A 144,179-nucleotide genomic window follows, 5' to 3' on the forward strand; every position below is an offset into this window, starting at 1 on the left:
AGGACCCTGCTGCAAGGTGTCAGGGGCCATCCCCCCGCCCCCCGCCTCCCTGAGACCTGTAGGGGAGGACCCTTCCTTCCTCTCCCTGCTTCTCGAAGCCTGCTGGGCGTCCTTAGGGGTGCCTCTGCCCCTCATCACACAGCTTCCCCCGTGTGTCTCTCTCTTCTCTTTTTTCCTTTTTAAAGATTTTATTTACTTCTTTGAGAGAGAGCAAGCAAGCCCAAGATGGGGGGGGGTGGTGGAGCGCAGAGGCAGAGAGAGGGAAAGGGAGACATAGGCTCCCTGCTGAGCAGGAAGGCTGATGTGGGGCTCGGTCCCAGGACCCTGAGATCAGGACCTGAGCTGAAGGCAGGCTTAACCGCACTTCACCGACGGAGCCACCTGGGCGCCCCTCTCTTCTCCTCTTCTGGTAAGAACGCTAGATGTACCGGATCAGGGCCGCCCTCCGCAGTATGACATCAGCCTCACTAATTATATCTGCAACAACCCTAGTTCCAAATAAGCTCACATTCTGAGGTTACTGGGGGCTTTGATTTATCTTTTTTTGGAAGACTCCATTAAGCCATAACATCTTCCCAGTTCCCTCCTGCTCTTTTCTCCTTCCTAATCAAACCCAGATTTTCCCCAATGCATATTAACTGATATACGTAGGAGTAAAAATATCCGAGCCGAGACTGGGAAGACCTAGATAGCCTGCATGGCCTGGCTCGCCCCAACAAGCCATTCCTTGTGCACGATAGGATACCCTTGGGGTAACTTACAAACAACGCCCTGATAGAATCTCTAGCAACGGGGAATTGGGCAAAATGACAAGCTTTTCGAAGATGGGGACATTAGAAGGCCATGCACAGTCATGGCAAATTATCTGCTTTTCTGGCTGTTATCCCCATCAGATCGGGAAGGCTGGCTATTTATTTATTTTTTTGAAGCTATCTTATCTCTTACTATAACGCCTAATATATAATAGGCACTCAGTTTCATAAATATGTTTTAAATATTATAAGAATGTTAATTTTGCTCTTCATTTTCCTCTCTATTGTGAGCTGCCGCCTGCCTGTACCATAGAATGAGTAAGGCAGGCTCACAGTATGGCAGTGGGTAACTGGTTTTCTCAGCGTGGCACCAAGGAAGGGGATGCACAGTTTAAGAGGGATCAAGCTGGAATCATGCTCAGGGTTTGGCCACGAGTTGATTAAATAAGAAAATGACAAGTGCTGAGGCAGAAAATGCTGGTATTGGCAGAGTCTGTGTTCCCCTTGGACACCAAATAGTAACGGGCCCCCAGGGATGTAGACATGGCTGAACAGGGCGTAAGCGGCCTTTGCGGGGTCAGCGAATGGGGTGATTTCAGCTCCACTCAGGCAAGACAAGGTGGAGGAGACCCACAGGGGGTTGAGTTCAGGTACAGTCGGGAATTCAGGGACAGTTTCCTTCCCATCCCAGACTGGCCTGCGAAGTCGGATGAGAACCCAGGAGTCCCGTGCACACGTTTATACACCGCACAACAGGCAGGCCAGAAAAACTGTCAAAGATTTAGAAATGGGCAAAAATTACAATTAGTATTTTTCCAGGGAAATCCTGGGGTGTTGTCCCCCAGGCTGGCCAGGAGTACCGGGTCCTATGAGGGTGTGTGCACCTTTGAGAGTCTTCAACTGGATCGTTTTACAACTCTGTAGAGGCATTAGTAAGCTCTCCACGCAAATGTCTCCTGTCTCTGGTGATGCCGGTAAGTCTCATTCATGGTGATGCAAAATACATTGTCCTGGAGAGGATGTAAATCTCTGAAGTCTAAATCTTATTGGATCTGGTTTTAACATCTTAATGGGTCTGTCATTAATTAACGAGTTAAATCTTTCACAGGCAAGCATGTTCTAATCTGTAGAAGAGTCACGATTCTGCCTTTCGAAAGATGATGCTTTAACAGGCGAAGTGGAGTGAAGTGAGGCGTGGACACCTGAGGGCTCAGACACAGGTGACTCTGGGGCAGAGCCAGCCAGAGCTGGGGAGGGATGGGAAAGCAGCCTCTGGGCCCGTGAGTGCGGAGAAGGCAAAAGAGGGGAACTCAGTCATTGGACCTTTCCCATTCTCTTCTCTAACCTCCTAAGCTCTTAACTCCCTCGCCTTGCTGACAGGAGGCCATATAAATCTCCCCTGCAGAGAGCCCCAGGGCCTGATTTGGCCCCACCCCTGCAAGGTCCAAAAATTCCTTCTTCAGTTCCCAGCAAGGCCTTCTCCCCAGCTTAGAGGATGAGACTGAGTGAAACACCTTAAGGGCATTGTTTCTCTTCCTTTTGAAAAAAAAAATTCTTTAAAAATATTAACTTTCAGATCTATGCTAAATTTATAAAATTGTGCTGGAATATGCCACATGATAATTGTCATCTTAATTTGCAGTTTGGTGGCATTGAATGCATTCATACTATTGTATAACCATTGCCACTCTGTACCTGAAACTTTTTCATCATCCCAAACATGAACTCTGTGTCCATTGAACAGAATCTCCCACCTACTTTATTTTCTGTCTCTATGAACTCTTTTTAAAAGATTGCATTTATTTATTTGAGAGAGAGGGAGCGAGAGTGAGTACGAGAAGGGAAGAGTAGAGGGAGAGGGAGAAAGCAGCAGCCTTCACACTGAGTAGGGAGCCTGATGTGGGGCTTAATCAGGGCTGGGAGCATGAGCTGAGCCAAAGGCAGATACTTAACCGACTGAGGCACCCAGGTGCTCCCATCTCTGTGAAATAGGAGGTCCTTTGGGTGCCTTCTATTAGTGGAATCGTAGAATATGCATACTTCTGTGCTGGGCTTATTTCGCTGAGCATGATGTTTTCAAGGTCCATCCGTGTAGTAGCACGTGTCAGAATTCCATTCCTTCTAAAGGCTGAATAGTCTCCCATTGTCTCTGCATTCACGCTGGTTCATCCTTTCATCTGTTGATGGGCATTTGGATTGTTCCTGTCCTTTGACCACTGTGAATAATGCTATGAATTTTTTTTCTCCTCTTTTTGACCGAGCCTGATTAGAATAAGCACAATGAGATCTCTGGTTGTGGCAGGGTGTGCAGTTTGGAAAACGGACGTTCTCTTTTGCCCTGCCTGCATCTTCCCAGAGAGGAGGATCAGCAATCTGGCCGTTGCTGCTGAAAGACGGCCACCCGCTAGCACGCTTTTCTGCAGAATATGCCAAGGACCTTTTGTTACGTCCTGTCTGTCTCTATCCTAATAGCTGGCATCTGAGTTTGCTGCTGATGCTGCCACAACAAAGCACCACAGGCTGGGGGCTTCAGCAACATCAAGTTCTTTCTTGGTTCTGGAGGCTGGAAGTTCAAGATCAAAGCGTCGACAGGTTTGGTTTCTCCCCACTCCTTTTTCTCCTTCCTGTGTGTTCACAACATGTTCCCCCATGTGTATTTGTGTCCTAATCTCTTCCTATAAGGACACCAGTCATACTGGTGCACCCAGATGATGACCTCACCGTAACTTAATTACTTCTTTAAAAGCCCTATGTCCAATTACAGTCCCATTCTGAGGTACCGGGGGTCAGGACTTCGACATAGAAATTTTAGGAAGACACAACTCAGCCCCTAAGAGCTGGTAACAAGATGGGCAGCATATTACTCTCACAGACCCTGAAAGCTATTAGCCGGCTGGTTTGATGAAACTCAACTTATGAAACAGGTGCTCATTTATATGAAAAGAGCCTAGAATCTGTTTAGTGGACACAAACCATTTAAGACAAGACTAAAACTGCAGAAATCCCTGGGAGGAAACTGCCTGAGCTTATTAAATACACACTAGCAGGATCTTCTGGCTGTTTCCTGAGAAGAATGTCATTTTCCCAGTGGGTAGTGGGGTTCGTGGGGTGCTGTCAGTGATGGGAGCGGGGGGGGGGGTTGGTTGTGGGCACTGTGGGTGACTTTGGCTAAATTGCTTAACGCCAGGAACCAAGAACATCATATTACATGGAGCTGGTGAGACATGGAAAATTTCTGGACGCTTCCCAGGCCCAGCGAACCAGAATCTGCATCTTAAGATCCTTACTGGGGGGCACCTGGGTGGCTCACTGGGTTAAAGCCTCTGCCTTCGGCTCAGGTCATGATTCCATGGTTCTTGGATCAAGCCCCACATTGGGCTCTCTGCTCAGGGGGGAGCCTGCTTCCCCCTGTCTCTCTGCCTGCTTCTCTGCCTACTTGTGATCTGTCAAATTAAAAAAAAAAAAAAAAAGATCCTTACTTGGTTCACATGCATGTGGGAGTCTGAAAAGCACTGATTTAAGGCTCATTGGGTCTCGTAGTCATGGAGGTGACCAAGAGCCTGTCAGTATGAAACTTAAAATTTCCTTCTTCTGGGCACCTGGGAGGCTTAGTTGTTAAGCATCTGCCTTCGGCTCAGGTCATGATCCCCGGGGGCTTGGGATCAAGCCCCACATCGGGCTCCCTGCTCAGCAGGAAGCCTGCATCTCCCTCTCCCACTCCCCCTGCTTGTGCTCCCTCTCTGTGTCTCTCTCTCCCTGTCAAATAAATTAAATTAAAAACAAAAAACTTCTCCTCACGTTTCTCTAAGAAAGCAAGTTGGAAGGAAACAATGTTCCTTCCACTTCTTAGCCACCATAAACACACTCAGGAAAGGCTCCCTTCTAGAATAAAGTCCCACCCCATTCAGAACAGAAAACAAGGATTCAGCTGCACATGCCCCCCTCCGCCCCTACTTGCTAATCCTTGGCTAAGAGATCTAGGGGATGAGCAAAGACCAATGGGATTAATGGATTAATTTCAGGAATTCCAAGCCTCCACACTGCAATCTGCCATACATCCATGATATAAAAATGGGGGGGGGGGGCGGAACTCAACAGTTAAAAAAAAAGTCTGGGGCACCTGGCTGGTTCAGTTGGAAGAGCGCGTGACTCTTGATCTTGTGGTCCTGAGTTTAAGCCCTATGTTGCGTGTAGAGATTACTAAAAAAAAAAACTTTCTTTCTCTTTCTCTGTCTCTTTTTCTTTTTTAACTGGGCTTCACACCCAGTGTGTGAGTGTACCCCCCCAAAAATAAACTTTAAGATAAAAACAAGATCCCCCCAAATCCAATTAGAAAACGGACAACAGACATTTTGCCAAAGAGGATATACAGAAAGCAAACAGGCACATGAAAATATGTCCAATGTCCTATCATAAGGGAAATGCAACTGTGTAATTTCACTCTGGGGCATTTATCACAGAGAAATGAAAACTTACATTACACAAAAACCTGTATGAGAATGTTCATATTTTTTTCTTTATTCACAATAGCGCTAAACTGAAAACCACCCGGATGTGCTCCAGTGAGGGCAACAAAACCCAGGACAACCATACCACAGATACCACTTAGCAATAAGACCGACTGAACTACAGATGCGCAGAACCAAGATGAATCTCCAGAGACTTATCCTGGGTGAAGAAAGTTGTCTCAAAGGTCACCTACTGCTTCAGTCCATTTATACAACATTCTTGAATGACAAAATTATAAAAATGGAGGCCAGATGGTGGAAGGGGAGTCACACTCACCAGGTGGCTTGGTCTGGCTCAGGCTGTCCTTGCACCCAGGCCCTGAGCAACTTCTAAAACCTCCCTTTGACTAAGGAACTCATCAAATTCTATTTGAAGACAGGAGAGAGTTCATGCAACAGTTCATTTTCCTAAGGACTCTTCTGCGCCTACAAACCGAGAGTTCTGGAATTTCCCTCTGTGACATCTCTTGGCATCCCACCATTGGATCTTATTTCTTCAGTGCGTACGGGATCTTCATGGGTTACTGCAACTTCGTCTCCAGCCCTGCCCAGCACAGACATGGAAACAAAGAGTACAAACCAAGGCAACATCCTGAACTCCAATTCAGCCAAGAGGCTACTTTCCTTATTCAGAGAGTAACTGGCATGGTAGTGGGGACTCAGGTTCATTGTCCTCCCTTAACCACCCCACATTCTAACTCAATCACAGTTATTATCCAATTGCTACATCCTCTCCTATATTTGACTCACATTTTTGCTCACTAGAAAACCAGTAAATCTGGGCTCTTCAACCAGTCAATGAACATTGCTTGGTCAACCTCCAACTCTAACTACTGTCCTTAGGTTGACTGGTGGGGACTCAGGCTTGCCTCATACCATCCAAGCAATGACTACAACCCTCAAACTGAACCACACCAGTTTCTTCTTGCTATCCTCTAGCAATTCTTCTTCTTTCCATAGTGGTCATGTTGTGATTTTATGAATATAAGGAGTAAACTAGAACAAATAATCCTAAAATTTGTATGGAACCACAAAAGACCCCAAATAACCAAAGCAATCTTGAAAAAGAAGAAAACTGGAGGTATCACAATCCCAGATTTCAAGATATATTACAAAGCTGTAGTAATCAAAATGGCATGGTGCTGGCACAAAAACAGACACATAGATCAATGGAACAGAAAAGAGAGCCCAGAAATAAAGTCATACCTACATGGTCAATAAATTTACAATGAAGGAGGCAAGAATATGCAGTGAGGTAAAGACAGTCTCTTTGAAAAATTGGTTCTGAGAGAACTGGATGGCTATATGCAAAAGAATGAAACTGGACCACTTTCTTACACCACACACAAATATAAATTCAAAATAGAATAAAGACCTAAATGTGAGACCTGAAACTGTAAAAATCCTAGAAAAGAGCACACACAGTAATTTCTCTGACATCAGCTATAGCAACATTTTCCCAGATACATGTTCTAAGGCAAGGAAAACAAAAGCAAAAATGAACCATTGGGACTATATCAAAAGGAAAAGCTTCTTCTGCACAGCAAAGGAAACAATCAACAAAACAAAAATACAACCTACTTGAATGGGAGAAGATATTTACAAATGACATACCTGATATGGGACCATACCTGATATGGTCCAATATATATAAAGAACTTATACAACTCAACACCAAAAAACCTCAAATAATCCAATTAAAAATGGGCAGAAGACATGAATAGACATTTCTCCAAAAAAGATACACAGATGAAAAGATGCTCAACATCACTCATCACCAGGGAAAGGCAGTCAAAACCCCAATGAGGTATCACCTCACACCTATCAGAATGGCTAAAATGAAAAATACACGGGCGGTTACCTGGGTGGTTCAGTCAGTTAAGCAACTGCCTCTGGCTCAGGTTATGATTTCAGGATCCTAAGATGGTCCTGCATTGGCTCCCTCATCAGCATGAGAGTTTGGTCTGTCCCCCTGCTCATGTTCTTTCTCTCTCTCAAATAAATAAATAAATCTAAACACACACACACACACAAGAAATAACAAGTGTTGGCAAGTATGTGGAGGAAAAAAGGAGCCCTTGTGTAGTGTTGGTGGGAATGAAACTGGTGCAGCCATTGTGGAAAATAGAATGGAGGTTCCTCAAAAGATTAAAAATAGAACTACCATATGACCCAGTAATTCCAATATTGGGTATTTACCCAAAGAATATGAAAACACTAATTTGGAATGATATATTCACCCCCAGGTTTATTGTAGCATTATTTACAATAGCCAAAATATGGAAGCAATCCAAGTTTCCATCAACTGATGAATAAATAAGATGTGCTATACATAAGCAATGGAATATTATTCAGCCAAGAAAGAATGAAATCTTGCCATTTGCAAAAACACGCATGGATCTAGAGGGTACAATGTTAAGGGAGATAAGTCAAAGACAAATACCATATGGTTTCACTGAGATGTGGAATTTAAGAAATGAACCAAGAAAAAAGATAAACCAAAAACTAGACTTTTTTTTTTTTTAAGATTTTATTTTTAAGTAATCTCTATATCCAACATGGGGCTCAAACTCACAACCCTGAGATTAGGAGTCACATGTCCTTCCACCTGAGCCAGCCAGGTGCCCCCCAAAACCAGACTCTTAATTCTAGAGAACAAACTGGTGGTTACCAGGGGGGCAGTGGGGGAGGGGAGGGGAGAAACAGGTGAAGGGGATTAAGAGTGCACTTACCACCATGAGCACTGAGTAATGTATGGAATCGTTCAATCACTATGTCATGCACCTGAAACTAAAATAACATGGCATGTCAACTATACTGGAATTAAAACTTTAAAAAATTTGTTAAAGAGTAATATATTACTCTTTATAATGTGAGTACAGAACACTTTCACATTATAGGATATCTGGCAAAATCAAGATAAATATTACAAATGCCACACCACTGCTCATGGGACAAGACATTGAGAAAATCAGAGGTGATTGTTGCTTAATATAAAATGACCTAACTCTTTTCTAGCCCTTTGCCACTTCCTGACAGAATTTCACATATATTTAAAATTTAAATATTTACTCGTACTTAACTACCGCAACCTAGAGATTCAATACTTAAATGTAAATGTTAAGTCAGGAAGGATAAAAGTAGACTTTATAGATTTTTCACAGCTTTGAAAATAGGCTTCATCTTCCGGTGGAAGAGAGCAACTCACAGGCACTGGGGGAGGCTTTCACCGACACCGCCTTTGGGGTTAGTATGGGGAGGAGTGCGCCACCCTCCTGGGACTGTTCTGGGAGCCAGGGTGTGGTAAGACGTGTTGAGGGAATTGCTGGAAGGCGGAGGCCGAGTTGGGAGGTGGAACCCACGTCCTGAAGTTAGCCACGGCCACAGCATGAGGCATGGGTGGGGTTGGGAGGTGCCCCCTCAGTGGAGAACGTCAGAGAGAGAAGGACCTGCACTCCACACCTGTTTGTGCTGACTTCTGGATTTCCTTTTTGAGAAAACAAAATTCATTCCACTGTTATTCATGTGGTTAAAGATGCAATCATTCTGACAGAGATTTAAAAAAAAAAAAACAAAAATCACACATGAGGTAGAAATAAATCATTTCTATGATGGGGCACCTGGGTGGCTCAGTGGCTTAAGCCTCTGCCTTTGGCTCAGGTCCTGATCTCAGGGTCCTGGGACTGAGCCCCACATCGGGCTCTCTGCTCAGCGGGGAGCCTGCTTCTCCGCACCCTCCGCCTGCCTCTCTGCCTACTTGTGATCTCTGTCAAATAAATAAATAAAATCTAAAAAAAAAATCACTTCTGTGACTTCTCCTGAAACTGCACTTTGATGAGGGGAAGGCGGGGGAGCGGGAGAGAAAGCAGAGGGCGCCCACTAGGCTCCTGAGGCAAATGGGGAGGCACAAACGTTAAGACAGTCACGTGCTGGCATCAGGTTGTTTTAAGTTTTTTTCAAAGATCGGTAATAAGGGGCCACATTTCTGGGTAGCAATGCACGGAATTCAATGGTGCACCTGTTAGCCAGTGTTTGGCAATGCTTTTGTTGGTTTTTGCCATCATGTGCTGACGGTGGGTAGCTGAGTTATGGAACAATGGAAGTTCTTTTCTTCAAATTTGTTCCACCAAACAGTTCTTAAGAGGTAGCTTAGATCACTTTACATGTTTACTATCAGGGAGGTGCCATTTAATAACAGCGATGCTTTGTACTACATGCTGAACCCACTGTACAACAAAACACAATCTTCGCAGCTGCTTTCTTAAAATCCTCACAACCAACTTTGAAACCAAATACGATTAAAATTGTCATTTAAGTAAGGATCCAAATAAGAGGTTTCAGTTTGGTGAATTAAAAATGAAGTCTCGATTTCTTTTTTTTTTAAGATTTTATTTATTCATTTGACAGACAGAGATCACAAGTAGGCAGAGAGGCAGGCAGAGAGAGAGGGGAAAGCAGGCTCCCCACTGAGCAGAAAGCCCGACTCGGGGCTTGATCCCAGGGTCCTGGGATCATGACCTGAGCCGAAGGCAGAGGCTTAAACCACTGAGCCACCCAGGTGCCCCTGAAGTCTCGATTTCTGAAAAGATAGGTACACAGGAAAGCGTTAACAGTGATTGTCTTGGGGCACCTGGGTAGCTCAGTGGGTTAAAGCCTTTGCCTTCGGCTCAGGTCATGATCCCAGGGTCCTGGGATCGAGTCCTGCATCAGGCTCTCTGCTCAGCGGGGAGCCTGCTTCCCCCACTCTCTCTCTGCCTGTCTCTCTGCCTACTTGTGATCTCTCTCTGTCAAATAAATAAAATCTTAAACAAAAAACAAAAACAAAGAAACAGTGATTGTCTTCTGGGTGGAGAACTCAGTGACTAGAGGATGAAGACAGATTTTCTCTATATGCGTTAGTACAGTTTGAATTGTGTACCATGTACATGGATGGCCTATTTCTAAGGAAAAACGGAATTAAAATACTGAAGATTAAAATAAATGTTCAGAATCTATAAAGAGTTTTTTCTTAAACCTCCAAGGGAAAGGGAAACAAGTTCTACTAAGAAAAGCCCTCTCTCCTCCAGCCTCTGCACCTCAATAGCTTTGTGCAATTCCCTTGAGGAGCCTAGTAAGTATAAGCATGTGTGGGAGTTAAAAATGCATTTAATCACCTCCCCCCAAAGTTTGACGGAAGTGTGGCAAGGAGGGCCATCTGTTTTGTTTGAAAGAGAAATGACCCAGCATTCTGATTTCTTTTTTTTTTTTTCTTTTTTTTTTTTTAAAGATTTTATTTATTTATTTGACAGAGAGAGATGACAAGCAGGCAGAGAGGCAGGCAGAGAGAGAGGAGGAAGCAGGCTCCCCGCTGAGCAGAGAGCCCGATGCGGGGCTGGATCCCAGGACCCTGAGATCATGACCTGAGCCAAAGGCAGCGGCTTAACCCACTGAGCCACCCAGGCGCCCCCAGCATTCTGATTTCAATTAGCCTCTTTGTAGCTTTATGTTTGAGCTGGTTCCATGGGTAACAGTTCAAACTTAAGTGTAGACAGGAGCTGGCCACGTTCTGCCGGTGCTGATTTGTTTTAACAACTGTCAGTGATCATGAAACAAGTGTACAAGACAATGTTGCTGCATACACGTTAAAATGCATAATTTTATGGAATCAAAACAGCACAGTCTAGAATCTGAGAGCTAAACAAAATAGTGAAATGGTGTCTTTATGTCATTCTATCAATTTAAAAATTTAAAATCAGTATCACTTACTTAAATTCTTAGTTTCACTCTAACAAATACACACCTACTATGTGCCAAGTATTGTTGCGCACTGGGCAGGAACCAAAGAGGGTATAAGTGGTGGTTCCTGCCCTTCAGAAAGAAGTCTGTGATGATCTTTTGGGAGGATAAGCCTGCAAAGTTAAACAATCCGAGTAATATTTATGACAATAGGAGAGCTGTCAAACATCACTATGTAGCTTAGCACATTACTAGGTGTTCAGGGGATGAGAAGGATTACTTGGGCCAAAACCTTTATACTGGAGGGGTCTGGTTGTAGCAGTAGAGCAGGATTCTAAAGCCTGTGTCCCTTAATCATTTTCACTCAAATCTCTCACATGCGTTCGCACACACACACACGCATACGCACACACACACACACACACACACACACACACGGCAGGAGATTTACAGAAGTGGGTGCAGAGCTTCTAGAATGGCTAGAGATGTGTCACTGTATTGGTGAAGGTCCAAACACCCTGGTGGCTTTAGGGAGGTCAGCCTGAGTCTCGGTCCTAGTTCTCACAGCTTCCCAGGCTGTGTTTGTCAAAGACACCTGGTTCCTGGGCCCCCACCCTGCACAGGTAGGGTGCCTAATCCTCTGATACAAGTCATGCAGCAGGTCTCGAGGAAGTCGTATGAATGGGGGAAGGGGGGGTCAGTGTGGGTGGCAGCTAGTTTGTGCATTCCAGTCATGACTGATCCACCGTGTCCCTGCAGGGAAAGCAAATGCCACCGTGTTCGGGTGCGCCCAGTTCTTACCATCTGGTTTCCTGATGTCCTGACGAAGATTCTTGCACCATTCAGCTTCCTGTTTCTTATCCCGACCCCTTCTCCTCAGGGGGCTGGCGAAGCTCTTCAAAGTCACATAATCCAGAGCAGAGGAGTAAGAGTCTGGAGGGTGTCCTCTGACTCCTAGTGGTGCCGGCCACCGAGGACTGTGTGGTAGGGCTGTGGTTAGGCAGCAGTGTCAAGGGATGGTTTCTTCTGGGTCCTCAGCTCCTTCCAAGGTAGTGTGGCCAAAGCAGGACACGCGCAGCAACTCTCCTGTGATCAACCCTCGCCTTACACCTTAGTGGGTGACTGTACCGGAAACAGTCCCAGTCGACACGCACCAACACCCTGTGTCTGCCTGCAGCCTTAGCCAGAAAACAGAACCGGTTCACTCTGACTCACTGGCCTATTAGTTTCTTTGATAATAATGTTAACAAAAACATTTAGCTTGTATTGAGGAAAAAAAGCAGATTTGAGTTCTACATAGACATCATTGATCATAAAGTACCAGTAAAAACCAGCTTTTAAAAGGAAACAGTAATCTTTCATTCTATCATTTTTTACTTAAATTGGCCATATTTTTAATTCTTTTCAGAGAAATTAATGACCTATGACCTATTGTAGTACTATTTATATAGCACAGTCAAGAGCACTTATGTGGCTTAGACTGCTTTTTTGCTAAAAATATCCAAAGGAAATAATAAATAGGACTTTCAGGAGCCAGTGCTTTCTTCTTTATAAAATCAAATAGTTCATTATTTTTTTTTAAAGATTTTATTTATTTATTTGACAGAGAAAGATCACAAGTAGATGGGAGAGGCAGGCAGAGAGAGAGGGAAGCAGGCTCCCTGCTGAGCAGAGAGCCTGATGTGGGACCCGATCCCAGGACCCTGAGATCATGACCTGAGCCGAAGGCAGCAGCTTAACCCACTGAGCCACCCCGGCGCCCCACAAATAGTTCATTATTAATAAAAATGTCAACTATATCGGGGACCAAAGAATAAAAGAAAACGAAAGATAATCAAATGCGAGAACGAAGACAGCTCAAATGGGCAGAACAAAGAAATCCAGTAGAATTTCAAAAACTAGAGAAATGTGCAGTAATAATGATTTTGTGTTTAGACTTCAAATTACAGTAAGGGAGAGAGCAAATCAGTAGAACGAAACAGATTGGACTCTGTCAAAGTAAAAATTTCTGAGAAGGCATTATGTCCTACATAGGGATTTCATTGCAGAGAGAGATGTTATGGCCACTGTCCAGGCTGTAGGAGAAAAATACAGATATGGAAAAATATTTTAATGACATAAATTTACATATTAATGAAATTCTAGAATGTCCTGCTATCAATAGGCAAAAAGTGAGGACTGCATTCTGTTAAGAGGTCGTTTATCCTGTTCATTAAAAACCAAAAGCAGGCTTTTATAAAGCTTTCTAAAGTTAATCATTAAAAAAATCCTTAAGGCCTGTAATGCTTTGTAATTCTAAACGTGTTTTGTGAGTCCTGGCATTACATAATCTTAGCTAGTATATGTGAAAGTATAAGGGACTGATAGCACAGATTTAACATACTGATTAAATTTCAAGTCAAACATGAAATAGAACAAAAGCACCAGATGCCCTTTTAGGACCATACAGCCTCTTCCCGGCTGTGCCGAGCTTTGCACCTTGTATGGGGCGGTGAAGACGAAAGGTCTAGCCACAGCTACTTCCCCCAAGTGCTCCGTTACCTAAACGGCAGCCTTTCAAGGCTCTCCTTTGAAGCACTAATCATGTGCCATAAAACCCAGACTGCAAATGTTAGACAGCGTTACTAAGACGACTTTAAATACTGGCACTGCGTAAGATGATCAGATCAGCCAAGAGTTGGGACCTGGAGAAAAAGGCATAACCAGGCAAATTCTGAAGTGACCAGAAAAGGAAAAACGACTCAGAAATCTTGTGACTGCCCTCTGTGCTCATGGCATAGCGGCAACCAAGGCGAGCGAGCTGGAAGCATGGCCGCTGCCGCCTCAGGCAGTCAGTCAAAGCCGTGGAGAAGAGGCTGCATCCTCCACACCGGCTTCTCATCACTGGTCTTGCCTTCCTCTTTGCTGTCTCCTTTCTCATCTTTACTCCCTCCTAAATCTTTCCCTTTGATTTTTTAAAAAAGATTTTATTTATTTGAGAGACAGAGATCACAAGAAGGCAGAGAGGCAGGTAGAGAGAGAGAGGAAGGGTAGCAGGCTTCCCACTGAGCAGAGAGCCCGATGCGGGGCTCGATCCCAGAACCATGGAATCATGACCTGAGCCGAAGGCAGAGGCTTTAACTCACTGCCCACTGCGCCACTCAGGCGCCCCTCCTTTGATAGCTTTATTTTCCCAATTGCCTGACCATTATTTAAATGTAAATGTGCTTACTGCGAAGTATAAAGAAAACTGGAAGTTCTATTAAAAAAAAAAAAAAAAATTCGGGGCGCCTGGGTGGCTCAGTGGGTTAAGCCGCTGCCTTCGGCTCAGGTCATGATCTCAGAGTCCTGGGATGGAGTCCCGCATTGGGCTCTCTGCTCAGCAGGGAGCCTGCTTCCCTTTCTCTCTCTCTGCCTGCCTCTCCATCTACTTGTGATCTCTCTCTGTCAAATAAATAAATAAAATCTTTAAAAAAAAAAAAAATCGAGGGGCGCCTCGAATGGGTGGCTCAGTCAGTTGAGCGAATGCCTTTGGTTCAGGTCATGATCCCAGAGTTCTGGAATTGAGTCCTGCATCGGGCTCCCTGCTTGGTGGGGAGTCTGCTTCTCCCACTGACCTCTCTCCTCTCATGGTCTCTCTCTCAAATAAATAAAATCTTAGAAAAAAATTCTATCAAAACAGGAAGCTGACTGCTTTAGTCACTAAGCTAACTGTTTACAGAAGGAAACATAAAATTTAAACTTACCTCTAATCAACAAAACTAGTCTACCTCTGAATCCAACTTTTTATAAAACCTTTTGTTTAGTCAAGCAACTTACCTCAACTGTACTTTAATAGTATTATATATAAAAAATTAAATATACTTCAACAGATGTAGAAAATACATTTGAAAGGAACTTCTCTGTCTTAATCTCTGTGTGAGAAGTTAAAAATAACTAGAGCTCCTTCACACTTCAAAACAAACAGGTTAGTTTTTTAAAAAAGGAAATCAACAGAATAATTGGGTAAGAGCCCAGCAAACTCACTATTCTATTTGTTCTCTCCTAAGCAGCAAGCACTGAGCCCCTAAAATACAAGATGAACATTCTTATAGGTATAAACAGACTAACGTTTCTGAAATCATCCCAAACTTCTCTTCACATATAAATGGACTTCAATTAGATGAATATGAAAGAGAAATAGCTATCTTTTCTTTAAAAGATCTTTTTTTTATTTTTTTATTTAACTAGAGGGTATTATGCTAAGTGAAATGTCAGAGAAAGACAATTATCACATGATCTCACTAGTACGTGGAATCTGAGAAACAAAACAGAGGATCATAGGGGTAGAGAGGAAAATATGAAACAAGATGAAACGAGAGAGGGAGACAAATCATGGGAGACTCTTAATCTCAGGAAACAAACTGAGGGCTGTTGGACTGGAGCAGGGTGGGAGGGAGGGGGTGGCGGGGTGATGGGCACTGGGGAGGGTGTGTGCTATGGGGAGCGCTGTGAATTGTGTAAGACTGATGATTCACAGACCTGAACCCCTGAAACAAATAATACATGTTAATAAAAATTAATTTTAAAAATTGAGGCAATTCCCCATGACCAATTTGCTAATGAACTATGGTTTCAAATTAAAAAAAAAAAGATTCACTTATTAGAGAGAGAGAAAGCACGAGTGGGAGAGAGGGGCAGATGGAGAAGTGGGCTCCCCGCTGAGCAGGGAGCCTGACATGGGGCTTGATCCCAGGACCCCGGGATCATGACCCGAGCCAAACGCAGCCGCTTAACCGAGCCACTCAGGCACCCCAGAAAGCTATTTCTTACCTTTTAAGAAATAAAACTGTGAAATCCAAGCGAAGACAATGTAATCATAAAGAGGGAGATTTGCTAGTCATTGTTAATGTATAAACAAATACTGACTTAAAAAAATTAAAAATGGGGTGCCCGGATGACTCAGTCCATTGGGCATCCGACTCTGGATTTCAGCTCAGGACATGATCTCAGGGTTGTGAGACTGAGTCTTGTGCCAGGATCCCCACTGAGCCTGAAGCCTGCTTAAAATTCACTCTCTCTCTCCCTCTCCTTCTGCCTCTCTCCCACTCCCTGCTCATGCTCTCTCTTTAAAATATTAATAAAGTAAACAAAATGATTGAGATTTTTATTAAAAAATAAATGAAAAATACTGTTTTGAAATACAGGTAAAAATATAAATTCCTTAATGAAATGTAGCGAGGCCCATATTAACTGCTAGACTTACATCATTTATCTGGCCAGATACGCAAAACTAAAATTTCTATTACTGCCTAAGAGTGAAAAGTCTGATTTGTCACAAAGCCCAAGAGACTGGAATTTCCTTTAGATCAAGCAAGAAAGTGTTGCATGAACAGAAATCAGTAAGATTTGATAAAACAGTATAAACCATTTTAAAATAACACTGGTAAATAGATTGCTGTTTATAGGCTCTCCTTGAATATACAATAGGTAATGATGCAATGAAGACGTTTTTACAATATTTATTAAGATAACAAATTTATAAATCGAAAGACTCAGAGGCACATAGTTTAAAAGGCCAATACCATGGGAATAATGAAGTCAACACAGAAAAGAAGATATGAACAGTTACAACCAATACAAGATTTTTTTAAAAGCCACATCCCCCCAATAAACACATCATATGAATCATCCTTCAAAATTACCATGATAAAAAGTTATTTCCTTCAAAGAAAAATAATTCTTTCCACCTACCGAGCCTAGAAAATCCTATTTACAATGAGCTGTCCTGCATTTCATCAGTACTGTTTCATATGGCCTCCTCTATTCTGCCATTAGAAGTATTGAAAATTTTATAGCTATTGTATTTACAAATGCACATAATATTTAAATTTGCTCTTCATTGAGAACAACTGAATATATACTTAATCAAATCACGATACAAATGTTTTAGTGTTGAAAACACATTTTGTGGAGACAGGTGTATGGGAAGAAGTGTATTTAGAATTATGTTGTTTCTGAAGGATTACTAGGCCAATAAGTCTGATAAAACTCAAGGTAGTCACAAAAACAGGTCTTTGTTGATGAAGAATTTAATTTATTTCTGTTTTAACTGGACACACTGGCTTCTTCAGTCAACTTTCACCACACTGTATATTTTGGTAACAAACCAAAAGCATGCAAAGAAGCCAATTGTTCCTATAAAAGAAAAAAACAAAAATCAACACTTTTCCAGAGGAAAATTCATAATTTATACAAAAACACAGACTTAAAATGATTGATTCCTTACAAAAAGCCACAAAACTATAAACTATTACTTACCAGGCATAGATCCACAAGCTTTTTTGAAAAACATACAAGTAGTTCATATCAAATTTTTTACAGAATAGGACTTTTTATTTTTTATTTTTTTTTTTATTTTTTTATTTTTTAAAGATTTTATTTATTTATTTGACAGACAGAGATCACAAGTAGGCAGAGAGGCAGGCAGAGAGAGGAGGAAGCAGGCTCCCTGCTGAGCAGAGAGCCCGATGCGGGGCTCGATCCCAGGACACCGAGATCATGACCTGAGCTGAAGGCAGCGGCTTAACCACTGAGCCACCCAGGCGCTCCCAGAATAGGACTTTTTAAACTTTAAGATTACCTAAGCTTTCTATAATATATTCTTCTTATTACATGCAAGAAACCTGAAATTAAAAGATGAATAGGAAACCAATTTTCCTTTCCTATTTAAGAATATTTCATCACAAAATGGAAAACTGCTATTAAAATTAATTCAAGGTATGATATGAACAGTTTAAAGGGATTAACAGATTTACAGAATAATTAAATGGGAATATTCTCTAAACATAGTTACTGGGAATTGTCAGTTTCCAAAGAACTACAATAAAACTAAACTCAGAAAGTTTTTACGAAGTGTTAAAAGTGATAAATTAGAATAATAACAAAGATGCATCCCACTGTATAGGAGAGGTGGCGTGGCCTCAGAGAAAAGAGCAGCTCTGTCAGCCCATTTCTTATTAAAATAGAGATAATTTGGGAGTGACTGGGTAGCTCAATTAAGTGTCTCCCTCGGCTCAGGTCATGATCTCGGCGTCCTGGGATTGAGCCCTGCATCGGCATTTCCTGCTCAGTGTGGAGCCTGCTTCTCCCTCTCTTTTTGCCCCTCCCCCTGCTTGTGCTCACTCTCTCTCAAATAAATAAAATATAATAAAACAGATAATTCAATCTGCCCTAGATAGAGTAAATGAGATGATTCATAAAAAAAAATAAAATAAAATACATGTTTTGGTTTTCAAGTATCTTCCTCAGTCTAGATTCCAAAATATTTGAATTCTAGACAGATGACAAAAATGACACTCAGTTAAGTAAATGTCTAATGGTTACGTGGCTGGCCGGTCAGCAGGATCAGAATGCAAACTCACTTTCTCTGACTTCAAGTATAGTGCCATTTTAAACCTCACCATACTTAGATTTGCTAAACATATATTCAGAGACTCTGTTTTGCAAAAGAGTATTTACTTAATTGTGAACTGCTTACCGTATTTTCAAAAGCTAGAATTTTTTCCCCAGAATTACCCTGAGAATAATAAGTCTAAGTGCTGAAGAACACAGAAGGGGATATACATATCCTTGTGTAAGCTTTACATTTAAAGTTCCAATGTGTTCACCGTTGTTTTAAATGTAATACAAAGAAAAAGTATAAGAGGACATTTTCTAAGCCAAGAGACTATATATGGGACATTAGTAAGGGATATTAAAAAATTATTGTACTCATTCATATAACTCATGTCCCTACAATGTGCCCGTCACTATGTCTGTTTTAGAAGACATAAAAATACATCTTTTGGATATTCAAAAGATCATTATTAAGGTTTGAGAAGAGGCTGGGGCTAATTTTAGAAAAGCAATGGTGAAAACATAAATGTATTTAAACAACCTTATGCTTAGCAAGAACTTCTTCCCTTAGGTTCGGTTCCTTCAGCTTTGGTGTTACTGACAGACACCTCGCAGCAGGGCCTACCAAGCAACACTTAGCTGCACGGAGGGCTAAATACAGGAGTGCTGAGTAGCAGAAGTCTTCATTGATTTTATAAAAGGAAAATATAAATAAAATGCCTACCAACTTATTGACTAAAACTAATCATCTTAGGTCTTACCTGTAAAAAGAAAGAAGATCAAAACCATTATCATGGTATAGCCAAAGTACAGAATTGTACTTGCTGTTCCTGTGATCTGCAGTTTTGAGAAGAAGTAGTGCACTGCATATATTAAGAAATACACTGCAGTAAAGCCACTGGTAAGGAACGAACGCCACTGCCAGTGATAATCCTAGGTGGAGGAGAAAAAAAGAATAAGAATTAGTTTCCAATTAATAGACAATATGGAGCTGAGCAGAGTTACAAAGCAAACACAGCTAAGGGAAACAGCCCCCAAATCTAATTTCTGCTAACATTTCCAATCTTTTTCCCCTACTGAATTTTGCCCATTTCACTCCTCACTAAAGATGCTAAGAACCATCCCCTACTTTTGGAGGTGCTACTCGCTAAAAACGTGCTGAAAACTCTTTTTTTTTTTTTTTTTTTTTTTAAAGATTTTATTTATTGGACAGAGAGAGAGAGCAAGCAAGCACAAGTAAGGGGAGGCAGGCAGTGGGAAAGGGAGAAGCAAGCTCCCTGCCAAACAGAGAGCCTGATGAGGGGCTCAATCCCAGCACTCTGGGATAATGACCCGAGCTGAAGACAGAAGATTTTTTCTTTTTTGAAAGATTTTATTTATTTATTTGACAGAGAGAGACAAAGTGGGAGAGGGAACAAAAGCAGGGGAATGGGAGAGGGAGATGCAGGCTTCCCACCGAGCGGGATGCAGGGCTCAATCCCAGCACCCTGGGATCACGACCTGAGCCAAAGGCAGACGCTTAACCTACTGAGCCACTGAGGGGCCCCTGAGAAATCTTAAACGTACTTAAATGTACTTAAAGTACTTAACTGTACTTAAAATGTACTCTTCCCAAAAAAAAGCAATGTATAAGAGCTTACTTACATAGCTCAAAATGAATATTACTTATCTTACAATCTGGTCAGCTCTATATTAGGAAAATTATCCTATCAAGGCCTGGTTGAAATCTACTTTCAGTTACTACTAACAAAATTTAAACAAGGTCGATTTTTAAAACAGGTCTTCTTACTTTGACATAAAGTAGCTGGTAGCTTAGCAGGAGATCTTAAAAAAAAAAAAAATTCACTTTTTCCTTACCCCTTGAAATATGTGAAAAATAAATATACTTAAAAAGTATACCAGCACAAATGAGAAAATCTTAAGGAATCCACACACAGAAACTATTATAGCAAATAAATTCAGCAAAGTTAAAGGGTCCGAGACTGAAATGAAAATCAGCTGTGTTTTTATATACTAACAATGGGCACTATGAAAAGGAAACTTAGAAAATAATTTCATGGGGTGCCTGGGTGCCTCGGTTGGTTAGGCAGCTGCCTTTGGCTAGGGTTGTGATCCCAGGATCCTGGGATCAAGCCCCGCATCAGGCCCTTGCTCAGTGGGAAGCCTGCTTCTCCCTCTCTCTCTGTCTGCCTCTCTGCCTACTTGTGATCTCTTTTTCTCTCTGTCAAGTAAATAAATAAAATCTTTAAAAATAATAATAGTAACAATAATAATTTCATTTACAACAGCATCCAAAAAGATACATCTAGTAAGAAATTCAACCAAGGATGTGAAAGACTTATATACTGAAAACTATAAAATAGGTTAAAAAAATAAATAAACAAAGACAACTGAAATCAATGAAAGACATCCCATGTTCATGGACTGGCCGAGTCAATACTGTTAAGACGGCAATGCCCCCTAAAAATCTCAGAGTCAATGCCACTCTTATCGGAATTCCAATGACCTTTTTTGCAAAAAAGGAAAAGCTGATCCCAAATTCATATGAAATTTCAAAGGGTCCTAAATAGTCAAAATAATCTTCACAAAGGAACAAAGTTGGACGATTTACCCTTTCCAATTCCAGAATTTACTACAAAACTATGGTAATCAAAACAGTGTGGTACTAGCATAAGGACAGCAATATATACCACTGGAATAGAATTGTGAATCCAGATACAAATCCCCATATCTATGGGCAATGGGTTTTCCACAGGGTTACAAGACCACTCAATGAAGAAAGAATAGTCTCTTTAACAAATGGTACTGGAGGAGCGCCTGGGTGGCTTAGTCGTTAAGCATCTGCCTTTGGGTCATGATCCTATGGTCCTGGGATTGAGCCCCGCATTGGGCTCCCCATTCCCCCTGCTTGTGTTCCTGCTCTCGCTATCTCTCTCTCTGTCAAATAAATAAATAAAATCTTCAAAAAAGCAAAACAAAACAAAAAAAAAAGCAAGTGGTACTGGAAAAACTATATATACACATGCAAAGACATGAGGAATTCCTAATTACCATAATCAAAAAAATTAACTCAAAGTGGATCGATGACCCAAATATATAAGCTAAAACTAGACACTCAGGAAAAAACAAAGAGGTAAATTTTCATTGCCTTGGATTTAGCAATTAGTTCTTAGATATGACAACAAAAGAAAAGAAAAGATAAATCAGACTTTATCAAAATTAAAAACTTTTGGGTTAAGGCCATTATCCAGTAAAAAGACAACCTAAAGAATGAGGGAGAAATATCTGCAAAAATATTCTTTCATTTATCTGACAAAGGTCTAGTATTTGTATTCGGAATATATACAGAACTCTTCTTGTTCAACAAAAAGATAAACTACCCAGTTTATAAATGGGCAAAGGATCTGAACAGACATTTCTCTGAACAAGATACACAGATGGTCAACAAGCACAAAAAAAGGATGCTCAACATCATTAGTCACTGGGAAATGAAAATCACAATCATAGTAAGATACCACTTCACACCTACTAGGATGGCTAGAGCTTTTTTTTTTAAATAAAAAAGGGGGGGGCAGCAACTGTAGGACGGGATGTGGAGAATGAGAACCCTTGTGCATTGCTGGTAGGAACGCAAAACAGTACAGCCACTGTGAAAAACAGTTTGGTGGTTCTGCAAAAAGTTAAACGAAGAATTATCTATCATATGACTCAGCGATTCCGCTCCTATATACATACCCAAAAGAACTGAAAACTGGTACTCAAAACAAATATTTGTAAATGAATGGTCACAGCAGCACTATTCACAATAGCTGAAAGGTGGAAATAAACGTAATTTACATCAACAGGTCAATGGAAATAAGGAAATTGGGATACATCCATATAATGGGGTATTATTTGGCTATAAAAAGGAACAAAGTACTGAATCTTGAAAAGATTCTCCTAAAGCGAAAGAAACCAGACGTGAAAGGCCACATATTGTAGGATTCCATTCATATGAAATGCCCAGAATAGATAAATCTGTAGACAGAAAGCAGATTGGTGACTGCCAGGTCTTACATGGGGAGGAGGGTAGGAAATAACTGCTTAACAGGTATGAGGTTTTACTTAAGGGTGACGAAAATATTTTGGAACTAGAAAGAGGTGGTAGTTACACAACACTGTAAATGAATGTAGTAACTAGCACCCTGAATTGTTCACTTTTTAAAATGGTTAATTTTAAGTTAAGTGAATTTAACCTTAACTTTAAAAGAAAAGCATCTCAAGTTTAACAAAGTTAGATTTAATCTGCTGTATAGAAAACAATGATAAAAGAATAATTTAATACAACCCAGACCTTTAAAAATTAATTCTACATAAGAATGCCACCACATTGCCCTGGATATAATTCATTATAATGTAATGTTATAGTTATAGTTATAACTATAACTAAATGTTTTAGTGAATTTTCCCACAAAGATGTTTACTAAATTTCCAGTTTAGAAATATCTATGCTTCATAAAGAGTATTAATTTTTAATTTAGATATTAAAAACTCAAAAATGAAAATTCAGCATAATGTGGTATTCTCAGAAAATTAACATTTGTAACCTGTAGCTCTAAATAAATATACTGAACTGAGATACTAAATCTTAATCCATTCCTAAAGAGGGCTACATCTGATTCAGAAATACAGGTTAATTTCTACCTTAATAAACACATATTTACAGAAATTATTTCAATTAATAGTTCAAAGTCACTTTATGCCAAAATTATAAATACTGTCTACAAATTAATGTAAAGTGGACATTGCCGACACATACCTCTGCACATAGGTGGAAATAGCAAAGCAGTATAGTTGCTTCTGAACATGTAATCACCAAAATGATAAACACCAGAAACAGGAAGCCAAACATGTAATACATCTGGTGTGACCTATAACAAACACATCAAGATTAAACTATAAACATTTTCTCTTTGATACAATAAATGACACAATCTCATGTTCCCTGAACTGGGAAATGTTTGCCTTTTATCCCAACTAGTCCAAGACAACAGATTTCCAGAGGTGTAGACAGTGACGGAGTAGGGGTGGGGCAGGGAGAGGAAAGGAAGCGGCCGTGTCATGAGATCACGCCTTCTCACGCCGGCAGAACCTGAAACTCTTACTCAAATACGCGTAGTCTAATTGTCTACCAGTGAGTCAGAGAAATTCAATAAAAAAATTACTGGACAGGCAGAGCCAAAGTAAAAAAGGGTTCCACTTGGTATATACTGTTTCTTACTGTGTATGACAGAAACAGCTGAACTGTGAAAATGCTGTGATGATGGGGAAGGAAATGTGTTCTAATCGCTAAAAAGCTCAAATTCAGTTCTGACTTTCTGCTACTGCAAACCCTGGCACCTGCGATCAAATGATGAGGCAATACCACAGTGCACACCCCCTAATAACAGACTGGCTCCAAATGAGCACTACGAGTTCCTCCATGTAAATAAGAAACCATAGAATGAAAGAATCGGGGGTGAGTAAGACCTCCGAAGGTCATCTACCTCCACCCTTCTCCCAAGGCTTGCTCGACTCCCCTTCATCATGGGCTCAGAGTAGCCTCCCTCTGAAGCAGTACCGATTACTACCAAAGAACACAGGTTTGGAAAGACAGATCAATTTTCCATTACATGGTAGCTGTGTGACACCGACAGATCACTTAACATCCAAAGCTTCACCTCTCTTTCTCTAAAATGGGGATAACACCTACCTCACAGAGATCCAAGAATTCATAAGCACTCAATTAATAATAGGTGTTAACACTATTATTCCTTTTCTCACATGGAAAAGGTAACCTTTCGGCTCATAAGATTTTTGATTACTAGAGAACAGTTCACATTTATAAGATACAAAGAGTCATCCAGAGAAACAAAAGGAGAAAGCTAATACTACATATAATGGTAATGGGAATAAGAAGACTTCTTCCCGGCTTACCAGATACTGTTCAGGATAAAGAACAGTTGTATGAAGATGCAGCCGAAGGGCAGAATCCCTCCCATGATGATGCCCGGCAGTGGCTTGGTGTAGAAGGACTGCTCCGGAATCTGACGTGGGATCTGATTGGTTCGAACTGGGTGTTCAATGGCCTTTAGTAAAATGAAGAAAGCATTCACAGTTATGTGTCTGTTTTAAAAATTCTTCTCTATGTTAGTATTTGCCTGCTTTTTTTCTCAGCTTCCAATCTGACACTATCACCAATACAAGTCTACTTAAGATCATCAAACTGAAATGTGTATTGAGAAGCAATGACCCAAACACGATCAGTACGATATTCAGTCTGTCCGCTGAAGCAAGCCACCACTGTTCCAGTAGCTATCCGCAAATGGTTTTATTTTTTTTTTTTTTTTTTTTTTTAAAGATTTTATTTATTTATTTGACAGAGGGAGATCACAAGTAGGCAGAGAGGCAGGCAGAGAGAGAGAGGAGGAAGCAGGCTCCCCGCTGAGCAGAGAGCCCGATGCGGGACTCGATCCCAGGACCCTGAGATCATGACCTGAGCCGAAGGCAGCGGCTTAACCCACTGAGCCACCCAGGCGCCCCCGCAAATGGTTTTAGATGAAACAAATACACAGAAGGAGATAATAGAGTAAAAATAATACTTAAAACAAAGGTAGAGTTAGGTTTTCCTTTTTAATTACATACTTGGAAGGAATCAGCTAGTTCTCAAACTATTGTCCAGGTATACCTATTTGGCAGTGTCATCTTTATCAAAATAGCTGAATTCTACTAAGACTTCAGAACATAAAGGCAAAAATGAACGGCTACATGAAGCTTTATGACCATAAGCTATTGAAAATACTCTCCCTTTCCTAACACCTGACACGGCAGTATAAAAATAAGTGAAACCTAAAGTACCTAAAACATAGCTGGGGGGAAAAAACGAGTACATAGGTAGAAATGAATTTTCTTGCAAAAACTGCAAAAACACACTTCCATAGTTTTTGTGATGATACAGGAAAAACTTAAAACTTGGTATTCTCACTGAGCTCACACTTCTGTGGACCAAATTATCTTCTAGATATTCATGTGTACAGGTAGGGAATCAGCATGTCCTCCTTCAGTGTTTGTATTTTTAACAGGCATATTTGCAGAATTTCAAGTACTTATTTATCCATGTAATCAAAAAAATTTTAAATCATGGTAGGTTACTATTTATGCTATAGAGATTTAAAGTAATAAATTAAATAAAATGCCAAAGAATTGAAAAATCTTAGAGAAGGCTGGCACGGTAGGTACAGTGTAGACAATGAAGCCCTGACAGTTTCTTCCAGGCTGTTCTGGGCCCCCTTTACAAAGTGCACGAGAGTAATACATTATGATCCTTTTAACCTTGTGGACCAGATGAGAGTAAGGACAGTGAAGTGAGAAGGACAGTGACGACTAAATTCTCATTTTCCTGTTAGCCTGAGGGCAGAAGAGGGCAGTAGAGGCAGAGAAAGACTACGGGGAAGGGTGGGGTGGAGCTCTGATGAGAATCTTCCATAAAATCAAGTACTAGCAGGAAAGCCATATAAAATTTATTGCAAAGCTACATGTTTAAAAAATGGCTACCGTCTCTTTCCAGTCACTTTCCCACAGCTTTCCTCCTAACCCATATTCTTGGTTTACTTCATTTTAAGTAATATAGAAACACCTAATGCTAAAGAAAAAATGCCATACTTTTAGGTTAGAAAAAAAAGTAATACAATTATTTTTAATGTTAAAAAGTTAAAGTTTTCATCAGTTTTAATTAGCATTTCATTTCCTATTGATCTACAATTTACATTTACTTAGAAAAATTTGAAATCTAAGTTTACATATGTGACTTCTCCACCACAGCCCCAAAATACTATTTTAAGAATGACTGCAGTCAGGGGAAAGGGGTAGGGAGAGAGGTTGGTTGGGTTATGGATGTTGGGGAAGGTATGTGCAATGGTGAGTGCTGTGAAGTATGTAAACCTGGTGATTCACAGACCTGTACCCCTGGGGCTAGTAATACATTATATGTTAATAAAAAAATAATAATTTTAAAAAAAGAATGCAATCAAACTAAGAGGTCATCTATTTTCTATAAAATCCAGATCACACAGGATAAGTACATATCTTTTAGATGCCTTTTTTTAAAGACACTTTTCTATCTTTTAAGGTGGGATATGATAATTTCCATAGCTGAAATTTGTTTGAATAAATTAACACCTATAAACTTACATTCTTCTTAAAACCGAAGTATGCACCGATAAACGTTAGAGGCACAGATATGCAGAACCAAAGAGCCAAAATGGCAACCAGCGTTCCAAAAGGAATAGCTGCTGAAGATCCTTCTCCCCAAAGAATCAGATTCATTATAAAGAAGTCAGCAAACACAATCCTAAAAGACACAATAGGCTTTTGGGTAAAACCTGAGTCAGAAGCAAATGATACAGTCCCAATCATATGTAATTAATATTATAATTTCTGGGTTATACACAAAGAAAATGAAATTGCTCAGTAATGGGGTATATGAATTTAAAACTTCACTAGAAATTGCCAAATTGCTTTACAGATTTTCCCGCCTGACTTAAACTCCCATTGGCAGTTTATGAAAGTTACCTCTTTACATATTTCAGCATGCTTTGGATTGTCAATTTATTGTTTTCATTTGCATTTCCTGTTGACAACAGCCACTCGTGCTAATTGGCTTTATAGATATTATTTCTGTGACTTGCCAGTTACATCTATTGCTCATTTTTCATTTGGGTTGTACATCTTTTCCAAAGTTATAGATGTGAGTTATTATATATTCAAGCTACTAGTAATTCCTTGTTAAATATTTATTCTCCCAGTTTATAGCTTTTCTATGAACCCAAACCAGTGAACACATGTACTCAATTTTCGTTCAGTCTTTCTTCTGTGAGTACCTTTTATTTTTATTTATTTTTTAAAAAAGATTTTATTTATTTATTTGACAGACAGAGATCACAAGTAGGCAGAGAGGCAGGCAGAGAGAGAATGAGAGAGAGGCAGAAGCAGGCTCCACGCCAAACAGAAAGCCCGATGCGGGGCTCGATCCCAGGACCCCGGGATCAAACCTGAGCCGAAGGCAGGGGCTTTAACCCACTGAGCCACCCATGCGCACCTGTGAGTACCTTTAAAAAAACATGTCTGTAACATATCGTAATTGTGACTACACTCCCCACACAGAGTTTTTAATGTGATTAGTCATCAACTTTTCCCTTTATCTTTGTGTACTTTAAGACAATCCTTCCTAACCTAGGATCATGATGATAACCTCTATATTTTCTTCTAATCATAATTTAGATTGTACCTGAACTGATCTTGTGTGTGACTAGTAACAGAGTTTCTCCCTTCATAGAGACAATTTTATCGGCATCATCTAATATTTCCTCTGGTTTGTGATGCCACAACCAGCATGCTTCCATGAATATCTGGTCTATTTCCATGTTTTCTGTGCTAGCAGCCACAGCACATTGCCAACCCCCTCCTCCACTCGGTCTTCTCAGCAAGTAACATAGTGAATTTGTATCTCCTACTAGTTAATTAGTTTTGTAAGCCTGTCACCTGGATGGTCATGTTTTGACAAGTTTTTTCAGATACTGTGAAGGTTTTCTGTGACTAATACTCCTTTGAGTACAGTCCTCTTCCCAAACAACTACAACTACCAATAAAACAGTTAATTTGCGGGGAGGGTATGTGCTTTGGTGAGTGCTGTGAAGTGTGTAAACCTGGCAATTCACAGACCTGTACCCCTGGGGATAAAAATATATGTTTATAAAAAATAAAAAAATAAAAATAAAAAAAAAACAGTTAATTTGCTATTGGTAGTGTTCAGTATCTTGGAATATCAGCGACATCTAGCCATACTGCCAAACCCAGCCATACCGTCAACCACTTATTAATTCTCTGCTTTTTGGCTGAAATTTGTGACCCTCCAAAGGGTCACAGTTATTGCTTGTTTTTTTACGTGATTGTTGGTTTTTTTAAATGCTTCCTACATATAAATTACATCACAAATAAACTGAGATTTTTATTAATATAAGGAAGCATTTCTTTCCCCATTAACTTCTTTTCAAATATGAAAACAATGTTTACTAACTTCAAATGCCATTTTGTTGTATCTACTGTAATAATTATATGCAGGTGTTTACATAAAATTACATAAAAAGTGGTACTTTTTAAAATTAAATATTTACTTTTGAGAGAGAGCGAGCGAGCGAGGGAGAGGGAGAACAGAAGCAGCAGGGGAATGGCAGAGGGAGAAGCAGACTCCCCACCGAGCAGGGAAAATGATGTAGGACTTAATCCCAGGATGCTGAGATCATGACCTGAGCCGACTGAGCCACCCAGGCAGCCCATTAAATGGTACGTCTTTTCCTAGGCGAACACCAATTCTCCCTGCCCCCTTGGGTTCTTAGTGCACTCCTGTGTGCTTTTCCTCTCTCTCCCTCTCGCACTACCTCACCATCCTTCTGATGAACACCTACTTCTAAGGGTGGGATGAAGAAGATAAATCAAGGAAGGGCTGATGAGATTTAAATGAATTGGCTTTAACTTGTATAAAGCCAAAAATGATGGGTGTTTCAAAAAGAAAGTATATTAGATAATGCAGAGACACAGAGTGAAGAGAAGAAAATGATTTCTAGATTTAAAAATGGGAATGTTGTTAGTAACCCTTAAGAAAAGTTTTCATTAAGGTGATGAGGAAGACAGACAGATGACATGGCTTTACGAGAAAAAAGGAATGCAGAATATTTTTTCAAGGCAGTTTGGTGGGAACATAAAAGAAATAAGATAGTAGAGGGAAAGATGCTTATGAGAAAAAGCTCTTTTTAGGATCTGGGAGGCCTTAGTATATTTGTAGGAGAGGAGATGAAACACACAAACAGAACACAGGGAAGGGGAGAAATAGAAGATGCCAGAGATTAAGAGGAATGTCTGAAAGGCAAGATTCTGAAGGAAATCACAGCTGACTTGTGCTGGAAAGAGACACTTCTTTAGTTGACAGGATGCAGTTTGAGAAAAGCATCGAAAAATCTGAATACAACATGAATGGCTGAGAAGCGCCATTCTTCACTGGAGGTAATTACCAAAAGAATCTTTATCCCAAACACGTAAAGCAATGCAACTTTCATTTCTGGCCTGCAAACGGAAGTACAGGTTTCTAAATTTAACCTTTGGCTTTCTTTGTTGCTGCTGATTGCTCAGAGGCTGGTTCCTGCCCACCAGAAGTCGAGAGAAGGGAAGATGGTAGGTTCTATTTCTAGGACCAGACAGCAATCAGATTCTCTATATCAAAAGCTATCCTCCAAAGGGTCACAGTTATTGCTTGTTTTTCTACGTGATTGTTGGTTTTTTTAAATGCTTCCTACATATTACTCTACTTAATGGAATACATTCTAAATAAAGTGGTAATAGCTTCCAACATTTTTTTATCCTTGAATTATAGTTGACATGCTATATTAATTTCAGGTGTACAACAGTGATTTGACAATGTCTATCCATTGCTCAGTGCTCACCACGATAAATAAAGTCACGATCTGTTATCATATAATGTTAGCACAACATTACTATGTTCCTTATGCTGTACTTTTCACCTCTGTTGCTTATTTATTTTACAACTGGATGTTTGTACCTCTTAATCCTCTTCCTCTATTTTGCCCATCCCCCTTCCCTCTCCGTTCCAGCAATCATCAATGTGTCCTCTGTATTTATGAGTCTACTTCTGTTTTGCTTGTTTATTTTCAGGTTCCACATATAAGTGAAATCTTATGGTATCTGACTTTCTCTGACTTATTTCACTTGGCATACTACCCTCTAGGCCCATCCATGTTGTCACTGATGGCGAGATCCCATTTTTTTTTAATAGCTGAGTAATATTCCATTGTGTGTACATGTGTGTATATATATTCATACATACACCACATCTTCTTTACCCCATTCATCTATCGATGAACACTTAGGTGGCTTAAAGGTGGCAATACTTTTGATAGAAATCTGAAAATGTTCACTTGCCTAAATTATGTTTAGGTGAAAACCTCTTTTTGTGACTTACATGGGCTATGAAACAGACTTTTAAGAAAAGGAATGTAACAGGGGCGCCTGGGTGTCTCAGTGGGTTAGGCCTCTGCCTTTGGCTCAGGTCATGATCTCAGTGTCCTGGGATCGAGTCCCGTGTTGGATTCTCTGCTCAGCAGGGAGCCTACTTCCCTCTCTCTCTTTGCCTGCCTCTCTGCCTACTTGTGATCTCTCTCTGTCAAATAAATAAATAAATAAATAAAATCTTCAAAAAAAGAGAAAGAAAAAAGAAATGTAACAATTTCTCATATCCAAAGATACTTTTTCCAGGGATGCCTGGGTGGCTCAGTCAGTTAAGCGTCTGTCTTTGGCTCAGATCATGATCCCAGGGTCCTGGGACCAAGTTCCACATCAGCCTCCTTCCTCAGCAGGGAACCTGCTTCTCCCCCTGCTTGTGCACGCTCTCTCTGACCAATAAATAAAATCTTTAAAGAGAGAAAGAGAGATACTTTTTCCAGATATGGCAATGTACTAGTCCATGTGCAAATGTTTATCAAATATTCAATTTTTATCCCTTTCTAAAAAATTAAATTCATTTTCTAGGGTACGTGGTTTAGAGACAGAGAAGATTTAAGACTTAAGAGATCAAAAATTTGGGAACTAAATTTTATGACTATGTAAGAAAGTAAGCATTGAAAAGTTACTATTACTTACCCAGGACAAAGAAATGATGTCAATAAAACATTTGTTTTCCACTTCTCACCTCCAAAGGCTGTAGAAGAAAACACACAGACTTATCTTCAAAGCAAACCAAACGGCCATATATGTCTAGCATTAAACAAATATTCAGACAGCACTGGGCACCCACTCGTAGAAAATCCCACTAGCAGATGACACACTAGCCCCTCCTCAGGTGATCTGATCAGAGATGCGTGTCACAGCACTGCCCTGGCATCATAAATCTAACATTCAGAGGAAGGTTGTCAAGACCAGTTCTCTTTTAATTTTTTTTTTTTTTTTTTATTTCAAAATAAGACAAACCTTTAAGCTCTAGGCCAGTTTCAATCCATGGGACTGAAAGAGAAAGGACACACTGGGGATTCTCATTGACCTTGCAGCCAGTTTCAGAACTGGTTATGAAACTAGGAACCCTCTCTTAACAAAGAAACAAACAAACAAACAAAAGAAATGCATTAAAACTAGGAACCCTCAGGCCTAAAGAGCAGCGCATTTAAATTTCTCCAGCAGGTCTACATCTTTAGGAATCCTCTTGCACTGCACCTCCTGGTAGGCAGGCGTGGGAGATCAGTGGGTCAGATCAGGTGACTAAGAAGAGTGGAAGGGTTTTGGCCACTTCATAGAATTTGCTTATGCATTTTTTAATCTTTGTTCCTAATTTCTTTTCCCCATTTAAAATTTTTTTTAAAAAGTATATAGAGTAAAAAAAAAAAAGAAAGTACTCCTCCTTCTTCCAGTCTAAAAGTTCAAGATGAAAATAAATAAATAAATAAATAAATAAATGTTGGAGATGAAACTGGCTGAGATATGACAACAGCTTTGATTTTTTTTTTTTTTTTTAAGATTTTATTTATTTATTTGTCAGAGCGTGAGCGAGCACGAGCACAGGCAGACAGAGTGGAAGGCAGAGTCAGAGGGAGAAGCAGGCTCCCTGCGGAGCAAGGAGCCCGATGTGGGACTCGATCCCAGGACGCTGGGATCATGACCTGAGCCGAAGGCAGCTGCTTAACCAACTGAGCCACCCAGGCGTCCCCAGCTTTGATTTTTTTAAGAAAAGTTTTAATAGTTTATAAGCAAGTGTAAGTACCACTTGCCCTACAATGAAATGACAAATTATATGTATATGATTTGAATTCACAGCATTACCGATAAACTACTGTGAAAGTATTAATTCTGGGTTTAACACAATTCCAATAAAAAGTCAAATAATATTTATTGAAACATAAGAAATGATGCTATAAAATGAAGTATTTTGCGACTGGGGCCACATGACAGCACCTCTCGGCAGGTTCTGCCTGACTCATGTGCAGCTGGGAGATCTGAAAGACGGGAGGAGTTAAAGAGTGCGGCGTCTGGGCCGAGCAGGAGAATAAGCTACAACTCCCAGCACAGGGAAGAGCATGGGGTGAGGTCCTCAGTCAGATGTGAAGGTACACAGTCTGATGGAGGAACTGAAAAAAAGCCAGCAGAGTTGAGAGAGAGAGTGCTGCACAGGAGGCAGGGGTCCAATTGTATCTCATATGCGTTAAAACACACACTGACACCTCCAATTCTCTGTCCTTTAGTGACAGATGAAAAGAAAGAAGAAAAAAAAAACCACTGACAAATCCACCAAGAGTAAAACACAGACACACATACGTATAGGACTTCATGTTTTCAGGAGAGCATTATATCTGGCAAGTCTAACTAATACTTCTATTTGGGGTTGGGTTTAGCCAACATCACTTTAAGGATGTTTATGTAACCCAACTGTGTTCTATCTCAAACCTTATTCACATCAACCTTAGCTCTGTCTCATCTTCCATCTTTTTTTTTTGGTGAGTACTTTCTCCCCCTCCAGTTTATTATTGAAGTATAGTTAACCTAGTGTTTCATTCGTTTCAGGTGTAGAACATACTGATTCCACAATTCTACACATTACTCAGTGTTCACCATTATATAGTCACTGTCCCCCTACAACAGTATTACCAGCTACATTTCAGATGCTGTACTTTCCACCTCCATGACTTATTTTACAACTGAAAGTCTGTACATCTTAATTCATCTATTTTGCCCAAATCCCACCCACCTCCTAACAATAACCAGTTTGTTCTCTGTATTTAAGAGTCTACTTTTCTCCTCTGCTTTTTAGATTCCACATATAAATGAAATCATATAAAATATTTGTCATTTACTCTGCAAAGGGACAATACTATTTATTTTGGTGTAGTTCCAATTGTTTATTTTCGCTTTTGTGTGCCTTGCCTGAGGAAACATATACATAAATATGCCACTAAGGCTGATGTAAAAGATTACACACGTTTTCTCTCTCCTAGGGGTTTACAGTTTCAGATCTCACATTCAGGCCTTTAATCCATTTAAAATTTATATTTGCATATGACTTAAGACAGTGGCCCTGTTTTCCCAGCACCATTTTAAAGACACTATCTTTTCCCCACTGAATACGCTTGCCTCCTTTGTCATAGATAAATTAACCATATAAATGTAAGTTTCTGGGCTTTCTATTCCATTCTACTGATCTAGGTCTACTTTTGTGACAGTATCACATTGTTTTAATTACTACAGTTTTGTAGCATTATCTGAAATCCTGGATTGTGATACTTCTAGTTTTGCTTGTTCTCCAGATTGCTTTGGCTATTCAGGGTCTTTTTTGACTCCATATACTTTAGGTTTCTTTGTTCTAGTTCTGTGAAAAATACTATCAGTATTTTGATAAGGACTGCACTGAATCAGTAGACTGCTTTGGGTCGGATGGACATTTTAATGATATTAATTCTTCTAATCCATGAGTATGGTATATATCTTTCCATTTGTTTGTGTCTTCAATTTCTTTCATTAATGTCTTACAGTTTTCAGAGCATGAGTTTTTTACCTCCTCTCTGTCACTTTAAATTACAGATTACCTAGGAGATCATCTCAACAGACTCAGGATTCCATGGCAAATGCGGGCATTTACTGACCCTGGCAAAATTGCTTTCCAAGTCATCTAGTTATATCCCATCCTTACCCTGTGGTCCTGATGCTTTTTCCATTGAACTTTATTTTACGTTTAGAAAGCAAGAATACAAGAGGTTGCAACTAATTATAAAAGCAAATTAAATTATGTCAGGGTTCTATAGCATGACCTCTCTTAAGAAAGGTATTACTATATACATTACTTATTTTAGCTAATAAACCAGTGATACTCGTAAGTATATTATCTTCCTTTATTAGTCTATATACATTTCTATGTATGTAGCAAATCTAAGTTGTTCAAACGTCTTTATGTCAAAACTTAAACATAAAAGAACAGAAGAGATGATGGATAAGCAGCGCCTAAATTTGCTTACCTCATTGTATAAACATTTTTTAACAAATAAAATCTAGGGATGGTCATCCATACCACAAGCTTCTTTTACATGAAGATATATACCTATAATACATATTATTTTAAGAAAATCACCTACTGGACACCTAGACTCAGGTGTAGTGACGGCGCAGGTAAGATTCCTGACCCGACAGTCAGGGTGGCTCTTACTTACACTTATAAAATCTGGCAGCGACATAGCCTGCAGGAGTGCCCAGAAGCACCCACAGGACCACAGCACAAGTCATCAGTGCTCCTCTGTTGGCAGGTGACAAAAATCCCAGGCAAGCAAAAACTGAAAAATAAGTGATTTTAAGTTATGCATTTTATTACTGTTTCCTTTCTGAAGTGATAGGAGACCCCTTTCATTTTTAAACAAGAAACCAAATACAATTTCATGAATACACTGTCTTACCATATGGCCACACTAAAGTGTAGCAATATTTTAAGGTACTTCATTAACGGAGTAATAAAGAAAGCAAACTCTACTTTGGATATTTCTTGTTAAGGTCCGTAAGACCCCAACTTTCCTATTATCAGGGAAGGCTGACTGGATACTCATGAGTGCTTTCAGCTCTTCCGAGTCAAGTATAGCTTGCTTTTTTTTTTTAAGATTTATTTTTTTAGAGAGAGAGAGAAGGGGTGGGGGGAGAGAGCATGAGTTAGGGAGGGCCAGAAGGAGATGAGGGGAGAGAAGCTGGGGGTGGGGGAGAGTCTCAAGCAGACCCCGTGCTGAGCAGAGTTGATCTGGGCTCGATTCCATTACCCTGAGATCATGACCTGAGTTGAAACCAGGAGTTGGATGCCTAACCCAACTGAGTTACCCAAGTGCCCTGTCAAATATAGCTTTTAAAAATTGATATGAATAAAGATAGTCTCACCATGAAATAGTCCCAATTTGTTCCCTTTAAAATAATACTGGGAGTGTCAGTGCCTGGGTAGCTCAGTTGGTTAAGTGTCTGCCTTTGGCTCAGATCCTGGAGTCCCAGGATCAACCCCCGAATATGGCTCCCTACTCAGCAAGGAGTATGCTTCTCCCTCTCCCTCTGCTTGAGCTCGCTCTCTCGCTCACTCTCTCAAATAAATAAAATCTAAAATAATAATAATACTGGGTCCTCTGGGGTGAAAAATACCTTGTAACATTCAGACACAAAAGACCGAATCTAATCAATGAATAAAACAAGAGAACAAAGATTTCATAGTACCATTAGCTTTCTGAACACAAGTTAATAAAGGACTTGGTCAATGATCTGGGGGAAATTCTGGTTTCTACCTTTCTTTAGTTGGTTGGTTTTATTTGTTCTTCCTTATATAACCCACCTGACTAATAAGAATAAAAATGCTATCTTATTATTTGTAGTGATTCCTGGCTTTAAGCTGGGATTCAGAAGTCATGACTTTGCTCAGAAAGAAATCTAAGTGGCATTCTAATCCCAGGACCAAGGAAGTTCCCAGTGTTTCCGAGGTGTACACAATCAAGCACATACCCACGCACACCTGATCGGCACCAACTGAGGGGCGAGAAAGAACCTCAGAAGTAGGAAACCAACCAGGGTAACTTTAGAAGACCTATCAGAATTTCAACCAAAGTGTATCCCTTTATTCTCCCCAGAACTGAGAAGTGGACTGTACTGAAGGAGAAAGTTCATATTTGAGCATTTAGAGAAAATGTTCCCTAGGCTCTCTGAAACCTTCCTTCCTCATGAATTCACTTTCTAGCAGACCCCAACAAGAACCAGATGATGACAGAAGGCAGCTCCCAACAAAATCTTCAAGCAGAATTTCATCCTGAAGCATCCACTCTGCTCCAGCTCTACCCGGGTCTCTGGGGATCTAATGCCTTCATGCCATCCTCCTGCTGTGTCCAAACCTCTGTCATGATGCCTTCTCCCAGCCTACCTGGTTCCGCATAATACTTAAGAATTCTAGGCCTACTCACCACAGCTGCATCTTCCTACCTAAGCAGATAAAGATACATGTTCCAGTTAATTGTCAGATTAGTCTTTAAAGTAAGCCTAGAAGTGTAACTCAGTGGTTCTCAAACTTATTCAGGTGCCCAACATTTGGAAGTGAGAAGCCTCTTTATAAAGCATTTATATAGTTCCATCATAAAAATGTGGAAAATTTTACTAATGTAAAATGACTTTAGTATTACATATTTAATATGCAATCAAACATAAGAACAAATGTTCATTAAAAAATTATTAAAGGGTCAGGGATTTCTGAATTCTTCCAGCAATAATTCATTCATTACTGTTCATCAGAAGGCACCAACTAAGGAAACATAAGGAAAATCAAAGCAAATTTCAGAAAACCCTATTCATAAACCTTTTTTTTCTCTTACAATTAGGAAAACTGCAGAAATAGTGTATTCCCATACAGCAGCCTCAGAACCACCCCTGTGGCTGATCTATAACTCTAAGGGCGGAGGAGGGGCTATTAAAAAAAAGTTGTCTTAACTGACAAAAATTTAATTAACAGCATTTCTTTTTTTTTTTTTTTTAAAGATTTTATTTATTTATTTGACAGAGAGAAATCACAAGTAGATGGAGAGGCAGGCAGAGAGAGAGAGAGAGAGAGAGGGAAGCAGGCTCCCTGCTGAGCAGAGAGCCCGATGCGGGACTCGATCTCAGGACCCTGAGATCATGACCTGAGCCGAAGGCAGTGGCTTAACCCACTGAGCCACCCAGGCGCCCAACAGCATTTCTGAAGATTTTCAGGGGGCACAGAGAGGAGAGGTGTGTGTGTGGCGCGCACATGTGTGTGTGTGGGAAGATCTCCCCTGACCCCTGTGTGTGTGTGTGTAGGAAGATCTCTCCTGATCCTTGCTAGTGAAAGAAAGGTCTTGCTTCCTAAATCCTTCCATGATGAGGAAGGTCTACAAAAAGCTTCCTGTCCCATTCCCTCTTCTCCTTTTTTTCTCAGTGGAAGCCAAAAACACCTTGGAATTCTAATCATACTGCTCCTGGTGGGGTGGCAGAGTCAACCTGCATGACCTTGGTTCCAAGCCACCCAGACTCAGACCCAGATGGCCTTCAGGTACCTCATCATCTTTGGCTCCAAATCCATGATAAAGGCTTGGTCTCTATGTAGCCGTAAGGGTGATATGAAGTCCGTTTACTGGCACAGCCAACCCTGCCTCCAAGTAACGTACAGCCAAAGCACTCTTAAAAGTGCTTTAAAAGCCAAAAGGACTCTTAGAAACAATCTGGCCTAGTTATACTTAGGAAAACTGGTTTCTGTGTTTTTTGTTTTTTTAAGATTTTACCTATTTATTTTAGAGAGAGAATGCTTGAGTGCGCAAGCAGGGGGAGGGACAGAGGGAGACCATGACCTGAGCTGAAATCAAGAGTTGGATGCTTAACCAAATGAGTCACCCAGGTGTCCCAGAAAACTGGTTCTCAAATATTATTTAGAAAAAGTATTTTCTACTTTTTAATTCTCACTGAATACTTACATAGAGTCACAAAAGTCATAATTAAAATCTGTGTTCCCGATCCAAGAAAGACTGAGAGCAGCATCCCTTTCCTTGGAGGACGGAATATATCACCATGAACTAGTTTCCAGCCAAATTCTTCCTGGGCATCCTCCTAAAAAGGGAATGAAGTTGTTTAATTGACATGTGGTATCACCAGGACAGCTAGACAGTTTGTTCATTGGTGAATATGGTGATACAGAATTTTTTTTTAAACTTAACAAATGTTAGTATTTATTCCAAATCCAAAGTTTTATGAAGTTTGCCTCCTAGAGGTATAGTATAGTTTTTCTGAATTGCTTTTAAAAAAACGTTGTATGTTAAGGTCTATAAGAATATATCGAGAAACCTCAAAAAGATAAACAAAACCATGTGATACTTAGTTCTAGTCAAGTTTTATGATCCAACTCGACTTAATTTTTACTCATACCCTACCCTTCTTAGTCTACATTTACTAATCTCCAAAATGAGTGAACGGTATTAGGTTTCACAGCTACTTTGCTGGGTAGAGTAGACTTAGCTATGAGCATATGAGTAAGTCTGCCACCAGCCCTAACTGCTCCCCGGATCGCTAGACACACATACACAATTCCACCTGGTTGTGTAATAAGCATCCTGAACTGAATTATCCACAACTGAATGGATTCCATCTCCCTACCTATACTCCTTCTGCAGCAACAGCCCCTACCCCTGGTCACCTAGTGGTAAAAGCTCCATCTTGCCAGCCCTTTGGTTCCCCAAACCTTGGAATCCTGCTTCATTCCTTCCTTTTTTTCACACCTTGAATATAGTCCTTAAACAAATCTTCAGCTCTGCCTCCAAAATATTTCAGCAAAACCCAACACTAGCCCTCGGTTCAGGTCATCACCTCTTAGCTGGCTACCGCAATATACGCCACACTGACCTCTGAGTTCCTGCCCTTGCTTCTATTCTGCTACTTCTCAATACGGCATCCAGCAGGGTCCCTTAACCAACTGGGTGTTTTGGACCAAAACACTGGGTCATTTGTTCTCTTTCCCTCTTCCACCTTCTCCACAGTCAACCAGGCCATCAGTATTTCATCCCACCTTCTAAACTACCCACTGTATCTGTCTGTCCAGCTCCTTTTTTCTTTCCTGCCACCATCCTATCTCTGGGAATCCCATAACCACCTCTGGACTGGTTTCTGTACCTTCAATCTTGCCCCGCTCTGAATGATTTTCACATAACATTCAAAGTGATTTTCTACATCACAAACGTGGCTATGCGGTGCTGTTTCAAATTCTTTAGGAGTTTCCCTGTGACCTTCAAATGCTGCTTACAAGTCCTTCAAACTCTGGGCCCTGTTACTTTTTCAGCCTCATTTCTCAACATTTCCTCAGGATGCATCTCTACCCCAAGTTCCCAAACTTCTATCTTTGTGAGCAGCAGACAATGCTATTGATAATGTATTTTTTAGTAAATATAAATCAACTGAAATTTGAAACATGGAAACTTTTATACAGGTACTTATCCTGTTCTTACAATGGTAATATAAGACAACAGTAAAAATCAAAATACTTCCATATACACCAGAGAATTATACTCTACTTGGTCATTTTTGAGGAATGTACAAAATTGAAATTTTATTAAAAGTACATGGGTTCTCCTCTTACACTGTTGGTGGGAATGCAAGTTGGTACAGCCACTTTGGAGAACGGTGTGGAGATTCCTCAAGAAATTAAAAATAGAGCTTCCCTATGACCCTGCAATTGCATTACTGGGTATTTACCCCAAAGATACAGATGTAATGAAAAGAAGGGCCAACTGTACCCCAATGTTTATAGCAGCAATGGCCACGGTCACCAAACTGTGGAAAGAACCAAGATGCCCTTCAATGGACGAATGGATAAGGAAGATGTGGTCCATATACACTACGGAGTATTATGCCTCCATCAGAAAAGATGAATACTCAACTTTTGTAGTAACATGGACGGGACTGGAAGAGATTATGCTGAGTGAAATAAGTCAAGCAGGGAGAGTCAATTATCATATGGTTTCACTTATTTGTGGAGCATAACAAATAGCATGGAGAGGAGAATGGAGTTGAGGGAAATTGGAAGGGGAGGTGAACCATGAGAGACTATGGACTCTGAAAAACAATCTGAGGATTTTGAAGGGGTGGGGGGGTGGGAGGTTGGGGGAACGAGGTGGTGCGTATTAGAAAGGGCACGGATTGCATGGAGCACTGGGTGTGGTGCAAAAATAATGAATACTATTATGCTGAAAAGGAATTAAAAAAAAAAAAAGTACATGGGTTCTGAGGGGCTTGGGTGGCTCAGCTGGTTAAGTGACTGCCTTCAGCTCAGGTCATGATCCCAGGGTCCTGGGATCAAACCCTGCATCGGGCTCCCTGCTCAGAGGGAAGCATGCTTCTCCCTCTCCCACTCCTCTGCTTGTGTTCCCTCTCTTGCTATATCTCTCTGTCAAATAAATAAATAAAATCTTAAAAAAAAAAAAAAGTACATGGGCTCTAAATGGATAAAATAAAATTATATTAGGGCCTGGCTTCAAAATAAGTGAAAGAGAGGAGCTGGTGGGATTCTAAAAAAGACTAAACATGAGCTGAGAACTGTTTGATCACAGTGATAGGTATACTAATCTCTGTGCTTCTGTGAATGTTTACATAAAAAGTATGAGGGGGAAAAAGTACATTCACCTCTTCTTTTAGGTGGCATAGTATTACAGACGAGAGACATTTCTGATTACTTTTTTTTATTTTTTTTTTTTTACTGAAAAAGCAGTAAAAATTTCAGAGTTAAGTGAAAACTAAGTTTCCCATAAAGGGCCAAGTCCCCCTTCTTTGGAGAAAACAAATGTGACTAGTTTCTTATTATCCTTGCAGAGATACTCTACTTATACATAAGGAAATGCATGAATACCTTCTCTCATTTTGCATGAATGGTAGCATATTATATGCATTATTTCACACCTTGCTGTTTTAGTCTAATAGTATCATGGAACTGCTTCCACTTTTGTAGATATAGAATTACCTCATTCTTTTTAATGATTACACAGTATTCTACTGCAAGGACATTCTATAATTGATAAAATCAGTCCCCTATTAATGAGTATTTGTGTTTCTTTAAAATCTTTATAGTTATTATAAGGAATAATATCGTTTTAAAATAAAAAATAGCAATAGTAATAAAAACCTTTGCATCCAAGTTAGTTTCTAAGAACTGAATTGTTGGGTCAAACTATTTATATTGTAAATGAATACTGCCAAAGTGGCTTTCGTAAGTTACACCAATTTACATTCTCATAAACTATGTATCAAAGTGCTCATGTCCTCAATCCCCAACACATGATCAAACACTTTAATTTCTGCCAGGGTGCCAGAGGAGCAAACGACCTTGCACTGCAGTTTTATTTTGCATTTCTCTTATTATGAATGATGCTACAACTTTTCCTATGTTTAAGAACCATCTGTGTGGTGTTTTTTTTTTTTTGTTGAAGATTTTATTTATTTGTCAGAGAGAGTGAGAGAGAGAGCACAGGTGCACACAAGAGGCAGAGCTGCAGGAAGAGGGAAAAGCAGGCCCCCTGCCAAGCAAGCAGCCTGATGCAGGACTTGATCCTGGATCCCAAGACCCTGAGATCGTGACCTGAGAAAAAGGCAGATGCTTAACTGTCTGAGCCACCCAGGTGTCCCTTGTATTTACTTTTAATGGACTCTCTTTTCATGTGCCATGCCTCGCTTCTTACGGGGCTGCTGATTGTTTTCATAACGATTTTAGACTTCTTTATTTATGAGGAATTAACTTTTTGTCTGTGACATGTGTTAAGTATTTTCCTATTTGACTTTTTAATGGTATTTCTTCCTATTCAAATTTTTAAAACATGTAATCCTAGAGCAATCATTTCTTTTATAACTTCTGGCTCTCTGTGGTACTTAAAAAATTCTAGCCTTCTCCAAGATTTAAAAATAACTTCTCATGTGTTCCAGTATTTTATAGTTTTACATTTTCATTTAACATAAGGAATAAGGTTGGAATCTACTTTATTTTTTAACCAGATGGCCACCCACTTCATCCAATACTATACATCAAATTTGTTTTTTCTCTGCTGACACACTTTCGCTATCTCCAAATTTAGACTATTATTATAAACAGAAAATGTTTACTTGGAATCTTTTTGTTCACCCATCTTGCTAAATATCTCTTTAGGATTGGTTTTTATTTATTTATTTTCTGCTGAAGTACTTCTATAAAAATTTCTTCGGGTCTGATCGATCAATGGATTGACTGATTCGCTGCTCACGTTTACTTCTACGGCTATTCCTTCAGTAATGGTCTGTGGTGCACTACTTCTGTGCACCTGAAAAAGGTCTTTCACCCTTATTCTTGAAAGATACCTTCTCTGGGTACATGATTCCATGTAAACAGTTAGTACCTCTGACTGATTAAAGATGTTTTATCTCTGAGCTTCCATTTCCAATTTAATTGCTTTTCTTTTAATTGTTTCCCCCTGCCTCTGGCTGATTCTAAGATCTTTTTTCCTCTGGTGTTCTATGGTTTTGTCACGGTTGATTTAGATGTGGATTTCTTTTTATTTCTTCTGCTTGGGACATACTGTGTTTCCTTTGTCTAAATATTCCTCTTATTTTTTCAGACACTTTATACTCATTTATACTCTGTAGTTAAGAGTTGGTAGTATCTGAAATCTTCGGGGTGGGGGGTTCTAAACTTGTTGTTTAATGTAGATTTTTGTGCATTTCTAATAGATCACTTTTTAAGATTGATTTATTTATTATAGAGAAGGGGGGTGGTTTGAGGGAAGAGGAAGAAACAGACTTGGGAAAGCAGACTCCCCGCCAAGCACAGAGCCCAACATGAGGCTCAACCTCATGACCCTGAGATCATGACCCGAACCAAAATCAAGAGTCAGATGCTCAACCGACTGGGCCACCCAGGCGCCAATTGGGGGAATTCTACAAACCTAAATTTGGGAGACTTTACCTCAAAGGATTTTCTACCTGTTTCTGACAAGAATCAGAAGGCACTTACTAACCTAGAATCATTTTTCTCCCCTTCAAGAATCCATGCTTAATACAGGAGGAGACAGGTTAATTCCCTTGTACTGACCCAAGGTTTAGTCTCCCAGTTGGTTAGACACTTTATGTAAGGACTGACTCAAAGGAAAACTCCATCCTCTTGTGCCTGCATTGCTTCCTGCTCTGGTCTCAGCTCACTTTTGCAGGGGGTAGGTTAGAGTTGGAAGATAATCCTTGGATACCTTTATACCTATCATGAGCCCGGCAATGCATCAAGGAGGCTAGTACATCAAAGAATGACTCATCCACCCATTCATTCAACAAACATTTACTGAGCACCAACTATAAAGGCACAGCACTGTTTAAAACACCAGAGATACTACAGTGAGTAAAACAGAAAAATCCCTCTTGAATATGTATTCATACTGGGAAGCCAGATAATTAATGAAATAAGTAAGTAAAATATAGAGTACATTAGACGATGGTAAGTGCTCCAGAGAAAACTTAGAAGGTATAAATGTGTATGGGGCCATGGAGGTGTAATTTTAATCTGATGGTCAGGAGGGTCTCACTGGGAAGATCCTATTTCAGTAATGACTGAGTAGGTCAGGGAGCCATGTAAATACATGAGGGAGTAAGTAACATGTGAGGTGGAGAAAAGCAAGTGTAAAGGCCGGAGGTGTGAGAACATGCCTGACACATCTGAGGAACAGCAAGGAGGCCAGTATGGCTGGAGCAGAGCTCCAAGGGGGCACTACAGGGCCTACAGATCATTGTAAAAATGCTGGCTTTCGGGCACCTGGGTTGCTCAGTCGTTGAGTGTCTGCCTTCCGCCTAGGTCATGATCCCAGGGTCCTGGCATCGAGTCCCACATCAGGCTCCCAGCTCAGCGAGAGCCTGCTTCTCCCTCTGCCTCTCTCTCTCTCTTTCTGTCTCTCATGAAAAAATAAATAAAATCTTAAAAAAAAGACTCTGGTTTTCACTCTGAATGAAATGGGAAGCCACTAGAGGCTGTGGTCAGGAGTCAATGACCTAAATTATGCCTGAACAGACTTGCTCGGACCACTACAGTCAGGGAAGGAAAAAGAATGGGAGCAAGAGAGGAAGCAAGGGTGCCACGGCCTCTCAGCTCCCACAGCACCTTGGTACAAATAAAGGAGAAAATACCACTACCTCATCGATCACTTGAAATTGCCAATTATGAAGAGTATTTTGAAATTATTTTAATAAAATATTTAATAAAATAATCAGTAAAAATAATGGAAAAGAGACTGCAGCATAAAATGCTTAAAAGCTTATAAACATAAATATATTCTTTTTCCAATTAGGATAGAAAAATTATGGGGAAAAGGCTAAGAAGTTGGGGAAAAGAAAGCAATGAAATCTGAGTGTTTTGTATCCATTACAAGTCACTAGGAATTCTTGTGGAATTTTATTAAAGAGCTGCTACACAATAAAAAAATATGAAAGGTATATAACATTATGTAAGAAGTGTTTTGAGAATAAATGAGATTGGGTCATTAAATTACTTTGAATATATCAAAAGGTTGAAATCATAAAATTCAGTGAAAATTAATTTAAAAAACGTTAAACACACACAAAAATTGCTTAGGAGTTATTCCACTCAACTTTGCTGTTTCACAAGCTGGGTGCAGGCTGGGAATGGAAAATCTAAGAGTTGACAGCACGTACGTGAGAACAGGGACAGACCTGGAGCTGTGTGCCTACACCCACTCTGCCCCAGTCCACCAACACAGACGGGGCCGTCAGCAGTGCAGCTCTGAGTGCTGGAGCGTGACACTGCTAGAGAACACCAATTCTTAAGGATCATTTTCTTATTTGAAAAGGTGAATTCAAGGTAACTTTTTAGAAGAAAGATTCTGTCTAAAGCCATTATTTCAACTTTTTCCAAAGAACAAAATAAAGACTATCCTTAGCAGACCAAAGAACAGGTCAAATGTTTCACTCACTGTAGAATCCATCTGATTATATCTGGCAATATCTTTATGCAGTGTCCGTAGCATAATCATAGCCACCATTCCAGACAAGAAGAGGACAATGACCAGGGAATTCATGATGCTGCAGAAATAAACATTTCAGGATTAATCTGTAGCTTTATTTCCTTTTAAAAATATTTATTCAGTAACATTAAAACAGTATTGATCACAATCTAAATTTGATCTAAAATCCAACAGATTCAATGAGCTTTGTTCTGTGTCCTTCTAGTGGATACAGAACTTTATATACTTATCATAATAATCTTACCATAATCCGTTGAGGACTAGAATTTGTCTGTAGTCCACATGATTAAGTACTATGCCCAAATAAATACACTGTAAGCTACAGGGACCAACAAAGGTCGGTGTCTTCAAGAAATTTATGACACAGACATTTACTCTGTTAAGTTACTGAATGTCAAAAGGTAGTCAACAAAGCAGAAAAAGGAGAGTGATGGCACATGAACAACTCTCCAGATAAAAATTTTGAGTCATGCTTTGTTGATGATGATGATGATGATAATAATAATAATAATAAAAATAGTCATAACATGAGCAGTGGCTTCTTCCATTTCAGGTAAGGTGCTCAAATGTTCTGTTTCACTCATTCTCCTTCTATCCACAGGGACAGTCTCTCATGAGGCAGGTATTTCCAGATAAAGAAACAGACTCTGAATAAATGGGTGCCCTGGCCTAATTCGCAGAGACCTGGCCAGGACTGAACACAAGTCTATCCAATTCAAAAGTCCAGACTTCCGGAGAACTAGAGAGAATTAGAGAATGAAGGATATGTTCAAAGGGACAAAACATAGAGTAAGCCAGAGCATGAAGTGGATTAACTCTGTGTTCTTACCTAAACCACTGAATGTGGGTATGAGGCATAGATTCCAGAATATAGTCCCATCTAGATGCCCATCTGATGTTTTTATCTTCCTAAGGAGATAAAACAAAACTCTTTAAATAAGCATTTGCTGACAAAGTATATTAATAATCCAAACACTTCCACTCATAGCTTGACCTTCCATTCAGTTAACAAATATAATTTCTCATTATCATAATTTGGATTAGTCATGAGTTTCAGAGTTTAGCTCTAACTCAAGTCTTTGGAAAATCAAAATGAGATTCAGCAATAACAAATAATAAAAGTTCCTAAAAGTACCTAGTTACCTGTATTTTTTTTAAAGTCTTGCTTTAAATTTTAACTAACAAAAGTTTATTTTAGATATTAAAACTCAGAGCTGTACTTTTTAATTTTCTTTCAGAAGACTGAGTGGTAGAACTCCTGTTTTATTCTCTTTGATGCCATCTATTGATACTTATGAGACACCAGAGTCGCACTGAGCATCTGGCAGGTGTCACCTGCAATGAGCTCTTACTACCTAGAAAGAAATTTTATAGTGTTCATTGCACTAGGTTTGCAAAATGACTATATGGGGAGAGTAAACATCACAACTATACTTTACCACCAAAACAGTTTATTAGAAATAGAGGTGGAGGGGCACCTGGCTGGTGCAGCTGGCTAAACATCTGACTCCTGCTTGTGATCTCAGGGTGGTGAGACTGAGCCCTGAGTCGGGCTCTGCACTCAGTGTGGAGTCACCTTAAGACTCTCCCTCTATCTACCTCCCTCCACACACACATGCGCTCTCTCCCCCTCAAATAATCTTTTTTTTTTTTTTTTAAGATTATTTATTTATTTGACAGAGAGAGAGATCACAAGTAGGCAGAGAGGCAGGCAGAGAGAGAGGAGTAAGCAGGCTCCCTGCCGAGCAGAGAGCCTGATGTGGGACTCGATCCCAGGACCCTGGGATCATGACCCGAGCCGAAGGCAGAGGCTTTAACCCACTAAGCCACTCAGGTGCCCCTCCCCCTCAAATAATCTTAAAAAAAAAAAAAAAAAAAAAAATGTAGAGGTAAAACATTGCCTCAGATTCTCATAAAGTGAACTTTTACTTTCCTCCTAAGAAACTTCTCAATTAATGAAAACACTCCCTTTAATTCCCTAAGAACCTATATAAATCATCCACTAACAGGAAATTCTCCATTGAAGTTTATACTAATCCGGACTTTAAAATAGTGTTGCTTTTCCAAATGCTTGCTACACAAGTCTTTGACATTTTCATACCATTCTCTATGCCTATTTTCTACCTTTAATCTTTTATGTATCTCTTCTGACTTAACATTTAATCAGGTTCAATTCTCCAATTTACTCTACTTCTCATTTAAATGGAGACTTAGTTTTGAGTGCGATTATGTTGCCTGGTGCACTGACAAACTATTCCAAATCAGCTCATTAAAAGCTTGTCTATGTGGCAAGGTTAATCATTAATATTTTTAATTAGTTTAAGTAGTATGAATTTAAAATCAATTTCTTGAGTTATACTAGAGATACAAACAAACTCACCTGGAAGCTAACAGAGTAAGTATAGGCAATTTTGATCTCTCCAGAAGCCTTGTTACTTATATCCATGGGGGGTCCAGAGCAGTCTGGTTTATCTATATGGGTATGCTTGAAGCTGCGGGAAGAAACATTTTGGCAAGATGTTGATAAAGTACAGTTTTAAAAAATGAAGTTAAAGACTACAGATTCTGTACATATTTTACCATGCTACTATAGTCAAAGGCAAAACTACTCATGTCACATTTAATGGTATATTTATTTATATGCGTAAGGAACTTAGTTACAAGTATGTGTAAGAAATTTTTCAAAATTTGAAACAAACTTTTAAAAGCACTATACCTGAAGAGCATTAAATATCTTTAAAAAGGGGGCACCTGGGTGGCTCAGTTGGTTAAGCACCCAACTCTTGATTTCGGCTCAAATTATGATGTTAGGGTCCTGGGATCAAATCCCGCATATGGCCCCCTACTCAGTGTGGACTCTGTTTCCCTCTCCCTCTGTCCCTTCCCCATTTCACACAAGTGGGCTCTCTCTGAAATAAATCTTCATAAATAAATAAATATCTTAAAAAACAAACAAACAAAAATAAACACTGAGGGAGTTTAAATTAACTGTCCTCTTATAATGGAATGCATTTTTTTCTGAGAGACCACATGTTAGATGGGGGAAGGGCAGCGAGAGACGGAGAGAATTTTTTTTTTTTTGAGAAAAAAAATTTTTTTTTAAGATTTTATTTATTTTATTTTGAGAGAGAGAGAGAGTGTGTGTGCTGTGAGAGCAGGAGGAGGGGGAGAGGGAGAGAGGGAATCTTAAGCTGAAGACTCAGCGCTGAGCATGGAGCCCCACGCAGAGCTGGATCCCATGACCCTGAGACCATGACTTGAGCTGAAATCAGGAGTACCAGGCTCAACCAGCTGAAGCACGCAGGCACCGAGGCATGAATTTCTTTCCCAGCAGTGGCATGGGAAAAGTGTTAGTTCAGTGGCAGGGTTGGGGTGCCGAGGGGAGAACATTTTAAAAAAAATGAAATAATCAAAAAAAGATCTCACAAATAACTGACAGGTCCTTTCATACTAAAAATACTGACAACCTGAAGAGACCCAATTTCAATGACTTGTCACACAAAGGCATCTAACAGTGCGTGGAGATTTTAGAAACGATAGCATTCATCATCTCATTCGAGGAGGCGCCTGGCTGGCTCAGTCAGTAGATTGTGGGACTCTTGATCTCAGGGTTGTAAGTTCGAGCCCCACACTGAGTGCAGAGATTACTTAAAAAAAATAGAATCACCTCATTTGGGCCTCCGATGAGAGGTCAAGTTGCAAATATTAGAGGCAATGCTTTTCTACTATAAAATAAACACTATCCCAACCACTTACATTCTCTACTCCCAAGTTGACACAGAAAAGCTGTCAAAACTTCCTGACTAAAAAACAAAAGCAAAAGGCACTTAGGTTTGGCCACTTACCATAACAGGAAAAAAAGTATCTGTATGATTTCTCTGGACAACCCACAACTCAATAACAAATCACACTAAAGAGAATTTTAGTAAAATCAATCCTGAAATGCCAGATTATATGTCAGAATACTGATAAAAGAAAAATGTTAACTGGGCCCCAATATTTATTCTTTGGAAATAATTTCACTGACGTTTACTTACTTTTTAATTTCTTTTTATTTAATTTAATTTTTTAAGTAAGCTGTATTCCCAAAATGGGGGTTGAACGCATGACCCTGAGATCAAGAGTTCCATGCTCCAAGGTGCCAGCCATATGCCCTCCTTGAAGTAACTTCTGAACCCAGTGTGGGGCTCAAACTCCCAACCTCAAGATCAAGAGCCACATGCTCTTCCGACTGAACAGGATAGGCACGCCTACAGTTTTTAAGTTTTTGACCTATTTGCATAGTTACCTTTTTGGTTCAAGTTTGGCAGCCACTAATCTTGCTCCCATGGACCCAGTTTCAACAACATGATAGTATATTTTGATGTCAACGTGGTTGAAGATGTAAAATGTATCTCTTTCATGGAATTCTGACTGTGGAACAGAACTTAAAGGTAGAAAACTGGCTATACAGGAGTCAAAACAAAACTTTAAAATGAGGCACAACAAGTAGGAAATTTTGAGCTTAAAGTTTTAATCCTTCCCCATAAAAACGTTTAAGATTTAAGCTTAAACTCTATAAATCAAAAATAACTGGCAGAGTACAAATTATGTTTCTTTAATACTTTAATTCTTACATAAATGTAGGTACCTGTTAAAAAGAACACATCTAATATTTTCTATTTCTCCACTTATAATAAAAGAAAATAAATTTTAAAATATTACATGTTATGAGCATGCTAAATCTTATACATTTCAACACTCTTCCTCCTTGCAAGTTTTATAACTTCAGACTAAACCAATAAATGATTCAAGTGTTTCTGGTCAATTTTCCCAAAAGCATTAGCCAATGTAACCAGTTTCATGATCAAGCTTATGCTAACTTCTGCCATCAAGTCATATTAAGAGATTAAATCTGACTGACCTGATTACACATTTAATATATACTCCCAATAATTTTAATACTTTCTGTATTAACATCCTCACTTTCCTACTATTTTTAAATATAAAAGAAGGGTCATAAAGGCATTTACCTTTTAAAAAGTTATAATACCAGACTTTTGCAATATAATGTTTTATGGACTTAAATTTATCATATAAATTTCATGAACTTATAATGAAGTCTTTCTGGTACTCCACTAATCTACTTATTAAAAAATATATGTAAGATTTATGAGTGTGACTTTGAATAGCATCAGGACATACAAAGTCCCAGCCCTTAGCATATAACAGACACTCTCAGTGAATACCGAACTAAATCTCAATTAGTTTGGTTCTAGAATTAAATTTATACACTGTTAATGGGGTCGAGCTTTAAGATCTAAGTAGCTGTGCTTCAGAACATCTGAACTGTATTCATCCAATGAATATAACAAATTTTGTCCAGGTAAAGACTGAATCCTTAAAAAAAAAATTTTTTTTTTAAATAGCATAGAGTTTTTCATGAACTTACATTAATAACACAGGCATCTTTTGCATGGCCTTTATCTGTAATATAACAGCCAATGGGAAATCCAGGATTGCAGAACCTCTGACCATCTTCAACATCATAACACCATGTTACAGGCATATTATCCACAATCCTATGCACAAAGTAAGTTAGAAATCATCAAACATGACTAAGAAATAGTGCCCGAAATTGTTACCAGCTCATAAAATTTAAATGTCTCTAAATGCCTTAAGATGTCAAAATTACAATAAGAGTTTTGATAAGATGTAGTGTATTTCATAACTACAGCATTATGTCAATATTTGATACACTACAGTGAAGAAAAAAACTTTATAGCTTCTCTGAAACTATAAATGTATGTAGAAAAGGGAATTTGATAAATTAGTCTACTGCAGTTGCTCATTTAACAATATCATTACCTAGATACAGAGTATCTTTACCTTTAACTTTAGCAAATTTACCTTTAGCAAAATACTCAAAGCTCTAAGTTGGGTGCAAAGCAATGTATCGCGTTCCTTGGGACCAATTTGATGGAACAGTATAGAAGCAAATGTCCTTTCATTACTTGGTAATTCAATAAAAAGGAGAAGAATATAACTGTAAGATGGGAAAATATTCACCTTAAAGGCCAGGTAAAAAAGTGAAAATTATAGTATTATCTATTAAAGCTGTGTAAGTCCAAATTATGTATAAAAGAAATGCTGCTATAAAACCAGAGAAACAAAATTTAAAAGTTCTATAGTGAAAAAGAACTTTAAAAAAAGGGAGAAAAATAAAGAATAAGTAAAGAATAAGGTTCCGTAGCATTGTCTAGCTATATTAAAGTCCAAGCATGTGGTCCCCTATGCCAAGAGCACACTACACGATACAAATTTTAAAAAAATCACTAAAAATATACTAGCTATATTACCGTCATAAGATGACACTCCAGGGCATGTTTTATTTGTTAATTAATGTATGCCTTAGGAAGTAAAATTATGATTCTATATGCACCCAAGGTGTACATTAATGACCTAATAAAACATGTCTCTTAACATTTAAACGCTATTTAATAGTACCCAATATACCAAATTTTAGAATCACCTACACTATTAAGTTGCTTATTATTATAACCAGCAGGCTAGTAGCTCCCATGAAAAAGGCTATAAAACATTAGGAGCATAAAAGCAATGCTATGTAAAATAAATCAGATTTTTTTGGAGGCTTAAACAATCACTCTAATTGCTTTAATTTTTTAAATAGAGAATGAAGTTCAATCAATGAATAGATGCTAGCAATATATTAATTATATTATCTTTAAGTTATCATAGTAGAGAAAGTACTCCATAAAAATTATAGGGTTAGTTACAAAATGAGAAATTAAAGAGTAATTTAGACTTTTTAAAAACAAGCATTCTAAGCTTATCATTTATATAATGCCTTGACACAATAACCTTCTCCTTGTAATAGGAAGATTTAAAAAAAAACTTGGAAATAAATGTAAGAAAATTTAAAGAACATAATTTTCTATTACTGCATTGCTAATAAGTCAGGGAGTAATTAAAAATTGTATTCTTTAAATTCTGACAGTAAGTTAGCAGTAGTAGTTATTTTAATTTGTAACACCCAAAATACTAAAAATCTTATTTTCTATCTGATACAGTGGGGGGAAAAGGACTCAAAGGATAAAGGTTAAATGACCGCCCCCCCCCCTTTTTTAAACCATCAAGGACTCCTTTCCATTTTTCTCTACTTCTATGGACCGCATCTGAAACACTTCTATTAATGAAACCTCATCTATTAACAACTCATTTCCCCAATAAACTCCCAGAGTTTCTGATTAGAATGGAATAATCCATGTCACCACAATGCATTCAGGAAATTGTAGCCAAAAGCAAGGAAACGTGGCATTTAAATTACTCTCTGTAGTTTTAACAAGAGTACATTTACACTGTTAGGATTTTGGATTTTTGAAAACAGCATATCATTCCCCTCCCCTGCTAGCTTGCTAGGATCCAGGACTGGAACTCACTAAAGTATCTTCAAAGACCCCTTTCTGAATATGAACCTAAAAAATTTAAATACTGTGATAACTAGCTTTATAATGATTCTTTTATAAATAAAATGTCACGAACATCTACAAACTTAGGCAAGATGTATAATTACAAACCATGCAGAGTATAGTTGAAGAGAATTCAAGATTCTGGTGCTAAGATCAAAACATTAGTCAGTCTTGAAAATCAAGAAACAGCTTAGGTTATTGACAGAGTAAGCTAAGAAGATCCTCAAATTGTGTTCTAATATCCCAAATAAGAATTGAAGTATTCATTAATTTAGATAAGAAATTAACTTCTTAATTAACTGTTCTCTATAATGGGTTGGTGTATCAGCTAATACTCGGTCATTCTAATCATTTCAAAGGTAATATGATTTAAACTGTCATGGCGAAAACCCTACCAAGTTTTAGGTTTTTTAGGTAGAATGTAGTTTAAGTTTGCAACTGACATAGCCATCACAAATTATTGAGTCAATTTCACTATCAAATGCTTTCTAACTTCAGAAACTATTTTAAATGATTTATTCCTATTATTATATGCATTCTGGCATCAAAACAGTACCTATGTTAACTGTATCATCAATCAGTTAAAAATATTTCTAAGTATTTTACTGTGAGGAAGCTACTGAAGAAGAGGTGCTTCTGTTACCTTCAGGAGCGAGTCTCTCCGCAGTATCCCAAGAACATAGGGTAGAATAGCTAAAAATTAGTAAAATATCAATTGCTTAGATTACCGTAATATTTGGTACTTCTTTTGGGATAGACCTGGTACACACAGCACTTCTCTTTTTCATAAGTAGTTAACAAAAGCATACTTATGCTTTAAGCAAAGGACCTGGATCAATCATCTAGAAAAGTGCTGTTATTTTATACTTGTAGGCCATGGAAAAGATCACAGGAAAACAAACTTAAACTATATTTGATGTTTGATAAATAGCATCTACTTCAAGTAGAACACTTACATTTTGAGTAACCTGTTTTTTATTTTATACCCATGGTGTTACATTAACTAGGTCTTTACCAGTTTGTGTTGTAATCAAAAAGCATTTAAACCTATTTTATTTTTGCTTCTAAAGTAGTACTGACTCAAAAAAATAAAAGTAGTATTGAGTCATTATACAGAATTCAAATGTAGACTATTTAGAAAAGGGTCTAAAGACCCAGCTTGTCAAGCATAATCATTATTATTCTTCCAGACATTATTATTCTTCCAGAACAAAGACAAATCCCTTTATTATATGTGGGGCCCTAATTTACATATGTTTTGCTTCTTCTAAAAAGTATAAGGTGCTGGAGGTAGTGATCAGAAAGACTGTCTTCATGTACTTCCTCTGGTTAGGAACCACTGATCTCAGACTGACATGTCCAGATCCTATGGTTCAAAACTATGCTTGGAGCCTGTCATTCTGTCCCTTCTCCTTTTCATGTACACTGAACAAAAAAGTCCCAAGGAGAGGCAACCTTGGGTCACTTTCCCCTCCATGAACTAGTCTGTGATTGGGGGATTCACCCTGATTGGCCAGATGGATAGAATCTGGTTCAGTCTTCTAAACCATATAGGAACAAGGTTTTCATAGCAGGGCACCATTAGAATAAGGAAGGAAACTGGCCTGATTATGCTTGTGTCAGCTTCTTCCTCATATGACCCTCAGTGCCAATAGGAACTTGAAATCTTTCATTTCTTTGGTTTCTAGTAAGCCAAGAGCTTTTTCTTCTAAGCTATTGTGTGAATACTATGTAACTGCTGAATGAGTGTAACATACAGACTGCGGAGACTCACTCCTGAAGGTAACAGAAGCACCTCTTCTTCAGTAGCTTCCTCACAGTAAAATACTTAGAAATATTTTTAACTGATTGATGATACAGTTAACATAGGTACTGTTTTGATGCCAGAATGCATATAATAACAGGAATAAATCATTTAAAATAGTTTCTGAAGTTAGAAAGCATTTGATAGTGAAATTGACTCAATAATTTGTGATGGCTATGTCAGTTGCAAACTTAAACTACATTCTACCTAAAAAACCTAAAACTTGGTAGGGTTTTCGCCATGACAGTTTAAATCATATTACCTTTGAAATGATTAGAATGACCGAGTATTAGCTGATACACCAACCCATTATAGAGAACAGTTAATTAAGAAGTTAATTTCTTATTTAAATTAATGAATACTTCAAATTCTTATTTGGGATGTTAGAACACAATTTGAGGATCTTCTTAGCTTACTCTGTCAATAACCTAAGCTGTTTCTTGATTTTCAAGACTGACTAATGCTTTGATCTTAGCACCAGATTCTTGAATTTCCTTCAACTCTTCTTTGCATATCTTGTAATTATACGTCTTGCCTAAGTTTCTAGATGTTTATGACATTTTATTTATAAAAGAATCATTATAAACCTAGTTATCATAGTATTTCAGGTGATACAGTAAGCCATCAACCTTAGTAATCCTTGGCAAGTAAGTCATACTTCATGTTATTACTAGTGACAAAAAAGGGAAATCAATTGATTTGCTATATTTTATAGAGTTAATGAAGTAATTTATACATTCAATGAAACAGAGGTGCCATCTAGGAAAGGAAAATAACACAAGTCCAAAATTCCACGTCTTACCAGTGATGCTGATAATTCAGTAACATGCTTTTTTTCAAGAATTCTAACTTTTGTTTGTCTTCAGCTTTCTCTGTATGGTATGTTTTTGTACAGACAAGCTTGCAGGTCTCCTCCTTATTAAATGTAAACTGTATTAAAATAAAGTGAAAAGCAAATTAAAAAATATCTAGGTCCTTCACACCTATGCCATGAGTAGGAATACTACTCTCACTAAATTACTTCAGTGCATTAATAATGATAATAAATACTTTTAAATTTCTCATTGTTCAATCACATTTAAATTTTAATCATACTGCTTCTCTAAAAATTTCAATTTTTCTTTTGATAAATAATTTTTATTTTTATTTTTGATAATTTCAATCCACCCACCTTTTATTTTATTTATTTACTTATTTTTAAGATTTTATTTATTTGACAGAGATCACAAGTAGGCAGAGAGGCAGTCAGAGAGAGGGGAAGGGAAATAGACCCCCTGCTGAGCAGAGAGCCCGATGAGGGGCTCGATCCCAGGACCCTGAGATCATGACCTGAGCCGAGGACAGAGGCTTTAACCCACTGAGCCACCCAGGTGCCCCCACCCACCTTTTAAATGTAACTGAATCCTAGAAGGGAAAAAAAACTACACATAGAACAAAACAGAACAGTTTTTCTAGTAATAAGGAGACATGTTTTCAGTCCATACAGTCATTTGATGGATATTTGTTAAGCGCCCTATGTGCCAGGTAAGAGAGACTCAGCAGTGAGTAATAGACTGTAATGATACAAGAAAAAGTCAGGCCTGGATGCCTAAAAATCAGGGTAAACATGATTCTTTTTACTCACACTTGAAAAGGCTGTCAATTTTCAGGATCTTATTTAACAATAAAATTGAAGCAAAATGTAAGGCTTAAAAAATTGATAATTTAAAAGTTAAAAAATAAAGGATTCCTCCAATTTTGGAGTCTAGGACTTATTTCATGTGTGTAAAAATAATGGTTTTCATAACACAAGTTTATTTCATCAGGATCCATTTATGGCTTCGTTTAAAAAATATATTTCCTAGTTTTCTAAAGGCTGTAATTTACTTTATAAACTACTACAGTCCATAATTGTATGGATTCAATATGCTCAACTTTATTACAGGTGGTTAAAAAAAACTTGTGTATGTTTCACTCTAAAGTAGTCCATTGTTTTGTACATTATTAAAACACCTTAACCAGTTTCTGTGCATCAGCTGACAAGCAAATGCTTCAAGTATAGCCCACTGCTGCCACCTGTCAGCCAAGAGTTCAGTTTTGGCTGCATTGCTACTTCTGTAAATGTAGCAATATTTGTTCAATTAATTTAATATTCTTTTTTTTTTCAAAGATTTTATTTATTTATTTGACAGACAGATCACAAGTCGGCCGAGAGGCAGGCAGAGAGAGAGGGGGAAGCAGGCTCCCCGCTGAGCAGAGAGCCTGATGTGGGGCTCATTCCCGGGACCCTGAGATCATGACCTGAGCCAAAGGCATAGGCCTAACCCACTGAGCCACCCAGGAGCCCTAATTTAATTTTCTTAACCTTATATGCATCTCGTAGGTACCTTGGAAAATGAAAGAAAAAGTACACCTACTAAGGAATCAGAAGGATAGGTGTCCAAATTTAAATTAAGCAGAGATAGACATTACTAGTTACAAGAAAAGTGGCAAATCAATCCAATGCTTCTGGGTTTAGGCGAGTAAACAGTGTGTTCAACTGCAAAGGAAACAGCAAAACTAGTGAGGATGTTTAATCATAATAATAAATATTTATTAAGTCATGTAATCCTTCCAACTTTGAGAGAGTCTCCATTGCTGAATCCTCATCTTGTGACCTAGTAACACCAAGTGCCCCAAGACTCAATCCTTGGAATCCTTCTCTCTATTATCTATACCCACTCTCCACTTGGGGATCTCCTCAATTCCTGGCTTAAATACCATTTCTACACTGATGATGATTCTCAAATGTATGTACCTAGCCTGAACCCCTCCTCCAAATTCCAGACACATATATTCAAGTGTTTACTTTACATGCTTAATTAGATGCCTAATTTCCCATTCCCCTCAAACCTGCTCTTCCCAGAGACTGTCCCGTTCTGGAAAACAAAGTCCACACCCCACACCCTACCCCTCAGCAAATTCTGCTGCACTGACACCAACTTCAAAACGTAACCAGTTTTGGAGATTCTGACCACTTCACAACACCCACCTGTCTACCCCATGTTTTGAGCTACTATCAGGTCATACATATCTCAATGATTTCGAGAGCCTCCTAACCAGTCTCCCCTCTTCTTTCCTTGCTCTCCCTCCCATGGTCCATCCTCAACAAAGTAGCCCTAATTAGAGAGCCTATCAAAATCTAAGCCTACTCAACACGCTTCAGTGCTAGCCATCTTGTTCAGATATACAGGCCGAAGTCTTTACGGTGGCCTATGAGATACTGTGTGATGTGGTCCCACTGCTTCTTTGCCCTCATTCCCTGCTATTCTCAATTTTGTTCACTGGCTCAAGTTACACCAACTTTTTTCTGTACCTTGAGCACACCAGGCAAGCAGACACCTTAGGACCACTGCATTTGCGGCTTTTTCTGGAGAACATTTTCCCAGATATTCATGTGGCTCACCACCTTACTTGCTTCAGGTCTTCTGCTCAAATGTCACCTTCACAGCAAGACCTTCGCTGGCTCATCTAAAACTGCCAATTCTCCATCCACCTTCCTGGATTTATTTTTTGATAGTTTTCCCATCATCAACTGATACTCTACATACTTTAGTAAATTCATGTGTTTCCTTCTCCTCATCAGAATACAAGATCCATAAGGGCAGAGACTTTTGTCTCTGGTCTCTGCTATAGGCCACACCTACCACGATACCTGCAACAAACGTGTAAACTGAGTAAATGAGTGAGTATGATTGGTTAGACTTGAGACGAAATTCTACAACCCTGGGAATGAGTATGTTTAAGATTTGGGATAAAATGTGGCTCCAGCTTCACACAACACATACAACCTGGCACTGCTCTTTTTTTTTTTTAAAGATTTTATTTATTTATTTGACAGACAGAAATCACAAGTAGGCAGAGGCAGGCAGAGAGAGAGGAGGAAGCAGGATCCCCGCCGAGCAGAGAGCCTGATGCGGGGCTTGATCCCAGGACCTTGGGATCATGACCTGAGCCGAAGGCAGAGGCTTTAACCCACTGAGCCACCCAGGTGCCCCGGCACTGCTCTTTTTCTGACCTCAACAGAATTCATAAATAAAAGACAGCAAAGTGGATTTGGTGAGTTTTTTTGTTTCAGGTTGTTACTATTCTTTTTTACTGCAGATCTCAAATAAAGCAAAATTCTGTGAAAATAAAGGACAAAGAATCAATACTGAAAAATATGGGTCAATACATTTATGGTTGGCTTAGACAAAAATCTAATGTCTCTCAGGGGCGCCTGGGTGGCTCAGTGGGTTAAAGCCTCTGCCTTCGGCTCAGGTCATGATCCCAGGGTCCTGGGACTGAGGCCCACATCTGGCTCTCTGCTCAGCGGGGAGCCTGCTTCCTCCTCTCTCTCTCTCTGCCTGCCTCTCTGCCTACTTGTGATCTCTGTCTGTCAGATAAATAGATAAAATCTTAAAAAAAAAAAAAATCTAATGTCTCAGCCTCATACTTCTGTTTACCTATGCCTTGATCTTAAGAAATGCCTGTTCTGTCACTTTAAGCTTGGGGACTAAAAGATTCTGTTTTCAATCCTAAAAAATTCTAGGACACTCATAGAAAATGTGAGATGTACACCTTTCCTCATTTTGAAGCACTCCTGTTCTATTTTACCTCAACTCCTGATTCAAAATTAAATCTGCACAGCTGCAGGCCTAAAAGAAGGATCCTTTGCATAAGCAAGGCTGTCTTTCCCCGTAAATAAATATACCCTGGATGGAAGTAATTTGTCTTTAAATTCCACCCCAAAGGGACAAAACTTCTCCAGGACTCTGAGTATTTTATTGGCCTTCCCTCTGTTTATCAGCCATCTGTTATGGGCTGTTTACTGCAAGAAACTCCTGCTGTCCCTCAAGCTCACTGAAGATGTTACTGATACTCTTCCCTTCTATCATTTCTCAAGGCAAAGGCATTACTGAACAGAATGATGGGGCTGAGACACCACAGGAATATCTTAAGTTGATTGTATAATTTAATAAATCTGCCTGAAAATCACCCTTTGCTATAAAAGCAACATAATAACTTCCAAAGTAATCTTTAAAAATATCACATCAGGGAGTGATACATAATTAAGTTGTTAGATAATTAATATGTTTGCCCTGTTCAGTAATACCCATGTATATACACTTTGGGCACCTTTTCCCCCCAATAATTTCACTCCATATGCCTTCCATTCTGTCCTTGAAAATTAAAAAAAATTTTTTTTGAAGACTTCACTTATTTGAGAGAGAGTGCGAGAGCAAGAGAGCACAAGCAGGGTGAGGGGCACAGGGAGAAGCAGACTCCCCACTGAGCAGGGGGCCCCATGCGGGGTCATGACCTGAGCCCAAGGCCAATGCTTAGCTGACGGAGCCACCCAGGTGCCCCTATCTTTGAAAAAATTTTAAATTACTGGCATCTTTAGGGCACAAAATTTTAAATTGTAATATTTTAAGAGGACTTATGGTTGAAAACTATAAACTTGTACAATTATGTGGATTTGACTTGCAAACTCTGTCTTTTCCCAGTGCTTCACCATGCAGTACAGTGCTAGAGGGACTAAGATGGGTAGTGGAACCACTCTAGGTGTGCGGATTTGTTGGACAGATGCTCAGTGCAAAGAAGCGCCAAGAAAAATAGATGGCAGTGTTTAGTGAGAAAGCAGAGAAGGGAGCTGACTGTGAGATCTAAGTCACAGAAGACAAGGACGAGACTGAGAGAGGGATCAGGCTGGGAGATAAAATTTGGGAGTCAAGTTACAGCGATTAAAACAAATGTGTTCATGCAGACAGAAGCCCGAAGTAGAGTTAAAGGAAAAATGTACAGTACAGAGTATGTTAAACCATAAATTAGTAAATCTAATTGTATTTATATATGCTTGTAAGTACATAGAAAATGTCAGGGAAGATTAACAAAAAATTGTGATGTGAAACCAGGGGTAAGACAGCCTTACTTTTCACTTTATATTATTCTGTCCCATTTAAGTTTTTATATGGCGATATACTGTTATTATGAACAAGTTTAATTTTTGTAAATGAGAATATTATTCTTCGTGTAGCAGGAGAGCAGATATAAAATAAACAAGGGACCATGCAATGTGGAAGGAAAACAGGCATAAGTGTTAAGAGATTTATAAGGCAGAATAATTCTGGGTGATGATGAAGTTGAAGTACAATCTTACATTGTACTTAGTTTGGTTTAACTGATGTCTTAAAAATGTACTGAGAACATTCCAAACATAATTTCAATGGTCAAAAGAGAAAGGCTAGCGCCCCAAAACCCAGTGGGGGAGCCCAAGTAGTGCTGTACTTGTTCAGACGCTATATGTATAATATGTACGAATCCTGTTTGAAAAGGGGGGAAGGAAAAGAGGAGCTGCTGGGGCCACTTTTCATGACTTTCTGGTCCCTCTGAAGGTAAGGCAGGGGGTCAGAGTACTCATTTATAAGACTGGTATTGATGTGCATTAAGACAAACTTATCCATGACATATCATGAGAAGGATTCTTCCAAACTGTTGAGTTTAAAAAATTATTTCCAGGGGCGCCTGGGTGGCTCAGTGGGTTAAAGCCTTTGCTTTGGGCTTAGGTCATGATTCCAGGGTCCTGGGATCCAGCCCCGCCTCCGGCTCTCTGCTCAGCAGGAAGCCTGCTTCCTCTCCTCTCTCTGCCTACCTGTGATCTCTGTCTGTCAAATAAATAAATAAAATCTTAAAAAAAAAAAAAAATTATTTCCAGAGGTAAAAGAGAAATGAAATCCTCCTTAGCCATGACAGTTATCTCAGGCTTTTCTGTAAGAAAAAAATAAGGAAAAAAAGAAAAGAAAAAACAAAATAAAGGAACGAGAGAGAAAGCAGCAACTAAATAACTTCTATATAACACTGAATACAAACCTTATATGGCGAAGGTTCAATTCTTTCCCCGAATAATACCTGACCAAGATTTTCCGATGGGCGTTTTCCTTCTGATGCTTGGCAAAAATCAAACCTGGAGGGGAGGTGGAGAGAGTATTTAAGCTACTATACATAAAAGGAAACAATGAAGAGTCAAACTCCTAGCCAATCTAGAGGAAAGATTAAGCACTGATCATTCCATAGCTCTAGTCAATGAATGAGAAATATAGTTACACTCCAAGTTCCATGTACCTTTCCCCAAAGCAAAAACCAAAAATATTAGAAAATTAGGCCCAAGAATAGTTTGATGTCTATCTTTTTGAAGATGTAAATTACAGAATTTTAAAAACTGACACATTATTTTTATTCATTTCAGTAACAAAATTATTTACAGTCTTATTTCAAGTGAATTTCACTAACTTATCTCCTTTTGTTGTAACTTCCTAATCCAAAGTGTTACATAATAATGACATTTCAGGAAGATGTGCTGAAGTTGCCTGGGTTTCTGCCTCATCCCCATATACTGGCCAACACATCCCAACATGGGAAGCATGGCAAGACAGACCCTAGAGAACACGAAATTGTGGAGAAGCCATCTTCAGTCAGCTGCAAGCTTCTCTGTAATTCCCTAGTATTATTAACCAGATTTTAATAAAGTTTTCTTTAAATATTACAGCCAAATTTCAGCTTTGCTATAGAAGATTAAAGGGTAGTTCTGTGTTCATTTTAGAATGGTGTGGGAGTACTTGGGACCCATGCAGTAATGGCTACAGATGAGATTCCCAAAAGAAAGATGAATCTCACATAATAAAAAAATGGTGCTGGGAAAGCTCAAATGAAGACTTTTCATGTACTGGCTATAAGAGATCACTGAGTTTTCCCAAGAATATCCACAAAGATTTAAGGGAGATACACTTATTTAACAAAACAAAAGAAACAAAAACTGGAACATTTAAGTCTCTAATAGTTACTTAATGGATGGTCCATCCATTCACGAATGTTATACTCTCTTCTTACAGATGTTTAGCCGTATGGATTCTTACAGCACTGTCTTACTTTTTGGCATGTGCTTTTCTCTACAGTAAACACCTATTTTCTTTTGAAATTTCTAGATACCACAGAAATTTAGAAGCCAACTAAAACGTAAGAACTATGCTTTATACTCAACATGATATATAGCGGTCAAAGCATATTTATGCAGCATTTTTTATAGTATCAAAAAATGAAAATAATCAAACGTTCACAAAGACTTACTTAGTGAAACAAACCATACACGACTCTATATAATCTCTACAAAGAAATAATAAACAGGAGCACCTTGCTGGCTCAGCTGGTAGAGCCTGTGACTCTTGGTTTCTCCTCAGGGTCATGAGTTCAAGCCACACTGGGTGACAGCTTACTTTAAGAAAAACAAAAAAGAAAGAAAACAAAAACGAGGGGCACCAGGGTAGTGCAGTTGGTTAATTGTCTGACTCTTGGTTTTGGCACAGGTCATGGTCTCAGGGTTGTGGGATCAAGCCCCAAGTCAGGCTCTGCGCTCAGCCCAAAGTCTGCTTGGGACTCTCTCTCCTTCTCCCTCTGCCCCTCATGCTCCTGCTCTCTCTGAAAGAAATAAATCAATCTTAAGAAAAAGAATAAACAGCTACAAAAAGGACTATGGTAACTGTAGCTGCGTATTAACATGGAAAGATACCTATAATAGATTCAGTGAGAAAAAGATGCAAAACCACTTTTTGTTTAAAACAAAAATGTATAGAAGTGGTTACATACATTAGAATATGCAGAAAAAAATGTGGAGGAGCAGAAAACAAAGGAATTGTTTCTGGGGATTATGTGGGATATAAGAATTTTGTTTGCAACTGTGTGGGGCTTTTTATAATTAAAAAATGTAAAGAAAACACAATGCCTTTTTGTCCATTCAAAAAAAAAAACGAAATCCATTGTTTAGTTGATGCTTCTACTGTACTGAAAAAGATCATATTTCAAATTTTAACTCTACCTTGGAAATAAAGACTATCCCTTAAAAAACGTTTTCAGGTCCTGTACATACTTAAAATATGTATGAATTCGTCTGTAACTGTAAAGAAAATAAATTGTTAAAAGTACAAAATTCTGAGGAGTCAATAAAATTTTATATAAAAACTAAGCTGAAAAACTTACGCCGTATACTCATAAGGAAGAACAGATTCCACTGAATCAAGCCTGTTCACGAATAGTTCTATTTCAGCCTGAAAATGAAGGAACACAGAATTAGAATGTAAATAAACAGAGATCAAAACTTAAGTCATGCTTAGAACTGAAAAAGAATTTGACATGTTTGAAAGGTAGAATTTTATAATATTTAAACATTTCTCCTATAAATCCATTCACTGAGTAGACTTATATGCAATTAAATTACAACAAAATATTTTTAATAGTTGCAGTAATTGCTTTAAAGATTTATTTATTTGAGAGAGAAAGGAGGAGCGCGTGTGCGAGTGGGGCGGGGCCGAAGGACAGGCTCCTGAAGCAGACTCCTCACGGAGTGCAAAGCCCCATGCAGGGCTCATCTCACAACCCACAGGATCATTACCTGAGCTGAAACCAAGATTCAGAAACAACTGACTGAGCCACCCAGGAGCCCCTCTTTTTGTTTCCCCCCAATTTTTATTTATTCATTTATTTACTTATTTATTATTTTGGAGAGAGAAAGAAAAGTATATGAGGATTAAATGAGTTAACATTTATCAAGAACTTCAGTGACTAAAACAAGAAGTGCTAATATATTTATTAAATGAATAAAGGCAAATGAATTTAATGATATTCAGAATAGGTAATGCCTAAACTACACTGCTCATCTGCTAAAATAAATCCTCACCCAATACTGCTGATATACAGTGGAAGATACGACACTAGCCTCTATACACAGCAGTAATAACAGTACAACCCCTAAAACTGTAAGCAAATGAAATTACTCAATGGCAATCCTATCTCAAACATATACAAAAATTAAACTGTGTCTCCTTATATAACATATTCTTTGTCATGAGTTATTTTAGCTAAAAAGATAATGGGACACAACATTTAGGCATTTCAGAATCCTTGAATAATAAACACAAATTAAGTAACTGTTGTGAAGGCAAAATTCCCAGTTGATGGCTTACTCTGCCAAAATAATTTTCACTAATTATAAGGGGTCAATACTATTATGAACACACTTCAGAATCTAAACCCCCTATTTAATATTTCTTCTTGAAGACTGAAGGGTCCCTAAAAAGCTAAACCAGTTCACATCTCTAGATTTCTTTCTAGGAAGAAACACAGCTATTATATTCTATGGAACTGTCTAGGTTTTGAGTTTCAAAATCTGTAAGTGCCACATTTCATCACAGAAGTTAAATCCCTTGTGCCACAATTAAAACTATCCTTCCTCTCAACCTCAAAGTGATCAAGAACAAGGACTTTTTTTTAAAAGATTTGATTTATTTATTTGACACACAGAGAGAGATCACAAGTCGGGAGAGAAGCAGGCGGTGGGGGGGGGATGCAGGCTCCCTGCTGAGCAGGGAACCGGATGCGGGACTCGATCTCAGGACCCTGAGATCATGACCTGAGCCAAAGGCAGAGGCTTAACCCACTGAGCCACCCAGGTGCCCCAAGAACAAAGACTTTGAAGCTAGGTTGCCTGAGTTTAAATCCTGACTATGACATTTACTAGCTGTTTGATCCTAGGTAAGTTTCTTCATGCAGTTTTTCCTTTGTAGAATTTGAGTAGTTTTGAGAAGTTTCAAGAGCAGTGCTTGGTACAAAGCACTAAGTATTTACTGTTATGCAACAATGAAGCAATGATGGACATATTCTTATCTGCACTGTCAAATACTCATGTGGCCATTTGTCATTTAAGATGTGGTTAGAGCTAGGGGCTCTGGGGTGACTCAGTCAGCTCAGTGTCCAACTCTTGATTTTGGCTCAAGCCATGATCTTAGGGTTCTGGGGTCAAGCACCATGTGGGGCTCCACGCTCAGTAGAGTCTGCTTCTCCCCCCACCCCCTGACCCTCCCCCTACTCAACTTTCCCTCTCCCCTTTAATATAAAATTCCCATTAAATTTACCTTATCTGTCCACTTTTCCTAATCTGGTGAAGTAGCTTCACATTTTACTCCTAACAACAAAGGTATTAACAAGCATATGTTTTAGCCTTGCTTTGTGATCTATAAGGATGTCTATATCATCAGGGGCTGCCCACAAATTTTTCCAAAACAGCTAACTCCAAAGAACAATTCTTGCAAATCTTTCACCTAAAAACAAAATTAATTTTTACACACAACACATAAACAAGTAGGGAACATAACTTCAGTCTGGAGGCAGCATAGCACCAGAATGCTCAATTTGTTTCAAATCCTAAATTTACTCTTAATAAAATGTGCTTTTGATCAAGTAGCAATTTTGAATGTGAGAAATATATGAGGTGATAATAAAACAGTTAAGAATATAGAGGCTGGTCTATAGTTGGTACACAACAACTATAAGGTAAACGATTAAATAAATACTGCTACTATTACTATCTCAGAGAAGACAGACATTTCTGAATCTGAGTATTTACCAGCGTAAGGATAACCTTGAGGGCCTCTCCACTCCCATAAAAGGACATTAAGACAACAGTCTTCTGATCTATTGTTTATGCCTATTCATTACTCTTTCCTAGCGATTAGTCTAGGGAAGAGGAAGATGGTAATTATCAAGCACAATTCTCATAATAACCCTAAGAGCTAGGGATTCTTGCTCTAAGACAAGGAAGTAAGTTCAAAAGCTAGACTGCTAACTCAAAAAAAAAAGAGAGGAAACTCAAGTGCCACTACCATCACTTTCAGTATCTGCTGCTCTCGGTCCTCTACTTCTCTTCCTTCTTGTCTCTTCTGTCATTTTTCCACACTTACCTTTTACAAAAAAGTCAGTCCATCAAAAATATCACCACTAAGTTATGGACCTATATCTACTATTCAGTGAACTAATCAAAACACACTTTGGATATTCAATTCATCCTATTTTTGTAGCACTTTCATTCCTCCTTTAAATTGTGAAAATCTGAAAATTTAAGAATTATTGTCTCACAACATGCTAAGGAATGCAAATTACAACTACCGATATCTTTAACAAAGAAGAGAGCAATTTACAATGTATTTGTAAATATGCTACATTTATAATATTCTATATTTTAAATGTCAACTCTTACACTGAAACATGGAAATTTCAATGATATTTTAAGAACGAGATCCTTGTATGGACACCTGAGTGGCTCTGTTAAGCGTCTGACTCTTGGTTTCAGCCGGGTCATGATCTCAGGGTTGTGTGATTGTGAAGGCTGCTTGAGATTCTCTCTCCCTCTCCTGCACCTTCTCCACTCACTTGCATACATGCACGCGCGCGCTCGCTCGCTCTCTCTCTCAAATAAATAAATAAATAGATAGATAGATAGATAGATAGAGATCTACATCTGATCTCTGCTTTGGTCACAGCTACACTTTGTGTTACTGCTTTAAGCCATGTGTACCATGCCACATGGCTGCATTTTCCCCCTATTTCCTTGTTCCTTTGTTTTTGCTTTTATTCCACTTTACCTGCCATCACATTGGTTCCAACCACAACCGGTTTTCGAGTAGGAAGAAACAGAGAAGAAATGTGACTCTGAACAAGAATCAAAGCAAGTGACAAAAGGCTATAAAGAACAAGATCCTTGTAATACAGCAGTAGAGAAAATGTTGAAAATTGGAAGGAGAAAGGAAATGAGACCACTAGTGAGTTTATGTAATTAATGAAAGGCAAAAGTATGCTACAGACATCATGACATTCATCCCTAAAAATATAAACACATATGCAGATAAAGCATATAGGAAAAATATAATCAATTAGTTGGCTCTAGAGGTCTAGATGGATATACAGGTGATCATTATACTATTCTGTCAACTTTACTGAATTTTGAAGACCATCATAATTAAAAGTTGGAAAAAGAAAGAGCTTTAAAAAACAACAGAAGCCAAATCAAAGCAATACAAAATAAAGACAAAAGAGTAAAATTTAGTGGGGAAAGCTGTTCTAGAGTAGGAAAGGTAACTGCGAATTAAGTATTAAGTAGGAGGAAACAATATGCAATGTACATAAAAACTGAAAAACATTCCCAAAGAACAAAAAATCCTGAACAACCATGAGAAAATCATTCACTCTACACATTTATTTAATGGCCACAATACTAGACATTATGAAGTGATATAATAATACAAAAGACATGAACACTTGCCTTTGAAGAATTTCTAATCCAGATGGAGAGACAAGACATACATTCAAGAAAGTAAAAGAAGAAGTGACAAAGCTATTTATAAATTCTTGGGTAGTTACTAAATCCCAAGGGATTTAGGGTTTTTTTTTTTTAATAATTAAAATAGCAATGTGCTATAAAAGGACATATTTGTTTTTACGGTCACTTTCCATCAAATATCTTTATTTCCCATCCAAAAATTAATTAAGTACATCTCCTTCTGGAAATCTGCCTTAAATAGAGTCAGCCAACTCCAAAATATCACTGACATAACTAAAAAGAGCTTTAAAGGTTACTTACTTCACATTCCTGCTTTCAAAGTATCCCAAACTGAGTTATTACAAGCATGGAAAGTTGTTAGCCACATTAAGCTTTTTAAGGAAGTTACAGATAAATCCTAAAGCAAGACTGGAAATTCTAAAGCAAGATTTACACAAAGGAAGACTGATTAAATCCCACCCTAAGAAATTTTTTTACGGAAATGGTTTATTTAATTTAGAGTGTTATGGTCTCCCGTCTAAATCCGTCTCCTCCCAGATGTACAACTTTTTTTCTGGTCCTAACCTACCCATTCTACATCTGATCTCTGCTTTGGTCACAGCTACACTTTGTGTTACTGCTTTAAGCCATGTGTACCATGCCACATGGCTGCATTTTCCCCCTATTTCCTTGTTCCTTTGTTTTTGCTTTTATTCCACTTTACCTGCCATCACATTGGTTCCAACCACAACCACAACTGGTTTTCGAGTAGAAAGAAACAGAGAAGAAACGTGACTCTGAACAAGAATCAAAGCAAGTGACAAAAGGCTCTGAGATACTAAGACACAGCCATAGAAAAGGAAAACTATGGACATTTCAACTGGTTAATACTAGAGAAGTCTACTGTGGGAAAAATTCCGAAGAAGGAAATCTTAACCCAGACACAATAAAACAATCCCAATGGAAATGCTGGGAACTCATAAATGTATATTCATGAACTCTAAGTTATCCCCTTCTATCCCCATCTCACTGAAAAACAAAATTTCAACTTTAGATTGTATCAAAGAAAGGAATAAATATAAAATCTGACTACTTATTGGGGAAAGTATGTGCTATGGTGAGTGCATACAGGGTACAGCCCTGTACCCCTGGAGCAAGTAATACATTGTATGTTAATTTTAAAAAAAAAATCTGACTACTTAAAAATTGGTTACAAAGGTTAAAACTGCACCAATTGTGGACGTGAAGGATCACCAGCAGCCAGGGACCGCCAGGGTGAGGCAGGAGAGGCAGAGAGTATGCGCAATGGAAGACACAGCAGTACCCCAACAGGGTATGACAAGCTCAGCCTTCAGAATCAGATGCTTTGGAACCTGCATCTCTGCATCACCACTTACCGGTACACACACTTGAGAGAGTGACTACGTCTCATTCAGCTTCAGTTTCCCAACTGACACATCAGAGGATTGTTCTGAGGCTTAGCGAAGGCACCCACAAGGTACATAAACTGTAGTCTTTATTATTATCATTATTAGCATAGGAGATAAATAGGTTTGAAAGTTGAGAATAAGGGCAAAGAAAATATATTTCGAAAGGTTCCTCCAAAGCCTTTCATCAATACTTAGTTAATTTTAATGGCAACAGAGGAAGACCTTATAACCGCATAGAGCACATCTGAAGTAACTATGATTCACTACGACACTAAGCGGACACTGATTTAAAAAGTACAAAGATGAGTAAGAATTAAGAGCTTCAAGAACTGGGCTCTAAGGTCCACAAAGCACAGAACAGTCTCTAGAATTTATGTGTGTGTGGGGGGGCATAAAGCACATGTCTGTGGCTCCGTTTCAGATGTTCAAAAATACACCTTTGGAAGGGCTTCCCTTTGTGGACAGCCAACAGCAGCAGGACAGTATTTTATCCATACTGACCTTGCTTGCTTTCCCAATCCCAGCTCTCAGATCCACTATCATGAACAATCTCATTTTAAAAATAATTTTATTCAAAAAATTTCATTTCTGAAAGCGAACTTTCTAAGCTCCACATACTTCTTTTCACAGCAAAGTAAAACAATTGTTGGAATGTGAATTTATCATCATTAAAGTCATTCCAATGCCAGATTTCATATTTGAAACATTATCAGTAACCCACACACACTAATTAGTTTCCAGAAGTTAAGACTCAATCTCTTATTCCAGAGAAAACTCTGGTACTGTGAAACTAAACACCACTTAAGTAAATATATGTCAATTCTACCAATAAGTTCAAATATAATTGTATTTTTGTACATATTTCAAAATCTTCACACTATATCTATGGTCAAATTAAAACAAGTAAAATACACTGTTCAAAGCAATATTTAGAAATGGGTTTTCTTAAATTTTACTTTTTCCATATTTAGAGGCAACTGCTCCCAAAACAACAGACACATAATTTATTAAACATTTCTAAACATAATTACCAAGAAAGAACATTTAAAAGTACTACTTTGGTAAAACTGTCACTGTAATGGATGACATGATACTATACCTAAAGCCTTATGGACTCCACCAAAATACTATTAGAAATAATAAATGAATTCAGTAAAGTTGCAAGACACAATATACAGAAATCTGTCACATTTCTATTCACTAATAACAAAGTAGCAGAAAGAAAATTAAGAAAACAATGCCATTTACAAATTACACCCCTAAGAATAAACTACCTAGAAATAATCTTAACAAAGGATGTGAAAGACTTACTTACACTCTGAAAACTATGGAGCGCTGATAAAATAAACCGAAGAGGAAACAAACAAAAGGTAGTGATATATCATGCTCATGGATTAGAAGAATATTGTTAAAAAGTCCGTATCACCTAAAGCAACCTATAGATTCAACATAACACCTATCAAAAAACCATTAGTAATTTTTACAGAACTAGAACAGAAAAACCTTAACTTCATATGGAACCATAAAAGACCCTGATGAGCCAAAGTAATCTGGAGAAAGCACAAAGCTGAAGGATTCAACAATCCCAGATTTCAAGATATACTACAAAGCTATAGTAATCAAAACAGTATGATCCTGGGACAAAAACAGACACACAGATCAATGCAATAGGATGGAGACCTCAGAAATTAACCCACACCTATATGGTGAATTAATCTACAACAAAGGAGGCAGGAATTTACAACGGGGAAAAGACAGTCTCTTCAATAAATGGTGCTTGGAAAACTGGACCACTTTCTTGTACCATACATAAAAAGAAACTCAAAATAGATTAAAGATTTAAATGTGAGATCTGAAACCACAAAACTAGAAGAAAACACAGGCAGTGATCTCTCTGACATCAGCCTTAGCAATATATATACAGATATGTTTCCTCAGGCAAGGGAAACAAAAGCAAAAACCCTAATGGGACTACACTGAACCAAAAAACTTTTGCACAGCAAAAGAAACCATCAACAAAATGAAAAGAAAACCTACTGAACGGGAGAAGACAGATCTGATAAAGGGTTAATATCCAAAATATATAAAGACTCATAGGGTGCATGGGTGCCTCAATCATTAATCATCTGCCTTCGGCTGAAGTCATGATCCCAGGGTCCTGGATCGAGTCCCCATCAAGCTCCCTGCTCAGCAGGGAGTGTGCTTCTCCCTGTCTAACCCCCCATCGCCCCGGCTCACCCTTGCATTTGCTCTTTCTCTCAAAAATAAATATTTTTAAAAAGAAAAAAAGACATCATACAACGTAATACTAAAAAACAAAATAACCCCATTAAAAAATGGCCAGAGGATCTGAATAGACATTTTCCCAAAGATATCCAGATGGCCGACACACACACGAAAAGATGCTCAACATCACTCAGCATCAGGGAAATGCAATCAAAACCACAATGAGATACCACCTCACACCTGTCGGAATGGCTAAAATCAAGAAGACAAGAAACAAGTGTTGGCAAGGATGTAGAGAAAGAGGAACGCTTGTGCACTGCTGCGGGAATATAAACTGGTGCAGCCACTGTGGAAAACAGGAGAGAGGTTCCTCCAAAAATGAAAATATCATACAATCCAGTAATTCCACTACTGGGCATTTACCCAAAGAAAATGAAAATGCTAATTGGAAAATACATATGCACTCTATGTGTATTGTAGCATTATTTACAATAGCCAAGATATGGAAGCAATCTAAGTGTCCACTGACAGATGGACAAAGAGAATGTGGTAAACACAGGCACACACACACAAACAGAAATACTACTCAGCCATAAGAAAAGAGTAAGAGCTTGCCATCTGCAACACTATAGACGAACCTAGAGGGTATAATACTAAGGTAAGTGAAGTAACTCAGACAAAGATAAACATTGCATGATTTCATTCATATGTGTAATCTAAAAAGCAAAACAAAGGAATAAACAACAACAAAAAGTGCAGAAACAGATCCATAAATAAAAAGAACAAATTGGTGGTTGCCAGAGGGGAAGGGGATGTGGTGTTGGACAAAATGGATGAAGGGGAGTGGAAGACACAGGCATTCAGTTATGGAATGCATAAGTTACAGGGATGAAAAGTACAACATAGAGAATATAGTCAATACCACTGTAATAGTGTTGTATGAGAGTTGTAAAGCTGTCCAATTACTATGTTGCACACCTAAAACTAATGTAACATTGTGTGTCAACTATACAATTTTTTAAAAAGTATGACTCTGATTAAGTTTCCTTTTTATTAAAAAATTGTTATACATTCATTTAAACATTTTTTTAAACACCAGGGGGTATATCTTGTCATTTTTCCTTATGGGACAGGAAAGAATTTTTTTTTTTAAGATTCCATTTTATTTATTTGACAGAGAGAGACAGCGAGGAGAGGGAACACAAGCAGGGGGAGTAGGAGAGGGAGAAGCAGGATTCCCACTGAGCAGGGAGTCTGATGCAGGTTTGATCCCAGGATCCCGGGATCATGACCTGAGCGTAAGACAGACGCCCAATGACTGAGCCACCCAGGCGCCTCCGTAAAGAAATTCTTCATCTTTCATCCAAGAACACAATCTATACACCAAACAGTAAAAAAGTGGTGGATGTTCTGGAGAGTTTAGTTGTTCGATCTGAATTCATGTTGACAAGCCAACAATTAACTGAAAGTTAAAGGCAGCAACGGTAAACGCACTCATCAGCTATTTGCCACCACAACGCCACTCAGCACACTGCAGACCAGTCTAAAGCTAACAGCATTCAGCCGCTAACTGAAACGATCAAAACTCTTACGAGGTAGATCAGAACTGCACATTTTACTCTGTGAAGACCTATTAACTTCTAATCAGGGCTTTATTCTATTTATTGCAGTCAACATACTGTCCCTTGATTTTAAGGAAGTTAAATGGATTCTAGAGGAAAACACCACCACTGTTCAATCCTTTTGTTACTATGGTTTCAAAAACTAGTAATACAAGGTAGATAACAGAAAAAAATTAAAAGAGAAACCTTAATAGCAACAAAAATAATAAACTGTTAATGTTTTCCATACCACCACACAGCTATTACAACAATAAAAATTATAAAATACTGTGGAGACACAGGGTATCATATAGCTTAAGGCATTATAAATCAAGCCTAGCTTTTTTTCCCCCCCAAACCTATCTTTTTTGAAAGAAGCTTGGCAATATTAAATAGAGCTATAAAATTGCTTCTTGCCTCTGACCTAGCAATTTTATATTTGGGAATATGTAAGTAATTCCTGCTAAATACATTCTAGCAAAATTATTCATAACAGAAAAAAACTGGGACCAATCTCAATGCCCTACAGGCAAGAAACTGCCTATATGCGGTTAAACAAACCACAGTACAGTAAATAGAATAAAATATTATTATGGCCAATAAAAACCAGTAAGAATGTGCACTATGTTAATATTCAAAAGCATGTGCCTGTAGTGATAGTAAGTTTAAGAAAAAAAGGAATCCACAGAAGACAGTCACAGTATTTACAAAGGCTAATATAAATATCATAAATCAGAAGTTAGAGCAATATAAATAGCATTTTATGTTCAATGGACTCCTTTTTCTCTGCCAATAATTTGGACATAAAATAATTTTGAAAGGAGAAAATGGCCAAATCCTCAGGGTTCTTTTGATTGTCTTTCAATATACATAGTGAGCTAAATGCAGGACACTGTACATGTAATGCCTACATTATAAAAATTACAATGCTGATGACATACTTGTTTTATCTCTATACTAATAAATGTTTTATAATATCACAACTGACAAATATTGTGCTTCTTCGCTAATAAATGCAAAAAACACTTTTCAAGGGGAGTAAATAATAAGCAAATAGGATTATCCCTATCTTACAGATGGAAAAACTGATGGAAACAGTATCAGTATCCTACCCAATTCATCCAACTCCTGATTTCCTATGCTAACAGTAGCTTCTGGAAATTTTTCCCATTCGTAACATTTTACTTTTCATTATTTAGTTTAATAATAATTCCCTTCAGCTCTTCTGAACAGTATATACATGACTGTCCTCCTTAAATACGAAATATGAGGAAAAAATTAACACCCTGACTGAAGTAATGAAAATTCGAACTATTTACTGTTTTTCTTCTCTGAAAGGCAACAAGATACACTAAAGTTTACTTTAAATTTTCTATCCCAGTTAGTCAAATTGTAGGGGAAAAATGCTGAAGGTACATCTTTCTGCTCTTCTAAGAGTTGTTTCCATTGACCAAGAGGTGAGAGCAGCTAGTAACAAAGATGAAATCCAAACACTTCAGAAAAAAACGTTTTGCCTTGTTGTTTTATCTCTATAGCTTTGAATATTAAAAATCCCAAAAGACTCCCCCAAATTAACCGCAAGTTAACTCAGAAATAGCTACTTAAAGGCCCTGTTGAGAAACCAAAAATCATCTAAGAGGCAGATCACCTGTGAATTTCACTCATATTCATTTTCCAAAGTCCATTTCAAATGGACTTCCTTTCTGCAGCTTTCCCCTAAAGACTCCAATCCACAGATGTTTCCTCATTTGTGTTTTAAAGCACTTTGGACATACATCTTTTATAACGTATCAGATTTCAGTAATCTGTTCATAAACTTATGTCCTTTACTCTGAGGTCCCTCAGAAGACAGGAATACATTTTTTTTGTCTCTAAGGCACCAGGAATACAATACAAGGCTGTCGTTAAATTTAAATTTAAAGACGAAACACTAGGTTTTAAAGGTTGGTTACTGAAATATTTAACAGAAAAACCAGTGTGCTTTCAAGATCAGCTCTCTCTTCCACTTGTAAGCACTATATATTCTTTCAATTATAACTCTCAAAGAGTGAAAGCTTCTTGCACTGCAGGGCACAAGAGTTACAGTATGCAAGTGGTAACTGCTGACTTGAGTAAACTTTAAAGATCCTTAGACATTTTGAGAGATCCAAGATTTTAAAACAAACTGTAAAATGCTATGAAAAATTTAATAGCTTATTTAATGCCCTAAAATAAGCTTGAAATTCATAGCTACAGTAAAGCTAGCAGTAATAAAATAAACACCAGCTTTTAAAAATAAATCAAACTTAGTAAATAAACCTATTTATAGACTGTAAAAGTTTGCCGAACGATTATTTGAATTGTTAAAATTATTAAAGGTTTCAAAGAGATCCTCACGCCCCAATGCTAAGTGTTAGCAACTTAAAATAATTATGTAAATCGTGATGCTCTGTATCGAATAACCGAAAAGTAAGTCACTTATGACTCTTCACTAGCAGTTAAACTGAAAACCTTGCGTGTAAAAATTGTAAGAGATCAAAGTTTTCAAAATATGCCCTAGGAAGAAAACGCGTTTCTCCTGTCATCTGCTCTTTTTAAGTGTTTAAAACACTCTCTGAAAAACTAACCGGTGGGCTCTTGTGCATTTTTTGCATGTTAAAAAAAACTTAACTTAAAAGATAGAAATTAACCCTCTCAACTATTACAGCAATCCTTCTTTCTTTCTTTCTTTCTTTAAACCAATGCAGTTTATGCGGTTCCAGGTGTTATAATTCACAAATAAGGAACGAACTGCTAAGCGTTAAGCTACAATACCAACGTCCCAGAAAGAAACAAGCTCTCAAAACCAACCAGGAGTTCCAAGAAAGTAGAATAGGACGGGAAGCAATTAAATAAAAAGTAACTAGAAGACCTGGTCGTCCACTTCTCGGAGTGCGTGACACAGGGCTGTGAGCGAACACGCACCCGTGGAATGCTTGCTGACCTGCATGCACCCAACTCCAACAGAGCGCCATACACACCAAGTCCCTGTTTCCAGGCAAACTAAATACAGCTGCTCGTGCTACCCGGACCTCTAGACGGGAGGCGAGCCTGAGGCCCACCGAGTCCCGCAGAATCTACCCTCAAAGGCCGTTCCAGAACCTCCGACTCACGGCCGGGCCGAACCCAAGCACTTCTCGGGACACCAGACCTATCCCAGCTACGCCCCCTTCCTCTCGGACCTCAGCTCCCTGGTAAAGGAAGGCTCCCCTTCGGTTAGAGCACTCAAGGTCCGCCAGGCCTCACCCACCTTACACTCGTCACTCTTTTTTTCTTCTTCGCAGAAGTTGACGGGCGCCAGGCCGGGGAGGTAGAAGGCGGCGCCCGGACGCGGGCCTGGGGCCGCCTCCAGCAGGAGCAGCACCAGTAGCAGCGGCCCCGGCCACCGAGGTTGCGACAACGCCGGCAGCCTCGCGCTCATGACTGCTGTTTCGGGGGAAGGGCAGCCGAGCCGAGGGGCTGAAGAGGGAAGGAGGGACGGGCAACCTTGGAGACGACTACAAGACCGCGGCAGCTGAGGAAGGACGGCTCCGCCACGGACAGTTCCGGTTGCGCTAGGAGACACCGCGGGTCCCGCAACAGAAACCGAAGCGGAGCTTGACAGAGCATGCGCAAAGCCGCCTGCACATGCTCAGTGAGAGGGGCTGCTAGCCCCGGGAGGAGTTTCCGGGAGGGAGCGTGGAGGAAATCCACTTTCCAGGTTTTCAGCGGGCCGACTAGGTGGTTGCCTGCTTCCGCGTTCGCGGTCGGGTTCCAAATTCGATCTGGAGTTCCCTGGGGGCGTCCGGGAGCATCCCACCGCCCGGCTGGCGCCCCCAGCTTGTCTCTTTGGTTCAGGTTTCCATAACAACCGTGAGGTTTCCTCCCCACACTGCCCGCAGCACTTCGACCCTTGTTACAGAGTTGGTGTTCCACAAAGTACCTGCTGATGGAAGCGGCGTCGGCGACGGGAAGTTCGGGAGACACCTGGCTGGGATCAGGATACGGAAAAAAAGGGGAAAGAACTAGCCAGAAAGTATCAAATACTCAGGTGTTTTCACGGATGGGTTCCAAGTATTGGATACCATGGGACATTCTTGAGCGACACGATGATTGCACAGAATAAACAAGATCTTTTCAAGGATGAGTGAAAGTGAGGTGGAGAGAAAAACGGGAGTAGGCGAGCGGAAATACAATGTTGACATTTCTTTGCAAAGGAAGACAGGCAAGGGTTCGGTGAGGAAGTAGTTCTCGTGAAATACCAATCTGGTATGGTCCCCTTTGAGCAAGTTTCTGACACTTTCCTTATTGAAATGACGCGATTACCGTGTTTTTACGTACACTTAGGCATTTGTATTTGTGTTGGTGTGAGTGAATTCTCTTGAGTGCTTTTCAAGGAGTAACTTGCTTTTGATGGCATAAAGTCAATTCAGTGGAGCTTTAGAAAGAATACTTTGTGAGAATGCATCCACTTAGACTATACAGCAAGGAATCAAACCCTGGCAGTACTTCCTGCTCAAGAATGGGCAAATTGGCTAAACGAGTAATTCAGGAAAGTGGAGCCCCAGGCAATTCTATCTAAATTCTTGGGGGTGTTTGCACGTTTCCTCCCCTGGAGTTTACAACGCTCATTGAATTTTCAAAGGGATCTATGACTCTACAAAAAAGGTTAAGAACCACTCTTCCCTACTGTGGAGTAATCAGAACAATGAAGGGTAAAATACTTGAAACTACTATCTAGTTAATGTAACCTCGAGCAAATTAATCAATCAGGTCCGCGGTAGTAGAACTAGAAAGAAGAGGGGAAAGAATGTCCGTCTTCTTAAGGTTGTGAAAATTAAATTAAAAAAAAAAAAAAAGTATGTTAAGTGCTCAGCACACTGCTTGGCACAGAGAAATCGCAACCATTTTTACAACAAAAGTCAAGCTAGAAGGGGCATGAGTGTGGCCATTCAGAGAGTGTGGTTCAGGGAGTGAACCTCTTCCTCCAGCAATTTAACATATCTGTTGAACATCCACTTTGACCTAGGGAGAAGGATTTATTCTGTACTTGAAGTTACAGAAATTTCCAACATAAGAGGAAGCAGATGGTCTCCATTTAGAAATGAGAGGTAAGGAAAAATAACATTTTTGTTAACTATCTTTTATTTTTCCTTGGCCTTCACTATCTCACTGCCCACCGCCAACCCTTCTTTGCCCAGTGTTCCCCATCTCAGGAAATGGCACTGCTGCCCCTTGCTCAAGAACCCAAGCCTGGAAGATAATCTTAATGTCTCCTTCGCCCCCTCTCAACCTACAGTCCAACAAGTTCTGCTCGCTGGGCGCTGAACAAGACAAACTCCTTTCCAGCCGCACTCTAGTCCAAGCCAAAATCTTAGATCTCCGGAACTACTTACTGCCTTTCAATTTCCACTCTTGCCAAGAGCGATCTTTATTAAAATCTTTAAGTCCCTCAAAACCATTCTGCTTAAACCAGACACCGCACGCTGCTTGTCACTACCTGGAATTAATGTGGTTATGTTTACAGTCTCACTCCCGGTTTTTATGTAACCTCTGTGGGAGTAAAGACTTTGCCTCTGCATCCTACATCTCTACATCCCCAGAGCCTAGAGCAGCGTGTGGCCCATAAAGGAGATCAGAGGAGCAAGTAACTGGAAAGCACTACAGGACTAGAACTGGCCGACCACAGAAATTCTAAATCTGAATTTACAATCGCAGACTTTCAGAGCTGAAATAAACCTAAGTTTTTCCAGATACATTTAACCTTTTATAGAACAAAGGGGGCTGACTGCCCACAGCCAATCAGCTACTCATTGAGGCTGAGACCTCAGTAGTCTGGGGGTTCAAGGTCCCCAAGCTCTCTTGTTCCAAACCCCGCCGCCTCTTTAACCCCGGTAGCTCAGCATCACCAAAAACCCGGAGAAGTGGAGTCCTCCTTGATATATGGTCTCCGGACTCCAGTTGTAAACCTGTCTGACCAGAGCGCGGACGGCGCATGCGCAAGGCCGGCACGCGGTTCCTCCCCTCCTACCTCGGCGACCTCCTCCCTGCTTCCGCCTCCAGAGTTCAGACACGTCATCCCTCGCGGCCCGGCCCTGTGGGAGGATAGGGGGCGGGGCCCGGCCGCGGGGAGGAGCGGACCCCTTATTTCCGGCTTCGGCCTCTACCGGAAACGCCTTTACCCGGGGTTCCCTTGGTTACCTGCCTCGGGTGTCAGCGCGGTGCTCGGGGCGTGGCTTAGGGAGACCGCCCCACCCTCTCGTCTGGGCTGCAGTATGGAGTACCTCCTTTCAGGGTAACTCTTCCTTGGACTCTATCGTGCAGAAATTCTGGGGATTCCAGTTCCAAACTAAAAAATTATTAAGTTTTCCTTTCATCATCCCTGTGTGACGCTTCCTTTCTCGAAGTACTGGTACTTCACACTCAGCTGTAAACCTTGAAGGCTATGATTTTCTCCTTTCCTCTGAGACCGATAGGATTTGATGACCCGTTTCAGGCTCTTAAAAATCTGACATTTGGTTTTTCCACTCCTCTCTGCCAAAGTAATTTAGATAGCCTGTTCTGCGTTTCCTACGGCTTCTATGCATATTTACTCGCAAATAAAAGTACGGGATGCCTAGTTAAATTTTCACTTCAGATTAACAATGAACAGGTTTTTTTAGTGCATGTACATCCCAGATATTACGTGGGACATGCATCATTTTATCTGGCGATCCCATGTCTGTCAAGTTGCAGGAAAGACAGCTGTAGTCTGCTGATCGTATGCCTGTAAAGAATGGGTTTCCAGGATTTTCTAGAAGATAAAAAATAACCCTCTTGTTCTTTAATGTCTCATGTAAAACTGTGGTAGTCCAAGAGACAAAAGAAACCATCCATGGTCCCCTTCCCCGGTCTAAATACAGCAACTAGGAAATAGAACTGGCCCTAAATCATAGGCTCTAAAGGCAGTTCGTAGTAGTTCAGAGCCAAGATGTAAGAAATCCTAAATTTTAAGATGAAAGAATGGTTCCCAGGACAATACTTGATTTATAAGCTAAAAGAGGAGTTGCATCCAGAAGACGGATTATTCAGCCAGAATTCAGCCATATTCCCAGAACCTGGGAAAATGAAACCCCACACCACCAACTCTGGGAACTCTGGGAAGAAGATAATGGCCTGGCCCAAAGCCTCCACATCTACAACATGGGTGGTAGTGTGTCTCTGTGATACACAGACGCATATTCTAATTATGTAGCTAATTCTGTTCTGAATTTATGCCCAGCAACTAACTTTCCACTTACAATGTAGCTTGCCATGTAGTTTGCTTACAGAGAGAGAATGTTTGCTGGATTCAAGTAGCTGTTCTGTGGGATTACTGTTGTCTTCTTTTAACAACTTTATTGAGGTGTAATTTACCTACCATGTAATTCACTACCATGTAAGTGTACAATTAAATAATTTTTAGCAAATTTACTGCATCATGCCATCATCACCATAATACAGATTTAGACCACCCCCCAGCAAGATGACCTTTAACATTTAATCTCCCTTTCCACACACAGCTGTAGGCAACCACAGTTCTATCTCTATAAATTTGTCTTTTCTGTCCTCTCTGGGTTTTTTAAAAAATAAATAATTTTATTTACCCATCCATTTCTGTGTCTGTGGCTAATGTAAATTCATTCCAGAGATAGGTATGTTTTTAGTGTCCCAACAAGTACCTGTCTCAGGGTGCTAGGTTGTCCTGAAATTCCCAGTGTCAATGCCCTCCATCCAAAGGCCATCAGGAACACACCAGTGGTTGGATTCATTACTAGTCAGACTTATTATTCAGTGCAGGGAGGGAGGATGCACATCATGGAGAACCATGGGACATCTCAGTAGGAGAGTATTAGAAAGGGACTCCTTGTAGGACAGAGCTTGTGTTGGGTGACTTGGAGGAGTGTTTACAGAAGTGGAGTTTTGCTCTGGATTGGATGTTGCCACGAAGCAGGGGTAATTCTTAAAGCTGGATATCTTAGTGAGCCCTATCTAGAAGGTTAGCAGGCTAGACTGAGGCTAAAGCTGTAATTGGTAAAGAAACAGCGGTCACTATTCTTAGCCAGAGTACAGGGAATGTTTGGTCATTTTGTGGTTTGGCTAATGTTCAGATTTTATCTGTTCTTTAGACATAATTACAGAGGGGTTGTGTTTTGTCTTGATGATAATCAAAGTGGCCTTGTCTGATGTTCATGTTCTGTGAAACTGTTTATACTCAAGGCCTAGCTGTAAGTACCAGGCCAGATTCTCATGTCAGGGGCTGTTCTCACCAAAATAATGCCATCCACTTGTCTGGGTAACTAACTAGCTGTTCACTCCTCTGTATCACTAGATATTCTTGCCTTTTTCTTGAAATTTCTGCAAAAATATTAGACGCTGGTTAAGCTCCAAACCTCCAACCAGATTGTAATCATTTTTTGTAGATTTTTAAATGGCTCATCCTTCATTTTACAAGTGAACAACAATATTAGTACTTTATATGTATTTGCCTTCTTTCAGGAACCTGCATCTTTCAAATACAGTTTAGCAATGTTTGCTGTGCATAAAACCAACAAAGCATTCCTATCCACAATACAAGAATTCTTATAAATCAGTTTTTCAAAGACAACTAAGTAGAAAAACGGACAAGAAAAAGGAACGTCTTAAGAGTAGATAGTCAGTGCTCAACAAAAATGAAAACATGTTTGATCTCATTACTTATTAGCAAAGTAAAACTTTAGTGAGATACAGCTACAGAGCACAAGAGCTAAAATTTAAAGACTGACAACATCAAATGTTGATAAGGATGTGGTACAACTGGAAGGCACATACACTGTCAGAGGGAGTGTAAATTGGTGGGAAATTGTTTGATACACGTACTCTATTGCTCAGAAATTTCACTTATAGACCTACTGCCTTCTTACATTCACCAAAAGATATGTTTGCTCTAATGTTTATCTACGGTGTTATGGATAGATATAATATAGTTCTACCGTAGAGTACTACACAGCGATGAAAGCAAATTACTGTTAAAAACAGTAACGTGGGGTGCCTGGGTGGCTCAGTCATTAAGTGTCTGCCTTTGGCTTAGTCCTGATCCCAGAGTCCTGGGATCCAGCCCCACATCAGGCTCCCTGCTCTGTCATAAGCCTGCTTCTCCTTCTTTCACTCCCCCTGCTTGTGTGCCCTCTCTCACTGTCTCTCTCTCTCTGTCAAATATATAAATAAAATCTTTAAAAAAATAAAAACAGTAACATGTGTTCATCTCATGAACATATTAAGTGAAACAGAGAATGAGAACAATTGCAGGATTCCATTTATATAAAGTTCAAAAACAGGCAAAAGTAATCTACAATGTTAGAGATCAGTATAGTGGTTACCTTTTAAGACCTATAAAGAGGTAGAGCTCTGGGTGCCTGGGTGGCTCAGTGGGTTAAAGCCTCTGCCTTTGGCTCAGGTCATGATCCCAGGGTCCTGCGATCGAGCCCCGCATCAGGCTCTCTGCTCAGTAGGAAGCCTGCTTCCTCCCCTCTCTCTCTGCCTGCCTCTCAGCCTACTTGTGATCTCTACCTGTCAAATAAATAAATAAAATCTTAAAAAAAAAAAAAAGAGGTAGAGATTAGTAGGGCATGTAGTGAGGACTACTCCAATGCTGATAATGTTCTGTATCTTTAATCTGTGTGGTAGTTACCTGGATGCAGTGACTTTGTAATAATTCAGAGAGCTGTACACCTGTGATCTATATACTTTTATGTATGTATTTTGTGCTTCCAAAAAAGTTAATTAAAATATATGTCATTGTGAAAAAGTTGGTAATCATTGAAGTTGGGCAATGGACCCAGGAGGGTGAGTATACCATCCATTTTCTCCACTTTTATGCATTTGAAATTTTCCACAATAAAGGGTTTAAATACACACACACACACACACACACACACACACACATTTGCATATATGTATACGTATATGTGTGCATATATATTCATGTATGTGTATTTTTGTATGTATATTTATTTATAAATGTTTGAGTTATACCTGGACTAGCCAATCTATTCAAAAGTGAACATGATTTCTCAGAGACCCCAGCAACATGAATAGAGTCATGTCATTCCCTTATAATATGTTGAGTTGGAAATTAGCACATAAAGAGAAAATTCATGTACTTAGATGGTATTATCCAACAAAAGCAATGTACCTAATATGTAAAAGAACAATCTGAGTGAACCTTTATATATGTGTGTGTGTGTATATATATATATATATGTTATATGTATATATTCATAGAAATATGTTGAATATTATATGTATGTTATAGAAATAATATGGAAGAAAATGCAGACAATATGACAGAACCTTTTTTTAAAAAAAGATTTTATGTATTTGACGGAGATGACAAGCAGGTAGAGAGGCAGGCAGAGAGAGAGAGGAGGAAGCAGGCTCCCTGCTGATCAGAGAGCCCGATGCGGGGCTCGATCCCAGGATCCTGGGATCACAACCTGAGCCGAAGGCAAAGACTTTAACCCACTGAGCCACCCAGGTGCCCTGACAGAACCTTTTATTACAAACCAAATCCTATTCAAAATGAACTTAGGCTAGGATTACACATTTTTTATTTCTTGGGAATGTTTCAAATATGCTAGAAATACATGAGATTTTAATGTCATTCATGAATTGTTTCTGAAAAATGAATATATCTTTCTATATATTTTTGCTTTGGACTCTTGGCTAATGATTGGTTTGAAACTTCTGAGTATCAGTAGATATATTTCACTAAAATAAAATGTTGGGCAAAGTTTTTAGAAAAACATCCATAAAAAGAAATAAAGACAAAGGGTGCCTAAAACAGCACATGATTGCATAACAGGCATTGTAAGGCCCATCACCATGATTACGCTTAAGCAGCTGCTGAATGGGCCAAAATATACATGTTCCCCCAGAAGAAAAATATTTGAGTAATTTGGGGTCAGAATGTTTATTGAACATACAATTTGGACTAAGGGAGTTGGGGAGCATGGACCGAAGGGTGATTGTATAAAAATAATTCGATGGAGTCACAGCCTGGTCATGTTTTCCTTGAGAGCTAATTTTAGAGCATAATGCTCATGTGAGATGAATTTCGCTACTATATCTGAATTACAGCCACCAATAAATACTTGTTAAACATTTTAGAAACTGCTATAAGCCAGAAAAACCTTGTAGGCAAACAGGAACACTTAAACTTCTTCACCTTTTTCCTCTCATACCTATTTACACGGAGTGAAGTGGTTTGAATGACCAGATATCTGCCTAGGGACTTTCCTACAGTTCTAAGAGGATCTTAACTTCACTGAGCAAAAGAATTACCATATAAGGGGGGGATCCTGGGTCGCTTAATCAGTTAAGTCCAACTCTTGGTTTAGGCTCAGGTCGTGATCTCAGAGTCGTGAGATGGGGCCCGGTGTTGGGCTCCCATGCTCACTGCTGAGATTCGCTCTCTCCCTCTCCCCCTGCCCCTTCCCCCAACTCTAAAAAAAAAAGATAAATAAATGAATTACTATATAAGATAGAACACAGAACTTCATAGGGGCTGATCTTCGAAAGCTTCTTAAAGGACTTTTATTTTATTTTATTATTATTATTTTTTAAAGATTTTATTTATTTATTTGACAGAGAGAGAGACAGTGAGAGGGAACACAAGCAGGGGGAGTGGCAGAGGGAGAAGCAGGCTTCCCGCTGAGCAAGCAGCCCGATGTGGGATTCGATCCCAGGACCCTGGGATCATTACCTGAGCCAAAGGCAGACGATTAACGACTGAGCCACCCAGGTGCCCTTTTATTTTATTTTTAAGATTTTATTTATTTATTTGAGAGACAGAGAGAGAGAGAGCACAGGCATGGGGAGAGGGAAGGGTAGAGGGTGAAGCAGACTCCCCGCTGAGCAGGAAGCCCTCACAGGGCTCCATCCCAGGACCCTGGGATCATGACCTGAGCTGAAGGCAGATGCCCAACCTACTGAGCCACTCAGGTGCCCCTTTAAAGGACTTTTAAAGGCACTTTTGGCCTTTAAATTTTCAATTTTCACTGAATGTGCTGAGTTTGGAACCAAACAGCCAATTCAGCCATACTACCCTGCAGATGTGATCTTGGCTGGGTTGCCAGATAAGATACAGGATACCCAGTTACATTTACATTTCAGATAAACAAAGAATAATATTTTCAAGCATAATTATTAAAAACCATTTGTTGTTTGTTTGTTTATTAAGTAGGTTTCATACCCAGCATATAGCCAGCCCAAGGTGGGGCTTGAACACACAACCCTGAGATCAAGACCAAAGGTCAAGAGTCAGACGCTTAGGGGACACCTAGGTGGCTCAGTTGGTTAAGCATCTGCCTTCAGCTCAGGTCCTGCTCTTAGGATCCTGGGACAGAGTTCCACATGGGGCTCCTGCTCAGTGAGGAGTCTGCTTCTCCCTCCCTCTCTCTCACTTTTTGCAAGCTTTCTCTCTCTTAAATAAATAAAATCTTAAAAAATAAAATAAAATCTTAAAGTAAATCTTTAAAAAAAATAAAATCTTAAAAAAATCTTGAATAAAATCTTAAAAAATAAAATATAATCTTAAAATAAAAAAAGTCAGATGCTTAACCGACTGAGCCACACAGGCACCCCTACTATTTTTATTTGCAAAATCTGGCAACCCTCACACTAGTAGATCCTTCACTTACAAAGATTCACATGAGGCCTCAAGAGGGGCCCGCACCAAGGGGTGCCTAGGTGGCTCAGTGGGTTAAAGCCTTTGCCTTCGGCTCAGGTCATGATCCCAGGGTCCTGGGATCGACCCCCCACCTCGGGTTCTCTGCTGTTCAGGAAGCTTGCTTCCTCCCCCCCCTCTGCCTGCTTCTCTGCCTACTTGTGATCTCTGTCTGTCAAATAAATAAATCAAATCTAAAAAAATAAAGGGGGGGGGGGCCGCACCATTAAGGAAGATTGAAATGAAATGCTGGGAGAAAACATTTGCAATAAAGAGTTATTATAGAATAATAAGAAAAGATGAAACTCTACTATATAAAAACACACAAAGATCTTTAAAACAAACAAGGAAGGTGCTCAAAAATATACAAAGGGCACAAAGAAATAATTCACAAACACACACACAAATATGCAAATGGAAAAAGGCACTTAAATAAATATTCAGCCCTATTTGTAATGAAATAATGATATTTTTAAAAAGATTAACGATTTTTAGAGAGAGCGAGCAGGATCGGGAAAGGCAAAGGGAGAGGAAGAGACAAATCAGAAACCGACCCCGCACTGAGCATGGAGTCTGCCATGGGGCTTGATCTCACCACCCCAAGATCAGGACCCAAGCAGAAACCAAGGGTCAGACACTTAACTGACTGCACAACCCAGGTGCCCCAAGAAGGTGTATTTTTAAAAATCAATGAGATATTTTTTTAAAGCTACCTAGGAAACACATTTAAAAAGCAACAATAGTACCCAGTGTTATTTCATACCCTGATGATTTGACTTAAATAGCCTTTCTGGAGAACAGTTTGGCGTTATGTATTTTTTTTAAAAGCCTTGAAAATGTGGATAATCTGAAAAAACAATTCCACTTCTCAGGATCCGGTCCTAGGAAAATATTTAGAATGTTTGAAAAGATTTATCTCCAAGGATGTTTTTAACAGTAAAAAATAGAAAACAACATCAGTGTTCAACAGATGAGTTTGTTAAATATCTTATGATTCTATATCCACACAAGGGAGGAGTCGGCAGCCATTGGAATTATGCTAAGAACTAATCACATGGAAAAATGCCTAAGATACATTGCTAAATGGAAGAGATACATTATAAAATAACATGCTTTTTCTAATTTCAGTTTTGTTTTTAAAACATGGATACCCATTGTTACAAGAATGCAAAGATAGACTAAGGGTGGGAAGAAAGTATTTGTAAATTATCTAGCCAACAAAGGACTTGATTTCAATATATAAAGAACTCTCAAAACTCAACAGTAAGAAAAAAAAATTTTTAAATGGTGAAAGACGTGAACAGACACTTTATCTAAGAGGATATGCAGATAGCAAATGAAGACGGTCTGTTTAACATCATCAGGCAATAAGACAACGCAAATTGAAGCCATGCTGAGATACCATTATGTCCCATTAGGGTGTCTAAGATTGAATGCAGGGACAATAACAAATGCTGGCCAGGATATAGGGCACCTGGCAGGCTCAGGTATTGCTGTTGAAGAATGTAACAAGGTACAATGTAACAAACTGGAGAACAGTTTGGCAGTTTCTTACAAAGTAAACATACAGTTATCATAAGACCCAGTAACTTTACTCCTAGGCATTTAAACTCTAGAAAAATGAAAGCTTGGGCTCACATAAACATTTGTATACAAATATTTATAACAGCTCCACTCACAATGACCAGAATGGGAGACGGCCCAAGTGCCTTTTCACCTGTAAATGTATAAACAAACCATGATACATTTGTACAGTGGAATATTCCACAATAAAAAGTAATGAACTATTGATACACACCACACCTTGGATGAATTTCATACACACTGATGGAAAAAAAGTCAATCTCAAAAGATTATACACTCTCTGATTCCATGTATATGAAATTAAAAAAACCCAAATCCATGGAGACGGGGAAGTGTTTGCTAGTGCCAGGGAGTAGGGGTAAAATAATATATGATCACAAAGGGATAGCAAGAGGAATTTGAGGATGGTGACAGAACTGTTGTATATCCTGATTTTGGTGGGTGTAACATAAATCTGTATGTGTGTTAAAACTCATAGAAAGAAGTGCTTAAAAATGGAATATATATATATAAACATAGAAAAAAGAATGAAAGGGCACACATACAATTTTTTTGGAGTAACTATATTTTTTATTGGGTCTTAATTTTATTTTTTAAATTTAATTTATTTACATTCAGTTAATTAACATATAGTGTATTATTAGTTTTGGAGGTAGAGTTCAGTGATTCATCATTTGTAAACAATACCCAGTGCTCATTATATCATGTGCCTTCCTTAATGCCCATCACTGGTTACCCCATCCCCCGACTCCTTCCCTCAGTAACCCATAGTTTCCTATGTTTAAGAGTCTCTTTTGGTTTGTCTCCCTCTCTGATTTCATCTTGTCTTCTTTTTTCTCTCCTTTCTTCTATGCTCTTGTTTTGTTTCTTAAATTCCACATATGAATTCTTTGTTGAATTCTCTGATTGGCTTGTTTCGCTTAGCATAATACCCTCTAGTTCTAGCCACATTGTTGCAAATGTAAGATTTTTCTTTTTGATGGTTGGGTAATATTCTTGTGTGTGTGTATGTACACATCTTCTTTATTGATTCATCTGTCGATGGACATCTGGGCTCTTTCCATAGTTTGGCTATTGTGGACATTGCTGCTACAAACTTTGGGGTGCAGGTACCCCTTCAGATCACTACATTTATATCTCTGCGGCAATTACCTAGTAGTTGTAATTGCTGGGTAACAGCGTAGCTCCAGTTTTAACATCTTTGAGGAACCTCCATACTGTTTTCCAGAGTGGCTGCATCAGCTTGCATTCCCACCAGTGCATAAGACGGTTTTCCTTTCTCCGCATCCTTGCCAACATTTGTTATTTCCTGATTTGTTAATTTTGGCCATTCTGACCGGTGTGAGGTATATCTCATTGTGGTTTTGACTGGTATTTTCCTGATGTTGAGTGATGTTGAGCATTTTTTCATGTGTCTATTGGCCATTTGTTATCTTTGGAGAAATATCTGTTAATGTCTTTTTCCCATTTTTTTAAAAGATTTTATTTATTTATTTGACAGACAGAGATCACAAGTAGGCAGAGAGGCAGGCAGAGAGAGAGAGAGAAGGAAGCAGGTTCCCCGCAGAGCAGAGAACCCGATGTGGGGCTCAATCCCAGGACCCTGGGATCATGACCTGAGCCAAAGGCAGAGGCTTTAACCCACTGAGCCACCCAGGTGCCCCCTTTTTCCCATTTCTTGACTAGATTATTATTCTTTGGGTGTTGAGTTTGATAAGTTCCTTATAGATTTTTGACACTAACACTTTAACTGATAAAACATTTGCAAATATCTTCCCCATTCTGTAGGTTATCTTTGGTTTTATTGACTCTTTCCTTTGCTGTGCAGAAGCTTTTTATCTTGTTGAAGTCCCAATAACTCATTTTCGCCTTTGTTCCTCTTGTCTTTAGGGACACGTTTAGCCAAAACACCACAGCCTGTGTTGCACAGAGGCACAGAGGTTGCTGACTGTGTTCTGTTCTAGGATTTTGATGGATTCCTGTCTCACATTTGGGTCGTTCATCCATTTTGAGTTTATGTTTGCATATGGTGTAAGAAAATGGTCCAGTTTCGTTCTTCTGCATGTGGCTGTCCAATTTTCCCAACACTATGTGTTGAAGTGGGACTTTCTTTTCTCCATTGGATATTATTTCCTGCTTTGTTGAAGATTTGTTGACCATAGGGTCCATTTCTGGTTTCTTTATTCTGCTCCATTGATCTACACACACACAAATGTTACCATGGTTTATTTCCATGCAGGCAAACACAGGTGATTTCCTCCCTCTTGATTATGGCATATTTCCAGTTTTAAAAGGAATGAACAGATGTTTCACTTATGAAGAGATTTTCTTTAAATAGGTAATATATATGTAAATAAATCTTGTTATAGGAAAACTTGAGTGATGCTGGCCATTATTTCCTATTGGTTCAGCTTTTGGAGGGCAAAGAAACTTCACTGAGTTATTGGGAAAAATATTTTTTGGATAAGATGTATCTTTTACTTATGAGAGAACTGGCAGTGCTGTCTTCATTCCACAAATCTTGTGATTTGCCATGGGCCACAGCACAAGGTGTCCTGGCCTTCTGCTGTACTATTAGGTCTCCCATTAGCATCCATTAACCAACAGATTCCACTTCATGGCATGTAGCCAGACTTTCTTGTGAAATGGAAAATGTAGGGGTAATGATGCAATACCATAGATCAAGTATTTGCTTCTTGTTCTCATCATTTTGGTTTGTCTTATAAACAGATCAGATTATTATTATTATTTTTTTTTTACCAACTAAGAAGCATCAGGAAACCATGTTGTTCCAACAGCACTTGGCTTATATGATTTTACTTTATGACACGAACCAAAGTTATGCTAGGTGAAATTTTTCAATGGCTTTATCCAAAAATCTAGAGCGAAAAACTTACACGAAGTTCCAGGTAGGCATCTAGCCTACTTACCCATTATTTGCCCCCTCCATGACAGACCTGAGATCCTGACAGGAGAACCGGCTCTGAGAGCAGACCCCTAGTGGATTGTGGCAACCAACACTTCCAACCACTCCCTGGGTGGCCCAGCCTCCCTCATCTCTGCCCGCTGCAGCTACCAGCGGGAAGTGAGGCTACACGCATACATCCTCCAGGACAACTTGTTTCTTGAAAATCCACAGTGACTATCAAGCACTGTGCTTTTGCTTGACAGTTTGATGGTGAGCAACCGGCTGCCTTGAGTGCTATACCACACGGGGCACGGATATTACAAAAGGCTAGAACAGACATGTTGTAATTTCTTAAGGGTTTGGCCTTGACTTCCATGAATCGTTCTGCAACTCAAACAAAACAAAAAATGTTGTGTGTTTCCACAGCTGCGCAAACATATGTGTACATGCATAGGAAATATCTCAAAGGCTTCATGCCAGCCTGATGACAATAGTGAAGACTGGAAGTGGGGCACTTTAAATTTGTCTGGAGCTATTGAAATGTTTACATATTATATCATCTGTATACTTTAAAATTAAATCTTAGGATCCTTTTGGGGGGGGGAGAAAGATGGATAAATTCACTGTTTTGTCATTTTATAAGAGCAGATGTTCTAAAGGAGTTAAAGACAGATGAATTTGAGAGGAATGAGGGTTGTCTTCCATTCTTTCCTTAACTATGGAAGTCCAGAGGACTATATGAAACATCAAAAGAAGGAACCAGGATTCGAACAGCACTGAACAGGGGAAGTGGTTTCATAGCTGGGAAAAGAAGCTTAGAGCGTTTATACGATAGGAGTTGATGGTCTAGTAATACTCAGTTCTCAGGTTGGGTTATTTCTGTTTTTACTGTTGAGTGAATGTGAAGTGTTAGAATATCCAGAAACAGGGATGCCTGGGTGGCTCAGTCGGTTAAGCATCTGCCCTTAGCTTGGATCATGATCTTGGGTTCCTGGGATCGAGTCTTGCATCGGGCCCCCTGCTCTGTGGGGAGTCTGCTTGTCTTTATCCCTCTGCCCTCCCCCTCCCACCCCTCGGCTCATACTCTCTCTCTCATCTGCCTCTCAAATAAATAAAAAAAATTAAAAAAAAAAAAAAAGAATACCCAAGAACAAAGTAACTACGTGACAGAAGAAAAGAGATGAGATCTAGAGGGGAACAGATGGTGCACAGCTTACGGAGACAGGAGAGCAAGCTGGGGATGAGGGTAGAAGAAACAAGTTCTGAGTCATCCAGAACCACATGAGTGTCTAGAGCTCGTATAACGGGTGATGAGACGCCAGGTGAGGCCTTTTGAGGCCTAACTGAACCCGTGTGTCCGCTCAAGAGGAAGGTGGCAACATTTTTCTGGATAGAAAATGAAAAGAAAGGTGGGCTTCATCAACTCCCCACTGAGGGTGGATTTCAAAGGTTCCTGTTCCTGAGGGGCTTCCTGTTCAATGAGGAAGCCAGACAAAAGAATGGTGATAATTCAGGGTGACAAATTACTCATTACTGAGGAGCTGAGAGGAGGTTGTAACCAGAGTAGCTGGGGAAGGTTTTTGGAGGGTTCCTATGACTGAGGCACAGGGGACACAGTCTGAGGAGGAGAACCAGGACTACCAGGACCAGAAAATCAGAGCTGGGGAGTCGAGGAGGTTTTAGAGGATTAGCATAATGACGAATGGTCCACAGCCTGCCTGGAGGGACATCACAGAGGAAAAAGAGATGTTGTATATGATATTAACAACTCCCACAGGAAAGAGAAGACTGAATGAAAGAGTAAATCTTAAGAAAAAGCTGAAAGGGGAACAGCACCGGGAAGATAGTCAATGGTATTGTAATAACGTTATATGGTGACAGATGGCAGCTACGTTTGTGGTGAGCTCGTGGTGTGACAATCTCTACCGTGGTTGAGTCACTGTTTGCACAACCGAAACTAACGTAACGCTGTGTGTCAACCATACTTCAATAATAACTACAAAAACCCCAGATACTGCAACAGATTGAATGCAGAAACAGATAATTGAGTTTTCCATTAAACCAGACACAGAAGAGACTTACACAAAGTATTTTTAAAAAGAATAAGAAAAAGCTAGAGTGGAGTCACTGTTTAGTTTTTTGAGACACTCACTTCTGAATCTGGTTCAGTGATCACTAACAGCAGAGAGGAAGCAGGAGGCTCTTTCTTCCCTTCCTCCCTCTCTTCACCCTTCCCTCCCTCCTTCCTTCTCACCATCACTAAGGAATTCTTCTGCAGGAGAATCAAGAATGAAGATGTTTCAGAGCACCTGGGTGGCTCAGTGGGTTAGGCCTCTGCCTTCGGCTCAGGTCATGATCTCGGGGGTCCTGGGATCAAGTCCCACATCGGGCTCTCTGCTCAGCAGGGAGCCTGCTTCCCTCTCTCTCTCTCTGCCTGCCTCTCTGCCTACTTGTGATCTCTCTCTGTCAAATAAATAAATAAAATCTTTTTTAAAAAATTTAAAAAAAAAGAATGAGGATGTTTCAAGGGGACCATAACAGATAATATAATGACCTTTTATTAGGAGATTACAGTATGTGCTTTAGTACAAGAAAGTGAGTCACCATGTTAGGTCAAAAGCAACCAAAGTTCACAGAAGTTACAGGGACAAGTGTTCTATCAGGGAGGGAACAAACCACTAAAATAAAATACCACAGTTATCAAATATATCCCCCTTTTAAGTATTCAGAATTTCTAAGAAGGAAAATTAGACTCCTGGGGTGCCTGGGTGGCTCAGTGGGTTAATCCTCTGCCTTCAGCTCAGGTCATGGTCTCGGGGTCCTGGGATCGAGCCCCACATTGGGCTCTCTGCTCAGTGGGGAACCTACTTCCCTCTCTCTCTGCCTGCCTCTCTGCTTACTTGTAATCTCTCTGTCAAATAAATAAATAAAATCTTTAAAAAAATTAGACTCCTTGATGATTGCCCTTAAACTCTATTATTTTTTTATTCTGCATATAGTCTGACATGTTTTAATAAGAAAATAAGTAATAGAATAATTAATGTGACCCTCTTTTTATATGTACACAATTGTACATTTCCCTTTATTAAAAACTTAAGATATTGTTGTCCAAGATATTACTTAAATCACATGTATACTCAGTGTCTCTCAAAACACAGAATTCCAAAAATGGTCATAGGTCATTCAATATTTGAAAAACATGTTTGTAGAGAAAATGTTCCTTCCTAATGGATTTATTCATTTAATTAATTCATTCTTTCAGGTTCTTTGCATGGTGCTCATTAGTAATAAACTAAAGGAAATTTACATGAAGATGAAGATTTTCTTGCTGGTTGTGTTGGTATAATAAAGCTGAATAAGCACTTGGAGCCTCAGTGGAGCTGCGGGCACAGAGTTTAAGAGAGAGATTGTATGGTAAACTAACAGAAGAGGACAAAGCCAGCTCAGAAGAATCACTTCCCTACAATTCCCCAAAGTGAGTCTCTCCAGCTCCCTGCACTACTTTCTGTCCAATTTTAAAGGTTTCCATTCTGCTGAATGGAAAACATGAATTGAGGGAGGAGCTCTACAGGAAAGCAAATAGGATAGTCAATGTCTTTTAGGGGCTCATGATAAAAGGAGGAAAGAGACATCTAATTAAGACTATAATTGGAGGGGCACCTGGGTGGCTCAGTTGGTTGAGTGTCTGACACTTGGTTTTTGCTCAGGTCGTGATGTTAGAGTCATGAGATCAAGACTTGCGTAGGGCTCAGTACTGGATGTGGAGCCTGCTTGAGATTCTCTTTCTCCCTCTGCTCCTCTCCCCTGCTCACACACACACTCTCTCTTTCTCTCTCTTTCAAAAAAAAAAAAAAAAAAGACTATCATTACAAACAAGACATGGGAAGTATAGTAATTAGGGACACATAGTATAATGGTCATTGAAGATGAGGTGATACATTCTGAACAGAAGACCTAGGAGGTCAGTGACAGTAGAATGTCAACAGTGGTTAAGACGTTGACTGCTGAGGTACTGGGAGAAAAAGGAAAGAGATTCCCACACTGGACCAGGCACAGGAGTTCAAGAACACTGGATGTATTGAAATATGGCTTGTCCAGTATGCCCAGCCTTGGGTGCAAGATGCTGTGAAAGGGAGGAACATGTAGTAGATGGTAGTGCTAAGAAAACCAATAGGAACCATATTACAAAGTGTGTTGAACTCTCTTTGGCTTTTATTATTTATAATATTAGGAAGCCATTGGAGGTTTCCAAGGAATGAAGCAGAATGTCATTACATGTTCATCAGAAAGCTAATTCTAGCAGTGGGATAGAGAACAAATTGGCATGATAGGGTAATTTCTTATACCATGTCAAGGGCACCATTCACAGCTCAGTAGAATGCAGTATGAATGGTGCCTTCTGGAGGTATGCATGCAGAGGCCTTGAGAGTGGAGATGGGAGAGGCAGAGTGGTAGCAAGTAAGATGCTTTGATGGCAAGCAGTAGAAGCTGATTCTAACTTAAGGAAGAAAGGGTGAATTTATCAGAAGGATGGAGGCATCTCAAAGAATTGAAAGAAAATACTGATAGAAATCAGAACTATTTCATGCATCTAATGGAGAATCTTTTGAGGACGTTGTTTGAATCTCTTTCTGTCAGTTCCAGTCTTCTTGATACTCTACTCAAGAGTCAAGTTACAGGAAGAGAGGAGGTGATTGACCTATCTTAGATCAGGTATTTACTCTTTGGCCAAGAGAACATAGAGGCATCCTGACTGGGAGTTCTGCCAGGACTTCAGGCAATGGGGGAGGGAGAACTGAGGTGTTGTCACCAAAGGAAGGGGTACAGATGCTGAACCAGAGTCAAAGCCAAGGGCGTGAGCTATACTAGCCATGGCAGAGATGACTACTTGCCCAGCAAATAACCGGTTGATTTCTCTTCTGTATCCAGGTGACACTATACCTAGTAAAAGGATTTATTTCCTAAGCTTCTTTATAGCTAGGGGTGGCCCTGAGTCCCAAAGTTGGATGGGAACTCAACAAACAAAACCTCCCTAAAAGGAGGAAGCTATGGCAGATACGCTTTTTCTTCCCTCAGTCCTTCCTCTTATCTTCCTGAAAAGTAGACATGATGCCTAGAGCACTGTCAGCCGTTCTGGGATTGCAGAGCAGAAAGACAGAAGCTTGGATCCTTGAGGACATTTGGAGGGCCATATTGTACTGGTTCTACTCCCACTGGACTTCATTTATAAGAGAGAGAAAAACACTTCTATGTTTTGAAGCCTCTTTTATTTCCAGCCTTTGTTACTATTGGCTTATTTCTCTCAGGAGCCTAGCATAATCATAAAGAAGCCCATGACTGTGAGGAAAACTGAAATTGAAGGGGTACGTGGACAAAAGGTGAGGAGAAACAGGAAAAGCCCAAGCAATAGCAAATTAGGAGAGGACACAATTATGGAAGCCAGGGGAAATGAGAATTTCAAGAGTTTGAGGGGAACAAAAGCCAGAAATAGACAGTGATTTGAATGATTTATACCCCTTGGAAAAATAAATTTGGCACTTGATTACTGACAAGAAACAAAGGATTAGGAAACAGATGGCATGTGTACCTCTAGAATCCCATTCCCAGCTAAACTATCAAGTACGAAAATAAACAATGACATTTAGGGCTTCAAAATTTTTACCACTTGCGCACCTTTTCTTAAGAAGCTCCTGGAATGTGTCCTGTATAAAATGAGGGAGTAAGCCAGGAAAGAAAAAAGATATGAAAGTAGGACACGTGATACAGACTAACAGGGAAACGACTTCTCAGAACAATCAAAACAACAGGAAGCACTGTGCAGTAAGCACAAAGAGCCATCTTTCATCCCAGATTGGAACAAGAGGACAAAGGAATTTTAAAAGAAGAAGAAACCTAGGTAGGGGAGGGGCTACATGGGTGATGGGCATTAAGGAAGGCATTTGTGGTGAGCACTAGGTACTAGAAGTAACTGATGAATCACTGAATTCTACTCCTGAGACCAATATTACAGTATATGTTAATTATAATTTAATAAAAATTTGGGAAAAAATAAAAAGTTAGAGAAAAAGAAACCCAAATGATTTCTATGTGTATGACTATTGGAGTTTGGAAGAAAAATTAACATAGGGACATAGAAAACTAAGCAGATGGAGAGAGAATTTAGTTGTTAATTTGAGAACAATCAGTTTTGTAGTAAAGGAATTTATTACAATGCTCATGTGGTTCAACAGAAGGAAAACTTATATTGTCCTAATGTAAAGTCCTTATATTAATTTAAGCAATGCAAACTGTTATCCTGGGAGGATTGTAAAGTGTATGTGTTTGTAATGATATAAGAAAGAATAATACTGATTGATCATGATAGAAGCCAATTGATATCATCTCATTAGAAAAAAAGAGTTAATTTATCATAAGCATATTGTTTAGAAATTTGGGCATAAATACAAATTCAATAAATAAAAATAATAATTAGGAAAGTTGAAAGTGGCTGCCTCTGGGAGTTTGGAAGACAGTGGTAACCAAGCAAGACAGAGTTCTTGCCCTTGTGGAGAATGGAAGTTAGTGGGAATAACACACAACTACAGAAAATGTTAATAATGTTTTAAGAGAATGTATAGGAAGTATAGGAAGCAAATGGGCCAGCTGGGATACAATGGATCTGTTTTATTGGGTTTTATGTTAAACTGGGCTTTACCAAAAACTGTACTTTTTTCTATCGTTACTGCTGGAAAACTTTACCAAAAGAATCTGTTGCTGTTCAACATCTTGACTGTGGGTGGGTACATGAACACACACAGGTGATAAAATTGTGAACTAAATACCCACAGGAGCATAAGTAAAACAAAATTGAAGAAGATGGGTGGATTGTGCCTATGCCAAATACGGGTAGGGATATTACACTCTAGTTTTGCTACATACTACCACTGAACCTGGTAGAGTAGATATTGGATCTCTCTGTTACTTCTAACATGTGAATCGATCACTATCTCAATAAAAATTTCAGTTAAAAAATGTAGTATTGGTTTTATGGTTTCAAGTTCTTCCAGGTTGCAAGGAACAAGGGCACATTCAAAGTAGCTCAGGTAATAGCACAGAGTGAGTGCAAGTGTTTCCATATCAAATATAGCTGGCTTCAAAGGAAATTAAAACAGTACTCAAGTCATCGGATAGTAACTCGGAAGACATGAAAATTTGAGAGTCTGTAGTCCCCTAGGTTAGGGCCCCATTCTTGTGGATAATTATCAATGTCTCCACATCTAATGTTCCTGCTATGACTGCTCAGTCAACTCATTGAACCTTCATTCCCTAAGAGAAGACCAAAGTGATTTATCCCTCACTGTCCATGAGAGGATGCTTATTATGGTCAGAATTCTTGGTCACATGTCATAAACTCTGTAAATTTTCCAGTGGTCCTGTTACAATCATTACAAACTGGGTTGCTTAAATAACAGAAATTTATTATCTCGTAGTTACAGAGTCTAGAAGTCCTAGATCAAGATGGCGACAAGGTTGGTTCTTCCTGAAGGCTACCAAGAAAGGGTTGGTTCCAGGCTGTTCTCCTTGGCTTGTCATTGGCTGTCTTCATGTTCACACGGTGTTCACTCTATAAATTAAGTCTGTGACTGAATTTTTATAAGGACACCAGTTGTATTTGATTAGGGCCCGGCCCATCCTAATGATGTGATCTTAACTAATTATATCTGCAAGGACCCTATTTCCAAATAAGGCCATGTTCTGAAGTTCCAGGGCTTTGGGCTTCACCATGTGAATTTTGGGTGGACATGATTCAGCTGATAACACAAACCCAGATCAAAAGAGTTTAAAAGGGGATATTATTGTACATATGCAGGACACACAGGGGTCTCAGGAACAGTGGGAATCAGCTCCTGGAAGATCACCTTGTCTCTGTCCTCTACTTCTACATGACAGCTCTACTTCTCTTTCACAGAGTTTACTGGCACGGGGCAGGGAACATGATGATGGACGTCCCCAGAGATCTGTGTTACTATCTTCAGAGAGAAAATGAATCTTAGACTCACAATTCTAAATTAAAATATTTCAGGACAAAGCTTGTGATTGGTCCAACATCGTTTTGGACCCCCCGCCCCCTGCCAAGACTAATTGCTGTGGTCACAATTCTTGTTAAATATGAGCCACATGGTCTGAAGCCATGTTTTTTATTGGTTTTTTTTGGTTTGTTTTTTTGTTTTTTTTTTTCAGAAGAAGGGAGTATTTTTTTGTAGGCCAAACAAAAGATACCCATTACCTTGTCCCTGCTAAGTCAAGGCATCTCCAAAGCTACCTCCTGCTGTTGGACCAGGCCCTTCATAATGGTCTAACCAGTGTGGCCAGAGTCCCAGTGTGTTGTGACATCACATGGTACCAAGCATGGCATAATGTAGGAAGCTCTTTAGCAGAGCTTTGTGGTCAAGGTAAGCATTCAAGGTTTTCTCAAAACTGGACAGTATAGTTAGAATGCCCATTAAATAGATGTAGATACAGATCCAGATATAATGGCAAGTATAAATGGCAACAATCCCAGGATAACATATAAGCTGTGGGGTTTTTATAAAACAAGTTTCTAATAGCTTGTTTCCTTATATATTTGTTCTCTCTAAAGTCAAATGCAGAGGAGAATAGCCGAGTTAATTGGGCATTGTGTATGTTACATTCTCCATTTCATTAAGGGTCCTTATTCTGCAAGTTTGTAGATTACTTAAGACTGTATACTGGGTAGAAAACCAAACCAAACACCACATTTCCAGAAAACTTTTGCCCACACAAACACCTGCATGCAAATGTCAATGGTAGATTTATTCTGAGTTGTCAAAATTTAGAAATGGCTAGAATGTCCTACAATAGGTGAACAGAGAAATAAACTGTCATACATTCAGACTATGTAATGATAAAAAGAAATGAGCCATGAAGCCATGAAAAGACATGGAGGAAACTCAAACGTGGCTAAGTGAAAGAAGCCAATCTCAAAAGTCCCCATCCTGTATGATTCCAACTACAGGACATTCTAGAAAAAGCGAAACTTTAAAGACAGTAAAAAGATCAGCCATATCAAAGATGAGCAAGGCTGGGCACTAGCTCCAGCGGTAAGGGCAGATTTTGAACAATTGCAATGGGGAAGTGAAACTAGAGTGGACTGAACTCAACCTTAATCTGTACAGAGGCGGCTGGCATTTTAGGGAGAGAAGGAGGGGGTGGGAAGGGAGAGTATGAAGTGAAAAATTACAAAAAACGAGAATGGGGGAGTTAATCCATAAAAAACCCATCTGCGTTTGCCAACTGGAGTTTGTGGAAGGCAGGCGCCCCCCCTCCCACAGAGGACAGGGGCCAGCAGCCCTATCTTCAGGTGTTGGCTCAAATAGTCAATTCTTTGGGGAGCCTTGAATTTTCTCAGGCAGGTACTTTAAGGGGGGCTAGGGTCATCCTAGGATGGGGTCATGAGCTGTTAGTGACTACAGTAGTCTTGGTTCCAGTCTTCATAGCCAAGAAAGAGCTCAGAGGAGCCTGGTGAGGGTTTAGACAGAATTATTGGCAGCGGTTCCCACGTCTTTCTTTGGTGGGGAGGGAGAGAGGGACCAACAGGTGGAAGACAGGGGACTTTTAGGGCAGTGAAACAATTCTGTTTCATGCCATCATGGGAGGAACCTGTCATACATTTGTTAAAACCCGCCGAGTGTGTAATACCAAGAGTGGAACTAATGTGAACTACAGACTTCAGCTAATCATAATGTATCAGCGCCAGCTCATCCATGGTAGGAAATGGACCACGCCGATACAGGGCGTTCTTAACAGGGAAGGGCTGTATGGGGAGGTGAGGGTATGCAAGGATGCTGGGTACTTGTGGTTCATTTTTCCTTCACCCTAAAACTGCTCTAAAAATGAATCAATGGATTAAAAAAGGGATTTTTCAGATGAAAATTTTTCATCATTTTTTTCAGTATTTTCAAAAACATTTTTCAAAAATTTTCAGTATTTTTTCATTAGGTTTGAGATGAACCATTCAACGTGCAGTGAGTTCTACCGTTCTTCTTAATAGAATACGTTCTAGACTCGAACCACTTTAGCACACTACGTGTAAAGGAAAAGTTATTACTGAAGAGTGGATTGCCTCAGATCTAATGCATGATGTTAAAAACGTCTAAAGCAGAAGGTGGGGGGGGCACCTCCGTGGCTGAGTATGTCCTGCGACCGACTCTGAGTTTCCTCTGGGGTCTGATCGGGGGATACTGAGATAGAGTCTGTGCAGGGGTGAATGCGGTGCTGGGCGGGGAGTTTGCTTGGGTTTCTCTCTCCCTCCGCCCCCACCCCTGCCATGCTCGTGCTCTCGAATATGTAAATAAATCTTTAAAAATATAATAAAGTAGAAGGTAGCCTTCTGCACCCCCCAGCCCCTCTCCTGCTCCGCACGCCCCCCAAACTGAACTGCCCTTCTTAATTTGGTCCTCACAAAAACTTTGTGATAGCATGTGATAAAAAAGCAGGGAAGCTTTAATACTGCCTGCTCAGGGAGCCAGTGCTGTGCAGCCTCTGGGGACAGCTCTGAGGACAGTTTTCCGTATGTGATTTGGCCGAATTTCCATGGGAAACAACCCAAAAGGCACCTATTCAACGCCTGGCACCGAGGAGGCCCTGAAGGAAAGATACTGTTCCTCTATTTCCCATAAGGAATATTTGGAAACAGACATCTTTATTTAAGGTAAAGCATTTTTAAATGCATTCAAACAAAAAGATGAAAGATTCTGTAAGGGAGGAAAAAAGTGTTTTTCCAGAAACTGAGAGTAGTTGCTGAGGAGATAGCTGACTTCCCTCCTTATTTCCAGGGACTAACTTTATTAAGACATTAGCAAACCTGGTCCCAGGAAAACAGCCTTTGAATGAAAACCCCCAGTACTTGGTGAACGTTAAGTAGGGCGCCCTATTTGGGTAATGACTCAGATTCGATATCCAGCTGTCAGTAATGTTAGAGTTTGTTCGGTTTCATGAAATCTTTTGTTGACTTATGCATTCTGGTTCAGATTTTTGTTCATTTTTGGTTTTATTTGATTTTTTTCCGTTCTCCACCTATTTGTGGGTAAGTTTTTATGGCTGGTGTGGGATTCTTTATTTTACACATTTACTGGTAGTTCATGCTTGAAATTTGATGAAGGAAGTTGAGCTGTGCTATCCCCTGCCTCACAAGCGGGAGAACCTAGGTAAATGTGTGTGTGACAAACCAGGACCAGCAGAAGGACTGGGGAAACAAGATGGGGAAAGAGAGGTAATTATCTAAAATTAGATCAAGTAAAAACCGCTCTGTTAGGTAAATCCTGTTGCTAAATTACCCACAGCAAGCTAAGCATGGGATAATACTGTGGTCCATTAAAAAAAAGAATTTGAAAGCCTTAGCAACAAGAAGTGTTTGTATACCTAGTGTTATCAAGCCCTCTCTTATTCTTCTTTATTACTTTGCCAGCTTGAAAACAAGACAGGGGAAAGTATAGAGACCATTGATTTAGGGTATGAAAAAGAGCCCATTAAAAAAAAAAATGTTCTCATAAGCACATAAATGAATCACTCTGAGATCAAGAGATGTTTCTGAGAAATTAGTGATCTTTTTCTAGAACTTAATGGACAGGCTATGTTTTCAAAACCAACCATTTGTTCTAGCTGTCTCCTTTAATTGTAGTGTTAGTGCTTTCACAAACAGCTTTGGGGTGTCATGGGGATTGGGTTCCCCAAGACAAGGCCCATAAAACAAGTAATGCAGAACCAAAGGACCGGGGATCTTGGCAAAGTTGTAATTACAGCTGTTTGTGAAATTCTACAGGAATTTCTCCTCCAGGGCTATAAGTTGAACCCAGTAGAATTGTGAACCATACGCTTTGTCTAGCTATCAGGCACCTGTTGTGGAAATCTGCAGGCAGCGGAAAGTCCCAATAAATGCGGAGAGAGGACACTATATTGTCTTTCTTTCTTTTCTCTCTCTCTTCTCCCAGCACCTACCACGCATAATTTTTATAGACAAGATATCTGGCTTAAATCAAAGGAGGATCTAACAAATCATTACAATAGGAATTTTGAAGACCAATTTGGCAAAATGCCTCTGATGTAATGCGACTCAAAAGAAGCAAGACACAAAAATGAACCTGGCTGGGATTACAACTGTGTCGTAATTGTGGGTATGTACAAACAGGGTCTCCTGAATAGCAGGTAAAAATATATGTGCTGCCGAAGCGAGCGCAGCAGGTAAAAATAAAAACATCTACTCTCTACGGAGATAGAAAGAAATCTTTTAGGTGGATTTGTCTTAATCTTGCTGTGGTGGGTGCAAATGAAAAAGAAAAGAAAAAGAAAGGCAGGAATGACATCCAAAATATGAAACAACCAGTATCATATCCCGTGGAGGCCGGTCCACCAAACAGCCGCCATCATTACGGAGTGTGCCAGATGGCCGCAGGTAGACACAGCCTCGGGAAGCCCAGTCGGCAATGGTCATTTTCTCATGGGTCGTTTACAAATGGGGTGGGGGCTGCTTTCCCCCAGCAGGATGCTGGTGGTAGTTGCTGGGGCAGCCCCTCCGGATGCCTTTCCTGGGGGCCAAAGTGGTGGATGGGGGGAGGAACTTGGTGCTTGTTACTAACCAGTTCTATAGTATTTCCATGTTTTAGCAACTGGTGCAACTGTGACAGCTGACAGGAATCCTGATTAAGAACTACCCTGGGGGGCACCTAGGGGGCTCAGTCAGTTAAGCATCTGCCTTTGGCTCAGGTCATGAGCCCAGGGACCTGGGATCGAGCCCCTGGTTGGGTTCCCTGTTTAGTGGGGAGCCTGCTTTTCTCTCTCGCTCTGCAGCTCCCCCTGCTTGTGCTCGCTCACTCTCTCTCTCAAATAAATAAGTAAAATCAAGAGAGAGAGAGAGAGAGAACTATCCTGAGAGAGGGGCGCCTGGGTGGCTCAGTGGGTTAAGCATCAGACTCTTGGCTTCTGCTCAGATCATGATCTCACAGTTGTGAGAGGGAACCCTGCACTGGTCTCCATGCTCAACGTGGCGTCTGCTTCAGATTCCTTCTCCCTCTGTCCCTCCTCACTAGTGCACACGTTCCCTCTCTTTCTCTCTCTCAAATAAATAAAGAAGACCTTTTAAAAAAGAACTATCCTGAAAGAGCAGAGATGAGATAACGTTTGTAAAGGCTTTCATCATAATGCCAGTGCTTGGTACATACTCCATAGTTGTTGGGTTTTGTAATCATGTAGCATTCCTGATTATACTTTTATTCTTATTAATAAGCAAAACACACACACACACACACACACACACACACACACACACACACACACGGGAAGTGAGATTAAGATCCAGTATCTCTTCCTCTTCTTATAAAGGCGAAAATTCCATCCTGAGGATCCTGCCTTCTTGAGTTAATCTAAACCCAATTACCTCCAAAGGTGCCGTCTCCAAACACAATTGGAGGTTAGGGCTTCAACATATGAATTTTGAGATATACAAACATTCAGCCCGCAATACAGATCCCAGGCAGGAATCTTAGAGGGATAGCCACATAGATCAAAGTGGGCTCTAACATCCACTGGCCCATAAAGTCATTTATTTACACACATATCCATCCTTCCTGCGTCCACACACGCATCCATCCATATAATAAACATTTGCTGATCATCTATCCTATCTCAGAAGAACTCACTGTCTAATAGGGAAAATAAGTGATACCCTATGTATTCTAAATGCTACAACAGAACATTCTAAATGCTAAACAAGATCTATGGGAACTCAATGAGAAAGAAGACTCATATTGATTGAGAATGACTTCAACTTCCTTACCAATTTATCTGCCTTCGTCCACACTAAGAAATACATTTCTAGTTCCAAAGTGAAATTAGAATCAGATTATTTTTCCTCCAAAGTGCCTCTCATCCTTCTAAGATGTAGTGGGAAAGAAGGGGTAAAATTCATCCGGAACCGAAGAAGGCAATAAAGGTTCCATCTTCTAACCATCAGTGCACGTTGAGAACGAAGAGAGACCATTTCTTCAGGAGACCTGCTTCCGTCCTTCTCTGGTTAGTGGAGGAATGTTGCACTCAACAGTGAACATCATCAGGTTCAAGTAGCAACACAGATGCCCTTGGGGGGTCCTGCTGAGATGGACTTTGGGTCTTCCCTTTTAAGGGTCAGCTGGGAGGAGCCCTGGGTCTTATGAGGAGTGTTCCATGAGGCACTCTGGCTGGCATTATGAATCCATAGAGAATAAGCAGGCAATTAGAGGCTGTCCAGAAAAAACATGCAACCAGTTCCTTAAACCATTCAGCTAAAAGCTAATCACATATTTATATTTTAAAAAGTATAACTTCCAAATCTAAAAGCTTTATTATAATCAAGTTGTAACATCAAACCTTCTACCTAGAGACTTCAAATAATTTGAGGATACTCTAGTAACCAGAGGAAAAACAGCTCATCACAAACAGGTATCTGTTTTGTGGACATAAGGAGGCTATCCTTGGAAACCCTCACTAAGACACTGTTCTATGAGAGAAGTATGATTAGTCCCGTATCATAGATAAAGGAAATAAGGCTCAGAAAGTAATTTGCTCAGTGGACACCCTTCTCTGGAATAAGCCTGTTTTGATCCTCTCTCTAAAATTTTTATTTATGAAAAATCTCAAATTATACATAGATTGGGAGAAAGTACAAGAAATTTCCATGTACGTATCACCTAGCTTCATCAGTCACCAACTAGTGGTCTCTCTTGTTTCATAAAGTACTAACCATCCAAATGAAAGAGTATATTATGTCTCTTATTGACTCTCCATTGCTTAACAAAATCTGGGAATATTGACATGATTCTTCAGCCTGTTCCTCGGAGATGAATTTTCCAAATGTCTGAGCATTTCTGGAACTCTATTTGATCTTAGGGGCAGATACAGAAGTGCCATATGGGACCCACAGCCAAGCTCTTTGGGAGGGCAGAATGCCAGCTACGGGAAGGCAAGGACCTCAGCTCCCTTTGATGACCTCTCCTGGTGCAGTTATGATGGGCCACGTGACCCCAGTCATAATTCTAAATGGGGATTTCAGGCACATTTAATGGATACTTCCTTCTTCATTCTTTAGTAGGAACATTAAAACAGTGAGGAAGAATAATTTTTAGACAGATTTCTCAGAGGAATTTAGCAAATATTATCCAAACTCTTTTCTCTCTCTTTTTAAAAAGATTTTATTTATTTATCTGAGAGAGAGAGAGCACGAGAGGGGGAAAGGTCAGAGGGAGAAGCAGACTCCCCACTGATCAGGGAGCCCAATGAGGGACTTGATCCTGGGACTCCAGGATCATGACCTGAGCCAAAGACAGTCGCTTAACCAACTGAGCCACCCAGGGGCCCCTCCAATCTCTTTTCTTATTGCAATATGTAAAATTTGTCTTCTGAATAAGATATGTAACTGTGACTTAATACCAGTATACAATAGTCACAATTTCTTTATCCTATTTTTTTTTACAAGGAAAAACAAAATCATTAACTATATTCAATTTATGAGAGTTCAAAGGAGCATTTGACCAAGAATCTGAATTTCGGAGTGTAAGCTTTGGGATGCCTGGTGGCTCAGTCAGTTAAATGTCTGCCTTCAGCTCAGGTCATGCTCCCAGGGTCCTAGGATCGAGTTCTGAGTTGGGCTCCTTGCTCAGCAGGGAGTCTGCTTCTCCCTCTGACTGCTCCTCCCCCTGCTTGTGCTCTCTCTCTGACAAATAAATGAAAAAAAAGAAAAAGAAAGAACATAAGCTTCATCCAGCAAGCAAATGGTCACAGACACAATCAGAAACTAAGGCCTGCCTGTCTCTATGTTCATCAGCTTTGCTGCAGTAAAAAATGGCTCCTCTAGAGGAATAAAACCTTTTCCTCTGTGTTCTGCACCTAAAGTCTGTGAACTAAACTGACAAAAAGCCAGGTTAATGGAGGAAAACCCCAGTTTATTTGCACATGTAACACACACACACACACACACACACACACACACACACGTGAGGACCTGGCATTGAGTAACACAAAGGGAGGGTTCGAATTCAGGCTTATATACCACCTTACTAGGTGAAAGAGTGGAAGAGAAATGCTCTTAGAGAAAAACAAATGAACTTTGGGAAAGGTAAGTGGATTTTCGGGGGAGCAAAGAGGAGTTCAGAAAATCCGTAATAGTGTTCGTCTACAGAGCGATGAGGGGTCTGTGTCCTTCAGAGCCAGAGATCTCCCCTGGAGAAGGGATCTGGGATAGGTTTTATTTCTGTTCCCCCTTCTTGGAAGAGATCTGCCCTAAAGGCAAGCCGATGGCAGCCCTATTTCCCAGAAGTTGCCACTTCTGGTTTAGCTTCTTGTAACGATCTTATAATAATGTTGTTAGCTCCTTATAATAATTATACCTGCTCTGGGCTTCTGAGTTGGTTCCCACACCCCAAAGTCTCAGTGGCTTCTGAGAGCAAAGATTCGCTTCTCCACCATGTCGCACCTCGGCTGTATATCGCTAACCACTCTTTTCCGTATGTCTTCTCCACTCCAGAATCCAGGCTGATGGAGCAGCCCCTATGGGGAGCACGCCACTTTCCCGGGGCAGAAGGAAGACACGAGTCGCTGACCCTCAGAAGGGTCTCTGAGAGCTTCTGTTTGGATGTGGCACTTGTCACTTCTGCTCAAGTCAATTAGCCAAGGCAAGCCACAGGGCCACGCTGGCCATCAGGAAGGCAGGGAAATCACACCCCTGCCATGGGGAGGTCACTGCAAGTCACAGAACAGCCAAGAAGGGACCATTACTGGTAAAGGGAGTGACTGACTGGAAAATACTGTTAATGCAGTGGCTCAGAGTCTACAAAGAGATACTCTAAGGTTCTGAGAATCATCTGTAAAGGCTTCAGGATCACCTTAAAGAATAATCAAAAGTTCACATTCTGCTTCAGAACTAGTCAAGGTGACTCAATTATAAAAATAGTTCTACTTCCCTGAGAATCTCCAAAAAAATTGACCCCCCTACCCACCAAGCAGCACTGTGTTTAGGCACACCTGTGCTCAGACGCATGCTCTCTAGCACCAGACCCAGCATCCCAGCGGGGAAGGATGGCTCCTCCCACTTCCCTCCAGCTTTAAACCTTCTCGAACAAAATTTCAGGGAAAGGAAATGCTATAACTTCTTGTGGCCTACAGTTCCTGTAGGACTGATTAATTTATCTTATTAGCTATGTTGTTTAGAACCTTCATTTCTTCAGTGATTTTTGTCTATTTGATCAGTTGTCCATTAAAAATGAAGGATGAGGGGAACCTGGCTGGCTCAGTCGAGGAGCATGTCACTCTTGATCTCAGGGTCATGAGTTCAAGCCCCACATTGGGTACAGAGATTAGTTACATAAATAAAACTTTAAAAAAAATGAAGGATTAAACTTTACAAATACAACTTTATTTCTCCAGATCTAGATCTCCCTACCTTCGCCTACGTATGTTGTCACTTCTACCTGGAACGCGTGTGCGTGGTGCCCTCTGCTCGACCCCCTTTCCTCCCAAACCAGTTCTTGCTGATCTTTAAAGCCAAGTTACCACCTTATCAGGAAACTTTCCTGATCTTCGTCGTTAATGATCTCCTCCTGGGAAGGACCTCTGTGCTTTAATACACCTTTCTTTGGAGAAAAGAGAACTTAGGGTCACAGAAATGTGAGTGTTATCCAAAGAAGGGGAAGGATGGAGAGATGGCAGCGGATGAGGGGGGAGGGAGAGAGAGAGAGAGAGAGAGAGAAAGGGAGAGAGTTTAAAGAATGAGCTGAAGGTCAAGGTGAATTCTCCAGCAGAAAAAGGCCAAGAAAAATACTAGAGCTCACAAGAGTAGGATCCTGCAGTCGTGGAAACAGTCCTCTACCTAGTCCCATGAGCAGCTTGACAGTTCATTTCTCAAACCAACTTCCTGCGGGGCGTCTGAGTGGTTCAGTGGGTTAAAGCCTCTACCTTTGGCTCAGATCATGGTCCTAGGGTCCTGGGATCGAGCCCCACATCAGGCTCTTGGCTCAGCAGGGAGCCTGCTTCCTCCTCTCTCTCTCTCTGCCTGCCTCTCTGCCTACTTGTGATCTCTATCTGTCAAGTAAATAAAATCTTTTTAAAAAAAAAACAAAAACCAACTTCCTAAGAACTCTGGCACTGTAACCAATCCATACTGTAGTTCAGTCTAGCTCAGGAAAACCGAGCTGACTTGGCATGGTCATGTTTCCATCTCTACCAGTTGCTCAGTGCGTTGCCCAGCCCTGGTTCTGTGCCCACCACTGGGACTGAGGATGAGGGCATCATTCCCAAGGCCCCCGATTTCCCTGGTGATATAACTCTGATAAACCCACAGTGTCCTTTTGTCCAGTTTGCACCTCATCAAATGTTCAGACGAGGAATACTGAGTCATTCATTCAACAAACACTAAGTGCTTACCAGATGCCTGCCACTGTCCTAGGGTTGACAATATGCCAGTGAAAAAGATGAAGTCCCTGTCCCAGGGAGCCCACATTCTAGAGACCCTTGCTCTGTTCCTTCAGTCCTCTAGTGATCAGTCATGGGGATGGTCCTGAAATCCTGATGTAGAACAAATAGATTTGGTTTCTGAGAAACAGGCATAGATGCCCGATTTTCCTTGCCCTCTAGGGCTCTCTTGTTTGTCAAAGCTTGCCTCTTTTGGGTCAAATTCTACTAAAGACCTCAAGGAGTATCCAAGACATGACATCCTTCCTCAAGTCCCCTACAGCTCCAGTCACAGAAGATCCATGGACAGAATTCTAGGACACAGGGGCATCTGCATAGCCAGGGAGTTTATAACCACTTTGTAGGAAACTCAAACTTCCCCGGGAAGAATGGGAGCTTCTCTTTCCTTCTCTTGGCTCACTGAAGACTCTGTCTCTTGCATCAACACGCTCAGAGGTATTTGTTTTGGCTTCTCTGAGTATAAGCCATAGAACACGACCTTGGTGAACTAAAGTAAATATGGGTATATTCAAAGCAAATGGCATAGCTTGCAGAGTCAAAGGAGAAGCCAGTATTCCGCTTGGTGTGCAGATAAATAAATAAATATATATAAATACAAATGTATAAATACATATAAAATATGTATAAATATATATATTAATAGAACACCCAGACTTTTGTTAGCACAAAAGGCAAGTCACAACATTTAGCCAAAACATGTAATATCATGAAAACGACATAGGAATAGAAATAAAGGATCAGTGGGGAGCACATCAATCTGTGATAGTTGCTAAAGCTATAGCAAAAAGACAATGGGAATTGGTGGTGACAGCAGTGGGGGAGGACTTCATTTTCTACTCCACATACTTTTGGAGTGTTTGAATCTTTTATGAACAGAATATAGTCATGTATTACTTGGCATAATTAAGTCAAAACGCCTAAGATTCAAGTAAAGCAATACCAATTTGTTTTAGAATATTTGTAAAATTCAGGGGAAAAAAGTACTATCTGAAAAGATAATAAAACTCACCAGTAGTGTCATTACTTTCTTTTTTTTTTTTTTTTAAGATTTTATTTATTTATTTGACAGAGAGAGATCACAAGTAGGCAGAGGCAGGCAGAGAGAGAGGAGGAAGCAGGCTCCCTGCTGAGCAGACAGCCCGATGCGGGACTCGATCCCAGGAACCTGAGATCATGACCTGAGCCGAAGGCAGCGGCTTAACCCACTGAGCCACCCAGGCGCCCCAGTGTCATTACTTTCTAGGGGCAAAATCACTTGAAAGATTGATCATACACAGGATTTTCTCATTTTGTTAAACATTCTGAAAATAGACACCCATAAGGTAACATTTTATGAAACCAACCTCCAAATAGCTTTAAGCAGTTGACTTAATTTCGTTAGCAACTAACAAAGTTCAACCTCAAAATACTTAGAATGACCACAACTGATTACAAAAGGATTGAGGGGGAAATTGTGACAGACAGAATACTGAGCTTCTAAAAGGTGTCTAATGCAAGAGAAGTTTCTGGATTGGTTTTTGAAAGAGAGTTTGACTAAACCCCATGACTATGTGCCCTACTTCAACCAATCCCATGTGGTACTGCTGCCAAGTTTATTACCTGCTCCAATCAAATCAATATTCTTGGGTATATAAGGCATGCTTCAGTGGTTTCAATTTTCTTTTGTCATCAGGACAGAATAAGAGCTGAAGTAACTAATGGAGATTCCTTTCATTCTTCCTCAAGCTGAGGTAGAGGTTTCCTGGAGCCAGATTTTCTAGCAACCATATAAATCATTAAATGTCTCACACCCAGAAAGCCAGGCACTGCCATTTTCTTCCCCGATGCGCTTTTCCTTGTGCCCTGTGCTGTATCCTCTTCATTAACACTGTTACATTATTCATTCTAAAAGTCCCATCCATTTTATAAAGTGTCCTGGGGCTAGGATGCTTTTCCGATCCACTTTTGTTTGGATGACTATCCCATTACCGTATTTATGCATCATAGTGCCAAGAAATCGTCCCTAATGGCACTGTGGAACGAATGTAATAATATTAGCTTTTGAGTTGTTATGTACTCCTGTGATCTTTGGAGAACACCCAACACCGCCCACATGAGGACAGTGCAGCCTGGGGAGATTAGGTGACTTGTCCAGCTTATAGCCATCCATGTCTGATAGATTTCTAACAGCAAAGCTGTTTTGCCCAGCACCACCTGGATTCTGATTCAGGGGCAGCAAGGGGCCTGGGAAGCAGATAGACAAAGGATGAAGTCAGGCTCTGAATCCCTCTCCCTGAAGGCAGTGTTAAGTCTCTTGTGGCATTTTTTTAAAAACAGCTTTATTGAAGTATAATTTACATGTCATAAAATTCATTTGCTTTGACTATATGGTTCAGTGATTTTTACTAAATCTACAGAGTTGTGCAGACATCACCACAGTCCAAGTTGAGAATGCTTCCATCACTGCAAAAGAACCTTGGAGTCCATTTGCTGTCACTTCCTAGTTCCATTCTCCGGCCCCAGGTGAACGTAAATCTGCCTTCGCTTTCTAGGGATTTGCCTTCTCTGGGCATCTCCTGTAAATGGACTCATTCGATATGTGGCCATCTCTCTGCACTGTTTTTGTCTTTCTGACCACAAGTTCAGATCATCAGTTGACACAGTAATGTATTCCATTCTGCCAGGTGTTCCCAACTTGCCTTGATGAGACTTAAGGCACCATTTCATCCCCGCTGTAGGGTAGTTGTTCAGTGACCTGCCTATACCTCCTTGTTCAAACGCTTTCAGGCACATCAGTCCAACTTCAAACTGCCAGAACCTCCTTTTCTTCTGTTTTAGTGGTGGGCTGTCTCTGGCTCTCTTCATGGCAGGGGCAGGGAATTAATGCCCCATCCTCCAAGAGCAGCCTCAACCAATGGCTGAGAGAAGAGGTATAAATACCCCAGGTCTCTGATTTCTCAGGAGACCTGAAAATTATGTGCTCTGTACTGACTCAGAGCTTCTGTGCAGGGCCCAAGCTCTCCTTGTCCGTGGTAGTTCCTGGCTTGATTGCTGACCACACACACTCATTGCTCTGACTTCTGGCCTTACTTCCCTGCTCTGCTTACAGTGTTTTCTTTACCTCCAAAATAATCTGCTTGCCCTGGAATCCTTGTCTTAGTGTCTAATTCTGAAGAAACACAAATTAACTCACTCTCCACCATGGGTTCAGTACATGATGAACCTAATGTAAATATCCGTTCCACCCCAACCTTTAGGCATGTTTGGCTGCTAAAGGATGGCTATCATAAAAAAGACAAGTAATTACTAGTGGTGGCAAGGATGTGAGAAATTGCAACACCCATACTCTGGTAGGAATTTCAAAAATTTCACTGTGGAAAACAGTCCGGCAGTGCCTGAAAAAGTTCAACATCGAACTGATATATGACCCAATGATTCCAATCCTAGATATGTACCCAAGATGAATGAAAACACATATCTACATGTTCTAAAGCTTCTAAATGCATGTTCACAGCAGCATATACATACTAGTCAAAAGGTGGAAACAATCCAATATCTATTAGTTGTTAAATGAATAAATGAAATGTATTATAGACATATATACTGACACATGCTACAATAAGGATAAACCTTGAAAACCATACGCCAAGTGAAAGAAGTCAGTCATGAAATGGTATACTTCCATTTACACGAAATTTCTGCAATAGGCAAATCTATATTGACAGAGTAAATGAATAGTTGCCTCAGTCGAGGGATTGCAGATACAGGATTTGGAAGGTGCTGGCTATAGGCTACAGTCTTTCTTTGTGGGATGATGACAATGTTCTAAAATTGATATGGTGATGGTTGCACAACTATGTGAACACACTGAATTTATACTGAATTGTAAACTTTGAGTGGACAAAACTTAGAGTATGTGAATTATATCTAAATAATGCTTTAATTAGGAAAACAAACAAAACAGTTGCTAAATAGTGTGGTTATTTAGAAAATCGCCCAGGCCATCCTTTGCTTCTATTAACAAATATGTCTTTGTATCTTGGTTTTCAGATTTCTGAGCTATAACCCCAAACTTCAAGGCATATGGGTGGCAAATATGTGCAAGAGAAAAATAGACAGAAGTTTGCAAACATGTAAACCTCCTGTATACCTGAGAGAGATGTGGGGGGAAATGAATAACTCCCAGAGGTGGTTTAGAACTCAGGCTTAAACACTATCTTCAGCTAAAGATAAAAGAAAGAAAGGTGTAGGAAGAACAGTTATGGGGAGGTGCCCAGGAAAAGCAAAATAAACATGAATGAGATTTTTTATGTAGATTTCAGCTGATACCTTCTTCATTGATAAGGATTTAAAGTTGTCTTAGAGATTAACCTTTGTCCTTCCTGGTAAGAAGGGAGGAGTGACAACTTTATAAGTTTATGTCCTCCTATTAGGCAAATAAGAAAAGGCAGAGAGCTTTTTTAGTATCTGTTTCTTCTCTCTCGTCTTCAGTTCGAAAGGATCCTTAAGCCAAAGTGGCATATTTTGGCATGGCGTATTCTGCACTCTTCAATAGCTAGCAATCATTAAGTATCGACAAAGTGCTGAGCAGTGCTGAGGGCATGACATAGAGTAAATGGTCTTGAAAGCAGAAATTTACTTTTTGTTGAATTGTTACACAATAGCTGCTATCAGAGCTTTGGAAAAAAACAAAAGTAGTTAGTTGTTCTTACAAAAACATTGGGGACTTCTGCCAGACAGCACTGGGTATGATCTAACACATGTCATTGAGGACAGCAAAAATGGTTCACTTAGAGCCAAAATTTAAACATTTCCTACTCACTAAAGGACAAGAAAAGCAACAAGTCCAAGATCCTTAACTTGGGAGCTGGTGATCCTACATTTATTGCAGCAGACTGGATTACTTCCTCCCCCCAATATTTATTTATTTTTAAAGATTTAATTTACTTACTTGACAGAGAGAGAGAGAGAGACAAGTAGGGGGAGTGAGAGAGATAGAAGTAGGCTTTCCACTGAGCAGGGAGGCCAATGTGGGGCTCCATCCCAGGACCCTGGAGTCATGACCTGAGCCAAAGGCAGATGTGTAACAACTGAGCCACCCAGGCACCCACCCCCACCCAATATTTAAAATTTCTAAAACTATTTGAAAATTTTGAAGCATACAGCAAAGTTGAAAGAGTTTTATAGTGAACACCTATATACTTACCCCCTAGATTCTACAATTAACATTTTACTATACTTTATCAATATCTATTCCTCTACCCTTCTCTCTGCTAGGCCATAACCCACCCAATTTTTTATTTTTTGGATAAAGTAAATTGTGAACATCAGTACATCTGCTCTGAAATATTTAATTAATCAGAATTTGATATCTGCTTAGTTTTTTCCTTTAGTGTAAAATTTACTTTCAATGAAATGCAAATCTTAAATGTATAATTGCTATTATGAAAATGTACATAAACCTGCAAGAGCCTGGATTCATAAACCCTGAGGGGCCTGATTTGCCTTTGCCTGGGCTAGGTTGGACCGGGACTCATCTTCGGGGTCCTGCATGTACAGGGTTGGATCTTCTTTTCGCTTACAGTTTTCATATTTTGTGTATCATGGATTTTTGCATTGATTTTGATTTTTTAAAAATGTGTTATATTAAAATATTATGTATCTTAATAATGGATTTTTTGGGGCACCTGGTAATCCTTAAATTTTGCAGTAAGAACAAATGCCTCCCTTGCCTCACCCTGGTCCCAGCCCGGCTAAGTTGGAAGTCCATTGGAGCAGAGAAAGGCTGAATGCAACTGAACCTACTTGCTAATTCACTTTCAACACAGAAGCCAGGTAGTTCAATCAATATAAATCATGATTCCGGGTCACTTCCCTTGTGCAGTTAATTACTAACCTACTAACCTGGAGTGATGAGCAAGGTATCTGCCAAAAGCAACTGTAGACCAAGTGCCCACCCACCGGCAACATGAAGGAACCACATTAGGACCAATATTCTCCTGAACTCAGGAGTGGAGCTGGGAGGGTCCCAAATTGGGGTGCACGGCCTTCTGGGAGCTTCAACAATTGGAGAAGTTGGGGGAAAGAATTTGTTGGGGCACCTGGCTGGCTCAGTGGGTTAAGCCTCTGCCTTTGGCTCAGGTCATGATCCCAGGGTCCTGGGATTGAGCCCCACATCGGGCTCTCTGCTCAGTGGGGAGCCTGCTTCCCCCTCTCTCTCTCTGCCTACTTGTGATCTCTGTCTTTCAAATAAATAAATAAAATCTTTAAAAAAAAGAAAAAGAAAAGAATTTGTGTTGTATTAGTCAGCAGACCGCCAGGGCTTAAAAATGGGGGTTAGTGGTGGGCTCTCCTGGGCAGAGCTTTACCTGAGCAACCTGCTGGATGGAAAATTGACTAGGAGACCACCAAGCTGGTCAGTCTCCCTCCGGGTGCCCTGACATGCAGCCCACCTGCCCCGGCTGCAGTCTGCTGGTGAGAGGTCAGCTGTGGGGCCAGGAGAGGCTGTGCTCGTGCTGCTGGCACTTTCTCTATAGCGATGCATTGGTTCCTGGCAAACAGCTAAGAGCATGTTGCTTTGTCCTAGGACCCAGGTGCTTGGTTTTTGGTAATTTCACAACAGACTTGGGTGGAAGCAGGAGAGTAGCTGTGTGATCGAACTGCAGGAAGTAGGAAGTAATAAAGGAGCCATCGTAGCCACATTCTACCCCGTGCAGTGGTAGAAGAGAGTTTCCCAATGGAAAACTAGGCACACTCTTCACCTTATTTGATTCCGATGTTTCCCCCTTCTGATTCTGAGCTATTTTACAACTCTGTGACTGTAGATAAGTGGTTTCCACGTGAATTCTGTCCATCTAGGGGAATCCTAGCTGACTCTCCTCCCCAAATTAAGGAAAAAACCAGTTTTGCCTCCTTTCAATTCATTTCAACATTTCCTTTACTCCATATAAATTTTTGCTTTTTTTAAAAAAAAGATTTTATTTATTTATTTGAGAGAGAGAGAGAGCACAAGCAGGGGGAGGGGCAGAGGGAGAGGCAGACACCCACTGAGCCAGAGCCCAATGTGGGGCTTGATCCCAGGACCCTGAGATCATGACCTGAGCTGAAAGAAGGCAGATGCTCAACTAACTGAGCCACCCAGGCATCCCAAATTTTTGCTTCTTGACTTCTTTATTGAACTAGTGTTATAAAATCTGTCTGATTCCTGAATTGGATCAAGGTGCTAAGTAAGACCTTCAACATGTGGCCATTCTTCCATTTGAATGAGAGTCAGGATTTTCTCCTTCCCTCCCATCTTGCCTCTTTCTAAGTCTCTTAGGATCATGAAGCAACATGCCAACTTGGTCTCTGTAGCTTTTCCAAGGGAGGAAGAAGCATGTGTTTGGGGGGAGCAGGAAGGAATGGGCGTTCACACTGGTGGACACTGCCACTTAACAAATGAAACTGAATCCAATTTGCATAACAACCCCATGAAACAGTGACTGCTACCCCATTCTATGGAGGAGACAACTCACATTCAGAGATAATTTCAGAGATGAGCATTGTTCTGAGAGAAGTACTAATGGAGAGAAATATGTGGGGTTTTCAGAGCTAACTACTCGTTACTCAGAGATAATGTTCAAAGGTAAGTCATTTGACCGACGTCACTTACTATGTACAGTTAGAATCTGAAGTCATATTTGTTTAAACCCAAAATTGTGCTATACCATTGCCCTACGATGCAAGGAGGGGGCCCTGCCCTGTGTAAAGATGGGTCACAGAGATACACAGAGTATCCTCCAGGAATGCTTAGGGGTCCGCTGTTGAGTTGTTAATCACAGGGCTTACTGATGGCAAAGGAAGAAAGAGGTGCGTACCTGCTCCAGTCCCTCCCTCCTCTCGTCCGGGTCCATCAGAAAAGGAAGGAAGACAGCTGTCTGTGAGGTTTGCTGGCATGAAGAGCAAAGAGTTGGGGGTTGGACCTGGCAGCAAGAGAAGGACAAAGTTGTCCTGCCTTCAGACTGGCCTCCCCGTCAAAACGATCGTGTCAAATAAGAAACTGAATAGCCCAGAGCCCAGTTCATTCAGATAATTTAACAAATATCAAAGCGATCAGACCCTCTGAGAAAAAGCATTCTGAAGGTGTTTCTTTCACTAAGAAAAAAAGGACTATGTTACTACGCACTAGGAAGCCTTTAGATAATGTTCCAGTTGGGTCAGGCAAAGACTTAGAAGGCCTTTTCAAACCGTTATCACTATGGCTCACATTATTAGGTGTTTTGTGTATATTTGTAACATGGTCAGGCCTTTATTTATCTCTCTCTCTTTCTTTTCTTTCTTTCTTCTTTCTTTTTTTTACGTAGTTCTACGCCCATCGTGGGGCTCAAACTCACAACCCTAAGATCAAGGGTTGTGGGCTCTATTGAATGAGCCAGCCAGACTTTTTTTTTTTTTTTTTTTGGTGGGGAGGGGTGGGGAGACACGGAGGGAGAGGGAGAGAGAGAGAGAATGCTTTTTGTGTTTTTAAAAAAGATTTTATTTATTTTAGAGAGAGAGAGATAGAACACGCAAACAGGGAGGAGCAAGGGGAGAGGGACAAGCAGATTCTGTGCTGAACACAGAACCCAAAATGGGCATCAATCTCCCGACCTGAAATCATGACCTATGACCTGAGCAGAAATCAGAGTGGGATGCTTAACTGACTGAGTCACCCAGGTGCCCCAGGCTATTCTTTATATTAATTTCCATTTTATGTTCATTGCTTACTTCCACATAGGATATAGAAATTACAAAGTAGTTCCAGCTATGGGATACTGTTTAAAAATAACTTCTGTACCAACTGTTCATTTAAGCATGTATAAAATGGTATGGAAATTTTAAGAATCAACAATGGTATGGAAATAGGATAGAAAGCCTGGAAATATTTCCATATTCTGATCACAGTGCATACATTATTAGCAGTCTAAAAATAATATGAATTTAAAGGAGATTTCTGTTTCTGCAGTGGAGGAAAATACAGTAAAATAGGCAGCATGAATGTATAGGAAGCTTTGCGTAGGTGCTCTAGTGCCCTCTGCTGGAAGTATTTGAGTACTGCATCTCAGGCTGACACCACCCGCCCCCCGCGCCCCCAGCGCCATGGAGTCTTTGGCATTCTGGTGAAGCCCTCCCCAAATAATGGCTTAAAATAGAATAAAAAAGAATAATAAAGAAAATAATTACATTTAAATACAGTTAGAGGACTATCTTAAACATAATCTTAAAACAAATGTATAAGTTATTTCTTACCCCATTAAATAAAAAGATATAGCTTTGGGCCTAATGATGGTAATTTCAAAGTAGTAATGCACTTAAACAACATTTTGAGATATTGTGACAATGATAATTTTGCATGAAACTACCTGTGATTTCTATTGGTGATGAAATTTAAGGTAGTTCGTTTCCTGCGGCTGCCATTATCCATAATGCCACAAGCTGAGGGTCCAACAGAAACTTACTGTCTCACCTTCTGGAGGCTAGACGTCCAAGATCCCGGTGTCGGCAGAACCATGCTCCCTATGAAGCCTCTAGAAGAGGATCCTTCCTCTCCCTCTTTCAGCTCGCGGTGGCCCGGGTCCTCCCCCCGCAGGCAGCAGCATCTCAACACCTGCCTTGCATATCTGGGAATTACCTCGGTAAGAGGTAGTTAACGACTCCGTTGTTCGAAAAAGACTGAACACAACAGGCAATGTCCATTAACACACCAGGCTGGGGCACCTGGGTGGCTCAGGAGGTTAAGTGTCTGACTCCTGATCTCAGCTCTGGTCTTGATCTCAGGGTCGTGAGTTCAAGCCCCATGTGGGGCTCCAGGCCCAGCTCCCCTTAGAAAAGACAAGACCAAGTTAAATAACTTACAACACATCTCTACCGTGAGACACTAAACCATTGCAAAAGAAAGACAAATGACAGAGCTCCTTAAAAACCCCTATGGAATGATTTCCAAGATAGAGTCAAATGAAGGGGAAAAAAAGCGATCAGGCACACACACGTCGGCTGGTAGATGCGTGAACTTCCCGCAGGGCTCTGCACCACGCAGGGAGCCCTCGGGGCCTCCACAGCCTCTTTCTGCGCCTTCTCGGTCTCCAGCTCGGCGGGCGCACGGCCTACGCAGTAAGCAAGACTACAATTTGGAAACATTTTCAAACTCCGAGCGTCGATGTTAACTTCCTTGATTCGTGTACACACGCGGCCAGTAGCCGTGCGGCAGGCACAGAAGCGTGGGGGGAAGTCGCGGTGCTGTCCCCGCATCTCGGAGCCGGGCAGGTGCCCCTGGGAAAGCCTCCTCGGACTCGCACTGCGCGGCTCCCAACAGCGCGGTCGTGAGCTCCGCTGCCTGCGGTCTCCTCCGTGTGTCTCTCTCCGTCTCTGTCTATCTCTGTCTCTCGCGCCTTCATAGGTCCCTTCCCTGGGAAGCCAGGCAGGGCTGGGGCGCTGGTGCGCAGGACTGTCCCAGTCCCGTCCCGTGACGCCACAGTAAGGACTTTGGGTCCGGGTAGGGGCCGAGGGGCCGACATGCGTGGGGTCTGGGCTGATCTGCCTTTCGCAGGAGGGCCCGCTGGTGGACAGAGAAGGCCGGCGACCCGGTAGGTGCCTCCTGCAATCGTCCCCGAGCTGCTGCTGGTGAGTGGAAAGCAAGCACGGGTAGAAAAACGTGCCCCAGGCATTCTCGCAGGTTCTCTTAATACGCATCCCTGCACAGCCGTGACACGTGGTAGCTGCCTCCCGCCCACAGGGGCCACAGCACCTGGAAGACATTCACCCACCCGAGCCGAAACACAGCCGCGGGACTCCTAGGGACCGCAGGGCCGTGATTGCGCCTCCTGCCTCCAGGCCTGCTCGAATCAGCCGAGTCAGGCGGGCGGTCCGCTGGGTTCTCCCCACGCCCCGGGCCACCCGGAGCTCGTGGGCTGCAGCCGGCCTTCACGGGCTTGGCGCTGACAGGTCTCAGCCGCAGCAAGAGATTCTTGTCTCCTGCTGGGATCTGGGGATGGCGGGTACACGCTCCCCCACAACAGATATACCCACGTCCCGGGCCCCGGAACCTGTAAACGCCACCCTATTTGGAGAAATAATTCTTGCAGATTGAGCTCAGAAGATCATCCCAGATTACCCAGGCGGGCCCTAAATGACTGCCCAAGTGTCCTTATAAGAAGGAGGCAGAGGGGGAACTTGGACCCACAGAGCAGCGAGGAGAAAGTAATATGAAGGAGGTGGGGGCGGGGGGCGGCTCTGAGCCCAGAAAATGCCCAGAAACTGGAGAGGGCAGGGTGTGGGTTCTTCCCTGGGGCCCTCAGAAGGAGCGAGGCACTTGGATTTGGGCCCAGTGAAACGGATTCCGGACTTCTGGTGTCTAGAAGGACGAGAGAATTAACGTCTGTGGTGTTAAGGTGCCAAGTCTGTGCTAATTCGGTGTGACCCCCCATCAGACCCCAGGGTCACGGCCCCCTTCCACCAGTGCGGGGCGAGCATGGGAGGACAGCTGTCCCCCAGCTCTCTTGGGCAAGGGACAACCTGACATCAAGTCTACACGCTCTGCAGAGGGTTCTAGTGGGCACCTGGGCAGTGTGGCTGGTGTGGCTCTCCTGTGTCCCTTCCCTGTCCCTCGCTCCTGCCTCCTGGGATCACCTCCCAGTCAACCAGATTAACTGTGGCCCAGGCTTTGTCTCAGCTCTGCCTTGAGGGGACTCTGCCCAAGGCAGGTCAAGATTCAGATTCAAATTAAATCCAGGGAAAGACTTACAAATTAAAAACAAACAAACAAACAAAAAGTAAAGAGCCAGCTACTTAGGAACTGGTTTTTTTTTTTTTAAGATTTTATTTATTGGGGTGCCTGGGTGGCTCGGTCAGTGAGGCATATGCGTTTGGCTCATGTTGTGACCCCAGAGTCCTGGGATCGGGCCCTGAGTCGCAGAGGGAGAGAAACTTAAGCAGGCTTCTCGCTGAGTGCAGAGCCCCACATAGGGCTTGAACTCACAACCCTGAGATCATGGCCTGGGACAGAACCGAGTTGGACACTTAACTGATTGGGCCACCCAGGCGTCCCTACTCAGGAACTGTTAAAGGGACCCCATGGCACCAACTATTTTATTCTTTCCCCTATTCTCAAGCAGCATTTCCTAGCCTGGGGTGTCTTAAAATTGGTTGGCAGAGTGGAGGGAGGAAGGTGGTGCTTTGCCCACACACCCCTTGAGAATTAAATTTCACTATGTTTTCATTTCGGGGGTCACGGTCATCTGGAAAAATGGATCGGTTTATTCTGGACAAACTAAGATGACAGCAGCCAGGGAAGCCCTCCCCTCCTGTGTCATACAGGTGGCTGTGACAGCACCCGGGACCACCTGTGGTTACTGGGGTCTACTTCCAATGGGGTTTCTCAAGAGTCTCAATTTTCTTCGGTTCGTAAGAAAGTATTTTCTTGTAAAGGGTCTGCACCTGACTCACTCCCGTTGGAGAAGCACTGTGGTGGCGATGGTGTGTGGTGGGGCTTGGTGCGGTGGGACATGGTCAAGGGCCCGGGTTGTGCCTGGGGTTAGGGCTCATTTCCTAAGAGGTGCGTGACGCTGGGCAAGTTACCCAACCTCTCTGAGCTTAGCTTCCTCCTCTAGAAATGGCAGTGCTCACAGTGATCCTCCGCAGTATGTGGAGTGCTGACTTAGCACCGTGCCTGATATGGGGCGAAGACTGTCCTCCTGAATAATAGCCATCAGCCAGTCGGGGTAACAACAACAGTGATCGTAATAATAGTGATAAACCCGGGGTCACTGACATGGACTCAAAGGAACACTTTGAGGGCGCACCAGGCCCCCTGCCGTTCTCCGTTTCCACCACAAGGGGGCGGGGCAGCGCTCCAGATACCTTAGGGGCCCGCTGCTCCGCAGGCCCGCGGGGCGCAGCCTGGTTTACAGAGGCAGAGTTGGGGTCCAGATGTCTTAGGTCCCCCCTACCCCCAGGGTCTCGGTCTTTGTTCCTATTCCCCTCGAAAGGCCAGACTCTCACCCAAAATAACAATTATAATCATAATAGCTGTCACTGCGTACCTGCGTGGCACTGCGTGAAACTATGTGTGTGTACGTGTGTCTATGCACACACACATTTAAATACATTCTAGGAATTGAGCATATTTCAGCGTGAAGGGTCGAGTTTAAATACTATGAAGAAAAGTTGTAGAGAGAAGCAGATATTCTCACAATCCCGATATTTTTTTTTAAAAAAGCTACCGCTAACCACGAAGAGATTGTGTGAGGCTGGATTTGGAGCGTTTTCTTCTTTGAGTCCTTTATGCACACACACACACACACACATACACGTTACACACACGTAGAAACACACACGCCTCCCTTATGTATCTGAAGGGTTGTTGGGCTCCTTAGCACAGAGGTGGAAGGGGCACAATTATTAAGGGGGGATGTCAGGACTTGAAAGGCTCCCAAGGGGTGCCTGGGTGACTCAGTGGGTTAAGCTCCTGCCTTCGGCACAGGTCATGATCTCAGGGTCCTGGAATCGAGCCCCGCATCAGGCTTTCTGCTCAGCAGGGAGCCTGCTTCCCACCCCCCCCCCACACGCCCCCTTCGCCTGCCTCTCTGCATATTTGTGATCTGTCTGTTGAATAAATAAATAAAATCTTAAAAAAAAAAAAAAAGAAAGGCTCCCAGGTTGAGAAGCAAAGCCGTGATCACTGTGTGTGAACTGCCCACCGAAGCTGGGAGAAGGTTCTATTTAGGCGTTTGGTGCAGAATTGCAGACTCTGCCCCAACATCAGGAGAGGTGTAGGACAGTCCTGCTGAACTCCACAGATCTCTCACTCCTGAGCCCAAGATTCCCTGTAAAAAGGCTTTGGATCTGATTAAGTTGCCCAGACTTGCAAAAACCCACCTGACCTCCTGGCTGAGTGCCCAGGTCTACTTTGACCAAACAAGGAATTGATGGCCATTAGCCGGGATCACAGACCGCTTCTGTGAAGCTTTGGTCGGGGGAAGGGGTCTGGAGTGGGGGACTGGTTGCCAGGTTCTCCTGAACCAGAATAAAACCAAGATGTTTGTGTTTCTTCACCTAAATAACAGAGCACAGAACAAGCTGTCAGGCAGCCTGGAGAAATCCTTTCTTTCCTTTCCTTCCCCTTCCCTTTCTTTTCTTAGAAGCTGGACAGTTTTTATACTAAGAGCCCTGGGGCAAAGCCCCTGGAAGGCTCCAGCCCCTGAGTAAAACCGATGTGAGTACACAGAGAAGAAGGCTTGGAAAGAAAGATCATAACATTAACCAGCAATGACCTCTGGGGGTTGGAGTTGGCTAGGATATTTCTTTTTCTTTTTTATTCTTGTAAACACAGTCCGACTGAATCCAAGGAACATGAGTTACTTTTTTCAGAAAAAAAGTTGTTTTAAAGTTCACATTCCTTTTTTTTTTAGATTTTATTTATTTTTTGAGAGAGAAAACACGAGTAGGGGACAGAGGCAGAGGGAGAAGCAGACTCCTCGCTGAGCAGGGAGCCCCATACAGGGCTCGATTCCAGGACCCTGGGATCGTGACCTGAGCTGAAGGCAGACGCTTAACTGACTGAGCCACCCCGGTGCCCCAATCCCTTGTATTCTGGAAATTGACAGTCACTTGAGTTCTCAGGAGGTAGAGTCACTTGAGATCTTGGTCTTACTAAACTGGGGCCCAGCTGGGGGCCCTTACTTGCTGGGCAATTTGTAGCCCCAGGAGTGAGAGACGGGCCGCATTTCCAGAGTCTTCTGAGGTCTTTCCTGGTAATCAATGAAATGCACTTAAAGTTTAAAAGACTGGCTGCCACGTACCCTTATGAAACTTCAAAGTTGGACTTATTGTTTGTCCTGTAAAGTCAGGCACATTTCTAATAAACCTGGCAAAAGACTAAGGGATGGCATGAGGGTTTTTTGTTTGTTTGTTTATTTGACAGACAGAGATCATAAGTAGGCAGAGAGGCAGGCAGAGAGAGAGAGGAGGAAGCAGGCTCCCCGCTGACCAGAGAGCCCGACATGAGGCTTGATCCCAGGATCCTGGGACCATGACCTGAGCCAAAGGCAGAGGCTTTAACCCACTGAGCCAGCAAGGTGCCCCGAGATTTTTTTTTTTAACGTCAAAACCTACTAATCTCCATACACATATGAGCCACTTAACCTGACTCAGGGGCCTGTGGTTATCCTTCTCCATGTGCAAAGTTGACATTAGCAAATATCAGTGTCTCTCAGGCGTGGGTCCTCTGACATCAGGGAGGAGGAGCTCGTGCTTCTGGGAAAGTTGAGCTCTGAAACCCTGTTTTTCTTACTGAGTAGGCCTGAAGGTCACCAAATAACCAAATAACCATTCCTTGAGTCAAAAGGCCTTTCTGACCTATGAGTCTCCGAAGGGCATTTCTGTTTATTTCTCCTTTGTGGTGACAGAAAGTGTGGGTGTGACCTCTGGGACCTCATTGAATAAATTCATGAAGTGAAATGACTTGTATTCATTTTTTAGGGTTGGGGTAACAAAGCACCACAGGCTGGGGGCCTCAAGCAATAGAAATGTGTTTCCTCACGGTTCTGGAGACTGAAAGTCTGAGCCCGGGAGGGTTGATGTCCCCAGGTCTCTGTCCTGGGCTTGTCCCCAGGCTGTCTTCTCTCTGTGACTTTGCATAGTCTTCTGGGTGTGCGTTTGTTAAAAGAACACCAGACTTCTGCCTTTTTTTTTTTTCCTTAAGATTTTATTTATTTATTTGACGGAGAGAGAGCACAAGCAGGGGAAGCAGCAGGCAGAGGGAAAGGGAGAAGCATGCTCCCCACTGAGCAGGGAGCCCGATGCAGGTTTGATCCCAGCCCCCTGTGATCATGACCAAAGCTGAAGGTAGACGCTTAGCGACTGAGCCCCCCAGATGCCCCACGGGTCTTCTTTAACAGACACCAATCCTATTGGATTAGGACCTCCCTAAATACCTCATTTTAACGTAATTACCTCTTTAAAGAGGTAATTTAAAGCCCCATCTCCAAACACAGTCACCTTCTCAGCCGTTGAGGGCTACTGCTTCAACAGTTGAATTTGGGGCTTCAAAGTCAGCCCCTAACATGACCAGAGGGAGCCGCGAGGGGGTAGAAACGCTCAGGGACAGGCCCAAGGCAGGCCCCGCGGAAAGGCCACCTTCCTCCCCCACCGCGAAGTCAAGGGTGAAGGCTCCGGGTGGAGATGCTCCCAGCCCGCTGCCGGCACTAACCGGGGACCTCATCCTTCCAGCGGGGACTGTGCCCCGAGGAAAGGGATCCCGTGACAGCACCCTGCAGTCCCAGAAGAGGGCGGCGACGCTTTGCACCTGAGCAGTCCAGGTGTTGGGGGCTCCACCTGCTCGATGATGCGGGGCGGTACCCGCAGGAGTGTCGGTGGAGGTCATCCTGGGTCCGCTGGCGTGCAGGGCAGCGATGTGATCTGGAGACACGAATGTTAGACAGACGGGCTGCGTCATGGGCTGCCCCCCGGCAGCTGTGGAAGGATGTGGCTTTATCTGTTCCCCCGCGCTCCACAGGTGTGTGCGGGGCCCAGGTCCACGCTGCGCACAGGTGCCCGGGATGCGGGAGCTCGTGAGCTCCCCAAGTTTCCATTCCAGCCAGGAAGCAGGGCCAGAGGCAGCCCCAACTCAGAGGGGCTTCCTGTGAAAATGTCCGCTCCATCCCGGGACACCGGGAACTCCCGTCCTCCTCCTGCTGAGGGTTTCTGGGTGGTTTCCTGTTTCACCCCCACAACCAGGGGAAATTTCTGCTTTTTACTCCTCTGAACTAGAAGCCAAGATTCACACATGCTCGAGAAGGGATTTTTCTGGCTAAAGGAAAATCTTATGTCCCTAGGCACACTTCTTAATATATCCTGAAAATTTCAGTTTAAATGTCACTTCCCGTGAGAAACCTTGTCTGATGCCCCCCCACCCCCACCCCCAGGCCCTCTTCTGAGCTCTCAGAGCATGAATCACTGTTTGCAGCTGTGCGTCTGGCTCAGCTGTGCCTCTCCCCAGCCCCTGATTGCCTCCAGACAGGTCGACCTTGTCACCCTGTACTTGCCCCGGCCACCAGGGTCCGGCGCAGAGAATATGCCAGGGGTGGGGGGGACCCGAAGACGCATAAAGAACACTTCCCCCGCCTTCGGGCTGGTCCTCGGGGTCCAGCACTACCCCCCTCTGATGCTCCTGGGTCTACGACCAGTGATTTTGAGTAGCAACAAATGGAGACAATAGTACCAGCAACTACTCAAGTGGGCTGTGAAAATCTCTGCGATTTTTCCAGGTGAGGCTCAAAATGAAGCAGTTGTTGCTTATGCTCCTAATAGAAGGAAATGCTCAATTTCAGTTAGAGATTAGGAAAAATAAAGAGGTAACCTCTTCCATTTAAATTCATAGACCTGGGGCGCTTGGCTGGCCCAGTCAGTAGAGCATGTGACCTGTGAGCTCAGGGTCATGAGTTCAAGTCCCACATGGGGCATAGAGATTACTTTAAAAAAAATTATTAAAAACACTTCTTTAAAAAACAAATTTATGGACCTCTTAAGTTCTATTCACAGACCTCTTGAAGGACCCATCTATACTTGGTGAAGAGCCTCTAGACTAAAGCTTTCTTTTTGCAAGTTGTACTGAGTTCTGGTACCATGAAACCCAAAGTCAGCTCGAGGACCTTGCAGCTCGAGGTGGTCTAAAATCAGGTGGATTCAGGGGCATTCAGCTCTTGCCTTCTACGTGGACAGTGTCCTCCAGCCAGAGAGAACTTGGCCCCCAGTGCACCAGTAGCATCTGCAGCAGGGAATTCCAGCAAATATCCCCTGTGCCCAGTAGACTAGCCCTTCTCTCATTGGCCCTTCTTGGCTGCCCAATGCCAGGCTTTGCTTCTTTTCTTCTTCTCCTCTCTCGCAGGCACCTCTCCGTTTCGCCAGCTTCCCCTTCTTCCTCCACGTCTTCTCCTTTTCATTGCATAGAGAAGCCAGCTCTGCCACAGTCCTGCCCATCCCAGCAGTCTGAGCTCTTGGACGAACATGGGTTCTCATTACGTAGGCAGCTCAACAGTCACAAGCTATTCACTCGTGTTTCTTCCAAACACATCCAGAACTCTCCTCATGATTAACTTTGATGTCCCAAATCTTCTTCATCCTGTTAGAGCAAGTCAGGTCTTCGAAAAAACCCTGCTCCTTTGGGGCACCCAGGTGGCTCCGTCGGTTAAGGACCTGACTCTTGATCTCAGCTCAGGTTTTGACCTCAGGGTCATGAGTTCAAGTCCTGCATTGGGCTTGACACTGGGCATGGAGCCTACTTTGAAAAAAAAAAAAAAGAAATGAAGAAACCTTGTCCCTTTGGGATTTTCCCCCACTCATGTGCCCTTCTTAGGGCAAGGACACCACCCATATCCATCATTACCACTTCTCTTTCCTTAACCTTTGGATTTGTAATCTAATGTAGTCTAGGGACCCTACACCAAGCACAAATACTGTATGACAGGAGGTTTATCTAACTAATAAACAACGATAACAAGAATGGGTTTTCGTGGGGGGATCTATCAGTGTGGTTCACTACATTGAGCCATACAGTTATCTCCATTGACTTTCAAAAAAACTTTTGACAAAGCTGAATATTGTCCATAAAACTCTTAGAAATCCAGTCATGGAGGGCCACCTTCCTAACCCTAACCAGGACGTCCACCGGAAACCTGCACAAATCATGATGACATATAATTGTGCGACACTAGAAAGAAGGGATACCTGTGATCACCCCTTCTCTTCACCCTTGTCCTGTGGGTCCTTGACAGTAAAATAAGAAAATGGGGCCAGAGTCTAATGTAGGAAAAAAAATATATTGTTGCTATTTCAGGTGTTGTGTTGAACTACCTGGAAAATCCAAGACACCAAAGTAACTTCTAGAGAAGTTACTAGAATTGGGTAAGGCAGTGGAATACAAGATCAGCATATGCAAATAAGTGGCTTTCACTTTCATTAGGATGGCTATTAAAAATATATATAAGTGTTGGCAAAGATGTGGAGAAATTGGAACCCTGGTGCATTGCTGGTGGGAATGTAAAATGGTGCAGCCGCTGTGGAAAATAGCACAGCAAGTCCTCAAAAAAAAATTACACATAGAATTTCTGCATGATCCAGAAATTCCATTTTGGGAAATACATCTAAAGAAGTAAAAGCAAGGACTCGAACAGATATTCGTGGGCGGGATTTTCATCATGTTCCCAGTAGCATTACAACCAATAGCCGGAAAGTTGAAGCAACCCAAGTGTCCATCACCAGACGAATGCATGAACACAGGGTGATGTACATGTACAATGGGATATTGAATCATATAAAGAAATGGGTTACAGATCCGCGCTACAACACGGGTGAACCTTGAAGACATCACTCGAGGTGAAAGAAGCCCATCACAAAGGACCAATATTCCATGGGATTCCCAGAATGGTCAAACTCATGAAGACCCCAAGTAGAATGGTGGTTGCCAGCGGCTGGGGGTAGGGTGGGATGGGGGGTTACTGTCTAATGGGTACGGAGTCTACTTGGGAAGATGAAGAAGTTCTGGAGATGGTTGGTGAGGTTGGTTACACAAAGATGGGAATGTACTTCGTGCCACATGGTTAAAATGGTAAATTTTGTGTGTATTATCACAATATAAAAATCAATGGTTTTCTTAATCACTAATGGTAACCAACTAGAAAATGTAACGGGGAATGGAACCGATTCGGGAGAGCAACAGAATCTATAATGTAACCAAGGATGAAACCACCGATGATGGTGTCATCGACATCATAACACTCCAGGCCCGGGAACAGGCAAAATAAACAGAACTGAATGGAGACTCCAGAATTCCCATTTATTCCATGGCTAAGCATTTGCCTTATAAACAGAAAAGCGGCTCAGTCTGTTAAGCATCTGCCTTCGGCTCAGGTCATGATCTCAGGGTCCTGGGGTCGAGTCCTACATTGGGCTCCCTGCTCCAGAGGGAGCTTGTGTCTCCCTCTCCCTCTGCCTGCTGTTCCCCATGATTGTGCTCTCTCTCTCTCTCTGACAAATAAATAAATAAAATCTTTAAAAAAAAACCCAGAAAAGTGGATATGTGCACAAAGGTATAGACGCAAGGAGGCTCACAGAAATGACAGTTGTCAGAGCGAACAAAGCCAACAATGTGTTTTCGTGAATGAGAGACAGTTGAATGAGGAATGTCACCTCCCCTTTTGAGGCTGGTGCAGAACAGGAGCACAGATATGAATTCTGGCATGAAATCAATTTGGTGATCTCTTGAGAAGCTCATTTTCACAGAATTCCTCAAGCACTGGGCATAATCCCATTTGTTTATGAACTAAATAAAAACTATAGATTAGTATGTTTACCTATGGAATTAAATGCATTAAAAAATGTCTAGAAGTACACATATCACACTGTGGTGGTGATTGGGTGGGGGGGGCATTTTCTTTATGCATTTTCCATGAGAAAGTATTCATGCTGTACTGGCGTAGTGTTTTCTCTTTACTAGAACAGGAAGAATGGGCCTTCTCGTCCTGGGACAAGCTGGCAGTGCCTGTCCCCAGCAGGGGAGGTGTGGGTGGGGGCTCGGGTCCTCTGCGGGTCAGGATTAAGGCATCTGTGCAGCAGGGGAGGCTCCCTCCTCCCAGAAGAGGAGGTGTGTGTTCCTACCCCTTGGAAAGGAGGGCCAGGACCCTACCTCCTTATATAGTCGAGTTGGTTATTTTGGGTGCCTAATAATCTTTGAGCGCAGTTGTCCTTGACTTTGACCTTGGCTGTGCACTAGAATCACACAACTCCTGATGTCTAATCTGAGCCAGGGGATTCTCATTGTTTTGGTCCAGGGATGGCCCTGGCATTGGGTTGGGCTGATGAGTGGCCCTGAGGCCACGCCTCTGAATTCAGGGCCCTTCTGTTCTCCCCTTAGAGCTCCCCCCTCCCCCGCCAAAGTGCACTCTGGCACTTACACACTTGGTATTTGAAGAGGTTTTTTTGGCATCTGCCCTACCTGGCTTCTGCTTGTCACTCCCTCCCCTTGAGATCTTTTTGTCCCTTTTCCATCCCGTGTATGCTTTCCATGTCTCCGTGGTCATGACGGGACGTTCTCTGTCTGCCAGGCCTCGAAGACTTGCTCTGGCCAATCTCCTCAGAGTTGGGTTCTTGAAGGGAGGAATGGTTTCTGTGTTACTGAGATTATCTTTCTCATTTGTTGGTAAGAAACGGAGGCCAGGGAATACTATTCAGCAACCAAAAGAAACGAACCGCTGGTAGGGGCATTCTATAACGTGAACCTCAAGAACTTTACGTTCCGTGAAAGGAAACCACATGCCAAAGACCACATACCGTGTGATTCTATCCATAAGAATCATCCAGAAAAGGCACGTCTACTTCTCGAGAGAGGAGATTAGAACTTGGCCGGGTGTGGGGTGGCAGGAGGAGTCATTCCCATGGACACAAGGGATCTTTTTGGGGTGACGGGGATATCCTAGACTTGGATTGGGTGATGGCTGTACAACTCTTTTTCTTTTTAAAGATTTTATTTACTTTTTGCGACAGAGAGCAAGCGAGCAAGCACAAGCAGGGGAAGAAGCCTCGGGGGGGAAAAGGGAGAGGGAGAAGCGGCTCCCTGCTGAGCGAGGCTCCCGTCCCAGGTCCCTGGGATCCTGACCTGAGGCGAAGGCAGACGCTTAACCGCTTAACCGACTGAGCCACCCCAGGCGCCCTGTAGGACTGTGAAATTGGCTCCTACCCCCCGCAGGGTATCCGTCACCGTCACCGTCACCGTCACCGTCTCTAGCAGACACTGTGCCTGAAGGTGCGCCTAGGACTGTCTTCAGAGTTCACAGTTCACTGGGGGAGAGAGAGAATAACCTAATCATAACACAGACCGAAACCTGACTTGCAACACGTAAGATGTTTGAAGGAAGGGCCCGTGTCGCAACAGGGGCTCTAACTTGGAGGGGTCCTGGAAGCCCACCTGGCCAACCAAAGTCGTACTGAGGGGGAGGCTTCAAAGGCAAGAGAGGCTCCATGTGAGAAGTAGGCGGGGTCGCGGTGGGGGGAGGCCCAGGTGGTGGCTTTGTACCGGGGAGGACCAGCCGGAGGTCAGTGAGTGGGTGGGGGACTAGGAGGAGGAGTCTGGCCCCTCCCCCAACATGCCCTTGGCCTTTTTGCCTCCTCCGGTCAAAGCCAGCCCCCAAGGAAGGGAACATGTCATTAGAAAGCAGGGAAGGCATCTCTGAGTTTTAACTAGGGTGAGACACAACTAATTTTTTGTGACGTGGCCGTAGCTGGTGACGGGCTAATGCCCTGCGAGGCCTCTGGAACGAAATGACCCAGGGGAACTCAGGCCCAAGGTGGGATGGGTCCTCTTTCTCCCCGGGGCTGTCTCGGGCAGACTCGAGGTGGGTTCTGGCTGGAGCTGGGCCGTGGAGATCAGGCCAGAGCACCTGATGCCAGCTCCGGGTTTGACGGGCCAAGGAGGGGGCAGGAATGGGGTGTGGGGAAGGGCCCCCCACCCCGAAAAGCCCCACCAGGGGCTGGATATGCAGACAAGCAGGTGTTCTGAGCCCACTTCCTCCTCCCCTACCTCCTCCCCCAGGGCTCCTTCTATTTATAGCGCTTCCTCTCCAGAGCTCCTCACTTGAAAAGTGCCCTTAACACAAACACACAAGAAAAGATTTCTGAAAAATGTCAAACCACAGGTCCTTTCCCCATCTTCTTTTAAGTTTCTAGGTTTGTAGTGTTCCTGGTTGACCCTACAGCAGACAGGGTCACACAGGTGCCCTGCGTTTGAACAGGCTCGGGAGGTGCTGGGGTTGGGTCCCGGCTTCTCCTGCAACCTGTTGGGAAGCAACTCCAAGGTCAGAGAATGGGAGGTCCTTTCTCAGCAGTAATACCGGAGGCCGTTAAGATGTGGCCTCTCAGTAACCGGCATGTCTGCCAAGATCAGCAAGGACCATCTCTGGAGGTAAGAGGAGCCAGAAAATGCACGGAATTGGAAGCCAAGACACCAGCTTCAAGTTGTTTAGAAACATTGCCCCTGTCTCTGATGATGCCACTCTGCAAATTAAGAGTTACGTGAAAGCCGTGTTTTGTAGTTTTGACCCAGAGCACACACAACTGTAACAGAAGTTCCACAAAATACTATCTACGGTCACTGTGATGCGTTTTCTTATCTACCTGTGTTTGTATTGCTTCTCATTTAAAAAAAATTCTCATCATGAGCCACTAAAATAATTACAAAAACCCACGAGAAATAGTTAAAATGGTAGATTTGTTATGCGTATTTCATCACAATTAAAAAAAACCCTGATCATTTTAAACCCCTTTGTAAATTTCAACTGAATGGTTGAAAAATACCGCACTGCGCAAGTATCTAACTTCTCCTCCGAGCACTATTCTAAAAACCCCATTGTGGCATCACAGACGAAAAGTTTCTCTTTGACACACGTTGAGTTTGAATTTTATTCAGAAAATTAAAATTTTTGCCTCCCTTGCTCTCTTTTTCTCTTTTAACATCGAAAAGGCACGGTATGGACTAAAGCGAAACACACACGAACCCCGTGGCCCAGAGAGCCCCCACGCTGGGCATTTACCCCTGGGAACGAGCGCGTGTGTTCCCCAAAGATATGCTCAAGAATGTTCGCAGCACCACACATGGTCATAGGCTCCTGGGTACAGCTCAGATGCTCATCAACGGGAAAATGAATAAAGAAGCTCGTGGTACATTCAGCGAAGGAACGTATACAGCAATGGGCATGAATGAGCTACAACTGCGAAGAATAGGGAAGAAACGCACCAGAATAATGCTGAGCAAAAGGAGTTGAGAGCACATAGCACGTGATTCTATCTCTATAAAGTTCAAAACCAGGCAAAACGAATCTAGGGCACGGTGCTGACCTTGGGAGGTAGTGACCGGAAGGAGCTTCTGGGCTGCCTAGTATGTTCGGGTTTTTTAATCATGGTGCTAGCACATGGGTGTGTTTGCTGTACGGAAAACTTGTTGATTTGTGCCCTTTTCTGTGAGTATGTTATATTTCATTTTTCAAAGAGATTATAGTTCTTTATTTGACAGAGAGAGACACAGCGAGAGAGGGAACACAAGCAGGAGGAGTAGGAGAGGAAGAGGCAGGTTCCCCACAGCGCAGGGATCCCGATGTGGGGCTTGATCCCAGGGCGCTGGGATCGTGACAGGGGCCAAAGGCAGACGCTTAACCGATGAGCCACCCCAGGCGTCCAGTATGTTATATTTCAATAGAAAAGCTTTAGTAAAAGAACAATGAACGGCTTAGGAGACACTCCTTTCAGGTTCAAGTTCTGCAGTAGGAAAACTAGAGAGGAGAAGGAATGCGTTCCTCTGCATGGATTCTCGGGGTCGAACTTGGGCGCCGGCAGGTCCAGGGAAGGACGGCATCCCCATCCCCCTTGGGAGAGTGTGCGTCTGGGAGAAAGCCCAACACTGCAATTACAGTTTTTAACCTCAGTTAGTTGTGTCTGTGCTTTTTAGTTAATAAGTTCATTCCCCGAGTCAGGCAGCGCAGTACGGCCACGGGCTGGGGAGGATCAGGGCTGGGAATTGAGTGGGGCCCAGGGATCTCCCTGGAGCTGCTTCTCTGACTCAATATCTCCTTGGGACATTTTCCTGTGAAGTTTTTTGCAAACTGTCTTCCTTGCCTGAACCACCCCGTTGGCATTTCCCTTGTGTTCCTGGTTACTGTGCGTGCACAACTGCCCTGTCCCTCCCGCTCAGAAAGCAGATGGGTTTTTCTCTCGAATCTTCCAATTATGTGTGCTTTGAGCATAAGGGGGCTTAAATCACCATTAGTGACTGAAAGGGAGAAAAAAGAGAGAACTCCATGACACTGCAACCTCTTGAAGAAAGAGTACAGGCAAGAGAAAACACAGTGCTTTCGAAAGAACGGAGGGTTGGCTTGCATTCTCAGGGCGTGTTGTGTGCAGTGGGAGGTGCCCGTACTCTTCTTAAAGAGCCTCTTTTGGGGAAGCCACAGACTGGTCTAGGCTTTGGTGTGGCTGGCAGCAGCTCCCTGTGTGACTGCGGACGACCTGTGACACGGCCTGGGTCTCTCTTCCAGGTCTGGCACGTAGGGAAGATGGGACAGGAAATTCTGTTGAGGTCCTCTGCCAGGTGAGGCAAAGGAAGGCAGAAGGGGTGTCTCCCCATCCCGGGCTGTCACCCCCCTGTCCAACACCGCACGGTTCCCAGGGACCTGCCACCAACTCCACTTGCCACTCAAACCGAGAGCTCCCTGGGGGTGGCTGGGTCTGGACTGTGCGCCCCCGGGGCCGGCTCAGGGTAAGCTCAAGGAATCCTTGCAGGAAGAAAGCTCTGGAGGAGGTGGGAAGACGAGCCAGTAGGAGCTGCTGCAGACTTGGGATACCATACCCCCCCACCACCAGCCTATTGCAATCACCTACCAAGCAGTGTTTCTGTGCCCCGCACTGTGCCAGACCCAGGAGGGACCAAGATGCAGGAGAGCTCGCTTGCCTCAGTGACTCACAATCTGTCAGAGGGGTCGACATTTACCGTGTACACTAACATAGGGATGTGTCGGGTGCCAGGGGGTGTCACAAGAGGAGCATCTATGTTAGGTAGGGACGTGAGGGCAGTCACGGTAGACAGCCTGGAGGAGATGGCGCCAGAGCTCGCCAGGAGGAGTTAGTTAAGCAGAGTTACCAGGACGCGTGGGAGAGGGAAAATGCATTCCAGCAGAGAGACTCGCAAAGGCCAGGTCATGGAATTAGGACTGTGTCCTGTAGAAAAGCCGGGTGGGAGCGCCTGGCTGGCTCAGTTGGTAGAGTGTGACTCTTGATCTCAGGGTTGTGAGTTCAAGCCCCGTGTTGGACATAGAGCTTATTTAAAAGAAACGAATAAATAAGTAGGAAAAGTAGGGCCGTTGTGCATCTTAGCCAACTCAGTCTGACAGTGGGATTGAGACACTGGAGTGAACTGTGTCAGGATCGAGAGCCAAGACAAGGAAACAAGAGGCTGTGGCTGCCTTCCTGGAGAGGCGTGGCAAGGCTGGGCTCCACTGACTGCCTTGGGCTGTCCTGGAGGAAACTTGGGTTGGATGGCATGGAGGGAGTGGGAGGGAGGTTTGCAAGGTGGCCTTGGGCCTGTGCCTCATGGAGACGGGCCAATCCAGGAGGCGCAGTGGGTCTGAGGGGTTCAACAGGAGCTAGTTCTGGAAATTCCGCATCACGTAGACATTCACTGTGGGTGAGCTGTCGGGAAGCAGGAATGCCTGTTCCCGCAAAGGTCCTTCTAGCTGGACCAAGAAAGGAATTGACGTGAGACAGAGTGAAAAGTACACTGAGAAGTGTACGTACGAGGAGTCCGCACAGCCATGGAAACCCAAAGACAGGAAAGATGGGGTCCGTATGTCATTCTCAACTAAGGAGACGGGGGTCAGGGTCTGGGATGTCAAAGGAACGGAATACACTTTACAGAGTGAAAAGAAGAGCGGATGTTTGGTAATTAGATGTTTGCCTGCTGTACCGATGGGTCACTCAGATGAAATTTATCTCTGCTAATAACCCTTATTCTGGGAAAGATCCCCAATGTAGATGGCTCCGTGCGGTGAAGGGACAACAAAACTTTCTCTTGGACTGGCAGGATCTCAAGTGCCTTCAGCTCAAAATCATCCACATGCCAAAGTGGGTGTCCTGTCCTGAACCCCTATAAGTGGATGAATATGTTATTTAAGTGTCCAGAAATGAGATCAATAACTAAATGGATAAAAGGAGGAGGAAACAAATACATCTGTACCAATCTGTTTCCTCCTCACTGTTAAAAAAAAAAAAGGAAAAAAGGCATTGGTATTACAGATGACACCCCCACCCCACCCCAGACAGCGGGTCAACTGTCCCCCTCCCATGGTGGCTGTACCGGAAACTAACCCCCACCGTGCCTCTCTGCTTGTGCCCGGGGTGAAAGACGCTCCCGAAGCTCAGATGTGGGAACCACGGAGATGACAAAGGGGTACCCTCTCTGCTTTGCTTGAGCAGCACAGACCATGTCAGAAATCAGTGCCTGGAGAAACTGCTTTAAAAGTAACCATACCCAGGCTGGTCCCCAAGTTCAGACATCACCAGCCCCAGGAATAGCCACGCCAACTCCTCACATCCCTCAGATCTGGGTGACCCTATCTCTTGGCCACCTCCCTACCTCCAGCCCCAGCGACAACCTCCTTGTAACGGAATCTACCAGAAACACCGGCATCTTCGATGTGAGTGGTCAGGGGGCCTTGACGAATCACTTAATTTCTTTGACCCTCCCTCTTCTCAACTATAAAATGGGGAAAATAATGCCTCTTTGTGGACAAAGCGAGGCATTATATACGGCTAAGGGTGGCTGACAGCGAGTAGGGCTTCAGTGAAGGATGCCATTATTGTTACTGTTACTGTTCTTGTGTGGGTTTCCTGGGCCTGAGTGAGCAGAGAAGTCATGTGCTCTATGAGGGGCCACAGGGGACATGACGAATGGATTACAAGGAAAGAGGCCCGTCAGGACACCTGGAAAAGGACTTGGGACAGTCAGAAGGTCAGGGACGCACACCTTAGGTCCAGATCCCAGCCTTTGGGGAACAATATTTCCTGAGTCATCCTGGGTCTGGTGCTGAGAGGAAGCAGGGTGTAGGCCATAAAGAGCTCTGTGTTGTAAGGGGAGACCCAAAGAGGAACCAGGGGTCAAGGGTTCAGGGCCTTTCTCGATGCATAAACTGGGAGGCTTGGGAGGGGGCGAATCTGGTTCCTCAGTTTCCCCATTTGGAAGACAAAAATGTTATCCTAGATCAAGGATTCTCCACCTTTCCTTGTGCCATGTGCCCCTCAGGTGAAGTCTAAAGACCCTTTTCCAAGTAAAGATCTTAAATGCATAAAATAAAATATACAAGATGACAAAAAATAAATCATACAGTTAACAAAGTGCAAAAAAATAGATTTTGGGCAAAATGTTACCTATGATTCTTTCTCTCTTCTTTTTTTAAAGTAATCTCTACATCCAGTACGGGACTCAAACTCTCAACCCTGAGATCAAGAGTTGCATGCTCTCTCCACGGAGCTGGTCAGGCACCCCCACATATAATTCTCTTTAATTGATAGGGACACTAATTTTGAAGTAGAGGTGAGCACACAGCATATTCTGAAGTATGTGAATCATCAGCGATGGGCTGTGGAAAGATCCACGATTTTGATCAGTGACGCAGTCGTGGGTATGCCTTGCACCGCTGTGGCCGGCTGCCCACAGAGGTCACGGCCATGCCGTGTTACAGTCAGAACCTGGGGAAAGTAGAGCGGTCACTGTTTTCCCATCTGGATTCACAGACCACTGAGCTGTTCCGCCATGGACAGGATAATGTCTCCAGAACCTTCCACTCTGGCAGCCCATTTGGATGAGTGAGCCCGTGAGGCTCTGGCAGACTTGGAACCCATCTCCACAAGAACCCCTGGAGAACAGCCCAAAGATAAGGAGAAATCCAGTGCACCAAGCCGGCCATGAGCACAGGATGGAGCTCAGAAAGCAGTGGCCCGTGGCAGCTGCCAGTCACCCCCCCCCCCCACACACACACATACCCACCCAAACAGACAAGCAGGAGAAGGGCTTACTTGTCAGGGACCAGCCAGATTCCAGGCCAAGGGTGTGCGGGGCGACTGGCCCACGCGTTTGCAGCGGCCGGTGAGGGCCCCCCCACGCCTGCCTGCCTCACGTGCCCATGCAGAGGCCCACCCTACCTACCTACCTACCTACCTCGGCCAAAGGATTGCTTCGAGTTGAAAGCAATTAAGGAATAGAAGAAATAGATGGAAAATGCTGTCTGCCCTTCTCCACTCTGTCTTCCAGCAGGACATACATTCCACTTATGAAGGGGTTTCTCTCTCCGGACCAGGGAGAGCACTGCTCCTCACCTGCAGCCCACGAGAGGCTCCGAACTCCCGGAACCGGCCGTGTCTTCCACTGCTGCTCTACACATCTCCCCTTCCCTCTGGCTTGTCACGCTCCACAAGGCATCACTCTTTGTGAAAACACCACGCAAACTCAGGTCTAACCCCTTCTTTGGGTCGTCATTACTTTTTGATGACAACCTCCATGCTGTGTCCAATTACCAACACCAGGTGAAACATACATGCCTTTTCTGCGGGTCTGTCTTGTTTTTGTTTGTTTGTTTGTTTTGTTTTGTTTTGTTTTTAAGATTTTATTTATTTATGTGACAGACAAGAGATCACAAGGAGGTAGAGAGGCAGATGGGGGGTGGGGCGGGGAGCAGGCTTCCTGCTGAGCAGAGAGCCCAATGGGGGCTCGATCTCAGGATCCTGGGATCATGACCTGAGCTGAAGGCAGAGCCTTTAACCCACTGAGCCACCCAGGTGCCCCATGTGGGTCTATTTTTTGTCCAGTTGATTCACAGGGCCCAGCCGCTCAGCCCCAGAGGGTAGAGGCTGTGGCTTCTGTCCCAAGCAGGCCCTCAGCACAGGCTCAGGGAACGAATCCTGACTGAACACAGCATGGGGGTATTCTGTACTGTCCTGCCCTTCTTAGGCTTTCTAGGTCCTTCCAATAGGAGGATCCTAAATGTCTTGAGGACTCGGAGGAAGGTTCTCCTGGGGTTCGTCGTGATCTGTGCGTAAGCCAGGCACTCTGGAAACTGCCTTGGCGCTTGCTTCTGGGGGTGGTGGGAGGAAGTTTCCATAGAAGGTTCCGGTAAGATAGGGCTCCTTTACGTAAGTTCTCTCCGATAGATCAGGAGATTGGGTAACGTGTTTAGGGGTCCAGTCTCCACATGGGAAAAATTGGGTTTCAAGGCATTTGTCAGTGGGAGGTCAGGTTGGGGGGTGTGTTGACCGACATTTTAGACTAGGGGAAACTGAGGCATGTGTGCCGGAGGCTCAGGGGTCTGGGAGCGAACCTCTCAGGCTGGGCCGGAGAGCCAGCTACTGATGGAGGCGGGCTTCACAGGGCGTTCAGGGGAACCCTCAGCCCAGGGCACGCGACATCCCCACGGGGTCACCTTAGGGGTGAGGCACGGAGGTGGTCACACCACAGGTCTGATACCTCATTTACTAGAAAACCATGTGGGGAGGAAAGCCGTTCCTGGCAAGGGGAGGAGGGAGACGGGGTGCAAGGGGCGTCTGGCCTTGCCCAGCTGGAGAGCATCGTGGCCGGCCTGGCCCTGCTGGCTGCTGCCCTTGGGAGCACGGCCTCCTCTGAGGGCCATACATTCGGCTTTCAGGCTCCCTGACAGCATCTTGCCAGGATCGCAAGACCCAGGGAATCCCGACAAGGCCTCGGCTCCCCTCCACTTTCTGCCATGGAGGCTGAGCATGTTGGGGTCCCCAGAGGGCACTCGCTTTCATTGCTCCCACTCAGGAGGGAGAATGGTGGCCACTTCTGAATTTCCTGACTCTGGCGGCTGGACAGTCACATACATGGCTTAAATCCCAGCCTGTGAACAGAAAGGGAACTGGCTTCCCAAAGCGACTCTCCTGGCCTCCCTCCTTCTCAGGAGCTGAGAGCGGGGAGGGGGGCCCAGCAGAGAGCCTTGTGGCAGAGCTTCCTGTCCTGTGCAGGGAGATCACCTTGGCTGATAGCCTTGGGGTTTTTTTTGTTGTTGTTGTTTTCCTTTCTTTTTTCTTTTTCAGCCGAGCTGGGCGAGGGGAGGTAGAGCTTGGAGTCAGACCATCTCTGCTGGGCTCCCCGCACCCTGCCCTAGGGGAGCAAGGTCAGTTGATCAGAGGCGTCTTCCCTGGGCCTGAGAAAGGTGCTGGGCTCCGAGAGAAAGGCTCAGACCGTACGTAGCCACTCCTCGCCACCTCTGCCTGCCCTGTGGTCACCGGGTCCAGCCTCCCTCCAGACCCCGGTCTCCGGTGGCACCCCTGCCATTTCTCATCTGAACAGAAGGGCAGCTCAGGCCAGAAGGAATGAAGGCCAGTGTCACCTTCGTGTCGCTGATAGGACTGAGCTGCCTCCGCTGCGTGAGACCTGGGGGTGAGCCTCTGGAAGCCCTTTTGGTAACTCCTCCCGATGTGGCTGTGCTAACCCATAACCCCTCAACGGGGGCACACCTTGCACTTGACGATCACCACTTGGTGAATCTCAAAAGGCAAATACACTTGTGAGAGGGAAATGTGTTAGTAACTTCATATTAAGGACCAGCGTTAGGTCATTTCCTAAGAGTAGATGGAGTGGGGTGGGGGGTGTGGGGGGTTGTGCTTTGTGCCTGCGGGGGCCCATGAGGTGGGGATGACAGGCACAGAGAGGGGCCAAGGAGCACACCTTTGGGCAGGCGTGGGCCACAGTCTGTGGGGCACAGAGTCTGCACGAGTCTGGGGATGCTCAGTGAGTGCCCACTTGTGGGCGGGCCCAGGAGTTTGTGCTGAGGTTTGCACCAACATCAGTAAGCAAGGGGACAGGACCGACCAGCGGGGAGGGTGGGCAAGCAGGTCGCAAGGGGTTAGTGCCAGACAGTGTGCCCCTCTTTTGAGGGCTCCAATTTTAGTTCTGATCTCCTAGACTGACAGCACTGACAGCACCCGCCCTCCCCTCCTGGGGGCAGATGTGACTTCCCTGTTGGTGTCCCTGGGAAGGGAGACCACAGGGCCCCCAGCAGGACCCAGGGTTCAGAGCACTTGTTCTGTGCCAAATACCAAAATAAGACTAGTAGAGGCCCACAGGGGCCTGCGGGTCCTGGAGTGGCAGAGGCGTAACTGAGGAGTTTCAGTCGCTGTGGGAAGGGTCCCCTCGAATGCTGTGGAAGCACTGAGGGAGGAGGGGCTTGTGAATTCTGCAGAGGCTGGGAGACTTCCAGGAGGAGGCGGCACCTAAGGGGCTCGAAGGGGAGGGAAATGGGTACCTTCAGCGGAGGAAGCCTGCAGCTACAGGCAGAGCCGCCAGGCCTGGGTTGTGCTCTGGGGAAGAGGCCCAGGAATATCAGGACAAGGGGACAGCTGCCATGGGAGGGGGACTCTGCAGGAGCCAGTCCCTCCCCTGAGCCTCTACGTCCTAAACCAACAGGGAAAGGACACACACGTCCCAAATGCATCTGAGAACAGCTCTGTGGCTAGAATCGTTGCTTTTAGATGGTGACTGGACCCGTGGCTGAGACCGTCCCGAGCTAAACTGGCGCCTTGAGATGGTCTCCCCCTTGCCCTGCTCAGACCCTTCCACCTGCTCGGCGCACACAGCAGCCCCTTCCCCAAATCCCCCGCCTTGTTCAGCCTGGTCTGATGACGGGACTGTTCAGGGAAGGAACGGAAAGAAGAAAAGAAAGAAGAGGCCGCTCTGTTGAGAGGGTGTGGGCAAGGCTCCTGGAGAGTGTAGCGCTCCGTTTCCTCCTTGGACGGGCTTCCTGCAAAGGGCAGCAATTGCTGGACCCGCAGCGTCTGCCTGCCCACTCCTGGGTTGCCCGGGGCGTGCCTCCGCACGGTGCACGCGAGTGTGTGTGAGTGTGACGGAGTGTGTGTGAGTGAGACGGAGTGTGTGCATGAGCACGAGAGCGTGGGAGACATGTAAGTGCATGACTTTGTGTGCAAGAGAGTTAGTGTGAGTGTGTGTGCACACTAGGGTGAGAGAGCAAGAGACAGCGAGAGCCCCCGGGGCTGTAGGGCAGGAGAGAAAGAAGAGCACCCTCCCGCCTCACCTGCGCATGCTCCAGAGAGCACAGGCGCGGAGACTCCAGGGCGCAGGCGCAGTCGTAGGGGCAGGCGCAGTAGCGGCCTTTCCGAGGGCAGGAAGGAGGCCATCTTGGGAGCCGTTTCTCCAAAGCCTGTGGGCAGATTTAAATCTCTGGGCTCAGAGAATCCGGGGCAGGGGCTTCCGATGGACTGTGGTCAGAGCCCCAAGAGGAGGGGAAGGCATGAAGGGAGCTAGCTGTGCATCCTTAACCTTTCACCTGGGCCTCGTGCTGCGGAGAGAGGACCTTCCTGCCCATTCCTCAAACTTGGCATCCCCGCATGTTCCCCTCTCTTCCCTGGAAGCAGCTCGGGGGCTAGAGGTGTGAACGGGGGAGGGTCTGTCCCCACACCCAAACCTTGGCAAAGGCGGCCTCTTCAGTGCAGTCCAAGAGGCACACCTGTTTTCATGCATGAATGGGAGGCTTGGGGAGCTGGAAAAACAGCTCTCTTCCCTGAGTCCAATTTGTAAAAAGAAAGAACAACACAGAACAAAAGATTGAAGGGGAACTGTGTGGGTTTTGACATTCGTGATTGTACTGGTGATTTATTCAAACACTAAAAAGAGTAGTCTAAAGTCTAAGCTAGTCATGGCTTCTTTTTTTTTTTTTAAGCAGTTTTTGAGCTGCACGCCTTATCTTTTCGACCAGAGCATAAATGTTCAAGGAATAAAAAAACTTGATTCTTTCGCATCTTCTGAATATAACCAGTAGCTGGCATAGCACTTGGGAATTTCTTGATAAAATGAGAAATAGATTTTAATTCATTTTTTTAGGGACCCTAAATCATCCATTTCTCTATCTGATCCTCTATCATCTTGCCATCCAGCAAGCCAGCCTTCCGAGGGTCAGAGGGCTTCTCCGTGTTCCTCTGTCTTTCAGCCTGACTTCTCTTACTTTCCGTTGGGATGGAGGTCCCTTCTCCATCCATCTGCAGGGACTAGATAGAGCTTTCCATACCCAGGTTAAAATGAGGCACAATCTACAGCAGGCTCCCTGCCAGCCAGCCTCAAGTTGGTAAAGGAGGGGACAGCTGTGTCCGGACTCAAGTGAGATTTGGGGGCTCACGGATGGAGCTGGTGCCCTTCAAGACTGCATCTGATCACAAATGGTCAGCATTCTCCATCCGGGGCTCTGATTCGGGTTCTGCGAGCAGCTGTGGTCCTCGGGCAAACTACACACCCTCTGCAAGCTTCGTGCTTCCTTGTGCACCATGGGCACGAGCCCTCGGGTCCCACTTGCTGTGTGGGGAGCTTTGGGTAGACCTTCCCCAGCTCTTCTCCTTACAGTCACAGTGTGGAAATTAAAAGTTAAAGGATGATCAGGATGAGGATGGGAATAGATGTGTGCACAAGAAAGGCAAGGCTCAGCAGATTGGGGGAAGTGAATTGGAAATAGGGAATGATTAACACTTTCAACAATCTGATAGAAAAGGGGACAAAATATTCATAGAGGCACCTTGTAAAGAAGACGTAAACTTGGCCAGTATGCAGTTCAGAAGGTGCTCCACATCAGCCGTCATTAGGGAAATGCTAATTAAAACCACACGAAGATACCCTTACATACCTAACAAAGTGGTTTGCCTCATAAAGAGTGCCAAGGTCAAGGGTTGGAGAGGATGAGGGGCCACAGGAACTCCTGTACATTTCTGGGAGTATGAAGAGCAGCTACTTTGACAAACTATTTGCCAAGCTCTGCTAAAACTAACTGCACAGGACCTGTGACTCACTAGCCCCATACTCCTAACTACGTACTCAGCAAAATGTATGTACGTGTTTGCCGAAAACATTTGAAAGAACAGACAGAGGGGAATTTTGTATAATGTCCCCAAACTGGAAACAGACGGTGGTACATTCATACAAGGGAATAAATGTCTTAAAGCAAAGAGAGCCAACAGGCGGCAACCACACCCAACAATATGGGTGAACACCACCGGCTGATGTTGACCCCAAAACGCTATACGTGTAAGAATACACATACACCTAGTGTGTGATTTCATTGGTTTAAAGTCCAGAAGCATGGGCGCCTGGGTGGCTCTGTCGGTTAAGCATCTGCCTTTGGCTCAGGTCATGATCTCAGAGTCTTGGGATCGAGACCCTCATCGGGCTCTCTGCTCAGCAGGGAGCCTGCTTCTCTCTCTACTCCTCTCTGCTGCTTGCATGTGCTCTCTCTCTCTGTGTCTCTCTCCATCTCTCTCTCTCTCTCTCTGTGTCAAAAAAAAAAAAAAAAAGGTTCAGAAGCAGACACAATTGAGTCGTGATTTTAGAAATTAGGACAGTGATTACCTTGGAGTGTAGAGAGAGGTGGCAGGGCACATAGGTGAGCTTCTGGTGAGCTGTGTTTCCCAATCTGCATGTGATGCTAGCGACGTGTTCACTTTGTGCAAATCGTCAAGCAGTACTTTTACGATTTGTGCACACTTTTGCATGTATGCGTTGGGATTTTTAAATGGTGCAAGTTCTTTAACAGTCCTCCTATCGAGAGGCTGGAGCTATGTCTCCCTCTCTTGATTCTGGGTGAGCTTGTGACTCACTTGTCACCGATGGGAGGTGGTGGAGGGGATGAGGCCAGGTCAGAAAAAGTGCTTTGAAGTCCGGCGTATTGATAGAAGAACTGAGGTGCGGTGGGGCCGACAGGTGGGGAGACGATTGCCATTGATAAACATAGCTCGTTCCTCATAGATCCGGAGTGAAGGAGGCAGGCCTCATCACTGGGGGTGGGGGAGGGGGAAGTAGCAGGGTCATATGGGAGACGGAGAGACACAGAAAGGTGGGCAAGAACAGTTACTATGGTTTCTACAGGGAAAAAGAACATGTGAGACAGAGGAGGACAGACTTAGAATGGGCTAGTTTGAATCATTTCAGGTGGCTCTGGGACATGGGCGCTGCCCTGTGTTACTTGGCACCTGGCTCTGTGGGTGACGAGGCAGGCGGGCAGGTGCACAGCAGCGCTGAGCCTGAGAGCCCCATAGAGGAGGCATTTGGGGTGGGATCCTCGGATTGGTTGGTTTGCATTTGGAAAGTGCACTCAAGGGCCCAGCTGTCCCAGGAAGGAGCAGTCCAGTAGGGTCAGCAAGACCCCACCGTGGGAAAGCATCAGAATAAGAACATAATGGAGCTTCTACCTAGTGTCTTGTAGGTAACACTTTCCTTGCAAGCCTGGAGCTGCTGGGTAAGAAACCAAATTACATTTGGGCTGCTGGG

General features: G+C 41.9%; 1 protein-coding gene across 1 annotated transcript; it reads right to left on the reverse strand.

Annotated features, from left to right (window-relative positions):
• Window positions 1-16,439: 16,439 nt before the first annotated feature.
• Window positions 16,440-76,197, reverse strand: TM9SF2 (transmembrane 9 superfamily member 2). The gene is made up of 17 exons (XM_059143959.1): window positions 75,877-76,197; window positions 63,241-63,308; window positions 61,081-61,174; window positions 55,013-55,140; window positions 50,369-50,498; window positions 49,226-49,350; window positions 47,318-47,429; window positions 45,767-45,846; window positions 44,887-44,995; window positions 37,885-38,017; window positions 34,603-34,722; window positions 31,058-31,115; window positions 26,540-26,699; window positions 24,287-24,438; window positions 23,130-23,241; window positions 19,093-19,264; window positions 16,440-17,131 (listed from the first exon to the last, which is right to left on the reverse strand). The coding sequence occupies exons 1-17, from the start codon at window positions 76,045-76,047 to the stop codon at window positions 17,064-17,066; spliced, it is 1,992 nt and encodes a 663-aa protein (XP_058999942.1). The 5' UTR covers window positions 76,048-76,197; the 3' UTR covers window positions 16,440-17,063.
• Window positions 76,198-144,179: the final 67,982 nt, after the last annotated feature.

The sequence above is a fragment of the Mustela lutreola genome, chromosome 13 (assembly GCF_030435805.1).
Source record: "Mustela lutreola isolate mMusLut2 chromosome 13, mMusLut2.pri, whole genome shotgun sequence".
NCBI classification, from domain to species: Eukaryota; Metazoa; Chordata; class Mammalia; order Carnivora; family Mustelidae; genus Mustela; species Mustela lutreola.

Bases quoted from the DNA above. Each gene is read 5' to 3' on its own strand.
- TM9SF2 (XM_059143959.1), bottom strand. From the start codon at position 76,047: ATGAGCGCGAGGCTGCCGGCGTTGTCGCAACCTCGGTGGCCGGGGCCG. The intron at 55,141-61,080 runs GTTTGTATTCAG...ATTTTAATACAG, and splicing joins TTGAACCTTCGCCATATAAG to TTTACATTTAATAAGGAGGA. The intron at 50,499-55,012 runs GTAAGACGTGGA...CTTTGTGCATAG, and splicing joins CTGAATTATCAGCATCACTG to GATTGTGGATAATATGCCTG.